Below are 144,179 nucleotides of genomic sequence, written 5' to 3' on the forward strand. Positions count from 1 at the left end.
TCTCATAAAGACGTGGACCACTTGCTCACTGTACTCAGGGAGGCACAGCTCCACCTCACAGATGAGGTCCATCAAGGTTGAAACATGTGTACAGGGTTGCTGTTGGTACTCTTGTTCAAAGGATGTTTGCCTGGCATTTCTGTGCTGGACTGCCCTTGTGGGCGGGACAAAGACTAATATGCAAATGGAAATTCCTCCTTTGTGAAAAGTACAGTGAGCAAAAAGTGATGGCTGCAGACTCTCAAAGTGGGAAGAAACCACAGAACAGGTTTCATGCCATGTCTAGAGAGTGGCGCCTGCTACATTTTCTTGTATTATTATAAAGAATACACAACACAATGTTTTGTTTGTCTTAAAAACTAATTATAAAAAGTATCGCTGCACGTGTAAACAACATGGAGATTCCTGAGCAGCATGAGGGGTGACATGATACCGACGGTGCCAATGACTATGGACCTAAAGCATAATGCATGTTCATCATAAGGCCTCTGCCTCCATACGCTAACGCTTTGCCAAGCAACAAACCCACAAACCCACATATACGAAGAGGGCTTACGCTCCCTAAAATGCAAGGCGTGAGTGAAAAAAGAAAGTGTATGTGATGGCGGAACCTCCGCCAATGTCGGAATATACGCCAATCCGAAAAGAGCAAAAAGCACAAAATAACATACAAAAAACTTATCTCAGACAGGAAAAATTACAAAAACAAAAACATGTGTCATAATCACCTGCAAACCACTATAGAGGATGATGGCCTCCCAAAAGCCCAAATACGACCCGTACAACACCACAAGTGGAACAAGGACACAAATGTGGAAACCAGAGCACTGGACAAACAACCCCATGCAAAACACAGACAGGACGCCACCAAGCAATTCACACCTGAATGCCACACCCACAGCTGCAGATCAACCAACACACCTCAACCCATACAGCAAAGCTGTACACCTGCGGACACATCATGGAAGGACACATGCCATTGTAAAGGCATACAGTGCCCCTTCACAAATTCCATTCCATGAAACATATCCCTGAGAGTTTGGGCAAGTGCTACTTCCCCAGGAACATGAGGATGATGCCGCAAGTGTCACACCATAGCAGAGGAGGAGATGAATGGAGCAGGTCTTCCACACCAGGCACTCCCTCTTCAGTATTGCTGACACTGAGATGATGCGAAGATATTGCTTTCCAACTCGTCCACCACCATGTGTTCACATGTCATTGGGGCACATGTGAGGCTCCTGGCTGCACTGCATTTCTTTGCTACTTGCTCCTTCCAGAGGACCAGTGGTATTGCAGCAGACATTTTCCAGGACACCCAATCACACATCCTGGTAGTGGTATCCATAACATCACACAGTTAACTACGTGTCCACCTGCTCTCAACCCAGGAGGAATGCATAGAAGTGGCATGCCATTTCTATGTGGTGCAGCAATTCCCCCGGGCCATTGGTGTCATTGACTGCACCCATGTAGCACTATGCCCCCTCAGGCTGTTGCGTACATCTACCGCAACCAGCACTGCTGGAGCTCTGCCAACACCCAAATGGTATGCGATGCCGGTGGCCTGTTCACGATGTCCATGCCAACATTCTGGCTCCTTCCATGACAGCCACATCTTCAGGTGTTCCAGCTTGTGCGCGCCCTTGCACACTATGGGGACATGTGGCTGCTAGCTAAGTGCCAAAATGCCCCTGTATCCTAACAGACACACTCAGGTTCACATTGACACATTGGCACATTGCCACATGACCATTTCAACATGTGCACACCATCACAGGGTCCACACAAAGCCAACTAACTTGCATCTGCCAATCAATATGAAGTAATACCATTGAGCACTCTCACCAATTCTGTCCTTCCTCCCACAGGTGATTCCAGTTACCCATTGCACACCTACCTCCTGACACCCGAAAGACAGCCTGCAGTACACAACAGCAAAGGTACAATATGGCATACAGGGTCACCAGGGCCATCATTGAGTGGTCTATAGGCATTACGAAGTCCTGCTTCAGATGCCTAGACCACTTAGGGGCAGTGTGCTCCTGTACAGGCCACACGTCATTAGCAACATCATCTATGCCTGTTGCGTACTGCAGAACATGACAGTGCACAGTGGCAAACATGCCAAAATCATACTGACCTCAGATCCCAGCCATGTTTCAGGCCGTCGACCCAGGGAGCACACAGTTCGAATGCAGCGCTTCAACAGATGCTTCACATGAGCACGTATGCATATGGAAAATAACAATGACCGTACAAAAGTGGGAGTCCATGATGAAAGGATGATAAGTGCCAGATAATGCTTGCACATAGTCATCTGCCTGAGACACCATGTAAATATGTATGTGGACATACCAACACAAACCAAACACACGTTCCTTGCATTCACACCTCTACACCCAAAGCGTCACACAGAATGGCCAAACATTGGCCACATACACACACAAATATGCCACCACAACACTCCTGAAGAATGCTAAAATCATATCAAGGAGGAAGTGTGAATATGTGGAGAAGAAGAGCAGCACCACTCCACAGAGAAGTACTAAAAAGAAAAAAAAATTATCTCTCAGCACAACCGGAATCTGATGATAAATGTGCAGGTGGTCACCCACACCAGTAAGCATGTGGGGCACAACAAATGCCACACATAACAATGCAGTTAAACAATGAGTCCAACCACTCCCCAGCACCGTGACAATGACATGACTCTGGCAGAATGACAAATCAACATTAGCTGCCCCAACTTGGAGGTAGTTAGGCAGAGATTATGTCATCTGCTGGCAGAATATCTGCCGCCCATCCATTGGCCTGAAGCAAGCAATGACAAGAAAGCACTACACCACACTCACACCACACTCTTGCACTGAAAGGAAAGCGGAACACTGGCCACTTTTGAGAGACAAAATGGGTCAATATGACTTTGTGCCACGTGGTTGTGGTGGCACTACTCATGGCAGGGACCTTTCCCACAATGACATCAACCACACACATGGTCAACCATTTGGTGCACAGAACATGCTGTCTGTGTGGACAGGAGACCCTGCTGAACAGGAGCAATGGGAGCAAGAGTTTCAAACTGCCCCTGTGCAGGAACACATCCGAACATTTGACTACCTGAAAGTGTCCAATGTTCTTCTGAAACCAGTGTGAGTGCCTGTCCCTAGGGATGCACTCATGGTGGACACAGGCGTGGTGACGTATCACCAAGCATCTAACAAGATCCACGAGTCCTTCGATATCAAAAGTCAGAAGCCTGAACCATACTCACCTCTGCACTGGTGGCTGGACACAGATAATCCGAATGTGGGTACAAAGGTGGAATACAGTGAAGACTTCACAGCTTGTGAGGCAACTGTTGCAAACATATAACATGCAGTGGCTCAACGACCATTGACCCAATGGGGCACAATCCCCCCAACAACAATGGAGATTGTGCATCTACATGACCTGACCCACCTACAGGCCCATCGGCAGGCAGGCCAGGACGCAGTACAGAAACAGACATTGAGGCTGCAATGATGACAAAAGGTCCTTCAATTGCCAACACTAACCAGTGCACTGTGATCAAGTGCCTAGTCACGCATAAATACATCGCTCACTGAAAAGAATATGGCACATCCGTGGCATCCAGGGTACTGCTGGTGGTGACATGATAATGCTCTTTCACACAACAGTCCTTAACTGCCTAGTACAATACGTGAAAGGGAGAGTGCACTGCTTGTCACAAAGGAGACTCACTTGAAAACTGCCCCAAACTATGCAAACAAGTCTGCTTCCCCCACATAAGGGAGTATTGTCCTACACCCACAGTCAGTGCGGACATCGCCTCTCCCAACATGTGTGTCCCACGTCCCACCTCCCAACATGTCAGCCCATATGCAACCTTCCACACATGTGTACAAAGGCGAGTGCCCTAGGGCCAGTGGCTAACATGGCTGAGGTCAAGTGGAACACAGAAAAGGCAGATAGACCACACCAGCACACAACAGTTTAGAGTCTGAACATGGAGCGTCAGTCATGCGCAGCGCTATGCGTAGTGGCATACAGGATCACCTGCACCCCAGATGTGAAGTAAGGCCATCACATAGGCAATCGCATAACCTTACATGTGTTGAAAGGCCCTAACACACATCTTTGCATCAGTGCATCATGAATACAGTAGCCGTTCCCAAGCACCATGAAACATTTGGAAGTAGACTACAACAGGACCACTGCATGTCCCACAAGGAATTAAATAAAATCAGGGCTCAAGTCGAGGGTGCACGCAGGTGGACAGAGTCCCCCCACTTTATTCAGAGGGGGGACTCAGTCCCCCCCAGCTAAAAGAGAAACATGGATGTCCTCTTTGAATTTATAAAGATCTCAGGTTTGTAGGGCGGACACTTCACCACTGCACTATATAACCTGATCAAAAATAACAAACAACTAAAGGTAAGGTGAAATATCCCATTTCGGTACTGCAAGTCCCAGGGAAAACATTTGTATTGGTTCTTGGAGTTTAAAACATGCACACCTTTTAACATTTTCAAAATCACTATTAGAAGAAAATATCCTGTCTTGGTTTTGTGTGTGTTGATTTTATGAAAGGCAAATGCCATTCGTCCTGTTCAATTTGGGTGGTTATGCAAAGCCAATTTAATGAAATGAGCATATTTCACCTTGATATGCTAATTTCTGACGACGTCACATCCGATTGCGTTTGTTGATGAGTCCCCCCACTTTAATTTTTAGGACTTGACCCCTGAATAAAATGAAATGATATTTTATTTATATTGCGCTCGGACACAAGTGTTTCAGAATGCCAAACCTTCCCACAATGCCCCTTGCACCCACCACCCCTCCACAGCCACGTAACCTGCATGGAAGCCAGGCTGGAATTCGTCACTACACCACCATAGAGTGCAGGGTACCAAGACGAGCATCTATCACCATGTACTACACAAAGATAATTTGAAGGTGCCTAGGGCGACTGTACACTGTATTACAAATTCCATTTACAGTATCACAGGGACAGCATAGGGGCACATCCCTCCATCCACATCATTGAGCATGATCAACAGGGAAACACGAAATGGCAGGAGAATGCCATGACCTTGCAGTAGAATACATCATCTAGACCAAATATTCTGCAACAGACATAAAGACATAACCAGCAACTATGTATTTATGGGCAAGGAAAGGGAAATCACAGTCAGAACCCACAATGGGCATGATATCCTATCCCTTCCCACAGCGTGCTGGCACACACATACGCATAAGGCTATGCAAGCAAAGAGGTTTCCTTACATCAGATGCGGAGGTCTTGTAAGTCTTCCTCTGAGCTCAGTTCCTACGCAGAGCCTGGAGACATGCAGGGAAATGCATCATACACACAGGTCTTCACACACATGCCCATAGTGGGACACACAAGGACATGCATACTCACAACGTTCCACCCTGTTGTCCGATAAATCCCTGATGAAGAGCAGCCTAATGTCTGCAAAACACCACTTCCAGACCCTTCTGTCTCCAAACCTGGCCGGACCATATATCACGCTCATATTCATAGCCATTTTTTGAAGGACTGATGTCCCCCACACAATTTGTTTAAGTCCACCACAGCTATGCTCCCTCACCACTAATCAGTTGAGGAAAACCTCAAAAACAGTGTGTCCTTCACTGTGCCAAATGGGTATTTCCATTTCCACACCACAACCATGTAGAAAACAAGGCCCATTTATCTTATCAACATGCCGGAAAAGTCTAAAGTCAGTGGGCCTCATTACGACCTCGGCGGTAGCCATGCCGCTATTGACGGCATGGTTGCCGCCGAAATCGCGTCCGGGTCCACAGAATGAGGAATTACTGAGCCATTCCGAGTTCGGAAGGCCCGGTAATTCCTCCCTCCAAGGACCTGGACCCGGTCCTTCCCCATTCCCATTTCAGCCCCCATAAGGCTGAATGGGAATGGGAGAGGGAGCAAACAACAGGCCATTACGAGTTGGCCCGTTGTTTGCTCCCTCTTCCCCTCGCGCGACCCGGTAAGCATGCCTGGTTTGACCAGGCGTTACTTCCTGGGTCCCGTGAGGGGACCTCGTAATGAGGCGGTACGGGGTAAATGGTGCCGGCACCTTTTACGGCGCCGTTAACCCTGTACCGCCAGGGTCGTAATGAGACCCAGTGTGTTCTTCCCGGATACAAGCAGGCCCTGCCAGCTGTGTAGAGGCATGCATGTCCCCACCCACTCTCCCAGAAAAACCATGTGCATGACGCATCCTGCTGTTGCAGTGGCATATGCCATTATCATAGAAATGTGTAGGGCAACATGAACTGTCTCAGGTATATGCATTCGCAGTGCAAGCTGATGGCGACAAGATAAATAGACTGAATCAGACACCAATCAGCAGCATGTCTGTGAATGGGACTGGCCACAGCTGCATGACCTGAAGTGCACATATCTGATGGTGTGAACACACTGTGGCCACTGAAGTGCCTATTGTGGTGGCACCGGATTCACTTAACCCAGGGTCGACTACTGGAATAGAACCACATCCTGGGTGGAAGACACAGTAGTCTCAGACTTCAAGGGCCTGCCAGAGATCAGTGACTTGTCCTTAACTGACCGTCCCAGCCAAGCTGAATTTTTCCAGCTGCAACGCGACTATCCAGCTCTAGCAGATCTGCATGAGCAGTGAGAGAAACAGACCCAGGGGAAGCCCCTGGGGTGTTCAAGGTGTACTGGGAGAATGGTCTCCTGTACTCTGAGCTCAAGAATCCAGACCTTTTCAGGGAACTGGTATATTTTGATTGTGATAGACCATGCCAACCGGTACCCAGAGGCTGTACCCTTGGAAGCATCAAAGCCCCAGTGGTGGTGAAAGCTTTGATCGGCATATTCTCTCGTGTGGGATTCCCCATGAAAGTTATTTCTGAAAGGAGATCAAACTACATATCTGCGAATATGAAGACTGTGGAATTAATGTGGAGTTTCTTACACGTTCTCCACAGCCTTTCACCCACAGACAAATGGGCTTGTGAAGTGGTTCAACAGCACCCTAAAGGGCATGATGGGTGTTGTGGAAGAGCATCTGAGGAGAAAGTGGATTATTCTCCTGCCATGCCCTCTGTTTGTCTACTGGGAGGTGCCACAGAGTGTTGTAGGGTTTAGTGCCTTTGAGCTTCTGTTTGGCCATCCTGTTTGGGGCCCACTAAGCCTGGTACATGAAGGAGGGGAGGCCAATCCCTGAACTCCTTCCCCCAGCATAGTGAATTATGTACTTGGCCTGAGATTCAAGATGGCCAAGTATAGAGAACAGAACACTCAAAATCGAAAGGCCAGCCAATAGCTCATGAAGCACTGGCATGACCAGAAGGTAATAGTGACTCCAAGACAGATGGTCTGGATTATGAAATCTGTCAAACCCAGTGTCCTTCATGACAAGTGCACTGGGCCCTGTGTGGTGCTTGAGAAGATCAGTGAGGTTAACTAGCTCATTAACACACAGGGCCTCATTACGACTTTGGAGGTAGCCATGCCCTTAATAAAGGCATGGCTGCCTCCAAAATCGGGTCCGGGTCTGGGTTCCCTGAATGGGTAATTACCGGGCCATTATGAGTTTGGAGGGCCCAGTAAGTCCTCCTTCAGGGAACCCGGGCCTGGACCTTCCCCATTCCCATTTGAGCCCCCATTGTGCTCAATGGGAATGGGTGCGGGAGCTAACAACGGGCCGATTACGACCAGCCCGTTGTTTGCTCCCTGGTCCCCTCGCGGGACCCGCTCTGGACGTCTGGTAAAACCAGACGTCCACATCGAGTCCCGCGAGGGAACCTCGTAATAGTGCATAATACGTTTAACGCCACCGGCACCATTACCTGCGCCGTTAAACGCATTGCGCACAGGTCGTAATGAGGCCCACAGGGTCTTTTATGTCAACTGGCTGAATCCTTCTTACAGCCAAGAGGACTTGGTGATGGCTCTCATGACGGACCATGAGCCTGAGGAGGAGGCAGATCCCCTCCCAGACTCGTTGCACGCGGGGTCCACAGATGGGTCCCTAAGGGAGTTAAAATCTCCCCAGACCCGAGTTAACAGCAATTTCAGGACTGACATCAGCTGCTGGGCCAAGACGCAAGTTTGTTCTCACTGACTACAGGTAAACTTGATTTGTTCATCCATGATATTGACACTCAGGACAGTAAGCCGGTGAAGAGCAGAATTCACCAGATGTCCGATAAAGTAAAAGATGCCATCAAAGAGGATGTGTCCAAGATGATGGACCTAGGGGTGATTGAGCCTTCCCACAGCCCCTGGGCTAGCCCAGTGGTACTGGTCCCAGAGAAGTCCATTAGTGGGAAAACCAAAGTCTGTTTTTGCGTAGACTACAGGGGGCCCAATTCTGTCATAAAGATAGATGCATACCCCATGCCTTGGGCAGATGAGCTGATTGACCAGTTAGGTGCTGCCAAATGTATGAGTACCTTTAACCTCACAGCAGGATATGGGCAGGTTGGCCTAACGGACAAAGCAAAAGGGAGGTCTGTATTCTTCACACCAGAGGGGCGCTACAGGTTTACTGTGATGCCTTTTTGCTTAAAGAATGCCCCTGCCACCTTTCAGAGGATGGTGAATCAAGTCCTGTCTGTGTTAGAGGACTTCAGCATTTCCTGTCTTGATGAAGTCGCTGTCTTCAGCCATACCTGGGAAGACCATCTATCTTACTGGACGTAAGTGCTAAAATCCATGAAGAAGGCTGTGTCACGACCCACTTCCTGAAACCCCCCTGGCAGGCCCATGGGCCAGAAGGGGTCTCGGCTCGGGCCCCAAACAAGCTTAGGCATCCTTTGCCTAGGCCCTCTTGGGGCCAGTCCTGGCGCCTTTGGCGCCAGGCTCATACTTAATGAAGACTTGTGCTTGGGAACTACTTTATTTCAATGCCAGTCAGCAAAGGAGGCATCCACATAGCTTGGCTCCTTGGAACCAAGCTATGTGGTATAGTGGTTTGGGTGTGGTAGCCTAGGGACTATTTTACCTGGACTACTTTCTTGAAGCTATTTAAACCACACCCGACTAGGAGAACACGCTTTGCGTTACTTTGCAATCCTGCAACGTGACGCTCCTCGTGTTCAGCAGCATCTGCGAACCTCGGAAGAACAGCACCTGAAAAACAAAAGGGACATCGTTATTAGCAGCAGCTTACCTGTGATTCCACCGCTAGCTTCCCTCTGCTCCTGCAAACAGCATCCAAGGAACAGCGAGCCTCACGGACCGTTGGATCTGCAAAAGGAGAGAAACAAGACATTAGACATTTACAATTGTGCCGGCAGCTTACCTCTCAAGTCGCCCATCGACCAGCACTGCCTTGGGACTTCTTGCTCTTGGTGAGCAACGCAACCTACCGGAACAAAAGACAACAGGTTAGCAAAGGCAAGACATCATAGCGCTGCACATAGCGCCTACTTACTGCATCAAGGCGCTCTCGAAACACCATCACCTGCCGGTGAGTCCAAATTCAGGCAACGTCCCACAGCGAGCTTCCGCGCACCTTAATAGAGAGAAAAGACATGATTGAATCCAAGAAAGGCTTACAGTATAACAGTAATAAGACCTACCTGAAAGACTCTAAAGGGCAGAATCATTGAAGTAACTAGATCGCACTCGCCCACAAAGGACAACGCGCCCCTGCCAAGAAGGCAGGACGGAGAGCATGCCAAAACCCATAACAAGGTGAGGAAAGGTCCGGGGAGGGGCTGCGGGCACACAGGGTGTTGGGATGCTCTAACCACAGTTGCCCAGTCTTGAACATTGCCCACCTGTTTTCCAGGCAGAACTTCCCCGCTGATTATACCAGGGAGCGGCTGAGAAGGGCACCAGAGTCCCCGCAGCTGGGTGGCGTCCCCGTGGATACCAGGTGAGCGTAACAGGCTGGCTTTACCATCAAGGCATCCAAGTGCCACACAGTTCATGTACTTACCTGGGACACCAAGTGGGTGGTGATAAGAAACAGCCTCTGCAGGCCAAAGATTAGGTAGTGGTGTATTGGGATATCACCACTAACCAGACTCAGGTGAGGGTTTTCCTGTGCCTCACCATCTACTGCAGGCCTTTCATCAAGGGGTGCGGGACATTTTCCATTTCCCTCAATGATGTAACATCCAAAAAGATGCCAAAGGAGGTCCCATGTACCTCTGCCTGCTAAACCTCTTTTCAGAGCTTGAAAGATGGGTTGTGCAAGGCCCCAGTTCTGAAGATACCAGATTATGGGCAAGAGTGTGCAGTGTGAGTGCAACTAAACTCTGAAGGAGTAGAGCAACCTTGTAGACAACCTTTAGTAGACTCTTGACCAAGCAAGAGTGCAACTGGACCACAATTGAAAAGGAGGCTTAAGTGGTCGTGTGAGAGGTTTGTAAACTGAAAACCTACATATTTGGGCTTCATTTTACTGTCCAAACATGCCACAGACCTCTGAGGTGGCTTATGGCTATGCAGAGTGAGAATCCCAAATTGTTGCATTGGGCTATATCCCTACAGGGATTGGACATGGACATCCAACGCAAACCTGGATCGCAGCACTCTAATGCAGTTGGTCTCAGTAGATGTGTTTGTCTTGAGGGTGAGTCAGACCCTTAGAAGGGTGAGTCTCAACCTATTTGGCTGGGGGCTGGGGGGTTGCAATCTGGCAAGGGTGTAGAAACCCTAACTTTTCTTTATTTTTATTAATATAATAATGCAGGAAATTCCATCTCTGAAAGGGAAATCTGCTGATCAGATTCTCCTTTCATAAGCTCCATGACAAAAGCATAGTGTTTACTTGTGCCCTGCTGCTTCAGTATCCGGATGTGCAGCGCCTGCTCTACCAGTAGCACAGAGCAGGTTCAATGTCACTGGTGCCCTCTTGACAGCTGCAGTGACAGCAAAAGTCACTGGCGTGCAGGGGCTGCATATAACATATGCACCCCTGTTCCAAAAACTACATAACTCTGAGGATCTGTCCTGGTGGCACGGCAAACTGTAAATATAAGCCATACATGAGTTAGGGTATGGTGGCCAGCATCTCTCATATCTATCCCAGCCACATTAATTGGAGATCACACATGTGCCAGCCATGTGGGCCCAGATCAGCTGTGAAAGGGTTATGTGTATTTATTACAAACAAGGCTCCCCTTCCCACAGGTAGGGCTGTGGCCTTGGGGGATTGCCTCTCTTTGTTCCTTTGTAAGACCAGATAATGGGCCTGATCGCGACTTTGGCGGTAACGCCAGCGGTATTACAGCCGGCGGTATTAGCCCTACCGCCGAACTCCCCGGCGCTAATAGCGCCGGATCACGAGTTTGGCGGTAAGGTAATTCCCCATTCCCCATTGAGCCCATTCAGGAATGCCCCATTCCCCATTGGGCTCAATGGGGAAAATTTGTGCTCTTACCGCCGGCGGAATTCCCGCCGGCGGTAATAGCGCAAATTTTTGGCAGATTTCCCCCAGCTAAGAGCTGGGGCGAAATCCGTCGAAGTCCTGATTTGGCGGACCCTTAAATCTGGCGGTATTAGCGCTACCGCCGGATTTAAGGGTTACCGACAAAGTCGTGATCAGGCCCAATGTCTTTTCCCCAGAAGAAGCCAAACCACAGGAATCGTGTTGTATAGTGTAAATATCTTTATATTGTATATAGTTCATCACTGCCTCACAGGTGGAACTCTGCAGAGAACCTGTGAGGTCATGGAATGTTATGTTGTGAAGCTCTTGCATTTAAAGGCTGACAGAGATTGAATGGAAACTGCAGCCACTTATATGATGTAACTTAATAAAGCATATAAAGGAAGAATCCTAGATTCGATTGCAGACCTTAATTGCGAAACTAACATTCTCTCTAATGTACCATGTGCATGGACAGACCACCAATTTGTCTCTTTCACCTTACAGGCCAGTCCTCAACCAAACCTTCCCATTGCCCTGGCACCACAGGCATTAACCAGAAACATTAAGAATATTACAACAGAGAATCTACTGCCTCTCTACAACTTATCCTTAACTACCCAACCCCTAATATTGACCCTTTGACATTTGTAGATCTATACAACCTAGCACTCTGCCAAGCCATCAACACAGTAGCTACATTGAAATTGCGCAAAGCTAAGCCTCAAACTCACCTAAACTTGTGGTTCACCCCTAGCCTCAAAACTTTATGTAACAACAAATAAAGAGCCGAAACCACATGGAAAAACCACACCTCGGCCCCTAACAAAGACATTGGGCCATGGCTACCCACTTGCCGCATTCCGGGTCCGTGTTCCCGGAATGGGGACTTACCATGTCATTCTGACCTTTGCGGGACCGGTAAGTCCCCATTCCGGGAACCATTCCCCATTCCCATTTGAGCCCCCATAGGGCTCAATAGGAACGGGGAAGGTGACAATAACGGTACCATAAATTACGGTACCGTTATTGACCCCCGTGTCCCTTTGCGGGTCCCGTCCTTAATGCCTGCTAAAAGCAGGCGTTAAGGAAGGACCCGCAAAGGGAACACGTAGTAGGCCGTAAAGGGATTACCGGCACCAGTGTCATTACCGGTGCCCGGTACTACTTTGCACCCTACTTGTAATGAGGCCCATATTCTTAAAAGCCACCAGATGCTATAAGTTAGCCATCCCGCAAACAAAAAGCAACACTTATAATAACAGAATCATCAATGCTAAATTGGGCATGAGAGAGCTATTCACTATCCTTGGAGAGCTTGAGTCGCCCACACCCCTTACTGAAACTTGCTCCAAAGACAAGACTTGGTGTACTAAGATACACGCAGCTCTACTAGATGAAATGTCACTACTGCAAACCAAAATTGAAAAGATAAAACTCAGCATCACCTCCAAACCAGTCTTACATAAGTCCCAGCCTTCAACTGGTAAACCATTTAGCCTATTCAAATTCACTCCTCTATCCACTAAGGAAGTTGAAAACATAATATCTAGCCTCAAACCATCAAGATGACAGGGCGACATATGCCCTGCAAACATCATCAAAGAGGCAGGAAGAGAACTCGCACCTTCCATCACCACATTTATGAACACCTAATTTGAAACTAGCACAGTCCCAACTAATCTGAAGGACGCTTGGGTCCTTCCACTGTTAAAAAAAAACAACCTCGAGCCGTGCATTACCATGCATTACAGACCTATCACCACAGTGCCATTCTTGCTGAAAATTGTAGACAGAGCTGCTTAGCTACAAATACAGGCACACTTAGAAATTAACACTTTTCTGGGCCTGCGACAATCTATGTTTAGACCCAGACATGGCACCAAAACTGCCCTAATAGACTTGAAAACTCAAATATACAACCAAAAAGTTGTTAGATTTATCAGCTGCCTTCGACCTTGTCAGTCATGAAGTCTTGTGCAAGCACCTTACTTCATCAGCTCATTTCTCAGACAAAGCTACAGCCTGGATAAAATCCTTCCTTGACAATAGAACGATGAGAGTATTCTCACCTACTGCATCGGCTGATCCAGCACTGGTGACTTGCGGAGTACCCAGGGCTGTCACAGGGTGAGATGAGGCCCGGGGCAAAACATTTGGTGAGGCCCCTTCATTTTTTGCACTTGGCCAGTGGCACTGTAAATAAGTGAAGCGAGAAATTTCTACTTGAGTTTATTTATGGAAGAACTCGAATATGGTTTATTCTTATGACTGCAAATCAACTAAAGCAAAGCCATGTTTCTAAGATGAAGAAAGGTTTATTCCAGACTTGGTTTTGTATCATGCACATTAAATATAGATTTGCATGCATTTTATTTTAAAAGGGACTTTCTGAGGTAACTTGTATTACAACTCTATATATATATGTCAAAAATTGAATATATGAACACATGCCACCCAGCTTTCACAGCAAGTTCCACTTTCGGACTTTCTTCTCTGCAAATGAAGAAATTATTCTTTTGTAGTCAATTTTGGAAGCCAGTGTATTTTCAATTGACAAAATAGATAGACTATTTAATCTCTCTTGGCCCATTGTTGACCGTAGGTAGTTCTTGATTAATGACAGTTTGCTAAAGGAGTGTTCCCCTGTAGCCACACTAACTGTGATTGTTAGAAAAATCTGAAGTCCTATGCACACCTGTGGAAATACATTTTCCACATTTTCCTTGTATATTGTGTTCAAAAAATGTAGAGGATCAGGTTCTGTAAAATCTTTCCACACTGCACAGATGGTTAAGTTGGTCTATGAGCTGTTCAGAAAAATCCTCTTTATAAAATTCTAGCAAATTGGTGGCTTTGCTGTGAATAGATTCTGGATCCATTTGGTCAAAGTTCCACAATACAAAAAATTTGTTATAAATCTGTTCTGCTGAATTTGAGCGCTTTTCTTCAAGTGTTTCAACTGTGTATCCAGGCGGTAATGGCTCTTCTGGTGTTTCATCAAACATTGTTTTCCGTTTCTTTATCCGTTGCGCTGGAAATTCTGCTGGGATGTTTAAATTTGTTGCAATTAATGTTGCTTCATGCAGTCTTTTTGGCCATGAATCACAAAGATTTCTAAGATCAGACACAAGTTGCTTACCTAGCTGCACTGACATGGAAAGGGAGAGCTGCTTTTGCTGTAACACTCTTCCAACATGATCTATAGACAGAAGAATTTCAAACCATATGCAGGACATCAAGATTGAAGGAAATGAAGAAAAGTAAAGCTGCAGCGATTTTGCTTCAGCCTTTGCATCTTGTGTTAAATTGATTTGTGCCTGAACTCTCTCAAGTGCTTTAATAACAGATGGCAAGTGTTTGGCGACTGGTTTTACAGCATCAAGTCTTTCACTCCACCTCGTTTGAGACTGTGGCCCTCATTACGACTCTGGCGGAGAGGGGTTTACGCCAGCGTAATGCATGGCGTACCTCTCCGCCAGACTACGACATTCCGTAGCGCCATGGAGATTTTTACGCCTGCTTTTTGCAGGCGGAAAAATCCATGGCGCTACGGGACTCGTTGTTAATTACGCCACCGTAATTTACGGTGGCGTAATAAACACCTTCCCCACTCCCATTATACCCTATGGGGCAAAAATGGGAATGGGGAAGGGTAAATGGGGATTGGGGACTTACCGCCCCGCCAAGGTCGGAATGGGGCGGTAAGTCCGCCAACCCCCATGGCGGTATTGGCAGCTCTGCGCCATGGTCCATGGTGCAAATTGCACCATGGACCTCCGCCAGGGTCGTAATGAGGGCCTGTGACTTGAAGGTAATCTTCATTTCTTCATTAACAATTTTCCATCTTGCTGGACTACAGCTGAAAAGTGTATATAACTTTTGTATGCTTCCAAAATATGTCACACATTCAGAACATATTTCGGCAGCATGGACTCCACAGAGGTTGAGACAATGCGCTGCACAAGGAGAGAAGAGTGCACATTTGTTTTTACAAAGAATTTCAGCCATGTTTGACCCATTGTCATACCCCTGTGCTCTACAGTCTGCAAGACTAGTGTTTCTCTAAAACAGAGCACAAGAATGAGGCAATCTCAACACCGGTCTTCTTTTCATTCTCCAGAAACTCAATGAATCTTTCTTCAATTGTCCAACTTGTTGAGGGCATGTCAAATTCTGTGTATCTCTAAATTATGGTTGTTTGCTCCATATGGCTTATGTCTGGAGTAGCATCACAGATCAATGCATAATACTTTGCTTTTGCTACTCTTTTCATAATTTCTCTGCTGACTTGTTCACCGCACAGTGATAAAAATTCATTTTGAGAAGTGCCTGAAAGATAATGTACTGTCTTTTCTCCAGCTTCCTGAGACTCCTGAATTTTTTTTAAATGGTCTCCTAATAAATTGTCATACTTTCCTAAAAGTTCCAGAAGACCAAGAAAGTTTCCATTTTGCGGACTACCAATTAAAGAACTACTGCCTCTAAATGACAGGTTCTTGCAAGCCAAAAAGAGAGTCACATCAAGGTAACGTTTCATCAATCCTTTCCATTTCTGGACCTCATTAACCACTGCTGTTTGCATAGCAGCGTCAATGCTTTTTCCCTTTAAACTGCGCCGTCTATTTTGCCACTGTAGAAATGCAAACAAATGAGGTTTGCTTTGCTCATGTAGTTCTATTTTTCATGTAATGTTTTATGAGCACCAAATCTGCGAACCATGTATCCATCTGGAAGACCTAAGTGTGATCTTTGTGCAGGATGTTCGTTAGAAAACAAGCGACATGGAAAACAAAATAAAGCTTATTTTCCTCTCACTCCAGCACAGATAGTTTCGAAAACGTTGTTCGCCAATGGGGAGAACACTGGAGAGTACAGTTTTAGGAAACTTTCTATTATCACCATCTCTTGGGAGACCACTATCCTTAATAACTGATGGTCCTTCTTTAATGAGAAAGTCAATTTCACCTTGTGTAAGAATCTCTCCCCATGTTCCTGGATCAGAAGAAATGTTTGTGGCTGTTTGTCTTAATTATACAGCAGCAACCGCTATGTTAAGACATTCTTCTCTACCACTGTCAAGTTGTAATTGAGGATGAGGTTGCAATTCTGACAACTGGGCCAATACAAGCAGATTAGTTGAACATGTAGGTTCCTGATCTTCAGCTGCAGGTTCTTTTACGCTGTCCTGGTAGATCCTCTCTTCCTCATGTGATTGAATAGCTTCTGATATCTGCTCCTCTGCTTGGGAGATAGGTGCCTTCTTTGCAGTCTTTGTGATACCAAATTCAAGTAGAGTCCTTCTTCCTTCTGTCAGGGCCTTTTCACATTACAATTTTCTTTGTCTTTTCACAGACCCACTTTCATGCTTTCTTCCGATATCACACGTACGACCCATGTCCTCCCTGGCAAATAATTCTACATAAAAGGCAAATGGAAATAGATCTTTAAAGGAAAAATATTCATCCATCCTTCGAGAAATGACATCTTTTGTCCAAGGGACGTTGATGTATTGGGTATTGGCTTAGCAACGTTTCTGAAACAATTTCTAAGCACTGAAAGAGTAAAAGTAGGTATTATTGAATGGTACATGCCGAAAAAGTAGCATTACTTTTAGATATTGAGTAGTAATAAAAACTCAGTGCGAAGAGAGAGGACTGCACTGCACCTCTCTGGGCTGGGCCAGTTTGATGAGTTACTTTACTATGCGGCTAGTAGTTCTGACCATTGTGGCTGGATAAATATTGTTTATATTGCACAATTTGCATCCTATTTCATCAGAAAACTCCCCCTTGTGTAATAGTCAGTCTGCCATAAAAGGAATGAACAGCCATTTGCGACTATGGCCACTTTTTCATTGGTGCCCAAGACAATTATTTGCCCCAGTCCTACCCTTGTGACGGCCCTGTCTGGGAGATAGGTGTACCGTGTTCCCCTTCTTCAATGCTCCTCCTCCAATCGTCTAATGTTGCACAATGCTTTTAAAAATCCTACATAGGCAGCCACTGCACAGTCTCCACGTGTGCCATAGCAATGTGTATGGCAGATCACCCAAACCCTCTGCTTTCCCCCAGTGCCTCACTGCCTTTCCCCCAGTGCCTCACTGCCTTACAAACATTGCTTCAAAAGACAGAGAAAACCTCTTCAAACCAGTGTAATTTAGTATGAATTTGGGTAATGCAGCCATGTTTATTCAGGCCTGCAATAAGTCTAGCAGGTGAGTTGTGAAAAGGTTGCATTTGGGAGATACTTGAAAAGGGGAGCCCTAAGTACAGAGCATTGTCATAGACAAGGTGCACGAGTCACAGCAAAGCACTGTTGAAAGTAGTGAATGCATTATCTTCAAGCACTTATTAGAAATAAATATGTATATCAACTAAACCTGTGAAGATGTGCTCAGTTGCTTAAATTGTCCCCATCCCGCCGGTTTCACCATTTAACCAAAGTGTGTGATCCTGGGCAGATCATTTAATCACACTGGGCCTCATTAGGACCCAGGCGGTAAGGGGTTTACGCCGGCGTAAACCATGCCGCCCCTTACCGCCTGAGTACGAGTTCCCTTAGCGCCATGGTGATTTTAACGCCTGCTTTTAGCAGGCGTTAAAATCCATGGCGCTAAGGGACCTTGTTGTTAATTACGCCACCGTAATTTGCGGTGGCGTAATTAACGCCTTCCCCACTCCCATTATGCCCTATGGGGCCAAAAATGGGAATGGGGAAGGGTAAATGGGGATTGGGGACTTACCGCCCCGCCAAGGTCGGAATGGGGCGGTAAGTCCGCCAACCACCATGGCGGAGTTGGCAGCTTAGCGCCATGGACCATGGTGCTAATAGCGCCATGGTCCTCCGCCAAGGTCCTAATGAGGGCCACTGTGTTTTATCGGCAGCTCTGTGCTTCACTTCAGAGCTTATGTTAATATATCATGCTGTTATTTAAATAAAGTGGGTGTGGATGTCCACAAAATGCCTACGCTTCTTGCCCTTTCCCGCTCTCCACTCTGTTGCTTACTTTCTAACGTGTGTTGACAACAAACTTGTAATTATAAGAACGCTGTGATTTGTGTGTTGTTAAACTTGCTCTAATTGCGGTCCAAGTGATGTGAAAGAGACCTGCGAGGGTCAGTAAATAGGTCTGTGTTTTGCAACACTGCTGTGAGCACAGGATGACTCATTGCTGTTGCCAAACAGTATCGTACAGCATCCCCTTGCATACCATTGCCACTGGCTTAGATGGAGCTGCACAGTCTTCCTCAGTTGACGGATTGGGCGGGTCATCCAAGGCTGATGGTAAAGATGAGAGCAGGTGAAAGGGAAAATGAAAGGACTTCCAATTGCTTAGATGCAGATATGTATGACAACATTTCCCAAGATGCTACACTATGCATGTAACTCATGCCATATTCTTTGCTTGGAGGCATGCTCATCATAGTAACAAGTGCATGTGTTAGTCCTTGTTTGTCTTTGTCCTATGTTGGCAAAAGGGCTGGTATGTAATTTCCCATGCAGTGCACCCAACAGAAAAACATGAACCGTTTGCAGACCACACAAGGTGGCTAATTCTAGCCATTGCCTTGGAACCCCACGAAGCGACAGTGTGGGCGCTTGTAACTTGAAGACCTATTTATGTTGACAGGTTAAAAATATTCTAGTGGAGCTGCATTCCAGCCTATAAAGACCCTGGGTCAGGGCATGACATGTGTGTGGTTAACTCTTGATTGTGAGGAAATGGGAACAAGACCCTGGACTTAATCAGAGCAGAAAGTGACCCCAGAGCGCGGGGCTATTATTTCAGCTGTGCCTACAAGGAGTGCCCAGCGTTAATTGATGTCGAGACATTGGTACGTAACAAGGGGCGTCGCTGCAGCTGCTCTTAGTTGGCAGATGGGCACTAATAGTGGAGGCTTTGGTGCAAATTGTACCTCAGCAAGTAAAAACGGCCATGTTTTTAAATGCAATGTAGAAGGGCAAAGAATATTTGCAGGAATTAACCCTGAACCACTCCTGGCGGCAGATCTTTTTAATGATATGTACAAGGTGGTCTGGCCAAGTGATTCACAAATAAGTAGCAGTACTGTACTGTATAAAATGTGGTTTCACACCAGGAAACAAGATGGTTGGTTCAGTCAGAACCCAAGGGAAATGGTGGCGCTGTGCAATTTCCGTGACAAATAATGCAGAAGACATGATCAAGGACACACAGTACACACTAATAAGAAAAGACTTCAAGATAAATACATCCTAGAAACGAAATATACATTAGAAAGTCGATCGGACACTGACACTGTGTTGCATTGCAATACACACAAACTTAGACACACATAGACTTTGGCCCACTTGCCAGCGCTAATTGGTTTGACCTTTGTGTCCTAATTCTAGGGAGGCAGGGCAGGGGACATGCATTATTTATATAGGATGCTGGCCTGTCACCCCCACTCTGGCTGTGGGCTCGTGCATCCAGGGTGTGCGCCGTTCGAGTCAAGACAAATGCACAGATCCAAGAAGTGTGGATGCCACACTTTGCAATGGGAAATTCGCCCACCGTGGCCAGGCTGCTCCCTAACTGAAAACTAAAGCCGCATATGCAATCAAGGTGTATCCACTATTACATAACTCCCCTATTTTGTTCTCTTTTAAATAGTGTTTCAAACGTAATTTCGACACTTTTAAAAGCAAACGCGCCATCTGTCCAAAACAAGACATCAATGCTTTGGTTAGCCGATATCATATAATATAGAAGGCACTGGGCCTCATTACGACCCTGGCGGAGAACCATGGTGCAATTTGCACCATGGTCCATGGCGCAAAGCTGCCAACTCCGCCATGGGGGTTGGCGGACTTACCGCCCCATTCCGACCTTGGCGGGGCGGTAAGTCCCCAATCCCTATTTACCCTTCCCCATTCCTATTTTTGCCCCATAGGGTATAATGGGAGTGGGGAAGGCGTTAATTACGCCACCGTAAATTACGGTGGCGTAATTAACGACAAGTCCCGTAGCGCAGGCGTAAAAATCACCATGGCGCTACGGGAACTCGTAGTCGGGCGGAAAGGTACGCCATGGGTTACGCCGGCGTAAACCCCTTTCCGCCAGGGTCGTAATGAGGGCCACTGTGTCTGTGTGCGACAGAGGTGGTGTAGCTTAGCACTTCACTTTCTTAATGTTCAGGTATGGATGGATGTTTTTAACTAGCACATTTCGGGAGAAGACAGACTTGTTCACCGAAGATCGCAGTCATTTTATTTGTTTTTGCAGGACGTGGAAATTAAAGGCAGTAAACCCCTGCTGCATTTTAGAATGGTCTGAGATTTTCAACAAAAACCTCTGGATATATTTGTTCATGCGCCCAGTACAATCGTTTCACTGTGCCTGATTTACAAAACCTTTTCCACTGGGATTGCGCCATTCGAAAACGCTTTGTAAATCAATCAGGCCCACTGTTGGTGGCACATTGGAGTTGTTTGCAGTACAGCGCCACGTGTCCAGCAGTAAGCACTGCATAAAACAGTACTCTTATTTTGTTTTATATATGAAAGATGCATAGTCCTCGGTTACCGAAAAACTTCACATTAACTTCCCCACCTTCCAGTCGATCAGGGAATGCCATAAAAAAAGGCGGTTACATTGTAAATACGGAGCTGGAGACAAGGGGCGTCATTAGGTGAGACCGGGGGCTTGGGACCGCAACATAGTCTGTGCACAGCACAATCTGCGGAAAGTGGGAAAGCCGCCATTGCCACAATGCACCAACTTTTTGCGCGACAGTGGCGGCGCGGTTAACGCACCGGCTGGCGGCTGCAACGAGTGAGGGATAATGCACACATTTTGAAAGTGGCAAGGCTGGCAGGGAGTGTTGTTTGCAATGACTGTTGACAGAGCCAATAGATTAACACATGTTAACTGTGAGAACACTTTTGTGAGTTGCGTCAAGAAGAGTCTACTTACTGTACGTACTGCGTATGTGTGACTGACAGTGCATGCAAGGTTGTTTGTGGGGAAGAGAGGCTGGCACCTGTTTGGCCCTGCAGCCTCGTCGCCCTACACCCTTGCTGTGAGGTGAAATTTGAGAAGGAGTGGACTGCACGCATTCACACAGACGCACACCACATGCATTGTTCATGCAGGCAGACTGTCACATTTCAACTTCTCTTACCTTTCCAAGTGTGTGTCACTGCTGTCGCCTGCCTTCGTCTCGCCTGTGCCGGCCGCCGGCCTGGGTAGGTGGTGTGGCTGCCTGAGTGCCGCTCTCTATGCCCTCCTGGGCTGGCTGGGGTAATGGGGGGGTGGCACACTGGCAGGCGGCCCTCTGGCTGCTTGCTGTGGTCCTCAATGGTCTCCTGGACTCCCTGGGGCCTGGCCTGGCCTCCAGGCCTCCTGGCCTCTTCCTCGAGTCGACCTGGTCCTGACCTGTCCTCGTGGAGGCTGGACCAAGTTGTCCTTGACTGTCTCTCCCGGCGGCCACGGCCCTGCCCTGGTGTGGTCTGTCCTGGACAGGACTCCTGCGCTGGCAGTGGCACTGGTCCTCCTCCGATCTGTGCCTGGCTAAGAGGCTCTCTGACTGCAGCCCAGCCGCAGTCCTCTATGCACAGACAGCACCTGTTGCCAGCTACTAGTCCGTGTCAGGCCAGATAGGGTCAGAGGGCATAATATAGGGGGGCGGACGCGGGCACCCAGGCATTGAGTGCTGGTGGCGGCACAGACTCTCGTCTCGTGGTGCTGTATTTCAATTTGCCCATTAGTTGCTTTCAACTTTCAAAGCAACTTTCATGTGCACCGTGCACGTCGCTTCCCCTGCAGGCAGCCTGGCTCCAGCAGACTGCCCTGCCCAGGAGGCCAGGTGTGAATCACAGTCTTTGCAATTGCAAAGAAACCCTTGTTGTCTTGTCTCTTTGGAGCTGACAGAGCGGAAGCCGGGCCTGAGCACCGGACCAATCCATCCTCGCCCCCGGCCCTCTTGTTGTTTGCAATTTGCATAATTGGTTTGCACATACATGCTGCCTGATGCATGCATCATAATTTATGATGCATACATCATGCATGCATGCTGCAAATCAAAGCAAGGTAACAATGGGTGTTACCTTGCTTTGTTGATTTATGCTGCCCGGCCCCAGCCAGCCCAACCCATCCACCCCTGCATACAGATACAGTTTCCTTCCGAACCGCCCGCCAACGCCATCCTGGCTGCTGGCGGCGTGGCGTGGGGGTGGGCAAAAGCAACAACTTGCAACTTTGCAAGGCCCAGGGCTGAGATTCTCAGCCCTGATGGGCACTAGTCACAGTGCACTGTTTTACTCACTCTGACTGTTTTACGGGCCGGCCGGTGGCCACCAGCCAGCCCAGAAGAGTTTCTTGCTGCGCAGGTGGCACCACACCTGACCGCTAGGACCGTGCGTGAAAGAGAAAAACAAACACTGTTCTGGTGTTGTCAATCAGATGTGATTTCAATAAAATGCAAAGCAGCCACCAGTTTGCCCCCCCGTCCGCCCTTGTGACGGCCCTGGGAGTACCACAAGGGTCCTGCGTTTCACTGACGCTGTACAATATTTTCACCAAGCCTTTGTTCGATGATCTCGACCACTTGGGTGTCACCTACACTAATTATGCAGATGACACCCAAGTCCTCAACCCTGTCACTGGGAATTATGACATTGACACAAAACTACTGAACACAAACTACCTCATCATTCAGGCATGGATGGCCACACACCACCTCTGCCTTAACGATGAGAAGACCGTGACATCAGGTTTAATTCTTTTAACGTAGACCGCATCAACATACCGGTTTCCAAGAAAGTCAAAACACTTCGGTTCTATCTTGAGTCATCCTTGACCAGACAAGTGAATGCGACAGCCTCTGCCACAGCGTATACATGCAAATTAATAAGTGCCTTCAGACATTTGCTATCAACAGCAAGTTGCTCTACGTTACCAATGGCGCTCGTTTTATCCACATTGGATTACTGCAATGCACTATACTTAGTAACTAACAAGCGAAACATAAAAAACTACAAATAATGCAAAACAATGCACTTAGATCCGCCCTCAACATGCCGAGATACCATCACATATCTGAAACTAGACGTAAATCCTGTTGGCTCTCAGTCAAGAACAGAATCATGTTCAAAACTCTTGCTCTCACTCACAAGTGCCTGTCCAACTCAGCACCCAAATACCTGACATGTAAATTTATCAAAAGCCGATCAGACCGACCTACCAGATCCGCACAACTATATAGTCTCAGAGTCCCCAGATTTAACCTACAGAAATCAGGAGGCAGCAGCTTCCATGTCCTAGCATCAAAACTGTGGAACTCCCTACCCATAGCGCTAAGAGCAGAACCATCATTCTCCCGCTTCAGGACAAATGTAAAAAACTGGCTTACTACTCAGGAGATTTGATAATGGTCCATTCCCTCTCGCTAGTCTTATTTAACTGTTAATGTCTTACCTATTTTACTGTACTTATAATGTATAAATGCTTACATTACTACTTCTATATGTGTATATGTGCTATACAAATACACTATCAACATCAATATCATTATCAATCCTGTATGCTTGTACATCTCCCCATATGATTGTCTTTTATATTGCACATAACCTACTATGCTGTAACCTGCTACTGTAACTTTTGTACAATGTAACCTATGTAATGCGCCCAGATACCTGAGGGTCAGGTGCACTATATAAATAAACAATTCAATTCAATATACTTTCCATGAAGTCCGGTGCAACTTCATTATAGAATTTGGCCTAGGAACAGGAATCAAAGGGCACACACTCATCAAGAATCACCCCGGCCCTCATCGACCTTCACTGGCTCCCACTGCATGCATAAATCACCTTTTAGTCTTGCTCCATAATCTATAAGGCAGTCGCCCCCACGTCACCCAGCTACCTCAGAGAGAAACTCTGCATCTCCAGCGAACAGCGCACCACCCGATGTCAGGACACGTGCAGACTTGAAATCTGCCACTGCAAAAAGAAAAGGACCGGAACACAAGCCTTGTCTCCCTGTTTCCCAAGACTATGGAACCTCCTCCCTGTCAGCATCAGACTGGCTCCCATGCTCATACAATTCAGAAAAGAACTCAATACCCCCCTCTTCAAGGAGTCGCTCCTCCTCGACATCTAGGCCATCACATCACCCTTCGTGCCACCTGACTCGCTAGACATTGCCCTCCCCTCTACTCCCTACACCCGGTACATCTGTACCCCTCCTCTGTCCTCCTCTGTATCCTACCCCCTGCTGTATATCTGTTCTGTTGTTACCATTGAAAAGTGCTCTATTATCCATCTGTAATTGTGCACACCTCTGTAAGGCACTCTGTTGCTTCTCGAAGCTAGGTCCACGCTCATTAAATCATAATAATAATAAAAATAACACCCGTTCTCAAAAGGTGAGGGAGGTATATCTCTTAACTGTGTTTGGTTTACCTTTATGATGGTGTTGGCCCTTGGTGTTTAGAAGTGTGAGGGCTGAGTGGGCACTTAGGCTCTACTTATCCATGTACACTTGAAGAGCAGAAGTAAATTCATCACAGTACCGATCCAACCTCACCCAAGATTAAAATCCTTGGCTTGCTTTCTATTACATTCCATGGCTTCTTAGACCAAAGGTGAATGTCACCAGTGAGTGCTTTGATTTGAATCAGACTGGACCTAGACAAAGGGAGCTATGAAGGAACTAAGGGCTTTTTCACACCAGATATGTGCACATGAAAAGGCATTGTCTGGAGATGTCATCAAACAAGAAGAATTTGATCCAATTTCATATTAGCATACCGCAATGAAAAAATAAAGCCTCTGTGCAGCTTCCATAGTGTTGATCAGTCTCGCAACAGCCCATGCCCAAAGAAAGATCTCAGGTGATCCATGTCTAGCAATCTCAACAACTTCTCAAAGGTATGCTGCTCTGGGGCCATGCTGTAATCAAAGAGTGAACATCGTAAAAACATAGGGCCTGCGTACAAGGGGCAAGATGCAGATACTGAAATTTCATAAACTGACAATGCGGAAATTGTAAGTGATAAACTCTGCATTGTCTCCCTCATGAAAAAATGGTGCCAAGACTTGGTGAGGTCGCCCTCAAATCAGCATCTCATTCCCAGGACTAAAATGGAAGCTTCTAATTGAAAATGGTGTATGATTCAACGTGCACAGGTCTGTATCACTTCAATGAAAATCAATGGGGATGCATCCACCTCTAAGTAGTTGCCACCTTCAAGGCAAAGCTATGACATAGAGAGAGGTAAGTCATGGTAAAGATCTTCCTAACCGAGGCAGGAAAAGGATCTCTAGTTGATCAGCTTCACAATGTGTGTGCACAACCTCAATCTGGACAACATTTTAGAAGAATTTCAATGCGTATTCCATGAATAACACTGACTCTGCAACAAGATGGTACACCTACAAACTTGCAATACTGCACAGCAAGCTGCCTTGTGTGATCACTAAGTTGCATTTCATGTGAGAGAGAAAGTTGAACATGTACACAGCATGATGGTGGATACTTACCATGGGCCAATCCTCTGACATGGATGCCATGGATTGGCCTTGTTTTTCAGGCAAAAAACATGACCTTTGCAGAGTGGGGTTGGAAAGCTTCTCCAAGATGGGTAAGCATATTGAAGCAGTGTTTCATTCACAACCCGTGCTCACAATCCAGTGGCCTGACACTATATACTGCACTAACCTTTGAAGTGAAATGGGTCTGGCGTCATGCAAGTAGCATCTCACTGGGAGATTCATTTGAGCATATACAGACACAGCACGGCCAAGGCCTGTGAGACTACTGGTGCTGCTTGAGCCTCCACGGCCATTCACTCTTCACCGGAGCATATCATGTCAGGAAATGAAAAAGGGATTCGCAGACTTGGTGCCCCCCCACTGAGCTCTGGCCACTGGGTGGGGAAGTCAGAAGAGTCACTGCAACTCATGGTGAGTGACAACCAGTAATAGCTCTGTACTGTCTAACACTCCTGGCTCCTCCCAGACTGACATCACTCACAGGCCTATCAAATAATAAAGGGGAACTGAATTCAAGAATACACTTTTACAGCTCGTAATGTATCAACAAACCTAAAGTGTATTCAATATAAAAAATATACTGCTTTTCATTTAAACAATATGCCCCAAGCGGCAGGGGCATTACCGACTCAGGTAATGTCCCAGGGCACATAGTTAACGAAGGACCTGGGGCATTACCATAGTCAGTAATGCCCCCACCATGAGGGGCATATAGCTATTACTACCCCAGCACTAAAAGATCTGCGTGACCAGGGCACTAAAAGCTGCAGCGTTTCGGGACAGAAAAAAAGAAAAGAAAATGACCGAGACAATGGCCGCCGGGAAAGGGAAAACAGAGTCAGTTTTCCCTTTCCATGGCAGCCATCGGGAGCGGGCGCATTAGGAACAGTTCCCAGCACGTCCGTTCCCAAAAGTAGATAGAGAAGAAGGTAAGTGGGGTTGTGAGGGCGGAAGGGAGGGAGGGAAAAAAAAAAAACGTACCTGGGTCCCCGGCAGGGGACGATGGGTGATGGAAGCCTCCAGCCGTGCGAAGGCTCGGAGCGGGGATGTCCCCGCTTCGAGTCTCCACACGGCTGGAGGCTGCCATCGTCTCCCACAGGGGACAAAGCAGGCAGAAGGTAAGTGGGGGTGTGAGGGTGGGGAGGGGGGAGGACAAAAAAAATACCTGTATCCCGGGCAGGGGACAAAGGCTACCTCCAGGAGGTGGCGCTGTGGAGCAGCCCAAGATGGCTGCCTAGCCACTGAGCTCCGTGTGGGATCGGGAGAAATCCGCTTACATCTGCGGCCACAGCGTGCGTTTCTTTCCTGTTACTTGCAGTGCCGCTGCCCTACATCACTGTGCTGCCGCCGGGGGGGCTCCGGCTGTTCTTCGTCCCTGGGGAGCCCCGGACTGGACCTTCTGCCGGTGCGGCCCTCTTCATCGCGGAGGCCGCGGCGCTGACTTGGATCCCGCCCCCGCCTTTCGGCCCGCCTGCCCCTCCTGGCGCTCTGTTGGGCAGACTGCGGCCTGATCGCGTTCCTGGGGACTCCGCGGCGAACCGGTGGTCTGCGGCTGGGGCCGTCGCCGGAGCGCGCCCCGGCCTCGCCCGCCGCCCATCCAGTGGTGGACCTTCGTCATCATCCCACGTAGGGTGTCGCGGCCCTGGGGAGCGTGGAGCGGCTCCCCCCGAGGTGAGGAGTGGCTGCCAGTGCCAACTTGGTCCCCTCCAAGGGGGGGATCGTTTTGCCCTCCTTCCTCCCCCCCGCTGCTCCTCTGTTCATTCTTCCTGGGGGGGCGGGCGGACTGCGGCCCGACCTGTCCCCGTATCGTGCAGCGCGCTGCGGCGCCCTCGTCCAGGCGAGCCCCGGCGCCTAACATCTCCCGTCTGGCTCCGCTCCCCGGTGGCGTGGAGCTGCCGCCCGCTCACGTCCTGCTGGGGGCTGTACAGGGACCCCTCCCTGGAGTACTTACGCCTGGCCCTGCGCCCCTCGACGTGGGTCCTGCCCAGGACGCGCACCTCTTGCCCCAGCAGCCTGGTTGACACTGGCCCCAAACCCCTGTGTGTCTCTGGCGTTTCAACGGGGTGGCAGGCGGAATAACAACCAGTAAGGCATACCCCGCTCCCTCACCTGTGCCGCGACGCCACCCCCCAGATGCGGCTGACCCTGTGGTCTTAGCACCTTCTCATTGGCAATCCCTGGAACCACCTCACACCACCGTACCAGTTGATCCCTGCATACTCGTGCCCCTCCTGGGCCCTGCTCACATCTCGGCTGGAGTAATCCCAACATTTACAGTCTGCACCCCTGACCTGGGACCATACTCTTCCCCCCTGTGGCCGGGCCCTCTGTCTGCGTTGTCCGTGATCCTATAACAACAATGCCTGGCAAGGGCAAGGGGAACCATAAAGGGGGTACCATGGACAGATTCACTAAAGCTGTCCCGAGGGGAGAGGCGGAGCAGGACTCGCCCATCCAGGATGATCTGGAAGCTGACCATCACCCCACTCCCGCACCCCCAGACCTGACCACGCTTATGGAATCGATGGCCAAAAACTTTGCGTCTTTTCATGAGAAATTAGACGACATCAATGCCAATGTTGCCTCCCTAAAAACGCGGATGGATCAGGCGGGGACCAGAATCAGCGACGCTGAAAATCGTATATCTACCAATGAGGACGAAATACATGCACTACAGGACACAGTGGCGTACCTGTCACGTGACATGCGCAGTGTGAAAGCGAAGTGCGACGACCTTGAATCGCGCTCTCGCAGAAATAATCTGCGGATCGTCGGTGTCCCTGAGAATGCCCTCAGGGGCCGCATGGAAGACGCTGTGGAATCCCTGCTTAAGGACCTCCTGGGCAACCCAGTCCTGTCCCCATACTTTACCGTTGAGCGCGCTCATCGGGCTCTGTCACCGAGGCCCAAACCGGGCGACATCCCAAGACCCATTATAGCCAGGATCCTCAACTATCGGGACAGAGACCTCATCCTCCGGCTGTCACGAGAGAAAGGAGACCTGCGCCTCGAATCTCATACTATAAGGATCTTCCCGGACTTCTCAATAGCGGTCCAGCAGGAGAGGCGTCAGTTCATCGGAGTTAAAAAGCTGCTCAGAGAACGTAACGTTCCGTATGCCATCCTATTCCCGGCTCGCCTCAAAATCACACATAATGGGAAACTTTATTTCTTCACTGTTCCAGAGGAGGCTGTGAAATTCATTGAGATGCACCTGCCGCTCCCCAGCCCAGCGGGGGCCCCGGTTGATGAGGGGTGATGAGTGGTAACTCAGGCCGGTCACTATTTCTCCATCTGGAACATCCGTCACCTTGAACGTGCATATGGAAACAGCACACTACAGATCCATCGCATCAGGCTCCCCCAGCGCCTGACCGGGCTGAGACTAGACCCAACCACGGCGGACAATGCTCCCCCTGCGGCTCGGAGCATCGTATTGTCTACGAACCCTAGAACTTCCTTCATTCTGGTCTCTCCCGCAAAGCTCTGCTGGACATGGGCTCCTGTCTTTAGATCCGCTCATCGCAGAACCTACTCACGACAGCCTTGTCTGTCCTACATCTTTGTCTAAGAACCGCCCACACGGCTACAGCACACCTCGCTGCAATGGCAACGGTTTTGGTTTATTGGTTGTCACTGCTTCGGTGCCCCTGTTGGGCACAGAATGGGCCTTATCCCTGTTGGATTTCGCCCTCCGAACTCCACCCCTCGGGGAGAATCGGACCTGTTGGTGACACATTTTTTTGGGGGCAAGGGATTTACACTGCAAGTTGGGGGTGGGCAGTGAGGGCGGGGGGAGGTATGGTTTGTTACCCGGGAAATGTTTTAGAAAAAGGCAGTGGCGGAATGGCAGGGCGATACACACCGGCTCACCTATATTTGTGCATGCTCACTCTTTTATTTGAAATTCAACAAATTTCGTGGGATGTACATTAAAACCGTAGAGATGCATGCAATTGTCCCAATCACAATCACCCTGGGATCGGGGGTTCTGGGGACAGAATTTGCGGCACACGGAGGGGGACACTGGGGCGAGTATCACCCAATGGGAGATTGTCCTCCATGGCTATTGTGTTTAGTGATATTCTTGTCTGATGCGCTAAGATGTCAGTGACGATAATGTCATGGAATGTCCGAGGCCTAAGTAATTACACCAAGGGCCGCAGGATCATGGCTTATGCCAATAGACACGGCTGCAAGGTACTGCTCCTGCAAGAGACACACTCCACTGGTCCACTGGCCAGAAGCATTGCGCCTACCTGGGGTCCCCACAGATATTTTACTTCTTATTCCACACGCGCCAGAGGAGTCCTAACATTGATCCACAAGTCTCTTAAGTTTGTCCTCCATAGGAGCTACATAGACCCTTGTGGAAGATACATTGTGCTGTACTGCGCCATTGCCAATAGAGATTACCTGCTCGTAAATACTTATGGCCCCAACGTCGACTCCCCCGAATTTATTGACCAGGTGGTCTCCATACTGCTGGGATACACGGATGTGCAAATCGTCTGGGGTGGGGATATGAACTTTATTCTGGACACCTCCCTAGACAGGACTGGCATAGCGCCCAGGCCCCCGTCGGGTGCAGCGCGCAGACTCCTATCCCACTGCAAGACACTTGACATTCATGACGCATGGAGAGCTCTACATCCGTCAACACGGGAATACACCTTCTACTCATCGGTCCACGACAGTTCGTCCAGGATCGATCTATTCCTACTATCTGGTCCTATGCTAGGTAGGGTTTCCAAGACATGTATACTCGCTCGCACACTATCTGATCACTCACCGATCCTGTTGTCTGTTGACATGGGCATGCCAGCCCCCACCATTAACACATGGCGCTTTAAATCTGCTGCCCTACAGGACATAGTTTTTAGAGCGGACATACTTGCAGATATCCAGTCCTACTTTGACAACAACTCACCACAGGACACCACCCGGGGGATCCGCTGGGACGCCTTCAAAGTCTTCATTAGGGGGGCGTCCATCTCTAGGGAGTCGGGGGTACTCAAATCCATAAGAACCACCCTATCACGCACTGAAACTAAGCTACGTGACCTGGAACGGGCCCACCCGGCCTCCGTTGACCCTGGTATACTCTCCCAGATCAGTGAAGAACTCAAGATCTTCAATGAACAGGCAATCAGGGAAGTGCAGTACTTCAGTCGTCCACAGGCTGCACGGAAATACGGTGAGGGAGATAGACCCGGCAAGACACTCGCTGCCCTGGCCAGGGGGGAATGGGGCCAAGCCCACATTACCAGTGTTAAGGATAATCATGGAACGACTCAGTGGTCCGACCAGGACATACTGGAGGTCTTCACAAGCTTCTATTCCAAACTATACTCTCAACCCCCTGAACATAGCGAATCCCATATGCGCGAGCTTTTAGACCAGATACCCACCACTATCATCTCCCCGGCAACGAGAGAACAGTTGGACTCCCCCATTACACTAGATGAGATAGTGGAAGCCATATCAAGTCTCCCGAAGGGGAAAGCGCCGGGCCCCGACGGGCTTACGGCTGAATTCTTTCAGGAGCATGTGGCCATTTTGGGACCCGAATTGCTAGAGGTATGGAATGAGGCCCTCCAGCTGGGATGCCTTCCCTCGTCTCTACGTGAAGCCGTTATTACGGTCCTCCTCAAGCCTGGCAAACCAGCAGATGACTGTGGTTCGTATCGGCCCCTATCACTCATGAACTTGGATACGAAAATTTTCGCCAAGGTGCTCGCCAATCGTTTCATTCCTATTATGTCATACATGGTACATGAGGACCAATCCGGCTTTGTCCCTGGTAGATCCACATCGCACAATATTAGACGGCTCCTTAACGTCATGGCTCGTATCAGTCAAAACGTGTGTGCGGTGGCGGTCACCTTGGACGCCCAGAAGGCCTTCGATATGGTGTCCTGGAAGTACATGTGGTTGGTCCTGGAAAACATGGGCGTCGGACCCGGGATGATCGCATACATCAAACTATTATACACATCCCCAGTCACCAGGGTTCGCGTCAACTCCCAAACATCTGCCTTGTTTCCTCTCTCTCGTGGCACCCGACAGGGCTGCCCGTTTTCCCCGATCCTGTTTGCCCTTGCCATCGAGCCCATGGCGGACTATGTCAGGGAGCGTCACTCATGCAAAGGGATACGCCTCCAGGGTATACCCGAAATTATCTCGCTCTACGCTGACGACATCCTGCTCTTCGTCAGGAGCCCAGATCTCCACCTTGACCCTCTCCTTCGGGACATCACTCGTATCGGAACATACTCAGGCTTTACTATTAACTACACCAAATCCGAAATTTTCCCCCTCACACATTCCACGCTCCAGCCGGCCACTGAATACCCACTCCGCTGGTCCCCCAACGGGATTAAATATCTGGGAGTTCAGGTGTCTTTGACCAAGGAGACTCTCTTGACTAGCAATTACCTAGCAGTGGCAGAATTAGCCGAAACCAAGATTGCGCGCTGGCGCCCACTCCCGTTGTCACTTGCTGGGCGGTTATCACTGGTTAAGATGATACTGCTTCCCAAATTATTGTACACATTCACAAATGTTCCCATATGGCCTGGCAGGAAATACTTCACTGATCTGCACAGGCTATGTGCGCAGTTCCTGTGGCACTCCGGTGCTGTGCGGAAAAAGTGGGGGGATATGACTCTGCCCTACGACAGAGGCGGGTTCACGGCCCCTGACCTGATGCGATACTGGATAGCAGCGCAGGCACAATTTGCCACTTACTGGTACCCCGGACCCTCCCCTCGCCCGCACGTCAAGCTTGAAAACCTTGCTGCCTCCGGCGCCAATATCATGACTCTAATTTTACATCGTCGGTACGTACCTGACTCACCTATAGATCCAGTCCAGACCACACTATCAGCCTGGGGGCGATTGTTTGCTGCAGGTTCCGCGGAACACCCATACTATAAGTGGCTCCCCGCCTGGCAGCTCCCCGGGTTGGAACCCACGAATGACATAGCTCTGGCGCGTCACTGGCGGTCCCTAGGATACCTGGCCCTAACTGACTTCTATCCGGATGGGGTGTTTATAACACCACAGACTTGGAAGCCATCCCACGCTGGTACACCGCTGGAACTGCTGCAATACTACAGACTCCGAGCAGCGTTCCGGACCGCTTGGCCTGTGTTCCCTAACGAACCCCCTGACCATCCCGCTGTTGCCTATATCGCCAACTCTGGCGGGGCCCGAGGGGTAGTTTCATCGCTATATAAACTCCAGCTCACAGCTGCCACACCACCGCCCTTACGGGCCCGGGACGACTGGGCCTCTGAACTGGGGGTTGACATTACAGACCATCTGTGGGGTAAATTGTGTTCCCATACCGGCAAGGTATCCCTGAATTTCCGGTACCGAACAATACAATACAAATTGCTGAATAGGCTATACTATACCCCGCGTAGACTCTCCAAGTTTGCCCGCTCTGAGATGCGGCTCTGCCCCCGCTGCGGAGCGGAAGACGCTGGCCATCTCCACATGTTTTGGGACTGCCCCCAACTTGCCTCATTCTGGGATGAGATCTTTAAAACACTGTCCGAAATTTGCGATGTGACGATTGAGCCTGACCCGATGGGGGTGTTGTTCGGAGTGTGGGGGGATGAAGGGGTCAGAGGAGAGGCCAAACTCTTGAATATATGTTGTATAATAGCCAAAAAATGTATCCTGCAAAATTGGAAATGTGCTGCTCCTCCCACCTTTCAGAAATGGCTGAATCTACTGACCTGGTCCCGAAACTGTGAAGAAGACTATATTACTACTCTCCCATTCCGTTCCCGGCCAAAAAACATTTGGACTTTCTTCAACAGTTATCTTAACGGTCTTGATGTCCCCTCCTCTGGTGTTGGTTCTCCCTAAGTCTCCACTGTTATGTACGGAATTCTCTGCAACACTGTCTTGCTTTCCTCACCTTGGGGGTCATCCCTCGCTGCCTATGTACATCCCCATGTATTACATTTGTCTTGCACTGTTATATCATAATCGGCCTAATGTGTGTATATGTCATCCACCACTGCCAGCGAAAATAAAAGTTTAAAAAAAAAAAAAAAAAAAAAGGCTACCTCCAGACGTGTGGAGGCTCAGAGCGGGGATGGCCCCGCTTCGAGCCTCCTCATTGGCTGAGGGACTGCCACGCCCCACACCGGGGACAAAGGCATGGAATCCAGAGATTCCCGGCCGGTTAATGCCCCGGCCAGGGCCTATCAGAATGGTCCTTTCATTCCGATTGCACCCCCGGCGGGTACTAATTCATCATATTTAATATGTTTAATTCAAATTCAAAGTGAGTAACAAAACCAAATAAAGACCTGTATTCACATAAACGCCTTCTGATTGCAAAACAGAGGGACAGAGTAGATGTGCAGGTAAAGAGTGAGGGCTGTGGGTAAACACAGCCAACCTAAGTGCTCAGAAACATCACATAACTTACTACCATTGTGGTTACTGTTAAAAATATATATACAAAAATGTATGTTAACATGCCTAACCTATAGACAACTATATCCAATATCCTAAACCTCTACATCCAATGTCTACATACACGTTTCAACCATATTGCATTATTTCAGGGTCTTCATCAGGACGGTTCTCCCTCGTGTTCTATAACCAGAACTATTTAGTGATTACTTTCACACATGTTCCTCTGCTATATGGGTTGTTGGTCCACACAACATATTACATTGGTTCAAAATCAATATGCCACATCACTACTCATGATTTCTGTTAATATTTATAAAGCTTAAATCTTCAATTACTGTGTAGCATCTGTGAACGATAAGTGATTTTTTATTACTTCAAAAGAATTCATTCGAAATACAAATGTAACTTCCTTAGCATCTTTAAAGCAGTCCAGCAATTAATATTCACAAAGAAAACTCACGTTCAGTGTAGATATCCTTCTCATTTTCATTTATAAACATTTCTTCTGTAGTAAATAATCTCTTTGAGATACATTTATATCAGTCACTTATTTGTTTATTTGCCATGTGCATATACTAAATTATTCTAAATAAGTAACATGGCATTGTTTTATTTTTGTACACTAACTTATTAAATCTCACCGTTCGTGCACTTGTTTGTGTTCACTTATGATCTCCTTCTCTTGTTATTGGGGGGCACCCTCTTTGTCCACAATCTGTGAAAATAGCATGTGTAAACGTTTTATTTAGATACAGGGACTGTACAACTGTATTGTCATAACCTGTGTGTTCTGCCTCGTAACTTACTTGTTTGCTCAACACGCTAGCTTGGCTCCTATCTCCCTTGATGTCAAATGGAACGCCACACATTCGACTTGGCTTTTGCCATTATGCCTTCCGTACAATGTATAGAATATTGTTCTCTTGTTTATATGAACTAGCAATACTAAAATGCTCCATTCATTGATACGAGCCATGTTACTTGGCAGCCATTTTGGGGTGCATATATTCATGGCTTAAGCAGTCTTTTACAACACTGAAGTTAACTTTCTAAATAATTTGGCATATAACTCAGTGACCGTGGTATGCCACCCATCTGTTTGATTTAGAATTCATTTTTTAACTCTCTTTTGGTCCTAAATCCTATTAATTCTCAAATTTTATTTGAACACTCTTTAAATCCTGAATCATTTCATTGATGCTCCTTAACTCATGACAGGATTTGACCTCTCGTATAGGTATTCTGAAAATATATTCTGCATCCAGTCTGTTTGTGCTACATTCACTTTGGTGGAATTCTGTAATCAAGAACTACGCAATTAGCTAATTGCCTGGCTAAACCATTGGATTTGTTAATTTAAGCCTATCTCATGGTTCTTTAAATGAAAAATCCATCTTTGTTCTTAAAAAAGTAACATGTTTTCAATGCTGCCACCTCTTAAGTTTGTTGAGACAGTTTCCACTACCCACCATTCTAACATCTCAGGGTTATGGCCTTTAACTAAATAATGTTGTACAATAAACTTGGTGTTATCTTTTCTGTGCAGTTTAGAGGAGGGTTCTCCTATTCTGGTGGTGATTTTTCTAGCGGTCATCTTAACATATGGAGATGAGCACGGGCACTTTATGGAATATATAAGTTGTTTCGTTTGGCAATTGAAAGAAATTTCAATTTCCATGTAATATCACTCTAACTGAAACACTTGGTTACTCATGTGTATTAACAATTCACACACTGCCCAGAGGGATCGTGTCCTGTCAAGGGTTGCATTCGCTACAAAATGTGTCCTGTGATTTGTTTCTTAGGTTCTGGTACGTTGTCACTAAAGATTGTCTAATACTCAACCCCTCCCTAAAGACAAATAGGAGTTTTGGTAATGATTGTTGAGATATATTAATCCGATGCCAATTTTGATTAATACATTTTTTGATCTGATTACTTCTATAAGAAAATGTGTACTGTGCGTTCTACGTTGGAGGATGATTTTGGGTACACTCTTGATGATCTTACATGGTCTAATCTTTTCTCTAAAATTAACTTTATTTTTAATTTACTTGAATGCCATTCAAAGTCTTCTTTTGATGAACAATTGTGTTGAATTATAGAAAATTGTCCCATAGGCAAATTGTTTGGAGACTTATTGGATGGCAGCTAATACACTGTAATAGAGTATTCCTATCTGCAGGTTTATTATATAGATCTGTGACCAATTTACCATTACAGTTCTTTATTATTAAGTTCATAAAAGTAACCTGTTCTCTGTCACACTGTGAGGTGAACTTTATATGACAATTCTGTTCATGTAACCAGGTTCTACATTCCATAAATGACTCAGTGTCCCCCTGCCATATGATAAAACATTGTCTATTTAAACCATGACATTTAACAATATGCTTCTTGTATGGGTTGATGTCATTACAGATCCATCTTTCCTCATAATCAGCCATATAAATATTGACTACATTGAGGGCAAATGTCAAGCCCATTCTTGTTCCTTTTATCTGCCAATATGATTGCTCCTTAAATAGGAACAGATGTTTTGTCAATACCAACTGAGCTAGATCTATTTAAAACTCAAGTGGGACTCTTTGTTGTCTCATTCGTTAAACCAAAGCTATTAGTAATGATTGTATTGATTTGCCTTATGAAATGTTGGTGTACAAGGCCATCATATTCTTGCGTCTTGACTATGGCAATGCCCTATTGCTGGGAGCCACGAAGAGGAAAATACAAAAGTGCCAAGTTTTGGAAAATGATGCAGTGCGCATAGTTAAGAATATTAAAAACAGAGATCATGTATCAATAGGGAGAAGAGCCCTTCACTGGTTAAGAGTGGAGGACAGAGTTAACTTTAAGGCCATGACAATAATCCACAGATGCATACAGGGAGAGGCCCCGTGCTATTTTAAAAAACTATTTTCCTTTTACACACCATGAAGATGCTTAAGATCAGCTGACAGGGGTATCTTGAATATACCTTGTGCTAATAGTGCACTCGGGCAAGGCAAGTCCTTTCCGGTCAAGGCAGCCGAATATTGGAACAAATTGTCTATGGTATTGTGGCAAAAACTGAACTACCAGAGGTTCGGGACATTGCTGAAAAACCCTTTTGTTCCAGTGATTAATGCAGACCTTCATTATTTCCCTGACCTAATTGTGAGAATTATGTGAATTTGATCTTTCTTAGTTCCTCGCGCCCTGATGCCTGTGGGCTATCGGCGCGTTATAAGCAGGCACATGACATAACATAACAAGCCATCTACGCCCATTGTAAACAATAGCTCAGCTGTATATGAAAAGAAAGCAAAATGGGGAACCTCCCACAGAGAAAAGAAACCAGCAAGCCAGTTATTCTACTTGGGACAATTCTCTCTCTGTTGGGTGCAGGTATCCAAGCCCCAGGCTTCTAGAGTGAATGTCCAAGTCTTTAATGTCAGTTGGAGTTTACTCATCTGCCTGGTCTTTTTCATTGTCGGCTGACAGGATTCCTGAACCCTCTTCTGTTGACTGAACTAGATGAGGGCTTTCCAGGTTTCCTGTACCCCTTGACTACTTTTGGTACCCGATCTTTGGGGAAGATGGGTCATCAGTTGTGGCCCACAAGGAGATCTTAAGGGGGATCATCAGGTTAGGCTGTCTCATTCCTCCTCCCACTCTGTGGTCCTGTAAGGGCCAGAATAGTACACAGCAACACAACATGACTATTCTAGCTGACTAGGCCATGGTCTTCCTTTCTCACTTCTTCCCTCGTTGATCATTTCTGCTTCCTTGCCACCCCCTTTACACTACTCTCTTCCCCTATGGTAACTACTTCAGTGTCACTCCTGGCCCCTGGTGTCCATTGCTACATCTCCTCCTGGAGTTCTACCTCCTCCTCCTCAAGCTGTCGCTCCAAAACCCCACTTCCTCTGGTCATATCTCTTCCTTTGATGGTCCCAGTTCATTATACAAGTTCTTCCTCACTGTTCCCTTTTATTTTTCATGCCTTTTGTCACCTACTGTCCACTTGTTCATTATCACCTTCTCACCTCTTACTGTTGTCACCTCCTTTGTTACTTCCCCACCCTCCCTGTCTCTCCTTATGATGTTACCACTTCCTTTATTACCACCAGCTCCCTCTGTTTATGTCTTACCCCTGACATTACCAACTCATCCATATCCTTCTCACTACCTCTTGGTGCAACCACCTCCTCTAATTCTTTGCAACCCTCTACTAATGTTATTGTCTCACTTAATACAGCAACTTTCTCCTGCACAATCTCTATCCTGATGTTATCAATTCTTTTACCATCAGCCACTGTTTTCGGTTTGGTCATCCCTCCTGATGTTACCATGTCCTTTACCACTACCACCTCCTTCTGAATAATCCCCCTTGCTGGTGTTGCCACTTCCTTTACTTGTATGACCTCCTGCTGGCAGATCTCCTTTCCTTGCAGATAAAAACTAATTTTGCTCTCCACTTCTCCAGCTTGCTCGACTTCTTTAGACTCCTCTTCCTAAAGTGCTCTCCAGTCTCCAGCCTTCTCCAAATATGTACCTCTTCCTCCTGCTACCCAAACCCCCTGAATTAATGTTTTGGTTTATGTAAGGCTGTAACTGCTCCCCTTGAGCAGGATTTCCCTTCAGCATCTGCACTTGTGTAGTGAGCCTCAGGCACAGCTTTGATCGGGCCATGAGGCTGTGGTCAGGTAGACTGACAGGAGATTGGCATGAGGCTCTATCAAGAACAGCTATCATCTTGGACCTTAAGACTGATTGGAGCCCTAGGCCACTTTCCCCCTTTTAGCCACTTTCCATCTCCCCCTGATAAAACTGCTGGGCACTGCCCAGTAGCAACCAGGCTTCCCCTACATACCCGCATGCGCCTCAGCATGTGAGGAATCCCTTGGTGAGCCAGGGAAATGGCCCATGGCAAAGTATTCCTTCCTCTGCAAGGAAAGATTAAACCTATCTCTGCCTTGGCTAAGCAGGTGCCAAAAAACAATTATTGTCCAACTGGACACCAACGCTGTGAACATGTACGAGCTTAGTTTCATGGATCACATTTAGCATTCGCGCTTTTTGTGCCTGCAGGACATCTGCAGACTGGATCTAAGAGTTGTTCTTGATGCCTGCACTGAGCAAGTAGATGTTTTAAAATGCTCACTGATAATATCGATTGAATGAAACCTTTTTTTACTTAAAGGAGAAGGTGTCCATTACTGTGCGAAAGACTTGGGTCTGGTTAAGTGTTTAGTATGACCGTCCATTAGAACTACTGACATAGTATAAGTATCAGGGAGCATGGCTTTCAAGACTGACCTGTCCAGGTGTATTGTCGGGCTGGGGAGGGACGAACCCCAGGGCTGCTCTGGGTTGAGGTAATGTGACTGACCCCTGCCAAGCACCAGGACTTCAGGAGAGGGTCCCGAGGATCCTCCCCATTCCCCATTCCACCTGAGAAGCCGTCGTCCACTGGCTTCCTGCAAGTTGCAAAGTCAGGCAGTGGATTTCTACAGCAGCAATTTCTCCTCCCCCCCCTCTTTAAGTGCCCACTTTAGATTGTTTCTTTAGCAAACTGCAGACTGCTCACAGAGGGCAGAAACAGTGGTAGACATTTATATTTCTCTCCTGTGAGGGGAGTGCTGACTGTATGCTGCCACATAGATGCTGTTATGGGCATGGAGTTGTCAAATAGAAGTTACTCTTACTTTGGGTCAAAAGTATTTAGTGCCCAGTCCATTGATCTCTAGGATGTTTGAATCTTTAAGCTTCATGGAGGGTCTAGTATTACATATTAAGAGTTTGGTGTACTGATACCATTGTGTTTCTTTACACCAGCTCTGGTAAATGCCTCTGAGGATACAAAAGTACTAAAGAAAGCTATGTGTTTGGTGTTTCCATTATTCTTGCAATGCTATATTCATTTTGATGTTCATCATTCCATTCTCTATGCATGTAGGAAGATTTGCGATGGCCTGTTCTTTTATCTGCTAATACTATTCCTTCCAGTTCTACTATTTGGAAACCTCTGTGGCTATTCAAGAGCTAATGGAGCACCGGGATCCAGGTAAGACAGGTAGGAGGTATGGCAAGGCATTTCACAGGTAACTCATATTTTGGTTTTACTATGCAAAGGGTTATTCTTGCATGGTGTCAGTACATTGCTCACCTTCCTTGATACTCCTCTTCCAACCCACCCACATTCGACCTTGCTTGGTGAGTCAATCATCTGCTACAATGGTCTCACCTAAGCTCATTGCATATGCCAGCAGAGCTCTCACCCCAACAATGGTTATGCATTCGCACATTCAGAGAAGATCTGTTTATTTATTTATATTATTTAGGGATTTATATAAGGGCACCAAATCCATGGGCATCTAGGCACTGGTTACAGTAAGGCAGAAGGAAAAAACATGTGACAGTCACAGAAATAGAGGTAGATAAATGTTAGTTATAGAGGTGAGTTTTCAGCTTTTTCCTGAAGATGTTGTAGGAAGGTGTGCAGAGAGGTCATTCCAGACACTGGAGGCTTGGACCGGTAAACCGGACCCCTTAAATCTTTCGCGGTTGAATCTAGGGGTGACGAGGCAATGTTTGTAAACACATCTTAGAGGTTTTACCGGGGTATAATTTTTAAATTTATGTATGAGGCATGATGGGGAGTTGTTCGTCAAACAGCAATGAGTGATCGAAGATTCTAAGTGATCTGACCGCAGCTGATTTTGCAACGGCCAGAATGTTTGCATGAGAAAGTTCGCACTACCAAAAGTTTGCACCTTTCTCATGAGAACACACTTACATACTACAGGGGCTGCAGGGGTTTCTCCTGCAAACCCCGCTCACTATACTGTAAAGTATAGTGGGCATGGTTTTGCGGGGGACACCCCTACAGCCCCTGTTTTATTTTCTTTTTTATGCAGATGTGCTTCAGGAGTGTGCCCCGCAACACCCTGCTCACTATGCCACACAGTATAGTGAGCGGGGTGTTGCGTGGGACAGCCCCACAGCCCCCGCAGTTTTTTTTTTTTTTTTTTTTACTTACCTGCAATACTACCACCAAAGGTTCAAACTTTTGGTGTTTGAACCTTTGGTGGTAGCATTTTTCGGTCGTTTCGTACAGTCTGACCTTTTTTACGGTCTGGGTCTGATCGTGCAAAACCTGATAGAAAGGATCTTGAAGTTGATTCTGTGCTTCACAGGGAGCAAATGGGCAGATTTTCGGGCTTTTGTGTTAGGGTCATGTTTGCCAATGTCTAGGGTCGCTTGCAGCACATTATCCTGTATATTCTAAAGCTTGTTAAAGTTTTTAACTTAGGTGTCGCTGAGCAATAAGTTGCAACAGTCAAGTTTTGAGCAGATACGATCATGTCCACCTTCGAGCCGGTCTTTTCTGCAGACAGGAAGTGTTTGCTGGCGGTGATGAGCTTGGTAGCATATTCAGATGTAGAGGCAATATGATTGACCTGATGGGTCATTCTTTGCACGGAGTCCAGGTACACACTGAGGATTTTCACTGAGGGGGCAACAAGGATGTTATGTCCATCGATAGTGAAGGCTTTGTAAGCTTGGCTAAGTATGGCTAAGCGATTCGGGGCGGTCGATGAGTAGAAGCACCGTCTTGTCATCATTGAGGCAGAGGCTGTGTGTTGCCATCCAAGTTTGTATGGCCTCATAAATCGTGTTTACTCTGAGGGAGTCCTGCGTGTGGTTGACGGACAGGGGATGAGGATTTGTGTGTCGTCAGCGTAGTTGGTGCATGAGATGCCCAACGAGTCAAGGTAATCGAATCGAGGTTTTGTGTATATGTTGTACAAAGTGGGAGAGACACATGAGCCTTGTGGTACTCCACAGGAGGGTGGCCTGGGGTGTGCTGAAGCTTCGCAGTAAAATCCCTGTGAGGTTCTGGAGGCTAGGAATGCAACAATCCATTGAGCAGCGTCTGGGGAGAAATGAGCTGAAGATGTGAGGTGGTGGCAGAGAGTATGGTGGTCGACAAGGTCAAATGCTGCAGATAGGTCCAGAAGTAGGAGACGGGAGAGTTTGCCAAGGTCATTTGCATCATCTAGTTGCGTTTTGTGGTCCAGAAGGTTGTTGAAAATGTTTGGCTTGTTGGGCTTTGAGCAGCGCAAGGAGGTCTAGAGTTTTGTTGAGCAGAGTACTGCAGTGTTGTACCAAGGAGGTGGTGTCCGTGGTGTGTGGGTGGGGGGGCCTGAGGAGTGGGATCAACCAGGCACTGGTCAGGTTGCAGGTGCTGCGGGCCCTAATGGTAGCCAGCGTGGTAATAGGATTGGTGCATGGTGGTCTGTGATGGCTGGGGGCGGGGAATGGGGAAGTTGATGGTGTTGTTGCCTGATCTAGGGCACAGGAGGCTGCATAGGAGGTGATGGTGCATTTGTTATCCAAGATGCAATCAAGTGTTGCCAATCTATGGCAGAGACATTGTTATGGGAGTGCAACAGGGGCACGTGCCCCCTAGGAGGGGGGAGTCCCTCAGGGCTTCCTGATATAAAGAAGTCAGTTCCCATTGTTCGCAAACCTTAAATAGAACACATTTGGATGTTTTATGGTGTGCTACTGAGCCTCTAAAGCTACTGCTCATCTGTTGTTGACATGTTCATTCTGCTCTGATAATTAATTCAGTAATGATTTCTGCATCCACTTGATATACATAGTTTGTGCATTCAGTACAGGACAACTCTTGTAGCATTGTCCCCTTTTTGTGGGGATTATATTGATCATGCGCAACAGCGATAGGTAAAATGCATATTAAGACATTTGAGTGATGTGATGGTTCAGAAGATAGCTCAGTGTGTTACGCAACCATTACACAGGTTTGGAAACATATGCAAAATTCAAATACCAAATCCCAATAAGGCTGACTCAGACTTTCCTATGTCTGAAATTGATAAACCTGTGTGCATATGTACTTTGCTTGAAGCACAATAGGTGCCAATACCAATGTACCTGAACAAGATAGCGGTTGCTATAAAAACTAACATAGCCTCAGTATGGTGAAGTTGTAGAACTCCCTTCCTTCAGACAGAGGGTTGGAAAAAATAGGCAGCCTCCCCAATTATGAGCATAAAGTGCTAGCCCGCAAAGTAATTAGGTTCCCAAATTCAAGACTGCAAACCCAAAGCGTTCATGCTTGTATATTGGCTTTACCAGCAGATGATACAGTGATCCAGGACAAATCATTTTATAATGTGCTGTGGAAAGGCTTGTCTTCTCACATGCTGGCGGCATTGTTTAGCCCATTGCCTGATTTGTTTATGTTGGCCATTTGAGTCGAAAGGGTTCTAGAAAGAAAAGAGCAGACCAGATACCACAGGCCCCTGGCAAGCATATTTTAAGGTCTGCTTATTTGGCACAATAAACAGTTTGCTTTTTTGTACAATTCATAGGTTCTTCTAAACATCATCAATAGCAATCCACAAATCAGTGCTTTTGGTGTATTTAAAACTTTAAAATATTAAGGAGATCCCCATATGAAATCTTTTAAGATCACTTAAATTAGTATGCTGCTACTTGCATTCTTCCCTTCAGGAAAGATGGTGACAATGAGGCAAGAATCATTCCCATTTTGCAAAACATGCTTCTATAATGTTTTGTCCTTAAACACTGTCATGTTGGATTAGGTTAATTGTGTACTTTCCAAGTTAGTTCTGTAAAATCGAATAATTCTAGTTCATGAAAGTCCTACATTAACAAACAATTGCACCTTGTGTATTATAAAAACTGTAAAAGAAAGCGGTAAAGTGCATACATTTCAGACTTGGCGACAATCCCAGCTTCACCTCTTAACCAATGTGTGATCTTGGAAGTCTCATTTAATCTCCTATTGCCTGACAAGTCAAATTTGCCAGTCCCTAAAACCTTTCAAAATTCTCAGCCCTTCAGAGTGATTTTATTCTCACGGTATGATCTTCAAAAAGGCTCACTCAAGGTTACACTGGCAATAGGGGTGGTTCATCTATAATAATAGTGAACATTGATATATTGGATACTTGAAAACCATGTCCCTCTTCTAATCTGTCTCTCTGGATACCAACAACTTCCTGGTAGCTGATAATGTTCACCCACTATCTATGCAATGGCATGTGCACTTTTCTCGTTGCATCTGATCTGACTTTATGCTCAAGCACTTTTTCATTTAGCAAGGCTGCAGATCTGTGTTCTCTGTCTATTCTGGGCTGTACACACGTTTTCATATGATCTGTGGCCTACATTTATAATACAACCCGTATACCTTCCTCGTGGCTGCTATTGATTAAAAAAAAAAGTACCCTCTACCTATGCTAGAACTCAAGTGCCCTTGCCGTGGACTGCTAATGCTGCACTTGAAATGCTATGTGCTTATTATCCTCATTACACCAAGAGTGAAGAGGGTAAGGGGACTACAAGGGAGTACACAGGCTTACTTGGATCACTGCAAGACAGCACATGAAGCTATGGGTTATGACTACAATGTGGGTGGTGTGGCCAGATATTCTGGAACCCTTCATTTCTTTGCTTTGGTGAAGGGGGGCCCCAAAGGTGTCCGTGCCCTGGGCCCCAAAAGTACTCAAGATGGCCCTGTTCTGTGGGGCTGTTATAAATTCCACTTTGATACTTATGGGGCCTCATTACGAGTATGGAGGCAACCATGCCCTTAATAAGGGCATGGCTGCCTTCATACCGGGTTCCAGGTTCTGTGAATGAGGAATTACCGGGTCATTCCAACCTTGGAGGACCCGGTAATTCCTCATTCACAAAACCAATCCCCATTCCCATTTGAGCCCCCATAGGGCTCAATGGGAATGGGGATGGAGCTAATAACAGGCCCGTTAATAATAGACCCGTTATTAGCTCCTTGGTCCTCTCACGGGTTTTACCAGACGTCTGTTCTAGGTCCCGCTAGGGGACCTCGTAATGCGGCATCCTGTAATGAACGCTGCCAGTCCTGTACCGGCACCCTCCATTACGGGAGCGCAAGCCTCGTAATGAGGCCTATTGGCATCCTTTGACTGTTGTTTTAATCTGTACTCCTCTAGAGACCACGTTCAAGGGCTCATCACGAGACTGTCCCTCGTGGAATGATAAGTGGATTGTAAAGCTCCATGACAATGAGTTAAGAATGAGGTTCAGTCCTGGAGTTGACAACACAGCTGACTACTTATCATGTGACAACTGGCCATGACAGCTTAACACAAAGAAATTAAGTAGGCATAAAAGTATATTATGATCAGCGTGGACAATGCCAAACTTCAGGAGGTTGTGTGCGGTGATCAAGCAGACTGATTGCACCCAGAAAGTCAATGCATTCCACCAGAGTTGCCAAAGAAAAAGCCTTTTTGTGGAGAATTGATGCTGCACAGCACCGCAGTGTGGCCTGCAGGCACTTATGAATGCCCAGCAGGAGATGGATGCCTCAGAGGAAGGCATGCTGCTCTGAGGGAATGTCCATACCTCGCATCAAAACTTGTTGTGCCATTCTACTGACCCATGCACCAGAGAGTTGTCAAGAGGACGGACAGTATGCAGGAACATTCCTGGCTGCTGGAATAGTGGCCAAGGTAAAGGCAGGAACAATGTGCTTGCCCTGTCAAGCAGCAAAGCAAAACCCAATTCTAGCCCCTCTCTTGTCTGGAAATCAGTCTGAAAATCTAGGAGCATGCGAGTAGCAGTCTTGCTAATGGCAGGAAGTTGCTACTGATCATCAGTGAGTTCTGGTGGTACCCCAAAGCAGAAACTACACACACTAAGGTCACAAACTGAGCAATTCTGTAGCTCCTGACATCATTGAATAGTCATGGGTGCCTGAACGTGATCAAGACTGACAAAGCACCTATTTCCAAAGGTGGAAACGTGAGCGATGCATGCAGACTTTTGATCTGTCCCACAGAAGAACCAATCCAAAAAGGCCATGCACTAATAAGTTTATAGGACATTTCCTGTGGATAATCAAGCCATTGCCCTGTCACATCCACTGTCTTAGTCAATTCATGTTAACACTGCATTCATTCACTTGGTTCCACCACTGTCCTTGTTAGTAGACCAAGTGCTCTGAGGCACAATCCCACCTCCTGTCTCTTGTGATTTAGTTCCACTGGTGGTCGAGAATGTGGGTTGGTAATGAAGTGAGTACAATGAGAGACTGATCAAAACAGAGATGCCCACTTGTCAGCGAGGTACACTGAGGAAACAGTGATGGTTGGCAGAGAACATCTAGGGATACGTTACAGATGCCATTTCAAAACCGCCCCTTAACTGGCACAGAATGCAAGGATGCCATGATCAAGGCTGCTAAAGATGGGAACACAGTGACTCACAACGTACCAGAATTAAATTTGTGTGCTGTCCATTGCCACCAGATTCAGAATATCCTAGCACCCCTTTAGCTGAGAGTATCAAATCAAGGGACAAAGGGAAACTTGGACTCCCAGAGTGCTCCAAAGAATATTAGAAAATACTGTGGTCAGGAATCCACTCCATGAACACACTCTGTCTCGGTTCTATTTAACTTCTCGTCTGCATACCTCCTAGGTGGCAAGCATACGTTGTATAGGATGAAGCACTTCTGGCAAGTAAATGGAAAAGTCTTTGCACAAGTTCTTAGACGTCTTTGATGAAAAGAAGAATCAAATGTAGGGCCACAAGTTGATTAGGCTTGTGAGTTATAGAAGTTTCAAAGCAACTGTACAGCAAGAGGTAAATTCTCTTTAGCTTGTTTTACAGTACCTTGGAAATGAAGAACAGATGCAGCTGATGACTTCTGTTCCTGTGCAGCTCTGCAGATCTCACTGTTCCTGGGCCTCAGTCGTGGGGACAAAAGGGAGGACGTCGGGGGTCTCCTGCAATGCATTGGGATGGTCAAAACTTGCAACCGGCAAACTTCACTTTCAGTGGCTGTTCAGTGTTTCAGCTCCTCGCGTCTACCGCAAATAGTAACACCTCAGTTCCGGCTGTTGAGATGGACTTTCCTTGCTTCTGGGGTCCTGCACTCTGTTGAGGGGGCTCAGCCTTGGTCAGTCCTGCTTCTTGGGAGTCCGGAGGATCTTCCAAAAGCTCTAGGCTACCTTAAAAGCAACGCACACAATCTGGTGTTCCTCTCAGCCTGAATCATCTGTCAAATAAATATTATATGCAACTGAAGCATATCAGAATCTTAAGCATTGGTGCTGAGTGACTGGAATGTTTATTATTTTTCTGCATCAGTGTGGTGTACACAGGCAAATGTACCCATGCTTACCAGTCACCTGCAGCCTATTTAACTCCTGAACAGTTTTGCAAGTGCGGTGGACTCAAGTGACTATTTTCCTCAAGATTTGTTCTCTTTTCTTTGGAGTTGATTGGTCCCACCAACTCAAGGGGAGCAGTCGTCCTTGCAGGGGCTTCTCTGTCAATGCGAACTTGGCATTTCGGCACTGCAGCAAGGCTTTATCGGGCATACCAATGGTCCAGGAGTTGCAGCAGGTGTCCTCTTCAAGTTCTTCTTTGGTTCCTTCGTCCAGTGGTCAACTCTGCCTTCCAAGCCAAAGAATCCGTCTTTTATTCAGTTCTCTCCCATTAATTCCAGCCTAGCTGTCAGTTACCCAGCAGGGTGGCTGTGCTTGCTGGACAGTCAGCCGGCCAATCACTACAGAGTGCATTTGGGTCTCCTAGGAGACTAAGTACAGGGAGTTTCGGGCACCTCCCTAACTTCCTGCCTACCCCAGACACCCTAGAGCCAGAGGCGGGTTTCACTTCTGAAGCCTGCCAAAGACGAAATGAACAAAGAGACCAAACCTAGTTTGGCGTGCAGAGAAAATCTCAAGAAGGACCCTTTCACAAAGAAATGGTGAAAAAAGAAGACCAAACAAAGGAGTTGAAGGGAGGCACTACGTGTTGTTTCTGTACAATGCTTAAGCTTGGTTCACTTGTATATGTTGATCAAGTTCTGACCTGGTGCTACCAGTCATAGGTAGGGCCTGTGGCATAAGGACCCAAATAATATAACCGAAGAAAAAATAGAGTGTGTTAACTCTATTAAGACTGGTGCTCTCAGTTTGCCCTGAGTGAAGGGACTTAAACGTTTTTTTTAAAAAAATTTTTGCTGTAATTTTATAAACAATTCAAATGCGATGTTATTCTTCTTTTTCTCAGAAAGTCTGTTTATTTCACATAGTATTTCATCTCTCCTGGATATTCTATATCATATTCAGTGAGGACAGGCAGATACTGGTTTGCATATTATATACGATTGCCAATGCATTTCGGTTCGTGAAAACCTTCATCAGGGCCGTATAATGTATCTTCCACAATAAGATTTACACCATTTTAGCACAAATATTGCTTGTGCTTCATGCGAATCGAGAACGCATGTGGACGGTATCCAAAATGAGTAAATGTACCTTTACTCAGTGATAGCCGCTCCGTGCAAGTCTGCCGCGCAAATGCATTGGCAATCGTATATAATATGCAAACCAGTATCTGCCTGTCCTCACTGAATATGATATAGAATATCCAGGAGAGATGAAATACTATGTGAAATAAACAGACTTTCTGAGAAAAAGAAGAATAACATCGCATTTGAATTGTTTATAAAATTACAGCAAAATTTTTTTAAAAAAAAACGTTTAAGTCCCTTCACTCAGGGCAAACTGAGAGCACCAGTCTTAATAGAGTTAACACACTCTATTTTTTCTTCGAAAAAAGAAGACCAGGCACCATTATGACAAAGATGGCTCTTGCAGTTGCTTTACAGCAGCTGTGAACACAGCCCGCGGTAAATGCATATGATGGTAGTTTAAAAAAAACCACTGCCACCAGCCATTCAATGAGAAAAGGGTAACATAAAAATGTTACATGAGAAACTAGACAAAGGGGATACTAAGTAACCCCTCCAGCACTCTAATTTAAGATAGTGTGTGCTGGATCTAGCAAGTTACAATGGTAAGTAAAGTCAATTTCACTTTACTGCTCTGGCAAACAGTAGTTTATCACAGAGAAGGTAGTTAAACCTTTGGGAAATCTGGAAGACTTCCCTGGGTCACTGTATTGAAGATGCTATGTGACACAATGTATAAGATGATGCCTATGAAGTTTGTCAGACTCCACAACCAAAAGAAACACAGAGGTAAAATTCACATTAAAATACATGAGAGATTTGGAAGAAGGGTCTCTCTCTCGCTCTAGGTTAAAAAAATCAACTCCTCAAAATCCAGCAAAGTTGCTGGGGGTCTCTAAGGTGAAGGGAATTAGCACATTTCTGAGAATTCTCCCTAACACCTACGTTGGCAAATTTCCCAATTGTGTGTGCCAACACCGTGCCCACTAGCATCTGTTGACATCACCAATGGGGTTGTGTGACCAAGAAACACCTTTTCCCCAGATGACTGCGATGAAGCAACTTCCCGATCTCCATTGTGACTGAAATTCAGTATTCATCAACAAATGCAGTATGCTGTAAAGTTGCATGATTTTGGGTTGTGATACAACACATAAATACTGCACAAATACCACATAATTTGACTTCTGCCTTTTCATTCCCCTCCCCACTTAATAACCCCGTTTATCCCATTAGTGCATGGAGTAATGGCACTTCTGAACAGTTATTTTCCATGTGACAGAAGCCGAGACAGTTCCAACCTATGTGCGCTGCTGTCCCTCAAAAAGTAATATAAATGTTATTTTTTTTTACATTTTCAGAAAACTGGACGTGGACTTTTTCAAAAATACAGCATGTACTATTTCAGTAACATCACATGTGCGGAATGGTTTTATCGCCGTAGCTGTGGTAAATGCTTAATGCAGCCATACTCCTCATATTACTGCCTTTGTTATCGGTATTTACTGCATGTGAAAGCTGATGGGTTCACGAATTGTTCACTTTTCTGGCACGTACCCACATGCATTCAGCAAGCTCTTGAACTCTATCCACTTCTTGTGCACAGATTTCGCATTTTAGCATTAGCAAGGAGGGAGCATTGTTTTGATGAAATTTGCGAAATGTATAGCGCCTCCTGTACCATACAATAGAACATTTAGTCACGAGGCCTCTTCTTTCCTGCAGTAGTCTGCATCATGTCCTCAGGACTCTCAAGACCGATGCAGAGGTCTGTGTAAAAATATAAATGTGTTGTTCCAAGCAGGAACAACACATTTCTTAACTGCACCGCATTCTGACAGGGAAAGCATGTGGTGCAGGGACATGAAAGCCTTCTGCATGAGCCTGATGTACGGCTTGACAACAGCCCTAGCGACCATGAGGAGGGGATTCTCCTCCCAGCAGCACTGGCTTAGCAGGTCAATAAAATTAGTTAAAATACAACACCTCTGAGAGACTGATTCAGGGCTTGTGCTGGTTATAGTGTTGAAAGCCGACATTCTCCCCTCCAGTTTCCAGCACCATCACTCTGATATGGGTGGAAATTGGAGGAGAAATGTCATGCTTTCCAGCAGCAAAAGCTGCTAAAATCATACGTTGTGGGGGAAATATGCGCTCCAGTGGCATTGCGAGCATTCCCCAAAAGACTGCCACTTTCTAATCTAAGAAGGTTTTTTATAAACTTTCATTAAACTAGGAAAGTGGTGCTGCAGTCTGAAAAATGCTGTTTCAAATGGGGAAAAGTGTGTTGTGGTGTTTAACAGCACCTGCCAGGGTACCGTTAATGAACGCCTCTTGTGGCTGATGCAGGAAGGGTGTCCTAGCCTCTGAATACAGTCCTTTCCAGTCTCTTACCCAGTCTCTTACGTGTGAGGTGGATAGCAAGGCTGTTGCCATGCCGTAAATCACGGCTTTGCAAGTGTGGCAGACTTTGTTAATTGCCGCCAGTCCCGAATTATTTCAGAATACATGTCTTCATGGAAAAGTGTCAACTCAGACACAGCACTTTTCCATGACAACACACACCTCTGAATCAGGCCCTCCGGAGCAGTTAAACTCCACTGCACATTTTCACCCTTTATAAACATAGCATTTCTTAGACCGTAGCACCACTTTTTTAGTTCAATGAACGTTTAAGAAAACGTTCTTAAATCAGAAAAGTGGCAGTCTTTAAAGAAATGTTCTTGGAGAACATGTTTCCACACCAAAGGATGATTTTAGCACCTTTTGCTGCTGGAAAGTACGACATCTCCCATCCAATATTTCCAGCAACTTCAGAATGGTGGTGCTGGAAACTGGAGGGGAGAATGTTATGTTTCCGCACAGATTTTAGCTCAGAATCAGCCCTCCAGACAGGGTTTTCCTGTGCGTGGAGAGTAACATGATGTTTAAAATGGCAGCCCATTTGTATGATGCACACCATCGTGTATCGAAAGCCCGCAGTAGCTGGTTAATCAACTCGTATGCAATGAAAAAGAGTAGGCTTTGGACTGTATCCGAGTAGATAGCATGATCGAATGCATTATGCATTTGCTGATGTACATTTCTCGGCTTGAGTCTGAATAATGCAAGATGTTTTCCCTGTCCTTTCTAAGATCCTATCGCATAGGATGGTTCACAATGTAACAGCAAGCCTCGCAAACCTCAAAACCCAAGCGCTTCCTCTCTGAGAAGGAAACGGCATAATGATAGTCCCTTAATTTCATATCATCAACTTTTCACTGTGGTCCCTCTTGCATAATGAGATAAGTTAAACACTCACTAAAGTTTATCGGGCTGCATGTAAACGTTAGCTGCCCCAGGAGGAATCCCTTATAATTGCATTCTGTCTAAATCACATGTCATGCTCAAATACAACCACTGCCAGCACCCTTCTTCCTGTCTGAAGAAATGTTATCTCTTTCCCCAGCTTTGCTCGACAGAATGCTTAGAGAATGTTTCAGAAAATGTCCAGAAATTGTTCTTAAAACTAAGTTTGATTAACATATAGAACATATCATTGCTTCAAGGGTGAAATCACGTTGACAAGCCATAGCCAGACAACCTTCAATTATGCATTTCCTTTTTTTTATTAGAGGAAAAAGAATTACCTTAGGTTAACGTGTTTTCTTCCGTGATCGTAAACGGACTCAAAATGTACTCTTTCATCGGTCCATGCCTAATACCTTACACTGGGCTGCTCATCACATCACAGACGCATTGCCTTGAGACATAGCCCTAGGCCAGAGGGGTGTGTGTGCAATGCACCCCCTCAGCCCCCTTCCCCCCACACCCTCCCGTCGCCTCACCCTTGTCCTAACCCCTAAGGAGTGACGCATTTTGACTGTAGCTAGATACCGTTTGCAAACCAATGAATTCAAACAATAGCCTTCCTTTGTTTAATAGAATGATGATACGTTCATATCATGAAATGCTTTGTTAGGCCAATGGGTATTTATACAGACAGAGCGGGTGCGGTGGCACGGAGGCAGATCTGGACTGGGTTGAGTGGGGCTTTATTTCAGATGCAGAGCCAGGATGCATGAGTTACTTGCTCATTTGCTCATGAACAGGTCCAAGTTCGTTTAAACATAAAGTGGTTAGTTGCTGTCATCGTCTCTTTCTAGACTGGACAGCCACTGAGTCCATTGTACTGCATACTAAGCATGTAACAGACACCCCTCCCATGTAGTATCCGGGACCAGGTCAAAAGAATGACGATGTTGGCAGTGCCCCAAATGCCAATGACCTCAAACAGCTCAGCCTTTGGAGTCCTGAAACAGTCTTGATACCTGGTTCTTTGTTTTTTATTTTAATCTTGTTTTGTAATGCGCTACATTGCAGTAATCTGCTTTAAAGACGAATGACTAGGGAACCGAGGTTGAAAAGCAAGAGGAGGCCCATATTAATCAAGAATTCACAAAGCGGGTTCAACATTTCTGGTTATTCTTTTGGCCCAACCTTTTACTCAAAGGGTGTCTCAAAATCATTGACTTAATTGTCAACGGAGAGGACATTTCCTGAGAAGTATTGTAGGCAGTTGTGCCGACTTCCACTTTCACATGCCTTTCCTGCCCAAAAGTTGTTTCCATAATTTCCTCCCATTACATTTTGCCTGCATGTGCCTGTCTGCTGCCAGTGATACATGTTCTTGACCCATCTCTTCCCACCAAGGTTTTCGCTGACTGCTGCCTCTGTCGTCCATTGTCTAGTACTCATGAGTGTTTTATTGGGAAGGGATAGCCCCCCCATTGCCCTCTTGGGTGCCCCTACCTGCCTGCTCGCCCTGGTCAAGCACCCTTTTGTTGCCTTTCTTCCCCTCCCCTTTGCCACCCCACTTACCTACTGTAACTTACCACCACCCAGGCAGTACTCTACAGCTCATGCCCATTCTTGAGGGCACCTTCAGGCACCTCACCCCCACTTTGCCTCCTCCTATCCCACATTGCCACCTCTTCCATCTTCCACATAATGTAAATGGAAAAGGGGCTTATCGGTATAACACTGATGGCAGCCTTGGCCACCAGGGAAGTGCCATCGAATACATTTCCTGAAAAGTTAAACTGCTCATGGGTTCAAGAAATTACTGGTGTTCGCATGGTAGCAGACCTAGACACCTTTGCTTGTAGACTGTATCTATTGTGGTCTGCGCTCTCAAGGTGAGGAGCTTCCCTAGGACCTATGGAATTTTCAGAAATCAGAATGAACTTCCTCCATTTTTCTCATTAATTAAGGCAGGTGGGATCATAGCTCCCATATAACAAAACACTAGTTTGCAGGGGATTGGGGGAGGACAGACATCAGATGATGGCAGGGATCACAAAATCCCTTTGTCAGTTGCTGTCCTTGACTCTTGAGGTTTTCATAGTCCTCAACCTCATCACTAGGGAATACATAGCATCAGTGCCACAGGAAATGACAGCAAGCGGCAGCACACTGTTTGTATCTACTCTATGATTCTCCTGTTCCTCGGAAGTGTTCCATGACGTTTGGTGTGTTCTTGTCCACTTCACGTTCCTTCTAATCTGGTTAAGGCTGGACCGAAAATATACAGATTTCAACAATGTTATTTCTCGGTAGGTCAAAAATATCGTTTTTCAAAATATATTGTAAATCGTTGATGTATAAAATGATGCACTGTGAAAGAGACATTTAAACAAAATCAAAAAGGGACAATAACATGAATGCAGACATCTAGAGTAGGGTTGGCTACATCTGCTTTCATTCCCTGCTGGTCTACTGCAAGCCCCTTATTCTACACTAAAACTGAATTTGTTTCATCAAGAGTCAATTTGGGTTGCTTGTCTTGGAAAATATGACCAACAGTCCCCGTTGAGATACCGAGGGCCCCATTCTACTTATGCTGCAGAAACCGACAGAAAGTGCACAACCACCACCGTTTATGCATTTTGGGTCTGCTCCCATGGATTCTCCTAATGCACTGCATTAAGCAGTTTCAGGCTCTGGAATCCGGACGGACACTGCTAGGTTCCCAAACCTGTCACTGCTTCAAACTGTGACTCCATATGCAACTTGCTGACTGTGCATGCAACCACAGAGGAGGACTCTAATGGCAGCCCCACAGTAACCTGGCTACTCTCAGTACTGATGGTGCCTGCTTATTAGCCGTCGCAAATGATGCCAGCCCGATCCACGAGGTTCAAGCCTCTCCAGGGGCAGCTGAATACTGATCGCATAGAAAGGTATGAAGGTGTGGCATTCACTGATAGCCATTATTTCATGGTTCTTTCAACTGAATATTTCAAAAAAGCATATTTCACTTCTTTTCTGATGACAGTCATTTTCTAGGAACACAATAGCTTTAATTTCATTACTTCGTAAATAAGGCAACCAACCTATTGGACATGGCAACTTTCTCAACCAGGAAATTGCAAATACTGCAGAATGCAGTCATAATCTTCCATGTCGACTAAGTAAAAGAAAGTATGGGCCTCGTTATAAGTTTGCCATTCCGGTAACTACGGTACCAGTAAGCTTGCCCGTACCGTAGTTCCCGGACGAGCTAACTAGAGTTGTGCTCGCGGGTGCCACAGCACCCGTGAGCACAGCATGTTGGATGCACCGGCACCGTTACAAACGGTGCCGGTGCATCCGACCTCCCCATTCCCATTCAGCCCTATGGGGCTGTTAGGCAGAATCCTATGCAGTTCCCTTAGGGAGCACTACAGAAGATTAGGACAGGTATATGCAACAAATCCTCTTTGGTATCAGTCTGTACCACAAAGATTTAGTTGGTAGTTGTGGCTGAGCAGTCAGACTTATCTCAAGAGGGAGATGAGCAGTTCAGGGTTTACACAATAGGACTACAGTACTATGGGACAAGGAAACACTGACCAAAGCTTTGTATCAAAAAGAATATATATATTTATTTTACACACTCTTAACTCAACACACAAATCACTATCATTAAAGCAAGTTAAAACAGTCAAGAAAAGTATACACAACTCCCTATTTAAATTGTAGACAAGTTTGAGCAAGAGTGAAAACTGCGCAAAATGTCACAGTGTAAACCAAGCAGAAATGGCACTCTAACAATTTCTTCAGAGGGAGGGAAAGGTCAAGTTATACAGGTTTAGACTCATAAACACACCAGCAACACTTCCCAATTGAATTGTGAACAAGTTAGGCAAGGTAGTGCTTTAGCATAAGAAATATTTAGGTGAAAACCGAGCAAAATGGCACTTCAACAATATATAAAGGGGAAGGAAAGGTGGTTATAAGAGTTTAGGTGCACCAACACATTTCAATCTAGAGAAGGCAGTTGTAACTGAAATAGCCAGAGTCAATAGGCCTGTGCCAGAGTCAATGCTACAGGGCAATGTGCCGAGGGTCAAACGGTTCTAGTAGCTGCAGTAAAGTCTTTGTTTAATGGTTGAAAAGGAGGGTGCACAAGGTAAAAAGACAATGTTAGACGAAAGGGACGGCCAGCCCAGAAAGTAAATAAAGGATTTAAAACACCTTTAGCAGTACCCAATGAATCGGGAGGCCTGGCGGAACAATGTACCTCAAAAGTGGATGAGGCTCCAGCGGTGGCAGTAGTTCCTGGCAGTTCTTGCAGTTCGGGAGATCCAGCAGAGGAAGAGAGGCTCTGGTCGTGGAGGAAGGTTCAAGTCACTGCACTGCCCAGGGAACAAGCCGGCTGTGGTGATGCCAAAATGGAATAAAAGGTATGCTCCTTTAAATCGCGGTCGTGGTGGATGGGTGCCTGGCTATCCGGTCTCCTAGTGCTTGGCACTGATGATTCGAAAAAGGCAGGTCCGGGAAGGCGATTGGCGAACTGGTTGGCCCCACCAGCTCAAGGGAAGAAGGCTCTTGCAGGTGAAGATCTTCTCTGGTCGTTGGAGAAAAGTGGTGAGTATCTGCAGCAGGGCTTCAGCTTCTCTCCTCTTCGGATTTCTTAGGTCCAGTGGTGACGTATGTCTTCCATTCTGCAGGTCCCTGCTTTTATGCAGAAAACCCCCCATTCATACAGCCTAGCTTTCACTCACATAGCGGGGTGGTTATCCTGGCGGCATACCCCCCCAACTTATCAGGGCAGAGTGCGACTTGGGTTGCTTAGGCAACCCTGTCCAGGGTGCCTATTCCCCCTCCCAAACATCCGGTCTACCCCAGACTCACTGGCGCCTGAAGGAGGGCTTGTGTCCAGAAGCCCGCCAAAACGACGAACAAAGGGCCCCGACCTCGGTTTGGATTATAGAGAGAGACACGAGAAAGAAATATCAAATCTGGCAAAAAAAAAACACTGGAGTAAAGTTAGTAATAAAATGACCCGGCGGTTTGTCAAAGGCTATCATAAAAAGTGGTAGACTCGAACAATGGGAAAATCCCATAGGAACATATTTGCGGTAGAATATTAAGGGTAGTAACCATTGCGACCATCCAGAAACTTTGGAGAGAGGGACTGGACAGTACCCTCTCGAAAATGAACACCAGGGAAAAACTATTAACCCTTCCCAGTACCTCCATAGTAAGATGGTGTGTACTGTTTTTGTTCATAACTATTGACTAGCAAAGTCAATGGTAACTTTACATGCCCTGGGAGACAGTAGTCAGTCCCAGGGTATGGAGTCTATGTTTGGGGGTCACTATGACACCCCTGTGTTACTGCACTGAGGGTGCTGTGTAACACACATGTAAAAAGATGATATGGTGTGAGATAAACTCCATAGCCCACAAGCACAAAAATAGGCTGAAACACATATCAAAATACAACTAAGAGTGGGAAAAAGAGCCTCACTCTTAGTAGGAGTAAAAAGAGAAACCCCTGAAATCCAGCAAGGTTGCTGGGGGACTCTATCGTTAAGGGAAATTAGCCTTTTAAGAGAATTCTCCCCAACAACGGGCGAATGGGAATGGGGAGCATCTTTTTTCCGGCGCCCACAAATGGGCAAATACCGGGTCCGGCAGGGCCGGAATACCCTGTTAATTGCACATTCGTGGGCGGGTTTTACCGGCAAGGCTACCGCCAAACTTATAATGAGGCCCTATATCTCTTTGTGACAAATTGGATTCTGCCTTGCTGGAGTGCAACGGCGAGCAGGGACAAAATGGCTTGCTAAGACCTCACACTTCTACAAACCAAAACACAACACATCCATAAAGGTAAAACTGGGACAGTTAAGAGATATACCTCCTTCACCTTTTATAGGAACGCGGGCAGAGGGCAGGCTATACTCCTAATAGGGGTGTGAAGTTGAACCAGTAGTGACCCGAACAACACGGTATCACAGTCCAAAATGAAGGGAATGTCCAATCAAGGTTCTATAAAAATATAAACACGTTAATAAAACAGACCAAGAACTGAATTCAGGTACTGTGACACTGAACTTCCCCCCTCCGCCGCTACACTTGAGCCCTAGAAACATGATTGTCCTTATCTTCACCAAGATATCCATTTAGATATAAATAGCACCTTACCTGCCACCCTTGGTGCTAAGCTCGAAGTGCTACTTTCTCCAGTTTGTCGCATCTTCCCTGTCTTTCCTCTGGGGTGAGTTTTTGTACAGTAATCCCTTTTCATTCTACTTGCAGATGGTGTGTTTTATTAAAGTGTTTATATTTTTTGTAGAACCTTGATTGGACATTCCCATTATTTTGGACTGTGACACTGTGTTGCTTGGGTCACTACTGGTTTACCTTCAAAACACTCTTGGGAGTATTGTCTGCCCTTGCCCCTCGTTACCACAAAAGGCAAAATAGGTATATCTTTTAACTGTCCCTGTTTTTCCTTTCTGATTGCATTGTAAGCGAGGGCCTTCCTGGGCCTCACAGGTTATTGCCATACTTTTATGAAGGGGCATAGGACTCCTGCCCTTCCTCTGAACGGCGTAACTTCCAAGAAGCTGCCAAAAAAGGTCATTTGGATGTTTGGATACCTGCCTCTCAGTCACCCTTCCAGAGCTTGAAGGATGGCCTGTACCAGGCCCACGTTCTTAAGATCCTGGATTTTGGCAAAGAGCTTATCATACAGACATATGCTTGCAATTTTGGCATCTGTGAAGTGTTACAAGCTGAAACACTACATCTTTGGGTCTCACTTCACTGTCCAAACCAATGACAGACTTCTGAGGTGACTTTTGGCCATGCAGGGAGAGAACCACAAGTTACTGCATTGGACATCTAACACAAACCGGGTGTGCAGCACTCCAATGCAGATGGCATGAATATTCACCAGGAGGATGAGCTATGCCTTAGAAGGGTGAGTATCAAAGTTTTTGCCTGGGGGACTTGTGAGGAATGCCATCTGGAAAGGGTGCAAAGACCTAACTTAAAAAAAAATATTTGGTACCTAAAATGATGTGGGTGATTCCTTCTTCAAAGGGGCAATCTACTAACCAGATCCCCCTTTATTGTAACTCCATGCCAAACACATAGTGCTCTTGTGCCCTGTTGCATCAGTAGCCTGATCCATAGCACCCACTCTGCTCATGGTGCAGAGAAGGTTCAAAGGCCACAAGATGCCCACTTGGCCACCCCAGTGACAGCAAAGTCACTGCAGCAAAGGGGCAACATTTAAGATATGCCCCCTACACCAACACTACAACTATTATGAGTACCCCATGCTGGTGGCAGGGTAATCTCTAAGAATAAGCTATGCCTGAATGGAGGTATAGTGCATGGTGATACTTATGATCGTGGCCACCACGGTGTCCAGTTAAAGGATCGAATGTAAAAGGATCGAATGTAAAAGGATAGTTAAAAAAAAATGTTTCTCGATCCTTTTGTTTTCTATCCTTTTGAATCGATCCTTTTACCATTCGATCCTTTTTTTCGATCCTTTGACCTACAACCAGCCATCACAAACCAATTGATATTGCACATATGTCAGCTCTTGTGAGTTCTGCTGTGGAAAGGAATGTGTATTAGGGTAAGATGGGCTGATACTGCCGCCTGGTGGGTCAGAAACCCAGAGGATCCAGCCTCTCTTTGTTTCTCTATGTGAGGGCCAGTAGTCCCCTTCCCTAGAGATGTCCACATAAAAGGCAGTGACCCTGGGCCCAGGTATCAAAGAAGCACACCCATTCAGGAGGAGTATCCTCACACCAGGGTGCTGTACGTCTAAAGGTCTTTTGTTGTCAGTAGGAGGTAACTGGGTTGGGAGTAGGATAGGCAGGAGGGGTCTGGACAATGGAAGAAGCCTTCCACCATCTTGTTTCTCGCTGTCTTTCTTTACCTTTCCTGTCTCCTCCTCTTCCCCTGGAGCAAAGCACTTTGGATGCAAGAGCAAGAGGGCAAATGTCACTCCCGCCTGGAGCATGGATGGGTCCACTAAAGCAGGCTAGCTTTAGACCAATCACCTGAGGACTTATTGCCTTAAAAGAAGGAGTCTTGCACTGCTTCAAAATAATACCTTCAGTTCTTCAAGGATCCTTTAAGGCCAAAGTGACATTCTGGGGACTTCCTTTGGGACAGTTGGACTGCCCAAAGCACTCTGTCGGAGTTGAAGAATGTTCCAGCCAAGACATAAGGAAGATCTGTCCCCTAACCACACACAGAAACCATGGGTATTGACCAGTGCTGTGGACCAAGACCCAACCAACCAATCTGCAACAGATCTTCTGTGCAAGAAGAGCAGACCCTGAAGGGGGGCATCCTGTCCTCGAGCCCTTTGTGAAGTCCTCACAGCAACTCAGAGCGCCAGACCAGCCAAAGTTCCCTGTTTATCCACACTGAACCAGTTGCTCCATGTTCCCTGCATCCTGAACGAGAGGGAAGGTACGGGTGCTGGTATCTGTGTTCCTCCAACCAGCCAAAACGATTGCACTGCATCTCCATCAGCCCGACACAGAATCATGTCCTAGCAGAGCCCCTGAACTGCCAGGCCTGAAGCATCTGCTCACGCCGAAACCAAACCAAATCTCTAGAGGGTCACTCACCAATCCTGCCCAGAGGTTACCACACTGCTCTTTCCAGCTAGCCTGTGAACTGGTACCTCATTCCTTGTACCTCAACGTTTACTTCATTACAACTTCATGACCGCTGCCTGTCAACTCGACTCCCTGGAGTGTCACTCGCCGACCGCTGGCAGCAGCTAAAGACCGACTCGGCTGGGCCAACGTTGAAGCATTCTTGGGACTGCTCCAAACTGCAGCACTTGAACCGCCACTGTTCAACCACATCGAGCACCCGCATTCGACCCGGCTCGACGCCCGCTTGCTACCAGGTTCTCTGCAATCCTACGTGCCTGACTGAGCCTGATAAACTCACATCAACATTCAACTCAGACCTGGTGCGTCAGCCCACCAAGAACCGAATTCAGGTACTGTGACACTGAACTGCCTCCCTGGTCCACCTAGACCCTACAGACTGGTTAGGTCAAGATCGTCCCTGTCTTCACCAAGATATAATTTTTGGTAGTACCTTACCTATCTCCCCTGGACCTAAGGTCGAAGTGCTTCTTTCTCCAGTCAGTCACATCTTCTCTGTCTTTCCTCTGGGGTGGGTTTTTGTACAGTAATCTTTTTTGTTTTACTGGCTGATGGTGTGTTTTATGAAAGTGTTTATATTTTTATAAAACCTTGATTGGACATTCCCTTTATTTTGATGATTTACCTTCACACCCCTCTTAGGAGTATAGCCTGCCCTCGGCCTGCATTACCACAAAAGGTGATCGAGGTATCTCTCTATTGTCCCTGTTTTACCTTTATGATTGTGTTGTGTTTTGGTTTGTAGAAGTATGAAGGCTAAGTGGGCCATATTACCCCTACTCATGCTTGTACTCCTGCAAGGTAGAATCCAATTTCTCACACTGGTGGCAGCGGTGGGATTTGAAACAAACTGTGCCTACATCTCAGCCAGCCAAAATTAAAGTGTGCAGTTCACGTTAGTTTTTACTGCCAGGGTATTTTTACAACCATGGAACTTGACATCAAGACAAGACTGAGACATTCTGTGGCATCAGCTGGTTCAGAAAGATCACCAAACTCCACTACTGTTTCTGCATGTGGTAAAGGGAATGGTCTGCATGATTTAGTGTCCTCCAGCCACTTCAGTTATTCCCCATTTTGGAGTCCCATTGCACTCCTTTGGGATTGCCAAATTATTGCATGCAATATTTACCTCATGCTGTAATTGTTCGGTGAGGAGAAAATATCCTCCATACAAATCCAGATGTTTTTGGCACGTTTCAGTTGTAGTGCTGTGGTAAACATTGCAGTAATTCTATTATGCCCATTTTTTTACTGCCCTGCCAAACTGTGAATGAGGCCCACACTATTCACGTTCCTTAAGAAGACTTTGAGAGCCAGAAAAACATGGAGACACAGTTAACACTAAGGAGATCCAAATTCCCTATGATCACAGCCTACCACACTTTTCTCAACAGTTAAATCCATTGAATGTTACAAGTTTTAAAATACTATAACAGGATTAAGATTACCAAAGAAGAACATTATAAAAGTGGATTCATAGAAAGACAGAGAGAGTATAGAGTTTTAAATAGGTATTGGTGGTAACTGTTTTCAGCTTGTTTTTGTGAGCTTCAGTGGCTGTTTTTGTAAAAGAAGTAAAGGTATGTGTATGCCCCTGCAGTTTATCCTGAAATATTCCTTTATGTTGAGTGCTTGCCTGATGTTCCCTTCCCAGAGCATTGCAGACACAAGGAAAAGAGGGTACTTGGCTAGCAACACAAACATTGAGTAAGGGGACAAATGTAAGCATATTTCAGGCATCATTCATGAAGCTCACATTGGTCTTTTGTATACACTTCCTACATTAATAAGTTGAATTATATATGCAACACTATATCAGCCTGTAGTGGCTAGAAGTGCATTCCAAAAGGAAAGAAGTAATGTGCAAAGAAGAAAAGTTTTTCAGAAGGTTATCTAAATTTGTTCCATTCTACCTTACAGGATTAGTTTGATGTAGTAACTCTCTTTCTAGCTTTCGTACTTAAAAAAGCATTTGGAGCACTCTTCGATGGCCTAGTGAGCCCCATCAGTGCAGAGAGCCAATCATGTGGTGAGGCTTCCTACTGATTGTACGGTGAATTACCCAAAACCGATTGATAAAAACAATCCCACATAGGCAAAATAATCAATGCACTGTTTGCAAGGAAAACAAAGTTTTATTAGATGCAAAAGTATCAGATGGTCCCGTAGAACCAAACTAACACAGAGCTCGCCCCACCCAAAGAAGTTACATCTTTTATAGTGGAAAACTGCAAATTAACAGAACTATGCATACAACAAAAATTACAACATGATTCCGCTCTGCACTCCCCATTGGCTAACACCTATAAAAAATTGTAAATATCACCTATAGCCCATTACCCTATTGGTCACACATTATCTAAACACATTCCCCTAAACATATGACCTACCACATCGTCACTAGGAAACTTAGAGGTTGATTAACTTTCAGGTACATTGTTACCATAATACATTTCTTTAACAAGTAAAACATTCTTGACCATCATGTGAAATGCGCCCATCCGTTGGATCCTGATCAAAGTGTGAATAGCATAATACAGTGGCCATCCTTATTATACCAGACACGATGGCACGCACAAACAGCTCCCTAACATTGTAGATACATTTATTGCATCACCTCTGCTCCTCCCACCCCAAATCATGGTACAGCCCTAGCAAGTCTCCCCCTTAACTCTCTGAGAACCCAGGTGCCCATGAATGATGTGATCGGGGCACCACTCTTACATTTGAACTTTGATTATTTATTTGTCCTTAGAAGGTGGTGCCTACAGTTCAAATAGGATGACCGCTATTCAGATGAGGGCAGTAGTGCTCTAAATGTTCACCAGGGCTCTCAGCGCCACGGAACCCCATGCCTTTCTCACATTAATTTAAACTTCAAAAGGTGCAACCCTACACTTCCTCCCTGGACCCAACATTCTTTTCCCAGCTCCTCAGCTCCTCTGAGCTCTGAGGCTGGACTCAATTAACTGTTATTGACACAGCATGGCCCTCTGTGACCTTGACATCGTAACTTCTTTCTGGGGAGAAGGAAGGAGAACTTGTCTCAGAGCCGCAGTTCCACGTTGAACCCGTTTCTCATACTTTCAAAAACGCATCATGTAACCTGCCCTACAATTCAACATGGCGGAACTCCTGCTACTTTAGCCCCCAGACTTTGCCTTTACCGCAACACTTCTCTAACTCCATCTCATACGCCAACCTATGTCAGCTACCTATTTACACATCCCTTAAAACATAACACTGTACACTACTGCTAAATGCAACATACATCAAAACATCTTTAACCTCTGCAAATGCAACGTGAATACATTGTTGCTCTTTCTGTAAGGCAATATGGTGTTTCTCAATTCACTTCAGCTTTAATTTGATAAAAGTTATCATAAAAGTCAACATATACATAAAATGTAAATCGGTCAGAAATCTGTTAATGAGGGCTCGCTTAAATCTACTGGAAACGCACAAGATTTTGGCAGTTAGAGGGCAAAGCAACTAAAAAAAAATGCCGATTTTGTTCTAACAATGATGAGGTTGAAACCATCTGTCATTTGTTACTGAACTGCCCGGGCACAAAGCAAATCGGAGAAAGGTACTTGCTACCACACTTATCTGCCTCATATACCAGAGATGAGGAGCAATGGTGGGGTAGGCTAATGAGTGGGGAAAGGACCACTTGGACAATCGCCACAGCACAGACGTTGAAACAAATCTTGGCCCTCTAACTAATTTACTGGAACAAATTCAGTTTTGGTTTTCTTTCTCTTCCTCTACGTCTTCTGTTTCTTATTGTAAAAATCATTAATTTGATTAAATCAAGTAAATAAATAAATAAAACAACATATACAATCACAGCACCCACTCATCAAAACCCAAACACCATAACTGTTGACATTAATAAAATACATATTCATAAATCAAATAGGAACAATTATTGAAAACCAGCAAAAAGTGCTCATGTGCACGATGTACATAGTTGTTTTGATTAAGACCATTCCATTGTGGAAACCCCACAATAATTCAAGCAGTATTAGATGGATTTGTGCATAGGCCCCAATGAAACAGGCTCAAATAGTAATTATGGTTAAGGGACGCAATGTCTCACTTTCATCCTCCTTCATCAGCCCCTTAACAAGAACCACCCAGTGGTGGACATAGTAAGGGGGTTCTTTGCTGCCAGGCAGAGGTTGCTAGCCTCAGCAACAGTGTAAACCTGCTTCTGCAGAAAAAGGAGCTCCAATTACCTTTTCCTAATATAAGCAAACATGGGACAGAATAACAAAGAATTTACTATATTTTCAATAACATCAGGACTAAATGGACAATAGGAACTTTAATCAGTGTTCCATTTCGAGTTCACCACTGCCAAGATGTAGCTGGACATACAAAGAACGCATCCGTTTAGGATACATACAGTACATACATTCTATATACTCTTCATAGCCCTGATCCTGCTTTAGAGCGCAATAGGTGCTAAAAAATGAGGACATGCCCAACCTTTTGCATATATAATACATGATAGGTTATTTACAACATGCTTAATACCCAGAGGTTTCTAAGCACAGAACCGGGGTTTCAACCTGTGTTGCTCCGTGTCGTCTTGCTTCCAAGGCAAGCACTTTGCTGCTGAGCTATCCTCCCCGACATGGTTTCCACTGACCTTTGTGACCTAAGAGCAGAACGTAGTATGAACTTTGCATTTGTGTTTATGGGCACTGGATAAATCCAAAGATTCATGAGATCCAAAGCCAGAAATTCCCTCTTTAAATGCACTAGCCAAGGAAGGGCCAACCCGACCTCCTGTGCCATACGTCCTCTAGGGCCCCTGATATCTAACAAGATTTTCACTATTCCACAACCTAAGCCAACATAAAAGCGGTTTTGCCCTGCACACTTGTTCAATAGACTGAAGATCCAACTCAAGAAGAATTTGAAAAGTACGGGCACTAGACAGCAAATCCAAAACATTTTTTAGAAAACCATTTTCAATAACAGACAGGTGTGCAACATTGCATCACCCCCCAAAGATCAGCACCATAAACAGCAGCTTGTCTAGCCTGGGCCTTATAGGCTCCCAGAGCCACACGCACAACCTGCTCCCATGTGACTTTGCAAATAGCTATTGAGCCACTGTATATGGATAACGTCAGCCATGCCTTTTTAGTTTGTTCACCCCATGTACAATTGTCGCGCACTCTTATGCCCAAGTAGTCATATGCCTTGACAGGCTCAATTTGTACTGCTCCGAGTGTCAAATCAAGCGTGCAGCACTTGTTCCCCCAGGGTCCAATGAAAACCATGGCCTTAGACTTTTGAGTATTTATTATCAAGCCATTTGCGCTGCGCAAGCTTGAGAAAATGTCAAGCTGACGACGTAGTCCCCCGGGGTCAAAGACAGGTGGACAGCGTCGTCGGCGAACATCAGTATCGTGATCCTGTATTGTGCCAAGAAATATCCCAAACATATCAGTCTTTGTCCTGCCCTGGGGCAGTCCAGCACTGAAATGCTAGGCAATTCTCCTCTGAACAAGAGTACCAACAGCAACCCCAGACACAGACTGATATGTTTAGGATATTTCTCCTCTGTGAAAGATAGTGAGCTAAAGACTCTGGGTAAGGCTCGTGAACCAGGACTCATGTCTGGCAGAGAGTCTCCCAGGACCCCCCTTGTTATTTGGAAATAACTCAAAGCACTAACCTCCCGAACCCATAATTCCAAATGGGGCAGTACCACCTTGGCAAAAATCTTGCCCCCAGCAACAAGGAGGGAAATCGGCCTATAATGGGCAGGGGAATTTCTATCCCCCTTTTTATGGATGGGTATAATGATTGCCTCAGTCCAGGAAGGCTGAACTCTTCCTAGCCGGACAACTGCATTAAAAAGTCTAGTCAGGTATGGTACCCAGATTCTTGGTTCATCTGCAATGAAATCAGCCGGAGTCATATCAGGACCTGGGACTTTTGGCTGCTCAATGGCAATTTTACCTCCGCCTCACTAACAATTGGGGCTTGGTTTGGTGTGAAGTCGATTTGGCAAATCACCCCCAGTCCCTATTCCCTTTATACAGGCTTTCAAAATGGGTTACCCAAACCCCCTCGGGGATAGCTCCCTGGATTAAATTCTGCTCCACTGGGAGCCCCTTGCTCACCAATTCCCAAAATAACTTAATATCTCAATTGTTGTTCAAGTAAGGAGGATTTATTGTCACTCATGTGCATCAACGCTAACTACAAATGGGTACAATGCGCATTCTGCCACGCCCAATGGGAACTGCCAGCAGTAGGATGCCTGCTTATATATTTTTCACAGTCTAAATCTCTTCACCTGACTAGGACTTTGCACTTGCATCCCAATACTATTGCCTGAGAATGATGGGGCTATTGATCTCTTGGAAACAGGGCATCAAGTGGGGAGGTCCTTTCCCCCCAAAAAAAGGTTTTGAGGCATCAACTGCAAAGGATAGACAGTTGCCTACACGGTTGGGTCACTAACTACTTCCTTACGTGTTGGTCTTGTAAGATGTTGAGAAGTAGACTAAAAGAGGGATAAAATAAAGAGGTCAGTAAGGAAAGCAGGACAGACATATACAACTAAAATAGAACTTGTTGAAAAGAAAAACTCGTTTCAAATCATACATAGTCAAAGTATATAATAGATAACCATATGAATAGCTAAGAGATGAAGTAATCGTTTGACTCTAAATCGAGAAATATCACTTACACAAATTCTTACTTGGATTGTGCAACTATTCATAGGATTTTCTCTTCACAAGAGATAGATTCATGGTGCCATTTTGGGGACACTAAATAAAGAAAACACACCCTATAGTTATTATTTTCTTCGACTGTTGACCAAAACATTAAAGCACATGTAGAATTAAATGTATGCAAAAGATTATGTCAAGCCAGCATGGAAAATCAGCCATTATGTTGACATTTGCTGTTCTTAGCAAAATGGCTTCAAAATGTCAAAACTCGAGCTCTCAGGAACCAATGGGCCACCTAACAAAGTGGGTGGCATCCTTGCACTAAATGTAGTCTAATTAAGCAATAAGTACCCGTTCTGGTGGCTTCACTAGCTGGTAACAGCCAGGGTGCCAAATTATAGGTCTGGGTGAAGGGAGGGCCTTAACGCTGGGCCCCAGCGCTGTTACCAGCCGGTGAACCCCTCAGAATGGGTGCATATTGCTATTAGCATCCTGGGTTTTCAATTAGGAAACCTGGTTGCTAACAGCAATGTATTTTGTTTGAATGAATGGATCGCTTCACGTTGTCCCATTCATTCAAACAAAATACTTACCCATGATGGCCACGGTGGAGCTGGAAGATGGGGCTCCACATGGAGCCCCTCTTCAATTTGCATGGTGGCTGGCGAGTACACGGAGCAGCGGCCATGGGTGGACGTCACTGACAAAGGAATCAGGTAAGTGGGACAGGAGGTGCGAAGGGGGTGTAAAAACCCAAGGGGAAGGGAAGAGAGGGGGGAAGATGACGGGGTGGGGGAAGCAGCCATCAGGCTGCTCGGAATGTGGGCTGAAATCGTGGGATTCAGCCCGCAATCTAGGCAACCTAATTGGTTAGTTCCCCCACCCTTGGTGCTAATATAATACAGTGTTAAATACTGAGTCAGGGGGAGGACTTTGCCAATATCGACCCGCCATCTCAAGCCCTAGAAAGCTCAAGCCAAGCGAGTACCTCTGCTACCTGGCACTCCTTGCCCACCTCATCGCCGCTCTCTGCCCCAACTTTCAGTGCTATGCAGATGACACCCAGCTCATTTTCAGGCTACCCTCGGCCTCCTCCTCTCCTTCCCTCATCTCTGACTGTCTGTCTGCTATCCGGGAGTGGTGTGCTGCCAATGACCTCTGCCTTAATGCCAGTAAGACTGAGATTCTACTCATCGGCACACCCACTCCCTCCTTCCCTGCAGCTCTCTGGCCGGCCTCTCTTGGCCCTCTTTCTGCTCCCACCTGCAAGGCTAAAAAACTTGGGGTCATCTTTGATTCCACACTCTCCTTCTCTCCTCACATCTCGACGTCTCTAAGAAGTCTCACTACCAGCTGCACCTCCTCAGAGGTATTCTTCCCTTCCTCTCCTTCCCCCAGAAGCTCACTGTCTCCAGAGCCCTGGTTCTCTGTAGGCTGCACTATTGTAACAGCCTCTATCTAAATATGCCTGCTTCTACTCTCCGCCCTCTGCAACTTATCCAGAACAGGACTGCGAGACTTGTCCTTGGCCTCAAGCCCAGGGATCGTATCTCTCCAGGACTGAAATCTCTGCACTGGCTCCCAGTGGCTGCGAGGATTAAGTTCAAGACCCTCTGCATTGTCCACAAGGCCTTCTGGGGCCTGGGGCCGCAATACCTTCAACTCTCTCTTCCTAAATATCTTCCTTCTCGAGCTCTTCGCTCATCCGCCTCCAACTCCCTCAGGGTCAGTCGCTTCTCCAAGCAACGAGTTGGTGGTAGATCTCTCTCTTTGGCTGGGGCCTCCCCCTGGAACAGCCTTCCTGCCTTCCTGAAACTTGAGGAGAACCATCTCCGGTTCCGGAAGCACCTCAAAACCCTCCTCTTTGCTTCTGCTTTCTCTCCCCCTCTCCCCTGCTGAATTCCTGGCGGAATCTGCACTGGTTACCTGCCTATCCTTCTGATCTCGGGCTGAGACCCCGCCAGTTGCACACCTCCACTGCCTCCCTGGCAACCCCCGCCCCTGGGTACTGTTTTCTGTATCCCTCAGTCCCCCTACCAGCACTTTTGTCTGCACTTACCCTGCACTTGCCACCAGCTGGCCGTTTTTTATTTATCTTATTTATTCTACTATCCCATGTACTGCACTGTCCCCTCCCCCTTACCCCACACACCTTTCCCATTCCCTCTTCCCATGCACTTGCACAATCTGAATGACACCTGGCCTAGTAAGATCGTTGTCTGTCTTCCCTTTGTTCCCCCTCCCTTGCCTTTTCGCGCCTTGAAACACCTGTGTATAGACGTGTTATGAATGCCATATCATATCATATCAACTCCTGCAGCTATTCCATCAGCACGGCGGTAGCGCCCCCTCCATCTACGGATTGACAGGGCTCGGAGGCTGGCTGCAATTGGCATGCTGCAAAGTCAGGGCATTGGGGTATTGCAGGCTGTGCTCCCTGCTGGTGGGAAGGAACTCCTGTTGAGCCTGCGCTGCGATTGTGCTGTCCCTGCTGCTCTCCTACAGGCAGCTAGAAATGGGACTCAGACGAGGCGAGACCACACGCCTTGCAACACACCAGTTACAGCCATCAATATCTGCAACAGTGTTGCCTGGTCAGGAGGTAAAAATAAACTGAATGGCCCTTCAGAACAACCACAAAACAAGCTGACTCCCAACCAAACAAGCTGAAAAAACAAGTGCACCTCTAAACACTGGCTAGGTCTGAAAAGTTAGAAAAATAACACAATAGCGCAAACATACATAGAGAGAACACAGACAAAATATGTTAGAATAAAAAACATTTATTACAGTTGCATTAATGTTAAAATATATTTGTTAATATTAGAAAAACATTGAACTACATTTAACTTCTTGGTGTTTAGACTTTCACAGAGTGCAGGGGACGGGATTGCTGCCAAGTTGGCACACTATTATTGATGTCCCTCCTCATATGCCATTTCTTCCCATTTGTACTCCAATACAATAGTTTCTGCTTATGGGTGTCGTATATGAAACAAAAAAAGGAGCTATGTATCCTGTGGTGATTAAGAAGCTTGTAAAATTGCTAAATTACTGCAAAATACAGCTAAATTGCCATCAGTAGTTCTCTGGAAATACAATTCCCAGACCTCCCTGCAGCCTTAAGCTTCACCAGTGGCGCGTTAGCACCAGTGCCTGAGCAAGGCTGGTTTTAGCTTTAAAAGACTACTACCGTTTTGCTCGGCTTGTTAGCTTGTTCTTATTCCATTCTGTGTGCATTGGTGGCTGGGTGTGACCGTGTCTGGGGCCTGTGGATTCTTAACAACTGTTCGTAAAATTGCTACCACAGGTCTTTTTGAGATAGCTTTTTGAAACCAATTTGCTTAGATCTGCCTAGATATATCTGCAAATTGAGAATTTAGTTTAAAAATCATGCTCTTTGAATATCTAGGTTCGATTTTCCTTAATTGTATACAAAATGATGAGTCTGAAATTGCCTGAAGCATGCTGTGGATATTTTAAAATCTGCCAAATGACTGCAAAATACGGCTAAATTGCTGTCAGTACTTCTCTAGAACTACAATTTACAGACCCCCCATGCAACGTTAAGCTCCACCAGTGGCACGTAAGCGCTGGCGCGTGAGCAAGCCTGGTTTCGCTGGTTCTCATCCGGGCTTGTCCTGGCTGCTGGCGGAGTACTTCTTGCTTAAGGTAAAACGGTGGTCATCATCAACCTCCTACGGTGGTCGGCCTGTTACGTATCGATCATATTGTCTGCCCTACTAATGGTGGCTAAAGGAGCATACTTCAAAAATATTGTGACCTTGTTCTTCACCCAGGACAGGAGTGCTTGCCAAACATCACACAATTTGAGCCGATCCCCTCGACAAGCGTCACTACCACTTTGCCTTTAGCAGCAGTTACAATCATGAATACGGTGGTCCTGAGGCTCCCTGGGAACAAACTAGTGGCTCGTACTACCCTAACAGTAAAGGTGCACGGACAGGGTACTTATACTGACTGTGTATGCACCGACCCTCTTGTGTCGCATGCAATGTTGTTGCAGAAGGAGCCTGGAGCATGGGGAGCTAATCCGTGGCACCAGACTAGAGGAGGCACAAAAAGGTCAGGGAGCCATTCTACTGAGAACGAACACGGCCAAATAACCTGTTCTATGGGGAGGTGCACACATTCGGGAGTGTCTACAACCACGTTTTAGCTCACTGTACCTTTCACAGAGGAAAAATAACCATTTGCATATCAGTCTTTGTCCAACCCACAAGGGCAGTCCCTGAAATGCTAGGCAATTCTTTTCTGAACAAGAGTACCAACAGCAACCCCAGACACGTGTTTCAGCCTAGTTGGGCCTCATCAGTGAGGTGAAGCTGTCCCTCTCTATGCACAGTGAGCAAGGGGTCCATGTCTCGATTACCCAGGGTACCTTAGGATGAAACCCAAAGTTCCTAAAAATGCACAAAAAGGGCTGGGAGCCCCTCTACCGAGAAGGAACACAGCCAAATGACCTGTTCTATGGGAAGGTGAGTTCTACAACCACGTTTTAGTTCACTGTCCCTTTCACAGAGGAGAGGGCAGTCCAGCACCAGAATGCTAGGCAATTCTCCTCTGAACAACAGTATTAGGATGGATTTCTGAACTCTGACCTGGCGGGCAGAGGTTCAGAAGGCCAGCCTAGTTTCTTGGAACAGGGCAACCTTCTGGACAAACCAGACCAATCAACTAGACTAGACTAGACTACAGACTAGATCTCAAAAGCGGTGAGGGTGATCAAAAGCCCAAAATGAGCACACACAGCAAGGATGCTACAAATTACTCGGAGTCAGGCGTATATCAAAAATACATATACATTTATTAAAGGCCTTTTAAATCAAACACAGAAGTAAAACACAATAGTAATAACCAAACAAACACAACACTAGTATGCAATACATAGGTATTGAAAGTAGCCTACCTTCAAATACAGCAACAACTAGAAAAAATTCACCTCCTGGGAATCTGGAAGTCTGGTTTCAGACCACAACATGGGACTGAACAGCACTGATCGACCTCAAGGCTCAAATTGACACTCTCAGAGACAATGGGAAAACCGCTTTACTCCTCCTGCTCGACTTATCAGCGGCGTTTGATTTGGTAGACCACTAAATACTCTGCAACCATTTAAACTCGGCAGCCCACTTCTCAAAAGAGGCAATTGGATGGATTCAATCCTTCCTCAATAATAGAACCATGCGTGTCTTCTCGACCTTGGCTTCTGCTGACCCTATCCCCATCGCCTGCGGGGTAACCCAGGGATCCTGCATCTCCCCCACACTGTACAATGTGTTCACAGAGCCCTTTTTCGACGATCTTGATGGTCTTGGTATCACCTACACCAACTATGCTGATGATACCCAGATCCTCATACGGCTGACGGGAGATTACAACAAGGATTTGGCCGTGGTGAACAAGGTGTACCTCATCATCCAGGCATGGATAGCATCTCATGGTCTATGCCTGAATGATGACAAAACGGAGCTCATCATCATTGGTACCACACTCAACCTAAACAAACTTGGTCTCGACTACTTGGACCTCATCATAGACAGTAACTCTATTACTGTAGCAAAAGAAGACAAAACGCTAGGATTCTACATAGATGCCACCCTTTCATTCTGTAAACAGGTTAGTTCCATGGCCTCCACCACAGCCTATTCCTGAAAACCAATTAGAGCTGCTAAACCTTTCCTCTCCACCGATAGCTGCACCAGCCTGGCCAGAGCCTTATCCTTTCAAAACTGGACTATTGTAATGCCCTCTACCTTGGAGCCAACTAATAAATTACAAACAAAATCCAGATCCTGCAAAATAATGCTCTCAGAGCAGCACAGAGCTTGTCCAAAAAAACATATATCTGACACCAGGAGAGCCAACAACTGGCTCACCACAACAGACAAAATCCTACTGAAAGTAGCCTCACTGACTCAATAATGCAGCCCCCGTTATCTCATAGACAGAATCAACAGATACTCCCCCAACAGGCCCACCAGAACCGCTAACTCCAACCTCCTCACAGTGCCAAGATTCAAACGTTCCAAAACTGGAGGCAACAGTTTCCAGGTGAAAGCCGCATAACATTGGAGCTCCCTCCCACCTTCCTTATGGGCTGACCAAACCTACCGACTTTTCAGACGCAACTACATTCACTGGATAAAGGAAAATTATTGCTAAACCCGCTCTACCTACACATCGGCCCCTCCCTTTATGCAACCTCATTTCGGAAACTGCTGCTACTCACTTTTGCATGTTCCGATACCTGTATTATGTCCTCTGTATATACATGTAAATATATTATGTAAATGTAGCATGTCCCGTGTATATATATATGTACATCATTGTACAGCACTGTAGCCAAGCTATAAATATTCTTGTTATCTTCTGCACCCTGATACCCCTGGGACTGGCGTGCACTTCAAATGAATAAACAAACAAACAAATATATACAGTAACTAGTTCTAAAAGAGATGGAACACAGTAAGGGTCCACAACCTGTTAAGAAAGGGATCTTACAGTGTAAATACTTGTAGGTAGTCCTTCACTTTATCAACCCTAACTGAGTAGCAGTCCAAGCCCTAAGCAGCGTGGAGGCTTGCACTCAAAAGTACAGTTTGGTGCTGGTGCATGCGATCGTGTGGTAGAGACAAAACAGGGTCTCTTGCAGGGGCTGTAGCAGCTCAGGAGGGTGGGTGTGGCAGTGAAGAATAGGTTCCCACTATTGAAGGAGGGTCTCCGCAAGAGCGCAGAACAGGATCCAAGCATTAGGAATAGGTTGGCAGCACAGGCTACCGCGAGAATGGTAGAATGGCCCTCAGCGGACACTTGTGCATAAAAATGGATGGATGAGCCAGGGGCCACCAGTAAGGGTTGCAAGTACTCACCGACCCAAGGTGCACTCCAGACCAAACTTCGACTCCTCTTCGGTTGCAGGTTCAACTGCTACAATTGTGCGGCTCTGCGGCTTTCAGCGGCTGAGTTCCAGGGATGATTCTGTGGCTGGGCAGTGAAGATTTCTCCTATCTTGTCGCGGGGATCGACACAATTTCACTGCAGCATGTCTCAGGGCAAAGGGAGGCACAGCAGCAGTGCACCCACAAAGTTCGTCATGAGGGCTAGGGACACAGTGACCGCATGTACTTGGGCTCTGGCGAACTCTCTTTATTCCAGACCTGGGAATGCCAAGTGTACGAAATTCGGTATGAGAGTTCCGTGAACCCAGAGCTAGCAATCTGCAAAGTCTCAAGTGTTTACTCAAGACGGTGGCAGTTCCAGAGCTATGGTCCTCTATAAGCTAGTCAGTTTGCTGGTTGGCCCAGGAACACTTCCGAAAAGGCTCACTTTCAGGATAAGTTAGAGGTGCCGAGAATAGTTGATCCCACTATTCCAATGGGTCAAAGCGCCTTTGCAGACCTTCTGTTTGATCCAAAAAGAGGGGGTTCTTGAGGGACAACAGTGGGCTCAGGGTGCCAAACCTTCCAGTTAGTCACCAGCGGTTCCTCGACTCTGCTTCGTAGTTTCAGGAAACTTGGCTCCTATCCAAGGTTTGTTGAGAACTCAGAGGATCAACCTGGCATGGGTGTTTGGAGTCTTCTCTTATCCAGGATCTCCTTCGCTCCAAAATGAAGAGGACCCAATGGGATATCTGCTCACATACAGGCATGCCAGACGTGGACCAATAACAGATCACAGTGTTCCCAGTCATTCCCAGCACACCCGACTCTCTGGCACCCAAAACTAGACAGTCCAGCCCGCATCCTGGAGGCACACACAAAAAGCATGCAGAAGCCTGCGAAAGCTTGGCATTTCATGGGAGAATGCATGACCAAATAAGGACTGACCCAGGTCTGCTCGGCCTGGGGAAGGCAAAGGGACAAGATGGCCAAAGGAAAAGACAAAGAAGCTTGTGGCATGGCCATTTTGGAGCCAGGCCACCTTCCTCTGCCAACCGCAATAAACGTGGTTTGCATGGCAAGAAAGGGTTAAAAATATGCAAAATGATAAGCTGCCACGAGCCCTGTCCAAGGCACATCTGTACTTCTACCGAAACATCTGGTGAGGCAGTCTAGGGCCTTTGGAAACGAAAGGAAGACCCCAGCTCACTGTACTGTAAGGTACTTTGTGCACTGGTAACATGTTGCAGAAAAGTTGCAACATTGGAAAGGACTAAGGGAAACAAAGTCTCCCAGTACTGACTGTCTTTAAGGACATGTCAGTTTCCCCATAATAAAGTGAGCGAAAACCCATGGGAGTGCAGCAGAAGGCTGTGCTCCACTGGCAAAAGTCAGACTATGGTGTTCAGACAGTAGCAAATGTTGGAGGGAAAATGACCCACAATTGGAAATCTTTCTTAACAAAGAGTACCAACAGCAACCCCAGACACATCTTTTTTGGCCTAATCAGGCCTCATCAGTGAAGTGAAGCTGTGCCTCTGTAAACACAGTGAGATTGGGGTCGACTTCTGGATAGCACGACTACTGACACACTTAAACACATACAGAACAAGGCAGTAGACACTGATATGAGTATGAAATCTGCAGATCCGATCGGGGTCAAACAGCCTTCTGCCCTATATCTGATACATCAAGTGTGGGTGCAATTCCAGTATCATTTGGAACGACTTCTGATATGGGCCATTTTAGTGAGGCAGCACAGGAGGACCCCTCTCCCACTGATTCATCGCACCATGGGGATAGTCCTTGCCTTGATAAAGCAGTCTGTCCAAAGTATGTACGTCTGGTCTTACTTAATACTAGATCACTTATTAAACTTTCCACTGAGATCTGTGATTTCATCCTGGAAAATGGCATAGATATCTGTGTTATTACAGAAACGTGGCTGCATCCAGCTGCAGGCCTTACGCGGGCGTTACCTCCAGGTTATAAGATCCTCAGAGACTTATATGAAATGATAATTAATTTATAATGCACCAGTACACAAGTGTTTCTAGGCGCAACAAGACAAGCGAAGGAAGACAGAGGGGGGGATAAGACAAAACAATCTTATTAGGCTTGTAATTCAGATCATGCAAGTGTAAGAATGAGAAGTGCAAGGGGGAAGGGAGGTGGAGTGCAAGGGAGAGGGGAGGGGAAAACAGGGCAACAATGCTCTGAGTAAGTGCAGCCATGGCAGCACTGCTCTGGGTAGTGCAACGCAAACAAGGGGCTGTAGGGAACATTTACAGCCCCTATGTGCATGGTAGGCCCAGAGGCAGTGCAAGAGTGACTGATCAAGAAAAAGCCTGGTACCCAGTGAGACTCTGAGGGTAGCCAAGAAACCAGTCGGTACATCAGATAGGTAGGTCAGGTAGGTCAGCAGGGGAGGGAGAGAGCAAGCAGAGGAGAAGAGGAAAGGTTTGAGCTGCTTCCGGAACTTCAGGTGGTACGGAACAAGTTTGAAAGGGGCAGGGAGGACATACCAGAGGGAGGCACCTGTAGAGGAGAGAAATCTACCCCCCACTCTCAGCCTGGAGAAGAGTCTAACAAAGTTGGAGGTAGCTGAGTGAAGGGCTTGAGAAGGAAGGTATTTTGGAAGAGAGCCTTGGATGTAGTGTGGGCCCCAGCCCCAGAAAGCCTTGTGGACAATGCAAAGGGTCTTGAACTTGATCCTTTGATCATTGTAGCCACCGGGAGCCAGTGGAGATATTTCAGGGCTGGAAAGATAAGGTCCCTGGGATTGACGCCAAGGAAAGGTCTTGCAGTCCTGTTCTGGATTAGTTGCAGAGAGCGGAGAGTAGAGGATGGCAGATTGAGAAAGAGGCTGTTGCTTTAGTCCAGCCTAGAGAGAACCAGGGCTCTGGAGACAGTGAGCTTCTGGGGGAAAGTGAAAAAGGGAAGAGTCCCCTTGAGGAGGTGCAGCTGGTAGTGGGTCTTGAGTGCGACGTCCGAGATGTGAGGAGAGAAGAAGAGAGTGGAGTCGAAGATGACACCAAGGTTTTTTGCCTTGCAGGAAGGCGAAGAAAGAGGGCCCAAGGTAGGCAGCCAGAGTGAGAGAGGGAATGCAGGGGCATGGGTCTCAATGAGAAGGATCTCCGTCTTACTGGCATTAAGGCAGAGATCGCTGGAGGCACACCAATCCTGAATCGCAGATAGACAGTCAGGAATGACCAGGAGAAGAGAGGATCCTGAAGAGAACCTGAAGGAAAGCTGATGTCATCTGCATAACATTGCAAATTTGAGGAAAAGGTAAAGATCAGGTGGGCCAAAAGGGTCACGTAGAGGTTGAAAAACCAGTGTGAGAGGATAGAGCCCTGGGGAAAGCCACAGGTAGAGAGAGAGAGGTGACATAGAGACAGGGACCAAGTTGGACCTGGGAGGGGCGGTCCAAGAGTAAGGAGGTCAGCCACTCCAGGGCCTGAACTGTGATGCCCAGGTTCTCACAGAGTGGATTGAGCAGGATGCATGGTTGACTGTATCAAAAGCAGAGGAAAGATAAAGGAGGATGAGGACAGAAGGAAAGTCGGAATCAGCGTTAGTGAGCAGATCTACATGGGTGTTCATGAGAGCAGTTTCCATGCTTCGAGCAGCTCTGAAACCAGACTGATGGTCATGGAGACAACCAACAGATTAAGTGTGGAGAGTAGCTTTTCCAAGAGTTTGCCCAGGAAAGGGCTGATGGAGATTGGGCGATAGTGTGGCACGGCGAGGAGGAGGGGTTGCCCTTATCTTTCACTCATCACTTGACTTTCGACATCTTGACACAGGTGTAATTGTTAGAAAACGGTCCCGGATTCGCGTCCCTCCCGTTACTCTATCCTCACGCAGGCAGTAGCAGGTACGCTTACTCGGTAAAATACGGAGGGGAGCGGTGTTTTGTCCACGAGCCAACTTGGGCAGACGCGCTCATCTGAAACCACCTTATTGACGCTTTGTTTGGAAGTTGCCATGGTGACTACGGCAATAGGCGCAGCATGTCCCACGTGATTCCTTACATAGCGAGTCACGTGATTGGGGTATTGCCGCAAGTCCGGTATTTAACTCCTCCTCGCCCTCCACTCAGAGCTTCTGATCGTGTTTTGACAGCAGCGTTTGTTTTTTCTCTTGGATTTACCGTTACCTTGATCTTGGATTGCTTCTCTTGGATTTTGCGCCTGGATAGCCCTTGTATTGTTGTTTTCTTGGATATTTTTCGAACTGGGATCGTTCTTGGATTGCCTTGCTTTGTGATTTTGTGAGTTATTCTTGATTCTGGCCTTGGGTGGGTTCAAGACCGCTCCCTACCTGATACTTCTGCCTGTTTCTCCATCATTCCTGGGGCTCTACTCTACTGTTGTCCTATTCCTCTTCTATACTGTTTTTCTGCTCCTCATCTACTACCCTCTGTCTGGCTCAACTAGGGTCTTAGGCGTCCTCGTGCCGGCGGGCACAGGTTTGGGTGCTGGACTAGAGACTGCCTAGGCACCTTAGGCGTCCTCGTGCCGGCGGGCACAGGGTTTAGGTGCTGGACTAGAGACTGCCTTGGCACCTTAGCCATCCTCGTGCCGTCGGAGTAGGTGCATGGTGCATTGGAGCCACTTATCACCAAACTGGACTCCGTTTACAAGAGGCAACAAGGACAAGAATTCACCTGGGGGTCTATCATTTCCCGGACGCACTGGTAAGAACTCTTCCCTGCCTTTGCCATTTTTTCCTCTGTACCTTTTGTTATCTGCTATGCTAAAAATACCTTTGTTGTGGTCTACAGAACCCATCATTCCTGAGGATCAAATTGTACGAAACTTCTGTGGTTAATGTTACGTTCTTCTGCAGGTTAGTGATCTGTATTATGTGAGGTATCACTAGAGGTTTCTATACTAGTTGGTAATTAGTGGTATTTCTTCTGCAGTCATCAGGAGTTGTCCGGATCCCTCGTCTTCGTGCAGCTGTCGCGGTTCTAGCGAGGTCATAACATCTTTCGACCAATTGGTTTCTCAGTCTGTCCTTTCATACCCCTGAGAATCACATTGATAGAAAGAATTCTTTACTTCACGACGCGTTCAACAAGAGGCAATCTATTAAAGGATTCTGACAGTAATCTCTGACTGTGAGCTTCTTCAACTAAAGTGGCCTATTTATCCTAATAATACACTTAACCTGTTTGCATTGTATTGGCCACCTAACAATATGCCAGATTGTCCACACAACTATGTGAGCTGCTTTCTTCTGCCCTTAAACTAGCATTAAAATTATTCTTTTGGGAGATTTGATGACCAGTTGGACTCTGGCCAGAACCGTACAAACATCTCTGTAGAGCCTGGGATTCAAACAGAACATTGTTAAGGACACACATAGTGGAGGCGGGATTCTGGACTGGGTAGTTACCCGTGGGATAGCCATGGACAATGTGGAAGCCAGCCCATGTCCCTGGTCAGACCACTCGATTGTACAGTTTAAATTCTCCCAGTTGGTGTAAAAGAAGAAAGTGAGAGACCTGCGTAAGAAAGTCGGGTGTCATAATTTGCACACACTCTCCCCAACGACCATGTCCACTTCTTTGCACCTATTCTGACTAATCTTTCCAGCCTAGATTCTGCCTCCAAGCTGGCTTCAGCTTATGTGGAAGCAATGACTAAGCCTCTCAATACAATTGCACCGTTAAAACAAAGATTAGTTAAATCTCAGCCCTCTACAATATGGTATACCCCCTAAATTCAGACTCTCAAAGGCAAGAAAAAACAAGGACTTAAAAAATGGAGGAAGTCTGCATTTACAGAGCAAAAAATTAGCTACTGTTTAGCAGCAAAAGCATATAAATCCGCTTTCTGCGAGGCTAAGAAATCTTCATATAAGCAAAGAATCAAATGGCAGCATCAAGCTCGAAAGAACTGGAGGAGCCATGCCCACCTACCACATCAATTATAAAAGATAGTACCTGGTGCATCGGTCCAGAACGTTCGGAGGCAAAAGATTGCTAAAATCAAGTCAAATTCTGCCCGCAATTTGTGTCTTTCCAAGGGCCCAACTCACGTCTTTTGTAAAACATCAGAATCCGACATGCTTGATTTATTGATGCAAATCAAACCACCTATTTGCAAAGGCAATAGTTGTCCTGCACCTATTGTGAAGTCAGTCTTTTGTACACCTCTGTTCACCAAATCCGTTAATCTCTCATTCAGGGAGATTCTGGTCCCTACATCTATTAAACAAGCATGGGTATCACCTCTCCTAAAAATAAAACCGCTTGAGCCCAATTTACCAGGCAACTAACGAGCTTCTAAAAATTCTGGATGTGGTTGCATACCATCAAATCCAATACTTTTTAGAACTACATAAAATCCTTGGCTCCAAACAATCAGGTTTCAGAAGCATTCATAGCACCGAATCCACTCTTCTGGATCTAAAAACAACTATCCTTCAGCAACTCGATAAAGTTTAAGTTTTATCTCTTTTAATGTTGCTTGATCTTACAGCGGTCTTTGACTTTGATCTTTTGGATCACTCTTTTTTGGCCTCCAGACTACAAGATGCTGCCTCATTCTCCAGAGAGGCCTCTAGCTGGGTCCTATCATTTTTCTCCAACCAAACTGCCAAAGATTTCCATGAGGATAGTACGGCAGAAGGATATGAATTGGACGTTGGGGTGTCGCATGGCTCCAGTTTATCTCCAACTCCATTCAACATTATCACCCTTCATCTCTTTAATCTCTTTGATTCTGAAGGCATTCTGTACGCAAACTATGCCGTTGATACCCAGTGCCTTCTCCCTCTTACTGGCAACTATGGGCTTGATTCACTGACTATTAATAACACCTACAATCTAATTCAGCACTGGATGACTCTTAACGGGCTGGTACTTAATAATGGCAAGACGAAAATTATGACCGCTGCAAAGCTATGCAAAATGGATTCCCCCTACCACACTTTTCAAGTTGCTGATTGTCAGCTGGCAACACTTTTCAAAGTAAAAACGTTGGGTATCGTATTGGACTCAGAACTCTCTATGAAAGCTCAAGTCAGCAGTCTCGTGTCCCTGTCCTTGTACCACATCAAGTTACTGGTGCAAATTAGGCCCCTTTTGGATACAGTGGATAGTGCCACACTTGTGCCTGCGATTATCGGCTCTCGCCTGGACTATTGCGCTAGTCTTCTGCAGGGTATTGGCAAGGTAGAGATCAACCGGCTGCAGGTGGTCCAAAATAAGGCCATTTGAGCCGTTACTGGTCTTTGTAGAGCTGATTGTATCTCTGAGGTTAGAAAGTCACTTCATTGGCTTCCTGTTCAAAAACGGATTCTATTCAGGACACTGTATATCACTCATGCGTGCCTCTATGGGAAAAGTCCTGTGTATCTGACAAAACAACTAGCATGGCTGCCGGTTAGGCAAGTACTACGGTCTAACAATACAGGACTGCTGGAAGTATCTGCAGCCGAGCTATCACAGGTCCAGGATGGATGCTTTTCTGTGGCAGCTCCTCAGCTCAGGAATTCCCTGCCCCCATATTTGAGAATACGCAGTACATTATCGTCCTTTAAATACAAGACTCAAGACTGTTCTTTTTGAGGGAACTCCCTTTTGGACCACTGTTGTTTCTGTATGCTGATTTCTTGCTTCTCGTTTGTTCGTTGTTTATCTCGTCCTTGTGCTTCTATGCTAAGGGCAATGTTCCAGCGTGGTACAAATAAAATAAATAAATAAACGGTTATGGTCCTTGGTGAACTGAGAAACTTAACATGCTGGAAAGCCTGAGCATGCTAAAAGGTCTAGTACTGCTACAGAGTGAGCTTGTCATTGTGCCCCTGAATGGTCAACTGAGCACTTTATCTCTGGGAGCAAGAAGAAGCAAGCCAGGCACTATAACCCTGGAGTGGATTGCCAATGGCAAGCTGGGCACTATATCCCTCAGACTTTTTCTGAAAAAGAGGCACGCCTGTATACCTGGGACCTCCGGGCACCTTTTTATCCCCCAGATAGTTCCAAACCAGAAACAGCCAATTTACAGAAAAATCCTTATTGCCCATAAACGTTTATCCTAACCCCATCCTGATCAGTTTAAACCGTTCTTGTCTTATGTTGATTCATCACATTAAATGTATCTATGGTCTCGCAATTTAGCAAAAAGGGATTTCTAGAAGCATAATTTAGAGTAGGTCATTTTTCCCCCCTTCGCGTACTATGATAGTTCCAGCATAGCAAAACAATGATGGATTATGATGCTGTGCACGGTGGGTTGAACAAATATGCCCATGATGTGTAAGACCACAAACTCTGTTGTAAACTATGTATCTTCTCTGTGTAACTGGCAACCTTGACCACCATTTTCCGTGAACCTAGGTCTATGGCATGCCTTCGATATACAGTGGGTTTAATATCTGTGTATGTTGGGTAAATTATTGCTTGCTTTGGGTGCTAGAAGTATCAATATAGTTATGTTCCGTGCTGGAAATTGGAACGCACCTCAGTTTCAAGGCTCTGTAGATGTGCAGATAAGGACCAATAATAACAGGTAACTGGTAGAGGGACTGGGGAAAAATCACATCCAACAGTACTTTTGAATGCTGCGTGATGTGCGGCTTAAATATAGTAGGTGTTGTGGAGTGATGCGTGTGCTTTGTGGGGTGCAGTGTTACTGCACAATGTGTGATGCAATGTGTTCTAGGGTGAGACATGGAGTTGCAGCTGGAGTTGTTTGGGCATCAGGCCAGCGCGTGCAGTAGGGTTCAGGCTTAGAGTTCTGCATAGAGGCTGACGTTGCAGTGATGTCTGTGTAGGATGCAGATGAGGGCGTTGACTGAATGCAGTGCGCTGTAGCCTGAGCTAAATTATGTTAGTGCGGGATGCAGTGCGATTGCTGCAGGGTGCATTGTGCAAAGGCATTGTCATTCATCTAATACACCCAACCATGGTTACTCATGCATTTCAAGTTATCTATCCATACTTATTGGAAAGGTTCGCAACATTTTAGAAAGCAAATGGTAGATTGTGCATATTACATTTACAAAATGAAAATATCGTATTCAGTATCAGGTTTGCTGCACAGTCCTTACTCTGAGGCATCCAGTTGTATACAAAGTACAGTTACTCCCTATGTAGGTACGTTACCTTGTCCCACCCATCACCCATACACATTTCACTCTCTCCAACCCTAACCCTCTCTTGCTGTTACTTTATCAGCTAGTGCAACCTGTTTCGCTACCCTTCACTTCCCTGCAGCCACCTGTCTCCCACCTGCAGACACATGTGTCTGTTTGCCTGCGTCTTCCTTACACAAATGCAAATGTAAACTTTCTCGGAATTGCGACATTCTGCGAACCTGTCCCACATACCTGGCTGCTCCCCTTTCTTCCCCTGGTTCCTCCTGCACACCCAGGCAGATGACAGGCCGTTTTGGCTATTTGGAAGAGATTATTCAGCCCTTCTCTAGGGAATCAGAACAATCCACAGGGACGTTATCTCAGTGCTGCAGCGCTGGTCCCTGCTGCTAAGTTTCATTAGAACTTAAACTTAGCAGCAGGGCTATTTTTATTTGTTTATGGTTAAAATAAACCTTTACAAAACTAAAATGTGTTCCGTTTACACAACACATATTAAAAGAAAATGATATACAGGTAACATTTTAACACATGAAAAATAATTGTGTTCCGTGGATGTTAAAGGTAAACATTACATGACGCATTCTTCAATGTGAACCTGTTCAGTGCTTAAATAGCAGTCATCATGTTCAATCACTAATTCAGATTGACACATATTTTCCAAAGTAACGTATAGCAAATATTAAAATCAACCCTTCATGCCCTGTTCTTCAGTGCATACCTCTTCAAATCTCACATAGCATTCCACGTGCTTTAACACTAAATCAGATAGACACACATTTATAATGCAACGTGTAACAAAAATACATGCTTCGCCTTCATGTGCTAGACATTACATGCTAGTCCATCACTTACAGGTCATTATATATCATTAGATTTCAATCTGAATATTTACTCAAGCCATGTGAGGCTACTGTATACGAGATACTAGTAAGAATGATGTTTACATGAGTTCAGTGTCACAGTATATACCTTGCATACTCGAGTGCTTTGAATACACACGATTCATATGAGACAGTAAGATCACCTTTTCAGTGCTAGCAACAATATTGTTGAAACACTAATTTCCGTACTACTAACAATATCGATGAAAGACACATTTCCATACTTGTACCAGTCTTGCATACCATTGAATCATTTAACACGTATTATTCTGCCTTTTTTCAAAGCCTAATGCATTTTGTTAACTTTACTGTCAGTTATCATCTGCATTTAATGACACAACATATACCTTTCACTCTTGGATACTCATAGCTCTTATACCTCTACATAGCACATAAGCCTTGGACCAAGCAGCTACAGGCTCCCCATTAGCTCAATTTGAATGATTTTTAGTAGCTGAACCAGAGGGAAGATGAGAGGATTATATGAACCCACCATCATTCTTGTCCATAGCGTTTCCAGGGAGTCTTCAAAGTGGGTTTCGGCAAATTTCAACAATAGGCTAGTTCGAGCAACCCTAAATTGTGGGCACTCCAGCACTAAGTGCTTGAGGGTTTCTAGAGGATCCCCACATTTCTGAAATCAGCAGCTCACCTGAGGCGCTTTACTTCTTTCATTCCCCCCCCAATGCATACACCGCTCTCGAGTGTGCAATTGGTTGAATTTGAAGGGCATATAGTATGCACGAGTGTGCATACAGGGAAATATGCTGATGTAGGTACAACATGGCACCCTTTTCCTTATGTACTTTGCCTATTCTTTCTATGTACTATACTCTTTAAGCAGATCTAAGGTGTGACGCCAATCTCTCTCAAATAGTTTTCGTTTCACATATGTTGGTTTAATGCATAAGTCAGTGTTGGTCACCATAAGATCTTCAAGAATACTCTGCATTCTCATTTGATATTGGGTAATTGACGTTACACCTTTTGCCTGTAGGGATTCGGGCAGGCCCTGATACAATGAGTTCTTAGGCGGGTCCAGGAAATTGGAATAATTAGCTAGGGCTCACCAGTCTGCACTACAAGATAACGAAATTAACCCAAACTCGTGACGAATTACACAATTTGGTATTGAGAGTGCAAGACGTAATGCATTTTTCAATAAACACCCTTGTATAATATCAAGATTATTGTTAAGGTCCAACAAGCACAAATCGAGTGCATAGAGCAGCACAGCTTCCACTTTGAGAAGGAGAAAGTCTTGCAACGGTAAGAATGAACATTTGCTATACTTTGCAAAAAATAGCCTTCATCTGCGATTGGAAAGGTCTAGCTTTCAGATGCAACCTATCATTCCAGAGTTTGATGGAAGAGGAGTTGCCAATAAAATAACCCAAATAGATCATCTCAGAGGATTGGGGAATATAAGCGCCATCAATATTCCATGTATATTGTTTTAGCTTTTTCCCCGCGTTGAATACCATCATGCTGGTTTTGGTGGCATTAGGTCTGAGATTGTGCGAGTGAGCAAATGCCTCAAAACAATGGGGTTTTGCCTGCAGCCCCGAGGGTGTATGATCAAGCAGGATGATATCATCCGTGAAAGCTAGCCAGTGCAGTCTCAAACATCCTACACTTACAGCATACATCCCTTCCTTTTCCGACTGCTGATCGAGGTCCCACAGATAAAGGTTAAAGAGCGTGGCCGCTAAGTTGCAGCCCTGTTTCAGCCCTAGGTGCATCCTAACCGGCACCTTGTGCGCTCCTTTGCTCGTTACCCTTAACTTGTAAGCTGTGTGACTGTGTAGCATTACGATCCAATAGATCAGAACCAGAGGAATCTTTAATTTACACATCTTGAGCCATAGCACATTTCTTATCATAGTGTCAAATGCTGCAGTCATGTCGATGCATGCCATATACACAGGGCAAGCTCCTTTCTTTTTAGTGCCATCTAATAGGTGAGACATTACGGTAGCATTTAACACTGTGCTCATTCCCCTCCTGAATCCAGTTTGCGATTTGGACAGGATACAGTGTGCACTTATGTATTTTTCTAGTTCTTGCAGGATCAAAATAGCGAAAATGTTTTCGGCAGCATCAATTAATGAAATGGGACATAGTTGTCCGGATTGGTGGGGTCTCCCTTTTTATATATAGGTACTATAATCAAGGTCCCCCATTCCTCTGGAGTGTTACCAGACATTAGGGTTAGGTCAAATTTAGTTTTAAGTATGCTTGCCCATAAGGCTGGATCTGCCTTATAAACACAGGGCGGGATACCATCCGGACCGGGTGCTTTCGAATGAGTCAATTTACTAACGGCCCATTCAATATCGTTAGTTGACCAGTTGGTAAGTTGAGTGTTTGAGCCCTGTGACAACTGATAGTTGATACCTGAGAACCATGCAGGAAGACAATACTTCCTAGCTATATAACTTTCCCAGATTTCAGCCAAGATGTTGTTACTTGTTACTTGCCGGACTTGGTTTACCAAACGATTCCTGGTGCCTAATCACTGCCCATATTGCTCTTGTATCTCGATTACAGATTGATTTAATGAGTTTGCAGTTTACTTTATTGTGTCTCAAGATCTGCAGTGCTCTCATTTTGTTCTTGTGAGTTTGTAATATCTGTTTTTAAGTAGTACTGTGAATTACTCACATGATCATGTTTCAATGCTCTCAACTGTTTATTCCTACTACGTTTAAGCAGTTTAACACTACGATCGTATACATGATCATATACAGAAACCCTTTTTTGTGTTTACTCAGAAAAAAGGAGAGCGTGGCCGTAACAATTTCAGTGATTCACTCTTCTCTTTGAAAAAAGGAATACATGGCTGTAACATCCCCTCATACATCTTGTTTAGATACCTGGACACTCGACATGCTAGCTGATGGCATAGTGATGGATTCCATCTAAGAGGGATGTTCCCACGCTCAATTTCAGGTAATTTCAACAGCACATCCAGAGCAAGGTTCGAATATAATATGCCAGTGGATAGCTGAATTTGAGTTTTATATCCAAATGTGATTGTGTGTACCTTTACCACATCTGCTTGGTGTACGTGTGGTTGAGATACCACAAAGTAGTGTATCATGCTTGCTGCCCCTCCCTGAGGCCAAGTTTAATTGAGACTAGTCCCTTCACATTTCACAAAACTCAAGCCCCAATCATTAATAAATCTCACCCATCTCAGGCCTCCAGCCCTTGCTCTATTTGCACGTTCAGTTACTTCTTCATCACCCACTTTCAGGGCCACCTAATAGCCCAAACTAAAACATGGACTGGCGAGAGTCAATGGCAGCCCACACTCAACGGCAATCCACAGTGGGACGTTGTGTCAAAAAAAAATAAGAAGACTGCTCCTTTCTCTCTGAGCACCCGTTTCTTCACCTAATACCTGCTAGGATACCTAGAGCACCTCGCAGATATGGTGGAGTGTGTCGGACTTACCTTTTATCATGGAAAATCAGGGAGATGGAGCAAGATCGAATAGGGCAGCAATAACTGGGAATTCCTACTGTCTGCCATGCCCCATCATATAGCATGATTTGGTTTCCATGGACACGGTCTGGATATGCCATTGAAAGCATTCACATTGAGCTAGGAAATCAGACAGTGAACTGTCACTTGTTTCAGCAAGAGCGGATATTCACTGTTCTGCATGTGCACTGGCATTGGGATCCCAACTCCAACCATGGCTAGATAATGAGACTTCTTAGATTGTATGTTTGCTTCACAACTGCTGAAGCAAAAGCTGTGAGTCCCTGTCTGTTACTTTTTTTTTGTTGCCATCTTTTGATCTATTCTGCTAATACTTCTACCCTGTTTGTCTCCCATCTCTCTCTCTTGCCACTGATCTTGCTCCTGGGATCATTTCTATCCTCCTGATGGTCCTCAGAGATCTACCTGCTCACCTGATCCTAAACTGTTTTTAGCCTGTGGAGGTTTCCCACAGTTTGGATCATCTACAGCCATCTACTTCCATTTGTGGACCCATTGCGGGAATGACCCATGACTTGATTACAATCCTCAGATGTGTGTGTCCTGTCTTCAGGTGACACTGTCAACCTGCATTAATACATCTTCATTACATTAGAAAGTACAGCACGGGTGCCCCATTCATGTATATTGCCTGACATGGCAATTTCGACCTTCTATGACATCCCCAAAACTCCATACCACCAAGAACCTCACTATTGAGCATAATGTTCATTCTCAAGCTAAGTACCTACCTGCCAGGGGGCTCCCTCTCCCACAGGGGTCAGTGTCTGTTTTGGCAATGTGAGCGAGTAGAGCAGGTGGGTGGACAAGTGAGCAGAGTGAGTGAGATGAGTAGTGCTCACTTCAGACTGAATCGCTCCAAAACACTAGTCTAGCCTTTCTGGGATGGAACGAAAAAAATTGTGAAAAGGGAATAGGGAAGTGAGCAGTTTATAATTGCCAGGTTTGCGGAATTTCAGCAGATCCCACATGGTTTTCCGCTGTCCCTGCATCAGTGCAGGAGACGAAAACTATGCGAGTGTCCCTCTGTCTGCCTTCCTAGTAATCCGTTAGGTGCAGAACCCCTTCCATCCACAAGCCCTCCCCCTGGCCCATGACCCACACACTCCCCATGCACACACATTCACAAAATAAACAGTTGAAATATAAGGAAATTAAGGGTGTTTATTACTTGCAGTAAGCCTGTCACGGATGGAGGACCGGAGATCACTGTGGGAGCAGGAAGGCATGCATTTGGCCAGGTTTGTTCCTGTCTCACTCGTGTGCACTGCTCCGCAACCCCTGAGCATGAGGCAGAAGGAACAGGGACACAGGGAATACTGATGCTGTCACATACAGGAAGGGTGCTGTCCTTTCCATGGGAGCAGGGATCCTGGAGGACAACCCAGTCCAGCACAGACAGGTCTGTAGATAAAATACAGTCTATGCCTTTTCATCAGGCAAGGCAATGAGCAAAGTCAATGGGCCTCATTACGACCTTGGCGGTATGGGTGTAACAGCGCCAGCAGAGCTGCCGGGGCCGTTAAACCCATACCGCCCTATTACGAGGTCCCCTTGCGGGACCTGCTCTGGACGTCTGGTTTTACCAGACGTCCTTAGCGGGTCCCACAAGGGGACCAGCATGCTAACAACGGGCCCATCATTAACGGGCCCGTTGTTAGCATGCTCCCCATTCCCATTGTGTCCTATGGGGGCTCACATGGGAATGGGGATGGTCCGGGTCCGGATTCCCTGAATGGGGAAATACTGGGCCCTCCAAGGTCGGAATGGGCCGGTATTTCCCCATTCAGGGAACCCAGACCCGAGTTTGGAGGCAGCCATGCCCTTACTAAGGGCATGGCTGCCTCCAAACTCGTAATGAGGCCCAATGACTCTATAGCAATCCAGGTCTAAATAAATATTGAAATATTGATGTATCTGATCTGATGGCGTGCAGATGATCTAAATCCAGGACATGCAACACTGGTTTCGATCTTCCCAAGGACTTGAAGAGAGGCTTGATGTCACCTGTCCTGCTCACCCTTGCACACTTTAGATAATTTTGGCTAGCCCCGGCAGACTTTAAGACTCAATAACAAGCTTTGACACTCGCTCAAGTACATCCTGTCTGGCATACTCAGAGACACCCACTGCCCCCCATCCAATTCCATCAAACACCTCTACAACCAGCTAGAACAACAGTAAACATTTTGAACAAACCACAGCACACTCTGGATCTCTCTGACACTCCTGAATACATTCTGGATCCCTCCATCAATCTCCAGCAAAGTCTGCTGTACTCTGCCCCCCATCACCCTCTCATTCCCCGTCATACTTAGATGCCCCTGAAACACTCTTTCTATCTCTGACATCTGGCAATATATTATGGATCCCTCCAATTTGTCCCTCAAATGTATGCCACTCTTTTCACATTCTCGCTTCATTCTACATGATCAGGCTCCCTCTAGCACATTTTGAATCTATCACATTCTGACTCTATCTGACAACCTGTGGCACTATATTCTGATCCTTTGGGAAGGTGTCAAGCTGTCCTAGCAAAGAACAAAGTCAGAGTTCCAGGGCTTCCCACAACAGTTTTTTGTGGGCGGACTTCAACCTAAGACAGCAGTACACACAATCTCTGAGAGTTGTAGGAGTTTCTGGAAAGCAATTGACAATCAGATGGAGTTGGCAATTAAAGCTGTATCATCTAATAGTATGCTATATCAAACCAGATATAGCTTTATATGTGCATTTTACCAAATAATCTGCCCCAAACCTTGGGATGCACAATTATGTGCAATTTGGCTCATGGGTGCCCACTGTTAAGGGCAGCTCAAGGCTGTTGGGATAATTTAGATTCGAGCAGGCTGTTTGTCAAAAACGTAAATGTTACACTGTAGCTGCCATGCTGACAAACTGCGTGGCAGTTGCTTGAACATCAATAGACAGGGTGAAGCAAAGAGAACATATGTGCACCATACTTTTTCAGCATGGAGCATTAGGAAAATGAGGCCTTATTAGCAGATAGCACGTACAGAGAGAGAACAACCAACAGCATTTTAAATAGTAAAAATCAAAAAGGTTTAGTCTTGCGCATCCGCGCACATAGCATTTCTTTTGACAACCTTCTATACATCATAAACTCAAACCGCATATATTATGACACCCACAAAAATAGACACAGACTCTCAAAAATACTTTGCAAACGACACATCCATCCAATCTCCTAAACACACACACACACACATATCTTAACATTTCAAAAGGCCTTCTTAAAACAAGTCAGAACTATTAGCTTTACCGGTGCTTGTTTCTGCAGCCTAGAAGTACTTGCATAAAGATTAGGACTCCAACATTGAGCATTTACAACTCTTCTCTGTAGTATCATGCACCTCTCTGTGACAGTTCCTTAATGTGCATGCTTACTCAACTCTAAGGTCATGTCAACTTTGGGTCTGCAAACTCCTCAAAGCTTCCCTTTCCATTATTGAAATGATTGGCTGTAGTTTTGCGTGTATAATTATGGCATGAGGGTCTTACATGGCAATTCCAAGAACGATAAACAACAGCTAAAGCACCATAAGTAAGAAGCAATAACCATGTGGAATATATAATTGTACTCACCATAGTAGATGCAAATGACTCGCAGACAATATAGCGGTAGCCACAGCATACTCCATGCGCATAAGGCAAATTCCCATACTAAAAGTGCATTCCATCCAGGAGAAGAAGGGACAACAGTGGTGGGAAATACAAACGCACTTGTAAAAAGGAATTCCCAAATGCGGAGCAAGGCTGTTTTGTAAACATGAATGCTGTACATGTTTTGAGAATTAATCATTTCATACACTGAACAATAAAAAAACACTGAAAAAATAAATGACATATTATTGGGGGGTACAAGGGTTTTTGTTCCCCACCAACTTTTATGGAATGCCTTTTTGTCTCACCATCTTTTGTCGGGAGGGTGGTAGGGCCGGGTGTCAGTATTGCTGCAATGGGGCTGCCGCAATCATTCATTATGTAATTGTACCGCGCAAGCCTGACTGGGGCGCTCTTACATAAAGCCGAGCAGGTGGACGTGGTGCGGCATGCTCAGGCTGGGATGCCCTGCATGGCTCAATCCCTCACCATGACTAACCTGACTCACAGTCAGCAGCCACTCCCAGGGTGCTGGCCAGGGTGGTGCGTGGCCCGGTTGCCCACGCTGTGAGGCTGGCAGCACTTCCCCGGCATAGAGTGTTGCTTTCCATCTTCATGCAAGTGAGACACAGACAGGAACTGGAAAGCTCATTCAGCTTCGTGTTTTCTGTCTGGAGGCGCACACGCATTTGAAAGCAGAGCAGAGGTATGTATTTTTTTTATTGTGTTTGTATGTTTGTTGTGGGGCTGCAGGCTAACCCTAGTTAGGGGTCCCATTTGGACAATGTGAACAGAGCTGACACTTGGGCTCTTTTGAACACAGCTCAGGTGGCACATTGGATGGTACAGATTTCATATTCGTGCAGATTTGTCAAGAGCCAATACTTGGAGTGATTAGCCTGCACACATCTGGATAAACAGTGTACACTAGCTAACATCTGTCTTTTATGTAGAGCTCCAACATAACAGTTTGTCCTGAGCTCACAGATGGAATCATCTGTGCATAGTTTGCACTTGGGTTAGATTGCATCTAGTCCCCCCTTGGAACAGTGTACAGCGTGTGTAACCCTGCATCATGTGTAAACCACTTGCACCTAGGATATTCGGCACAGATCTCGCAAGCAGGATAGTGTCAAGACTTTTCACAGCCAGGACCATATCCTTTTGCAGAGTATGTAAAGCACCCACCCGTGCTTTAAATGGCGGAAAAAGAAGAAGTGCAGTCATGGTCAGAGCCAGGCACAACATTTGGGGTGGCTGGATGGCAGTTTCGAAAGCTGGTAATGGGTGAACCTGTTGCGCTGTTGAGCCCCACCCCGAGCTCAGGAGGCTGAATAGATATTATGCCTTCCTTTGACCCATTAAATGCATCTTTTCACTCATACTCACCCGGGGCATAACCAGGATTGTGCAACAAGCGGAGCCTGGTGCTAATGTAGTAGGGCTCACTCTAAGGTGAGCCTGAAGAGGGAACTGGGCTTGTTCTACCCCCGGCCAAATCCATAGGAGCTACTGAGTGTTAAATTGCGATTTTCATGCTATTTAAAGAAAATGCTTCGGAGAACTCCCCCGCCGTAAAGTTCAAATAGGACATATTTAAGACATTCTATGACACTTCTTGTGTCATGCTGTGGGATGTTTTTACCCATACATCGGAGCCCTACCTCAAAAACTGTGCAGTACTGACATGGAAAACATCATGATGGCCAGAGCTTCCCAGAAAATGCACAGGGAAATGCATGAAGAATAGGCTGCCACTCATTTTTGCCGATGTTATGGGCACAGAAGGGCACTGCCTAAAACCACCATTGGACTACCCACACAGTAGTCTGAAACCATTGGGAATGGCAATGCTGATTGCCAAAAGCAACCTAGAATTGTGGGGAACTCATTTTCTTAAATCCCAAAAATGGGTGCAGTACCAGTACTCACCACTATCAGAAAGCCGGCGTTTTAAAACACCAGTTCTTTTTTCTTTTTGTGTAAAACTGAATAAATGAATGAAATAAATGAAGGCAGGCCAAAGAAAGACTTACTGAGAGGTGGATCCAATGTAAAGTTATATTCTGAAGTGACTTGAATGTTCATAACAAGACTGGCTGAGCTCTGCAGGTCTGCAGCAGCCTAACTGAAACTGGATTTAAAACTACCAAAAATCTAAATGTTTAAAAGAAATGAGTGACCTACTTTTGAGTGTCACATAGGTTGCAATTGTTTTAATGTCATAGTTCTAAACTTAGAATCAGCATTCTAGCTGCATATGTAAACATTGTCTTGACTTAAACTGGGTAACAAAAAGTGACAATTTATCTGAAGCCTGGCTTAAGGAACTGAATTCTGCCCACCAGCTACCCCCGACAGGAGATGAGACTTGCACAACAGCTGTGTTCCCAGGCCTAGCTGCCCTTTTGCTGCTCCCACCAAAAGGGATATGACACTTCCCTGATTGAATTACCTGGGCTCTGCAGGAAATTGAACAAAGCCCTGTCCTGACTCAGGCAAATGTTTTATTATGGGGGCCATAAATGGCTTCCTCTTGAACAATGGGCCTTCCAGGGCCCAGGCAGATGGTTTATTGCAGGGGTAATAAAAATGGCTTCCTCTTGGCAGAAACTGGGAGGGGGAGAAACTGGAGACAGAGGCTGAGCTTGAAGAAAGTGGAAAGACTGGTTTCTGTACCATGTGACCTGAAAAGACACACCCCTGTAGCCAGAATATGGTCTTAGGAAAAGATGAATAACTCATAGTACGGACTTGTCATAATTATTTAAATGATACCATAATTCTTGTGATTTTTCTGCCCACATTTTAAGAGGTTTTTAGAACCGGTGGCATGATCTGGGGGCAAACTAGCAGTTAAGAGGGTATTACTTAAAATGTATGCATGTTAAAAATCTGACACTTCATCAAGTAATGTCCATACTCCTTGCGCACATGTGTATAAATTTGAGTAAGAATCTGATATTGGTAACCTGACCAAAAAGTGAAATATGTTGCCATTTCTCAATGCAAGCTCCCAGGAAGAGCAGATTTGGACAGGGTATACCTCCTGTGATATGTGATGGGTGCATGTAATTTTAAACAAATGTGTACCTGTGCAAATATGTCTTTTGGGTCAAAATATAGATTGTGTGTAATTTGACAGGGGTGGGTTCTCTGTATCATAAACAGACCTCATCATGATGACACTTCATTTCATTCCCCCAATCAAGGGGAAGAGGAGGAAGTGGCCAATGACAAGTGGAGAGGGGTAGAGCCTAGTGATGCTGCACACACACCCATTTTAAAAACACATAAAAGCAGACAGTCAGGACAGATAGGGACATTCAATTCCATTTGCTGCAACGCGCTCTGCCGGACCATACCACATCCAGAGATCCAGACTTCAAATCCATCAATCTCCAGAATCCAGAGAGGCTAGAGAGAGAGCAGAGCTGACCCAGATCACTGTGAAGAGCCGAGACCAGACCAGAGTCCAGTCTAAAACCTGACCAGATCCGTGGCGAGGCCCATTCTATTTCTAAAGATATTGTGAGTACCTAGCGGAACTGTGCAGAACCAATCTCTTAGTTAAAATAATATAATTCAATCTATTTTAATCTAAGTAGAACTGCCTCCTAACTGTCACCTGTCATTTGTAAAGCTGTCACCTGTCATTTTCTAGTTGCAAGCTGCACTTGTCACTTTGAATTTTAACATTCCAAATCCGAAAAACTACCTTTATTTAATCGCTCATATCTCCGTGACCGTTTGTCCTAGAGACATGCAGTAACTTTCCTCTGAAAGCTTAAAATGTTAGCTTTCCTACGAACTTGGAACCGCATTCCTACCCCCGATACTTTTGCCGCAATCGCGAAAAACGCACTCGCGAATTTGCCGCGATTTGCAAATTTATCCACGTGTGAAAACAGCAGTTCTTGCTTGCCTTGCTAAAAATTCGTTTGCCTCTTAAGAACCATCCCTGAATCATTGCTAGAGTGAGCCTGGACTAATATTAACTTGATACCACTCACCCTGAACCTCTAGAGGGAATTAAAAGCATTCTAGCATATTTTTCACTTCATTGCCAGCACACATAAAAGCATTTTGGGCCTGTGTTTCCAACTTCTGTAGTGTAAGCTTGCTGGGGTGAACTGAATTACAGTTGATTGCATTTCTGAGAACTGTGTGCTTTCCTTCCATTTCCTTGCATTGCATAAAGGGGGGGTGGATTGCCAGAGAAAAGTGATTACATTGTTTTGTTGAAATCATATTGAGTATTTTCTGTATTGCATTTTCATTCAACATTACATCCATCTGAACTTATATAAAGCATTCTCTACCACCTTATTCTTCTGTTCCTATTCACAAGTGTGCTAGTGCCAGACTATCCATTATTGATTACTGCTCAGATTCAGTGTGATATTCAATTATTAATTTATTATAAAGCGTGATCTATATATATATTGTTTAAATTATCAAATAAACCTTTAAACGTGCAAAACAGAACCACTTCTTGGCTCAGTGTGGTCAGGGGGATTCCATGAGAGGGGTGTTATATAGGGGTAGTCATCCAGAACGCATGAACTGGACATAAAGATATATTAATAAGGGTTTCCATTCAGTATCCCAGACTAGGCATTGACTTAGCTGTATTGTTGAATTGAATCCTCTTACAAATTGGGGGCTCGTGCCGGACGTTTGGATTAGATCTATCACTTGTGCAGATTAATACAGCGTGCCAGCTGACCAGATACACATATCCGGTCAGGTCACCACGCTGTGTTACGCTGTAAAGCACTCCTCAAAGGAACGCTCTAAGGAAAAGCTCTGTTTTGCAAAAATAAAATACAAACTTCTGTAAGTCAGGAAGGAACTCAAATTCCAGAATGACGACCTTAGTAGACATGAAAATAGCCAGAGAGCACTTCTTACATAAGTTATTTGTGAGAGGTGAGTGGACTCATCAGGACCAGACAGTCTGGTTGCAAGCAATCGCACCCCAGATCACGGAAACAGGGTCAGATATATGGAGAGATCAGGGTCCCTTACATGTGGCCCTGAGTGAACTATACATGGCTCCTAAAGCTATGGATGAATAAGGCAAGATGGTTAGGATAGCGGCATACCTGTACCTATATATGGGAGACATGCAGGATAAATGTACTGAAAGCCAAGATCTGGCGAATAAGCGACAGATGGCGTTAGAGAAGGTCCAATCTGACCTGGTCTCTTCTGAGCAGAGGCTGCAGGGGAGCCAGGAGTCTGAAAATGAGAGTAGACAGCACATCATTAAAATAAAGAGGGATATGGACATCCTGCAACAGGAAAAGGCTGACCAGGATACCAGATTTCTGGCCTTGCAGAAGGAGTACCAAGAAGGTTTGGACTCCCTACTGCAGAGCCAGAAAAAGCTGGAGCAACAGTTAGACTTCCATAGGGCATGTGCTGAGCAGGTAGTCACCCTGCAAAGCCACCTAGTTAGGGAGAAGGCAGAGAGCAATAAACTGATTCTGAAAGACCTGGATACCCAGGCAGAGTTTGATCAGGAGCGCCAGAAAGCTGGTGCCTTCCAAAGGCAAAGGGACGACCTGGCGGCACAGATGCAGGCTCTTAGTCAGGAAAGGGATACCTTAGGCCAGGAAGTCTGCCACTTAAAAAGGAAAATGGAAGAAAATCACCTGGCCCTCCAGGGACTGGGTGACCTCCAAAAAGAACACCAGAACTTGTTAGAGCACACCAGGAAGGTGGAGGATGCTCTGGCAAGAAAGGAGCAGGCCAATAGGGACACAGCTCAGGAGGTAACCCTCCTTCAGCAAAGACTGGCCCAGTGCTCCAGGACCAATCAGAAAACGCAGAGAGAGAATGAGGCTCTCTGCCAGCACAATGATAGGCTCCAACAACAGGTAGCGATGCAGGAGAGACTGATAGAGTCTAGTAAGGCCTTAACTGAGGAACTGAAGGCGCAGGCTCTTGCATTGCAACAGGGAGCAGGGGCGGATAGAGATGAGGTTCGCTGGGAAAGAGAAACTCCTGAGCATATCCCCCGGAGCCCTAGTACCAGAGGCCTTTATCTCTCGCAGTCCCTGGACTCTGCCACCCCCATGTCCCCTGGCGCACGTGAGCACAGGGCCACAGGGATGGCAGATTACTATCCAGCCAGAAGCATGGGGCTCATAGGCCAGTACCACCCAGGAATGGAGGGGCGGGCATCCGGGTATGGGCACCCAAGCACAGTGCAATTTAGTGGGGAACCCCAGGAGAGTAGGCCCATTAAGGGCATCCTGAAAACCTCTGCCCAGTTAGGTCAGTGGGGGGGTACCCATCAAATCCTGGCAGCAAAGAGGAATCTGAAGACTCCTCTGAAGGGTACAGGACACAGGAGACCAGGTCCCCACATTCTGCCAGCCATTCCCAGGCTTGCAGAATCCGGGAAAACCTGGAAGATCAGACAGGAACCTCTGGGAGCAGTGCCTCTGAGTCAGAGGACGAATGGACAAGGGTTACCCGAACCAAAAAGGCCAATAAGGCAAAAAGGGCCTTGCTTAAGGACCCATTGAAACAGATTAAGGCAATCAGGAGTGTCATCACGCCTTATCATAAGAACACCAAGTACTCTGTTTGGGAACACTTGGAGCTATATGAGCAAATGATGGAGACTTTTCATTTGAAGGACAGCCAAAGCTGTATCCAATATGTAAAGTGGACATTCTCCCCAGAGTACTCCAGTTTCTTTGCAGGGCTGGAGGACCAAAATCATTCCAGGTGGTCCACCTATAGGGCGGCCATATTAAAACATTTTTCTGTTCACAGAAATCCCCAAGAGGCTCGCAAGGCAGCCTACAATTTGCAGTGTGGGGAGGATCAGGCCCCACAAGAGTTTGTGCAAGAACTGAAACGTGCCTTTGCGCAGACCACCAGAAGGGTGCGCACAGACAGCAGAGAATTTGTCAATACATTTTTCCATGCCTTGCCCAAATATATAATGACCCAGCTCGTGAGAGATTTTCATGAGAAAAGATCTTTAGACTGGGTCATCGAACAGGCTACCCGGATCTATGAGGTGCAGAAGCCCATAGAAAATAAAAGCAATACCCAGAAAAATCCCAAAACCAACAGCACCCCTGCTGCTGCCAAGGTGGCAGAGGTAAAGGCCACCCCCGTTTTAGATTTGGAGATGGGGGGGCCTAAAAACCTACCTGCACCTAATAATGCTAGGCCCAGAAGGTCCTCGGGCCAGGCACAGACAGGGAGCCAGGGAGGCAGCCCCACAAATGGGGTCCCTCGCTCTCCTGATTATGTAAGTCCCCGTTACAAGGGAAGTCGACCCATCCTGGGTTATGTGTGGACTCCTCCAGCCCAAGGGGGGGGATCCAGCCAAGCACCTAACCCAGGGAACTTCCCTCCTAACTTCCCACCGGAGGGCAGAAATTCTCCAAATCCTGGGCAGAACTTTTTCCCAAGGTATCCACCCAACTTCCAGCCCCAAAATCATCCATCCTTCTTTCCCCAATTCCCTGAGCCCAGACAACCGAATCCGGGAGAGGGGAGGCCAAGGGTGGAGGGGTATCCAAATCTTCCCAACCAGGGGTACTACCAAAGAAGGGATAGCTACCCTTCCCGGGATCAGCCCAGGGGAGAAAACATGGCCCCGTATCAGCCTGAGCGGGTTTCCCAGTTAGAGCGCCAGGTTCAAAACATGGCGCGGGATCTGGGTCACATACTGAGGGCTCAGCAGAACCCTCAGATCGGCATGCCGGCGCAGAACGCACCCAACTCTGGACCTGGTGCCCCAGAACAATGACGGGGGCAGCACCCCGATAACTCACCGGTTCCCAGGGAGGAGGCACAAAGGGAAGGGGGGGTGTAAAGCCTTGGAGGAAGCTTCCTTCCTCACTTGTAAACAGCCCCTGGAAACCCAGGAACCGGAAACAAAATCTCTTGCCCCTGAAAGTCTGCCTCCTAAGGAGCAGAGGGGGGGTAGGAGAAACAAAAGACCCAAACAGACACAGTTTGAGGAGGAGGTACAGATCTTCCAATTTGAGGGAGAGGGATCCTCAGAGGATCCTGGGAAAAGGATCTTCTCCTTCAGAGAGGGGGGAACTCCTCCCAAAGAAAAATGGGTCCCTAGGGATGCAAATCCAGACTGGGGAGATGTGGAGACTGAGCTACCGCCGCCCACCATCTCATCCCAGAACCAACAGCAAGAAAATCCCCTGGTTCAATCCCATCCTGGTGACTGCCTCCAAAAAGGGGGGGTCGGCCTGGAACCGGAGCCAGGGGAACCCACAATGGCTCTGATCTCCAGTTGCCAATTTTTTCTTTCAGATTCCCAAGGCTCTCCACAGAATTCTGCCCAAATCTCTTCGCTAGCGATGTCGAAAACCAGAAAGTTAGCCCACCAGTTGTCCAAAAATGTGCATTATCTGTGCCCCCTTGAGGAGAAGGAGGGAAGATATTAAGCCCCGGTACAAGTACAGGGGCAGGGTACAATTTTAGCGCTGGTGGACACGGGATCTCAAGCTACCCTTCTGTCCAGAAGGGCCTTTGATGAACTGAATGCAGGAAGGGGAGGGAATTATCAAATTCCTCTCACCTCACTTCCTGGACAACTCCAGAACTTTGACGGGAAGGAAATTCCCGTCGAGGGGACGGCAGATTTGGACATTAAAATTGGGCGACACAAGTTGAAACACCCGGTCATAGTTGTGACTCCAGAGGGCACCCCTTGTTTACTAGGGAATGACCTCCTGAGAAGGTTGTCACTCCTAATAGATTGCGTAAACAAGGTCCTCTGGACCCAGACTAGCCGACCAATAAAATTAAAACAGAGTGTCAACCATGTTAGTTTAAACGGCACCTGCCACATGGTTGAACAAAAATCTGACCAAGTAGAATTTCACTTCCAGAATAGCCAAATTCCAGACGTGACAGTAATAGCAGTAGGACAACAAACTGGTGATGGGGGGTCCTCTCTATTTCTGAAAATCAACCTTCCTTCCAGTTTAAGGTGGTATTCCACACTGGAAGGAAACACCCTGAAATTCTTTACCAATCCACAATCAGAAACTCCCACTCCTATAGTCCAGAAAGATGTGAAATCAGCTCAGAGCCTGGCTGATATTCAGCAAATTGGAGAGCAGTTGTTCATCCCTGTTCAGTTAAATGATGGGAAGGACTCTGTTCTCGCTCGAGTGTGCGTGAACAATGGTAAGAGCTTCATCAGCGAAGCCATGTTTCGCCAACTCCCAAAAGATCCAGCCATTCCCACCTTCAAACTGATAGACAAATGGGGAATGGACCTGGAAGCACCTAATTCCAAACATCTCCTGCCAAGCAGGTGTATGCTCAAAATCTCCATTGGCAACAAGAGCATAGTCCACAATTGTTGGGTCGTGCGAGACGTCCATGCCGCCTTTTACTTAGGCAGTAACATTCTCAATCGCTTTGCCATTAGTTTGGACCTAATAAACTTCAAAGCTTGGTCCCGATTAGCGGATAATCCCATGGGCTTTGATGATCCAGAAAAAGCATTTAGGTCAGCTCAATTGCTACCTTATGCAGTTGAAATTCAGATCAAAGAGGAAGTCACCATCCCAGAAAGGACCCGACAATTCTCCCTGGAAGTGAAAGTTAAAAGAGGACAATATTTGCAAAACCCTGATGCTTACATACATCTAAATGCTTCTCTCCAGCAGCAAGGGTTAGGGGTAAACCCAACACCATTAGTCAACATAGAACATGACACCATTCTAATAGAGGTGGATAACAGCGACTTAAAGAGTATTACTCTAGCCGCAGGCACCATTATTGGAATGGCGGTTGATGACCGATATTTTTCCATCGATTTAGGTAATGAACTGTTAGGACCAATCCCCAAGGACTGTTTTGACAGTGACAGTGAGGACAATACAACACCAGACAGGATTTTTACCCGGCATGGGGGGAACTTCCTGGTGTACACTTCTTGCCCTTACGGTAAGGAAGATGTGACTTGTGACTTCAGAGGGGATGAGGTGATTTTCCAGGTCCATGAGGGCTGCCTCTCCCACCTGAAGCCTCCAGTCCAAATCAGCACTCTGACCAGGGACTTCTCCACCCAGCTGGAGGAGGCCGCTGAAATAGCCAAACCAGAAGTCTTTCCAGGCTTCAGGCAGATGGTGGAAGAGAGAGTCAACCTAGCTGATGCCTGTGTGACTCTGGAACAAAAGCAAAAGTTGAAACAAGTTTTCTTGGATTTCCAAGATCTCTTTGCGGTAGACTCATATGACTGTGGTCGCACTGACATCCACACAACAACAATCCCCACGGACCCTGGCATGACTCCTGTGTTTGTGAAGCAATATCGCTTGCCTCTCGCATCAATGGAGTCCCTTACTGAAATAATTAAGAACCTTGAGTCCCGGGGAATAATCCGTCCAGTCCACAGCACCTTCAATAATCCGGTGCTGGGAATATTGAAGCCAAACGGCCAGTGGAGACTCTGCGCCGACCTCAGGGAGCTCAACAAACGGGTCCATACTTCCCGATGGCCTCTGCCCTACATTGACCAAGGGCTGGCCCAGATCCAGGGGTCACAGGTATTCACTGCAATAGACCTGACCAATGGATACTGGACTGTGCCTGTCAGTAGGGAGGACCAATACAAGCTGGCTTTTACCTTTGGGGGCCAGCAATACACATGGACCCGGACTCCCTTCGGATACCTTAACTCCGGTAATGAGTTCAACATTTTCCTACACAAGGCCATGCCCGACCTGGGTGCGAGGGGTAACCTGGCTTATGTAGATGATGTCCTCATCAAAAGTTCATCTGTGGAGGAACACATAGCGGAGATCCGTTATGTTCTGACCCAGTTGAGGGCCGCCGGAGCAAAACTTTCCTTTCAGAAAGCACAGTGGTGTAGAACCCGTGTTAATTTCTTGGGGCATGAGATTACTCCTCAGGGTCTCTGTCCCCAGGAAAAGAAAGTGGAAGCACTTCAGAAACTGAAAGACCCCACAACTCTGCGGGAACTAAGGAGCCTCCTTGGACTGACTAATTACAGCAGAAAGTTCATTGAGGGCTACGCAGAGATCACCAGACCCCTGATTCATCTCCTGAAGGGGGGGTCAAGTGGGAATGGGGTCCAGAACAAGCCGAGGCAGTAAAACAACTCAAAAGAAGCCTCTCACAAGCACCTTGCCTAGCTTACCCTGTCAGAAACAAGGAGTTCTTCCTGGAGACGGGGTTCTCTAATATGTGCTTGACAGCAGTATTATACCAAAAGCATGACAAGGTCAATAAAGTAATCTCCTATGCGAGCAAAACTTTATCCTCTGTGGAGGAAAAATTCAACGATTGTGAGAAGGCACTCCTGGCAACGGTGTGGGCATTGAAGAATTACCGCCCGTTTATCCAGGGGGAACACATCATAGTGGAGACTCCACACCAGCCTCTGCAATATCTCCAAAGTGATAGAATCCGGGCCGGAAATGTGAGTAATTCCCGAATTACTTCCTGGATTCTGTCAATGCAAGGCTTTCCTGTGGAGGTCAGATATGGCCAAAACAAGAAGAGTCCCCTCGCGCAAGGTCTGGCTGACTTGCATGATTGTGCCAGAGAAAACTGTCTCGAGGACGAAAGTCTAAAAATCAAGGACAACATGGAGGCATACCTTAATTCCCCACACAAAGTCTTTGAAGAGGACAAGTGTGAGGGAAGGCCCACTGTCTATGTGGATGGATGCTCTTACCATGTTGACAACGACGGTGAGAAAGAACTGGTGGCCGGCGTAGGGAATGCATGGGTGAAGGAGTTCCCAGAACCCTCCGCTGGATACAAAATTGGTCCCCGAAGTAGTCAGGTGGCAGAATTGATGGCTGTGCATCAGGCCATCCTCACTGCTGTCCAGCATCAACTCCGCGAACTGGTCATAATCACAGATTCGGATTATGTACGGAACGGGTTCGTGGAGCACCTGGTTAATTGGAAAACCAGAGGCATGTTATGTGCTAACAACAAACCCTTGAAACATGGGAAGTTGATCCAAAACATTGATGATCTGGTCACCTCGAATGAGATGACCATCTATTGGAAAAAGATCAAGGGTCATTCCAAAGTAGAGGGACCAGACAAAACTGGAAATGACTTGGCTGATCAGCTGGCCAAAACCGGGGCCATCCAAGGGGATCTAATTGAGATTGGGTCCCTGTTGGGGGAAATCCAGGTCACTGCTATCACTAGGTCCCAGACAAATGCTCACAACGACCTTTCAATTGCACAATGGAGCAAGGAGACCCCTGATGCTGATTTGATTGCAGCTCAGAAGGGGGATCCAATTATTGGTAAGTTTTACCAACACCTTGAGGACCCTGAGAACTTTCCCCTGACGGATACCGATTACATTGGGAAAGAGGACCTAAGAGTGTTGATGAAATGTCCAAAAATGTTCCGAATCCAAGACGGTTTACTGGTAAGGAAATCCAAAGCTGGCCACGATCAGTGGGTGGTTCCTACCTCATTCCGAAGCCTGATGTTAAGTCACGCCCATGATGCGGCCACCGCCGGTCATAGGGGGTTTCACACAACATTGGAAATCTTGAGAGAGGTTGCATACTGGCCACACATGGGCCAGGACCTCAACCAATACTTGAAGGGGTGTCTTGTGTGTGCACAATTTCAGCCATCATCCCTCACGCACCGTGCGCCTCTCCAAAAGAGGGGGATGACACTGCCATGGTCAGATTTACAAATCGACTTTGTAGGCCCTGTGATTCGCTCTGCTAGGGGGAGTAAGTACATGTTGACTGTGACATGCTTGTTTACCAAGTGGGTGGAATGTCTCCCAGCCCCAAATTGCAAGGCAGAAACAGCAGCTGCCCTGATGATTAACCACATCTTTTCCCGTTTCGGTCTACCTCATAGGATTGAGTCAGACAGAGGTAGCCACTTCACCAGTGAAGTGATGACAAAGATGTGGGAGATACTGGGGGTCAAAAGGAAGTTGCATATTGCTTACCGGCCAGCTTCTTCTGGGGCAGTAGAGAGATATAACCGAACCATTGTGAGCATATTAAAGAAGTTTGTGGCAGATTCTGGGCCAAGTTGGGATATCCGATTACCTCTGGTCCTAATGGCCATCAGATCTACCCCTTCATCTGCAACCAAAATGTCACCACTTGAGTTGATGACTGGGCGCAAGATGGTGCTTCCTCAGCATTTGCTCTACAGGACCCAAGAGCAGACACTGATAAATGCCTCCACAACTCATGAGTATGTGGAGAATTTAAGGAAACACCTTCAACATGCTTTTGCTTATGCTCAGCGGAATCTAGAAAGATCAGCTGATAGCATGAAGACCCACTATGACCTGAAGACTTCCAGGAAGGAATATCAGGTGGGGGACCGGGTCTATCTATACAATTTCCAAAGGAACCAGGCCAAACAGCGAAACTTTTTGCCTACATGGAAGGGACCCTTTGAGGTTATAGACAAAATCTCCCCTGTGGCCTACAAGATCCGCATCCCCAAAGGCGGTTTGGCAGAGGGGGAAGACAAGTGGGTCCACATTAACCAGTTGAAGTGTTGCCATCCCAGGCACACTCTGCAACAACTGGAGGAATCCTCTGGAATCCTAGAGGGTACTGTCTCAGATTAATTCAGTTCTAACTTAAAATATCCGACATATCGCCTATCAAATTCTGAGTTTCTCAATGTGGGTGTTTTTGTTTTTGAATGCAAAAAGAAATGTGCATGTTCATATGTTTTGACTATAAATTTATATGTCACCCCACTATATCAATGGTGGGGGAGAAATGTCCATGAATAGGTATTGCCGCTCTTCCTTTGTCGTCCTAGGAGAAAGAAAACCTGGAGACGGGCCAAGGAGGACGATCTGGAGACCGGGAGCAGAGACGCAAGGGGCCCAGGGTACCGCCCAATATTCCCATCAGGACTGGCGAGGAGAACCGATCGATCAGTACCGGATGGAGAAAAAGATGCTGAACTCTGCCATCTATTGGAAGAAGATGAGGAAACATCCCAGGTCTTGCGAGTTCCATCAGTGAAACAGAATGGCCATCGCAAGAGGGGGGCTTGTGGGATGTTTTTACCCATACATCCGAGCCCTACCTCAAAAACTGTGCAGTACTGACATGGAAAACATCATGATGGCCAGAGCTTCCCAGAAAATGCACAGGGAAATGCATGAAGAATAGGCTGCCACTCATTTTTGCAGATGTTATGGGCACAGAAGGGCACTGCCTAAAACCACCATTGGACTACCCACACAGTAGTCTGAAACCATTGGGAATGGCAATTCTGATTGCCAAAAGCAACCTAGAATTGTGGGGAACTCATTTTCTTAAATCCCAAAAATGGGTGCAGTACCAGTACTCACCACTATCAGAAAGCCGGCGTTTTAAAACACCAGATCTTTTTTCTTTTTGTGTAAAACTGAATAAATGAATGAAATAAATGAAGGCAGGCCAAAGAAAGACTTACTGAGAGGTGGATCCAATGTAAAGTTATATTCTGAAGTGACTTGAATGTTCATAACAAGACTGGTTGAGCTCTGCAGGTCTGCAGCAGCCTAACTGAAACTGCATTTAAAACTACCAAAAATCTAAATGTTTAAAAGAAATGAGTGACCTACTTTTGAGTGTCACATAGGTTGCAATTGTTTTAATGTCATAGTTCTAAACTTAGAATCAGCATTCTAGCTGCATATGTAAACATTGTCTTGACTTAAACTGGGTAACAAAAAGTGACATTTTATCTGAAGCCTGGCTTAAGGAACTGAATTCTGCCCACCAGCTACCCCCGACAGGAGATGAGACTTGCACAACAGCTGTGTTCCCAGGCCTAGCTACCCTTTTGCTGCTCCCACCAAAAGGGATATGACACTTCCCTGATTGAATTACCTGGGCTCTGCAGGAAATTGAACAAAGCCCTGTCCTGACTCAGGCAAATGTTTTATTATGGGGGCCATAAATGGCTTCCTCTTGAACAATGGGCCTTCCAGGGCCCAGGCAGATGGTTTATTGCAGGGGTAATAAAAATGGCTTCCTCTTGGCAGAAACTGGGAGGGGGAGAAACTGGAGACAGAGGCTGAGCTTGAAGAAAGTGGAAAGACTGGTTTCTGTACCATGTGACCTGAAAAGACACACCCCTGTAGCCAGAATATGGTCTTAGGAAAAGATGAATAACTCATAGTACGGACTTGTCATAATTATTTAAATGATACCATAATTCTTGTGATTTTTCTGCCCACATTTTAAGAGGTTTTTAGAACCGGTGGCATGATCTGGGGGCAAACTAGCAGTTAAGAGGGTATTACTTAAAATGTATGCATGTTAAAAATCTGACACTTCATCAAGTAATGTCCATACTCCTTGCGCACATGTGTATAAATTTGAGTAAGAATCTGATATTGGTAACCTGACCAAAAAGTGAAATATGTTGCCATTTCTCAATGCAAGCTCCCAGGAAGAGCAGATTTGGACAGGGTATACCTCCTGTGATATGTGATGGGTGCATGTAATTTTAAACAAATGTGTACCTGTGCAAATATGTCTTTTGGGTCAAAATATAGATTGTGTGTAATTTGACAGGGGTGGGTTCTCTGTATCATAAACAACCTCATCATGATGACACTTCATTTCATTCCCCCAATCAAGGGGAAGAGGAGGAAGTGGCCAATGACAAGTGGAGAGGGGTAGAGCCTAGTGATGCTGCACACACACCCATTTTCAAAACACATAAAAGCAGACAGTCAGGACAGATAGGGACATTCAATTCCATTTGCTGCAACGCGCTCTGCCGGACCATACCACATCCAGAGATTCAGACTTCAAATCCATCAATCTCCAGAATCCAGAGAGGCTAGAGAGAGAGCAGAGCTGACCCAGATCACTGTGAAGTGCCGAGACCAGACCAGAGTCCAGTCTAAAACCTGACCAGATCCGTGGCGAGGCCCATTCTATTTCTAAAGATATTGTGAGTACCTAGCGGAACTGTGCAGAACCAATCTCTTAGTTAAAATAATATAATTCAATCTATTTTAATCTAAGTAGAACTGCCTCCTAACTGTCACCTGTCATTTGTAAAGCTGTCACCTGTCATTTTCTAGTTGCAAGCTGCACTTGTCACTTTGAATTTTAACATTCCAAATCCGAAAAACTACCTTTATTTAATCGCTCATATCTCCGTGACCGTTTGTCCTAGAGACATGCAGTAACTTTCCTCTGAAAGCTTAAAATCTTAGCTTTCCTACGAACTTAGAACCGCATTCCTACCCTCGATACTTTTGCCGCAATCGCGAAAAATGCACTCGCGAATTTGCCGCGATTTGCAAATTTACCCACGTGTGAAAACAGCAGTTCTTGCTTGCCTTTCGAAAAATTTGTTTGCCTCTTAAGAACCATCCCTGAATCATTGCTAGAGTGAGCCTGGACTAATATTAACTTGATACCACTCACCCTGAACCTCTAGAGGGAATTAAAAGCATTCTAGCATATTTTTCACTTCATTGCCAGCACATATAAAAGCATTTTGGGCCTGTGTTTCCAACTTCTGTAGTGTAAGCTTGCTGGGGTGAACTGAATTACAGTTGATTGCATTTCTGAGAACTGTGTGCTTTCCTTCCATTTCCTCGCATTGCAAAAAGGGGGGGTGGATTGCCAGAGAAAAGTGATTACATTGTTTTGTTGAAATCATATTGAGTATTTTCTGTATTGCATTTTCATTCAACATTACATCCATCTGAACTTATATAAAGCATTCTCTACCACCTTATTCTTCTGTTCCTATTCACAAGTGTGCTAGTGCCAGACTATCCATTATTGATTACTGCTCAGATTCAGTGTGATATTCAATTATTAATTTATTATAAAGCGTGATCTATATATATATTGTTTAAATTATCAAATAAACCTTTAAACGTGCAAAACAGAACCACTTCTTGGCTCAGTGGGGTCAGGGGGATTCCATGAGAGGGGTGTTATATAGGGGTAGTCATCCAGAACGCATGAACTGGACATAAAGATATATTAATAAGGGTTTCCATTCAGTATCCCAGACTAGGCATTGACTTAGCTGTATTGTTGAATTGAATCCTCTTACAATGCACTGCACTGATGCCCAGGACCACTTCAGAACAAGTGCAGTGCCTGGGCATCAGGCAAAGGTGCAGTGTAGCATGCAATTTAGCATGCTCGCTGCACCTACATGAGAATCGGGCCCTCAAAGAGTGATTCTTTTCACTTGATAGTTGTGGTTCCCCTTAGCCACATTTCACATAGTGTGCAGCAGCTTTTATATCACAGTTTGGGTGTTGGGTTGTTAGAAATGGCATTTTAAATTGCCTTTCTTACATAACCTATGCTTGTGACCTGCACTTTGAATCACAGGCAGAGTAAACAAGCAAGCACAACTCCAATCTCCCAGCACCTGCTATCTTCAACTCCGGAATGAAGATTTGCATTGATCTACATTTGGATCACATGCACTAAAGTAGCTCATACACTTATTTAATTATTATCTTCAGGTGTGCAGGACAGAACAAGATCTTGCAGCAGTCCTTCCACCACCACTGTGTGCACATTCAAGGATTTCCTTATTGGCCAAAAAAGAGATCACGGCAGAGGAGACACAGGTAAGACAGAAGCTGAGCTAACTGAGATAAGGACAGTCCTGAGCCGTACCCTGCTCTGTGTATGCTTTAGTGGGGGGATGAAGCAGCCAATCTCCCCTGTCCCCTGTCCCCTCTAAACTCAGCTCAACACAGCACCGCAGTGTCAACATGAAATCCTGCAAGCTCCCACTTCAAATGGGTTTTCAAGGGCATGAACTATTATTGTCCTGTTGGCTTAGATGATTATTGCTGGTATTAGGCCACATTCTAAGCCACCTTTATTAATAGGTATGATATCTAAAAGCTTTTTCTGCATTACTTTCCAATTTAGTACCAATGGACCAACTGGGAGAAGGCACAGGAAAAGTTTTCAGCTCGCCAGTCATCTGATACTCACCAGCATACATCTTGGAAAATTGTACATGCCCTACATGGACGAAGCATTGATGCTACTATGCAAGATAGTCATGGAAGTCACAAGAACTTTCAAGGAATGCTTATAAAAGCTTGTCATTGCTTTGCGCTATCTGGTCATTACAATGAGTTACTAAAAATGTTCAGTGGCTGTGAAGGGAATTCAACTTTCATAATGTGGCTGCAGCGAAAGCAAGACTCCACCAGTACAGCAATACAAAATTAAATCAACTGTTCAATGAGTCATGAAATAGTCTTGTTTCATCATATCTGACATTAACTGTGGCTCAATGTATCATTCCATTATTGTTGATGGAACTCAGGACTGCTCAGGAAAGAAGCAGGAAAGCATCTGTCTTTGTTATGTGGACTCTGACATGAATCCTCATGAAGAGTTTATTGCCTTCTATAATTCCAAGGATACGACGGGTGGTTCTATTGCCAACCTAATTCTTGATGTGCTTGTCTGTCTTCCTCTTCCTTGTCCTCTCCTCTGAGGTATGGCATTTGATGGAGCTGCTGACATGTCTGGGGCATATCGTGGAGCCCAGGCTTTCATCAAAGAGAAACAGCCACTACCTTTATTTGTACACTTTGTGAACCTAGTAGTGAAAGAAAGCTGTGACGCTGGCTCCTTGCTACGAAATGCCCTAAATTGGGTAAATGAGCTGGGGAACTTATTTGGTGAATCCCTGAAGTTCAGATCATTGTTTTCAGAGATTGCCCACATGTACAATGTGCCAGTTAACAACATAAAAAACTGACCTCTTTGCCCTACCAGATAGACAGTCTGACAATCTGCAATTGAAGCTGTCCTAGGACAGTATTACCTTGTCATACAAAGTCTTCAAGGAATCGAAGAAAGTACTGGAGAAGTAGTAGCAATGGCAAGTGGTGTACTGGAGCACTTTCTTAAAGGAAATACTATTCTTAGTTTAATACTGATACAGTCATTAATGGAACCACTCACAATACTAAATAAAAGCTTACAAGAGTGCAATTGCACTGTATCAGGAAATGCTGAAAAAGGTTAATCTCAAACGAGGAAACCTAATGAGGCTAAGCAATAAGCCACGTCTTCTCTTGCTTTTTCAGCAAGCAGCGCAATAGTTTGGAAACTGGATTTAGAACCAACCGCCTCTACACGACCTACAAGATAGCCAGTATGTTTAGCTGGTAATGGAGGACAATACTCTGCCAAGACAGCTGAGCAGTTCTTCAAAATCGAGTATTTTAAAATCATCCACATGGCCCTTTCTCAGATACGACACTGATTTAGATAACCAGGATTGCAAGAATTTTCGCAATTGGAAGAAATACTTCTCAATGCAGCGAAGTACAGTGCTGGTCTCACTGATGAAAACATTGAACATTTAAAGCCATATCAGGATATCAATGTTAGTTTGCTGCAAGTACAACTGTAAATGTTCTCACACCATTACACATACACTTCCTTAAATGAGTCTGTTAGCCCATTCCAACAACTCGGGAGTGATGTTAGGAGACGGCTTAGTGAGCTGGAAAGATTTCTTAGGCTGCTCATAATCATCCCTGTAGGCACATGTGAAGTTTCGGGGAGTTTCAGTGCTCTTCGGCGCCTAAAAACATGGCTGCACTCCACAATGTCACAAACTTGTTTGAACAGTGTTGCTGTTTGCCATGCGCATCAAGGTTGCCTAGATCAGGTATCTTTAGACAAGGTTTTATTTTGTTAAATTTGTTTTTTATTGTTTATTGGTTAAACAAGTTAACCTTTAACAAGGTTATTCAGCAATTCATCCAAGGAAATGAACACCGTCAGGCTACATTTGGACACTCATATTTTTCAAAAATGGGATCGTCAACCAGGCTTCAGTCATAGGTCCGCTTCTATTTTCTCACTATGCAAATTCTCTTACCTCTATTATTTTTTCCTATGGACTTTTCACTACTTTTACCAAATGACAGGCAGCTCTTCTTTTCTTTCTCTTCTTTTGCTCATTCTATTCATTCTGCTCTTCTTGTCTTCTCACTATCCAGCCTTGGATGGCAGACAACTACCTCCATTTAAACCCCTTCAAGACTGAGATGCTTTTCTTTCCCACTACAGTAGTGTATGGGTCCCTCTTTTCATGCACATCAACATTTGACAGGTGTGCACGCCCCTGGTTTCTGGTATTTGTCCCTCCCCCATTTGATATGGTTTTGATATAAAGTGAATATACATTTCATATAAAAAGAAATAAGAATGATTTCAATTTGATATCAAATGTATATTTTATATAAAGTTGGCATACAATGGATTTTAAAATCTGTTGATATGATGTTGAGATGATTTGATACAAACTGAATATAATTTGTATTTAAAAAATGTGTGTAAACATTGGAGCAGTGGGTTGTGGTGCTGCCTGGATGGCTATTGAGGGCAAAATGAGCTTTGAAGATGGGGACTGTGGACCTAGGTTTTTGCAGAGTGACATGATGACGACGCAGAGAAGGGTTCTGCCCAAGGTTATAGGAAGCAGATATACATTTTATCAATAGTATAGATGACGTCAAGATTTTATAAACAATGAAAGCAATTTGCTTTACAGGCAAAGTGGGGTTTGTAGTGCTAATACCAAAGACACCAAACTATGTCCTTTGACAATGGCTGTTTCTTTGAAACAATGAAAGCAGTTTACTTTATAAGCAAAGTGTGTTTCCCAGAGCCCATACAAAAGCCCACACTATAGCCTTTGACAATGTGTGGTATTGAAGGAAGGGCTGCTGCAGAGGCACCAACCTGTTTGCTGATACTTTGCTTTCAGCATTCTATCCACATCAGCAGAAAACACGCATCAATCTTTATATTTAGCTCGACTGTGTGTTGCAACTGTCTGTTTGGTGTTACTGGTGCCTGACTATACCTGCTGCAATCTCGAGTTTGGGAGTCTGTCATTGTAAACACTGGAGGGGCTATCTGTATTTCTGCAGCTTATACAGTAGGTTAGAGGAACAGAGCATCCCAGCCAAGGTTCTCTATATGGTTGCTATGGACGAGCAACCAAGGCTTAAGGTCTTATGCGGTGATGAAGGCTGGTTCTTAAGTACAATGAGTCCTCAAGACCTCACAAAGGAATGTCCACACAAGTGGGCCTCATCTTCAGTTGGGCTGTAGCCCTTAAATGCGATGGTAACTGAATTACTGCCGCATTTAAGGGCTGGCCCTATCACAAGTTGGGCGCTAAATCTGCTGTTTTACCTCCAGCTTTTTTCTGGAGGTGAAAATCCCTGTTTTTGGCAGTATTACAGCCAGCTGTATTAGCCTGCAGTATTAGCACTGAAACTTCACCATTGGATCCAATGGACTCAATCAGGAATAGGGATTTACCGTTAAGGCTCAACCCGTGATCTGGTGGTAATACCACCAGGCCGATCGGTGCTAGGGCTATTACAGTCAGTGGTATTACAGCCGGGAATACAGCCCAACTCGTGCTGAGGCCCACTATGTTATGTGCTAGCACAGCTCTTTATATAAAATTAAGGTTCAGAAACATATACACTATTCAATAACACACTTTGTACTCTGGTAGTACTAAAATGACAAATCTATACACGTCTATGTGGTACCACACTTAGACTTTAGATTCCTTTAAAATGCATCAACTACTGGCAGTTATAATAGAGCATACAAATCATTCAGTAAGGTGTATCAGCATAGACAATAAGGAAGGGAGGCCGGTTAAGGTTAAGCAATGGCAGAATGCTTTCTTTGGAGATAGATGCAGAATTCTGAATGTGGATCCCCCCACCTGGGCAAACTCTAATAAAAGAATTAACAAGCCCAGTCGATAAATGTTCAATAAGCCTTGCTTCTTGGTTAAGAAGTTAAAAAGTTCAAGCACCCCAAGGTACCTGAAGTAGAAGAGTTTCTTCGATGGTTCTTCGATGACATCCTTCGAGTATGGCACCCCTTGGAAGAAGGAGCCACTGGGCATCGAGAATCTCAAGTAAAAGTGGACCTTTGCTCTGCTCTTCGACAATCGATCATTTCCTTGATGGTGGAAGTCCAGGGAAGATGATGTGCGGTAGGCCTCAATGCAAAATGTTTGGTGCCGCAACTAAGACTCAGTGGACTTGAAAAACCTTGGCGATGATGGATGCAGACACAGCAGTGGGAGGCAGGTGTTGGGAGTGGTGTTTGACGGCCCTCTGGGCTGTCGGTGCTGCAGCCAGAGAACGAAGCTCGGGATAGCTTCGGCAATCGGGACTCGAACACGGGCTGGACCTCAGATCTTCACTCTGTCAGTGTCCTCGGGTTATCTTTTTCCGCTTCTGGTGGCGGGAAACCCAGCGGCAGACTTTCCTTGGTGGCCTACGACCTTCGCTTTCTCCAGCGGGATAAAGTGGTCAGCAGTGATGGCAAGGGAGCCCTCTTTGAAATGTTCTTAGGCAATGCAGAGCTTTTTGTCTCTGGGTGTCAAGCAGCATAGCATCAAGGTGTCCCTGCTTCTGGGCGACATGATTTGACTTGGCTTCCAGCAGTCACAGAAATCTTCTGGCCCTTGTCGACACCAATGGACTTCGACAACCCTTGATATCCAGGCGCCCTCTTCAGGATTCTCGGAGGACCCCTTCTCCAGACGCCAAACTCACAGAACTGGATTCCAGGGTGCTTCGATGAAGAGCAGCAGTTTTTGCATGATGGTCCCTTGTAACTCAGGAAGAGGTTTCCTAGCAAGGTCCTTTCTTGGATCAATCCTCGACAGACTCGACAGCTCTTGGATTACATCAAAGGAAATGCAGCAGCAATAATCTCCTACACCTGGGCTTTAAGGATCAGCTTCAAGTTTCAACTTCAGCTTCTGAACAAATTAGTAAGTGAGAGGTCCCCAGATAGACACATCTAACCCTCATTAACTCTGGCTGAGCCAGGCTCAGTCAGCCAATCACACAGAAGGGCATTCATGCAGTCGGGCAGTCAGTAAGGATCAAAGGCATTCAGGCCATTCACTTCCAACCAGACACCCATAACAAGGAATGTGGATTTGGGCAAGCACACAGCCTTTCAGCACACTACACTGCATTCATGTCAGTTTCAGGCAGGGCTGCCTCATTCATTGTGTCACACACACAGACACCAGACACCCATAACATAGAATGCATATTGGTCACACACTTTATTCACTCAGGACCCATCCCAAGGGCGTACCCACAACATAAAGTCACTGGGAAGGCTCCAGCCAATCTGGCCTGGACTTCCCCACAATACCATATATGGTTCTTCCACCCAACAGCCAGTCAGGGGAAGAGACAGAATCAGGGCTTCCAAGGACCTTGGGAAAACAAGGTAACAGGTAATAGAAACCAAGAGGCCAAAGGGGCAATCTTGTCTCATATCAGAAATCCACTGATTCCTATGGCAGGGCCTGGGTATCCCAAAATGGAGGATATTCAGAGCACCTGTCAAATCCAGCATGGAGCAGCCACCAACCCATACACTGCTCTGTGGGCCACACACAGGTGCCCAAAAACATACACTAGGAGTACAGGGTTGTACCCCCACCCATGGGTGCCATACGGGTATCCCAAGGGTCTCTGTTCACCACAACCAAAAAGAGGAAGAGCTTTACTGACAGGGGTCCCAAGTGGACTCCTGTGCAAAAATAACACAGAACACACATGATAAGGGAGTACAGGACAAGGACAGGGAGGCCCTGTCCCTCCAATGCATTTCCAGCATCACAGTCATCACTTTCCTTGGTGCAGGAGGAGGAACGCTCTTGGTAGAGCTGCACCAGTTATAAAAACACACCCTCAGCGGGTGCAGTTTGTCACGGCTGTGTGTTTGGTGTTACTCGTGCCTGACTATACCTGCTGCAATCTCGAGTTTGGGAGTCTGTCATCATTTTCCTTGATGCAGGAGGAGGAGCACTCTTGGCAGAGCTGCACCAGTTATAAAAACACACCCTCAACGCAGATAGCCCGCAGTGTGTCACAGCTGTGTGTTTGGTGTTACTAGTGCTTGACTATTCCTGCTGCAATCTCGAGTTGACTGGGCTGACAGGAGTGCTAGTGGGAACTTGGCAACCATGCTTTATGTTTGCTTCACTGGTTTAGGCTGCACCTTATTGCTTTCTTCCTTTTTACACTGACACTTGAGACTTAGCGCCCACCGACAGCATAGCCTCTGTGTTAATGATAAGAGGTGTGCCGATTATTTATTTTGTGTGTCAATTTTTTCCTTTTACATTGACACTTGAGACTTACCCGGCATAGCCTCTCTGGTACTGAAAAGAGGAGTGTGCTGATTATATTGTGTGTTCATTTGAATTGCCCTTCTCCCCTTTTTTAGTCCTTGGCGAACCGGTGTGGGTGTAAGAAAGGGCTTATTAAGAACAGATTGTGTGCTTTGCAGTATAATAACATCCTTGTGCGAATTGTGTGTCCTTAGTTTAGACTTGTGGCACAAGTATATATAAGGGTCAAAAAATGAATTTACATAGCCATGCAAAAGGTTAAGTGACCTCAGATGATGACCCACCATATCGCTACCTCCTATTTGACCTTCCTAATGATCACATAGCTGGTGCTGTCTTTAACTTGGAAATGACATGTCCGTTGACAGCAGAAGCTGATTCTTTGGGGAAGTCTTTGAATCTGGGTTTTACTACTTTGAATGCACCCTCAATTCAAAAAAGAATTGGGGAGCATTTCCCTTGCAACATTATGTTGACTCAAGCAGTTATGAACCGGGAAGAACCTATGGAAGCTTCCTCTGCCTCCAACAAACCCTTTGTCATAGGAGATTGTGTTGAGCGCTGGTTGAGTATTGCCCGAGCCGAGGAAGGCCCATCCCGAGACTCTGTCTAATACGCCTGATCCTTTTGACAATCAGATAGTTGCATTAGAATTAGGGGCAAATGATTCCTTGCGTTTGCCCATCTTAACTGAATATCTGAATTGTCAGAGACAAGACTCTGGGCCACATGTTCTAGCAGCTCTGAACCTTGTAATATTATCGTTAGTCAAGGTTTTTTAAATCTTGAAAAAGGATGTTAGGAGAAATTCTGAACAGTTGCATGGCATAGAATACTTTTTTGGAGTGTATTCCTAAGAAATAGGATGTGAAATGTTTTTGTTTTTTAAATGAAGTATTGGGAATTGTAGAAAAGTTAGTGGACATTCAACAGGAATTTACTTCTTTGTTGTTTCATACAAAAATATTAGAATCTGCTATGAATATTGAAAATATCCTGAACTAGCTAAAATGTGTGGCTTTGAATAAGGAAAATGCCTGTTGAGTCTCCACAACCAGAGGTCCTTCTCTTTTGCCTGTAATTAGTCTAGATGAATCAGGCAAAAACACCACTGAGGAGCCCGACACCATGAGTGAGAGAGAGGAGACTTGTAAGAAGACAAATAGTAACTCTTCTAGGTCATTTGTAAGAATATTAAATACATCCTTGTGTAAGGACTCTAATGATAAGTTAATTGCTTTGAGAAGGCCCAGAAGATAGCCCCCATATTTTTAAACAAGGTCTGTAACTAATTCTCAGAGGGCGTCACAATATTCTCTGAAGGACATTGAAGGCCCTAGATGGTTTTATAATGATGGGGAAGCACCCTCTGGGCATAACAATAAATGTTTGGCGTGGATTTCCTTGTTTAGTCTCACACAGTAGGGCCCTGCACAGAAAATATACAAGGCACAAACACAGATCAAGTAGCAGGGCAGAACAGAGATGAAATGGGTAGGACACCTGGGTCCTCCGCCTGTGTCAACCCCTCGAAAGAAGTACAACATCAGGATGAGCAATACGGTAATCTTTCTGTGGGGGTTACCATTGGCTCGCTAAAGGGGACAGCTGGGCATATTCGAGGGGTGGACTGCATGGGCAATGACAACAAAGTACACAAGGGATGACTATGAGAGTTGTGGTTGCAGAGCACCTAAAGGCCTTTGCACTCTTGTGACAGAGATAGTACCCACACAGTGCCCCAGCAGTTGGAAGGAGATATCTAGATGCGGCCCCAAAACCAGATTAAAGGGGAATGCTTGGCGGAACTCATTACTGCTGCCTGAATTATTAAAGGCAGCTTGGTGGGCATGGGACCGCAGGGAAAAAGGGTGACTGACAACACCTCCAGGAAAAACCCTAACTGGAATTACTCACTACCTGGAGGTAGATATTATAAGGAAGGTTCTTGACCTAAGTATGAAAATATAACCAATGTACCAAGTGGGAATGTTTTGTCATGGAAGCAATCTTTCCAGATCCAGAGTTCAAGTTTCTGAATAGACCTATGATCCTTGCATGAATTACCCAGTTTGAAGTGGTTTGGATCTAGAGATATTGATAGAACTGAGTTCTGTGACTGGGAACTGTGGGGAGTGGCAAAAGTTACAGTTCCATCTAAAATTATAAGAAACCTAATTTTTTCATCTGCAGATGAGATCCATCAAAAAGGGTTTTGATATTTTCACCTTAGAGGGTCCAACAAATAATTTCCCATATGAACAATAACTCATGGCAAAAACTAAGGCTATTCAACATGAGGCACATGGGGAATATGGTGGAAATTCCCAGGGACAAACGGAGAGAAATGGAGACAAACAGAGACAGGCGTATGAGTGCATGAATGGGAATCGTGATTGGTTCTTGTTAGCCAAAACTGCAGAAAGTGATTTGAGGGGTGATGAGGATGCTGGGCAGGGTTTTTAACCTATGCTCATGGCACATCCAGGGCTTTGAGCATTCTCTTAATCCCAAGCCTCCAGTGCCGAATTAAGTACTTATTCATTGGTGATGTTACAAGAAACATTCATGACCGATAAAGTAATTATGGATGGTTATTCTGTTTGCCTACAAATGGCACTTAAAGGTGCAGTGGGCCGACCTAAATGTGAATATTCTAAATGAGTTGATGTTAGGTGATGTGGCAATTCATGTATATACTGGACATGGCAGCGTATCTGCAAGTCCAAAAATTCCTTGAGGTGAATAACCTGCTCGGCCTCTGGCAGTCGATATCCTGTCCGGGACACATACTGAAACCGCACTTTAAGATCTAAAAAATCAAATGGACGATTTCCGAAATGCGGGCTAACCCGCTCTCCTTCTGCTCCTTGATTTGTCTGCAGCTTTTGACTTGGTGGATCATAATACTCTTTGCCACCATCACTCTTGCACTGCTAACTTCTCCCTTAAGGCTCTTGCTTGGATTACCTCATTTCTCAAGGAAAAGGTGATGAAAGTCTTCTCCGACTCAGCTTGTGCCCACCCTGTATGACCTGTTTACGAGGCCATTGTTCCACATTCTGGACGCGTTGGGCATCACATACACTAACTATGCTGATGACACACAGGTCCTCATCCCCCTTACCGGTGACTATAAGTCTGAAATGGAAACCCTCAACTCCCTATACTCCACCATCCAAACCTGGATGGCAGAACACTGGTTATGCCTCAACGGTGAAAGAAACAAACTTCTGCTAATTGGATCACCTGCCATCCTCAGAAAACTGGATAAACAATACAGCTTTTTCATGATTGACAACATGCCAATTCTTGTATCACAAGCTGTTAAGACCTTGGGGGTCTACCTGGACTCCAACCTCTCTATGAGTAGGCAGTTCAATGCCATTGGATCTACTTCAGCCTACCATTACAAATTTCGCTTAACGCAGCTGAACCCTTTCTTGCAGAACAGAACTGCCTCACTATTGCGAGAGAAATAATTGGATCTCGACTGGATTATTGCAGTGCCCTCTTTGTAGGGACATCTGCTAAAAACATCACCAAACTCCAAACTGTCCAGAATAATGCCCTTAGGGTCGCCACCAGCATTTCCAAGAGGGACCATATCTCTGAAACCAGGAAGCAGGTTCACTGGCTTCCCATTAAAGAGTGGATAGTCTTTAAAACACTCGCCCTGATGCATAAATGTGTCCATAACTTGGCTCCGCTTTACCTTTCTCAAAGAATAGTCAAATCTATATCAGCCAGACCCATAAGAACGGCTTACACCAACAGAGTCTCCATTCCTAAGACTCAGAGAATTTGTGCAGGAGGTTCCAGTTTCCCTGTCATGGCAGCAATCCATTGGAATACATTACTCCCTCACAATAAAAGTATTGAGTCATATACAACCTTCCGGAAAGTGATAAAAACGATGCTGTTTGTGGAAATAAGTATCTCTGGTGCCACTGTCCCATTCAGGCTTCACGTTCCACTCTTTATGTGATATAACCCCCATTGTGACTGTATGGCAAACCACATCTGTAACCACCTATGTATGTTCCCTTACAAAGTATCACTGTTAGGCTGCACGCTCACTATAACCATGAGCTAACTAATCCTCCTGTAACTAAGACAACTGCATGCAACAGCACCTCGATGCCCCTGGGCTGCAAGTGCGCTTTACAAATCCAAATAAATAAATAAATAAATGTAGTGATGAAGGATGTACTTTTAAATATGCTTATTATAAATGTATACTGCAGTTATGCTGATGTGTGCCTAGTGGCCCTGATCGATCACATCAATGGCATATTGACACATTGGAGGGAGAACAGCCATCTGGTTTCATTATAGTTGCAGGGGACTTTAATGCTAAATGCCATAACCCCATAAAGTATCAAGAGTGAAACCCCAAAGTGTACTCCCCCAAGTCTAATTATAGCCCTGTTATTCAATCCATTAAAAGGGAATGCAGGAGGGATGACAGGAACATCTTCCGGATGGGATTACACACTATCAGACAAGTGGGGGTGTTAAAAAAATTAAAACAGATCTATATGCCCCATTGCACTAATAAATGTAGACGCGAAACTCTACACTAAAATCTTAGCCAAAAGACTGTCGGAGGTGCTCCCCAGGCTGATCCACCAAGACCAGTCGGGATTCATCCCTAATAGAATGACCCACGATAACATCAGAAGAATTACTCACCTGATTGAAAAGACTAGACACACATCAGCGGCCATACTCCTAGCGCTCGACGCAGAAAAAGCGTTCGACCAGGTGGAATGGTCGTTGCTATTTCGAATTCTAGAGAAAATGGGAATGGGGAAGGATATATAAAGATGATTCGCGCAAACTACAATACTCCGTCAGCTCGGGTCGTGGTGAACGGGGAACTCTCAGACTCGTTCAAAATACGAAGAGGCACCAAACAGGGATGCCCACGTTCCCCACTTCTGTACGCAATATTCCTGGAACCGCTCCTACAGAAAATCAGAGAAGCCCCCGAAATTCAAGGAATTGATATGGGAGGGACATCACACAAAGTGATGGCATACGCTGATGACATGCTGCTGGCGCTATGGAACCCGAAGGATTCCCTCCCGGCATTAATGAGAGCAATAGAGACCTACGGCTCCATTTCAGGTTTAAAAATCAATAGACATAAATCCAAAATCCTAATCCTGGCAGGCAACCACGAAGGCATTCGCAACCAAGCGGCAGATCTGCAGTTGAAGATAGCAAAGAAAGGGATCAAATACCTGGGCAAAACCCTCATGAACAAAATCATGAATCGCATGGGTTGTATTCGTGATCGTCAAAAGAATGTTATTATGATAACCCCCTCTGTTTTGGGGGTCTCGAGGAGGAAGAGTGTGCAAATGTACATAAGGTGGAGACACAGTGGAGATACTTGCAGTCGGTAACAAGACATCAAGCGGATGTGCATTTTCCAGATACCAAAACCCAAATGTCATTGTTATTATAAAACAAGATGTTATTGTGACAAGTGTCCATTTGGTCCTAGGGGACCATGACCCCTGACAAGCAGACTTATCATCAGAAAAGTGACCAGCATCCTTTTTTGTACAAGAGGCCTGTAAAATAGGCATAATTTCTCAGCGTCCGTTAAGAAGCCTCACTGTTAGGCTTTTTCAGTTCATCTGTCGGTGGCCCCTGACCATGTGGCCTATGTTGATTGAAGGTAACATTGCTGGTCCCTTCATCGTATTTGATGAAGCAGAGGAATGACGAGGGACTGGCTCAACTGTGGTTTCTTGTAGGTTTCTTGTGAGCACAACCTAGCTGCACTTTCCTATCCTATTTACATTAATGTAATGTCAGCAACTCTAAATCTAAATCTGATTTTGTGGTCGCAGATCGTACCTTGAGACTCCAGGTACGGTATGATCGGTGAATAAAGTGTCGTCGTTTCCTGAAGACAACGAAGAAGCAGAAGCAAGATCGATCGACGGTGAAGAAGAATTTGAAGAAGAAGCAGCAATCTCCCCAGGCCCCACGGGCTCAGGAAGGATTTCCATGACACCCTCAGTTTCGATCAGAGCAGGCTCTTTGTGAGAATCAAGATCACCACTTCCCTTCTCCTCCCGATTGTCGTATGTTGTGAGCATCAAGATCACCAATTCCCTTCTCCTCCCCTTTGTCGTAGGGCAGAGGAAAGGGAATCCTCTTCACATGTCTTGCGTGGATCCAATGCTTTTTGCTGGACACTCATACCGCGGTCTCCGTGTCCAAGAGGATTTGATGCAGTCCTCTCCAGCGAGGTGCAAGACAGGAGCCCCTTTCAAAGTTCTTGAGTAGGACCCACTGGCCAGGTCAGAGTCGATGACCTAGGGCCTTGTACTTTACAGGGAGGGCTGCTCGCACCTATTGATGAACAGAAGCGGCTATTCATCATTTTTCAACTGTTTCAACTGTTTGGGTTTTGGAACATTCCACATGTTTGCTGGTCTTCCCATTATTATTTCATAGGGGGAGAGGCCTGTCTTTGAATGTGCGGTCATCCGCATTGATAATAAGATAATAATAGAGCGTCAGGCCATTTCAAATTACTATATGCGCATACTTTTGCTATTTTGTTCTTTAAGATTCCGTTATGGCGTTCCACAAGACCGGCACTCTGAGCGTGCCTGGCCAAGTGGAACCGTTTATCGATCTGTAATCCTGCGCATACTTGCAGGAGAACAGCAGCGATAAAATGTGGACCATCATCAGACCAAATGACTCTCGGCAAGCCAAACCTAGGAAAATATTCCTTAAGCATGGTTTTTGCCGTTGACATTGCTTAGGCATCTTTCAGTGGAATAGCTTCAACCCATTTACTTGAGGCACAGATGACAACTAAAACATATTTATAGTTCTGACAACGTTCCATTTCAATAAAATCAAAGTGAATAACCTCAAAAGGCATGGAGGGGGGACAAAAACTACCCTTCAGTGTCGGTGTTCCTTTCCCAATATTATGTTGCACGCATACCATGCAACTCTGTACAAAACGCTCAGCAGTTTTCTGAATATTAGTATTATACCAGACAGGATCTAACTGTTTGCAAATCTTTTTAGCACATATATGTGTTGGACCATGAGCCATTGTAATCATAGCAGTAACATAGTCATTGGATAGCATCCATCTTTGTTTTTCATTATCCACCCAACAACCCTCATCATCTAGACCCACTGGACCCTCAGCCCACTCTTTGATTTCATCTGGAGTAGCGTCATCCTGAATTTCTTTTATACAACCAATTCCTTCATCTACCATACAAGTGTCAGTAACCCCTTTTGTTAGATCTAACACATACATTTTTGAGTGAAAATCAGTGTCAGTCTGCTTAGCTATTCTATCAGCAAAAGCCTTTCCTTCTCTTACGTTGTCCATCACTTTCTGATGTGCGGCGCATTTCATTATTGTTAACCGTGAAGGAAGTGCAAGTGCTCAAAGTAACCAAACTATTAAAGTACCATGCTGAATCTTTGTTCCATGCGGGGTCAATAAACCTCTCTTAGCCCATATTCGACCAAAGTTGTGAACTACCCCGAAGGCATATTGGCGATCTGTGTATATATTTACACTAAGCCGTTCAGAAAGTTTGCAGCCTCTGGTTAACGCAATAATCTCTGCAGCCTGTGCAGAAATATGCGGAATTCGTTTGGCTTCCACAATAGTACTTAATGCGGTGATTGCGTAAGCAGCAGTGGATGTACCATCCAGATGTTTAAAGCAGGAACCATCAAACAACAGCCCCTCTTATGGATTCTTTAAGGGTGTGTCACTTAGATCAATTCTGCCCTTAGTTTCTTGTTCTGTGGTATAGAGGAAATCATGTGACTTCTTGTCACTACAATCAGTTTCTTGTGGAAGATAGTTCAGCTGGAATTAATGAGCAACATCTCTTAATTTGGATATGCGGAGCAAATAGAATCAGCTCATACCTTGTTAACCATGCTGATGTGAGATGTTGCGTCTGCATTCTGTTTAATAGAATGTCTACAGAGTGGGGTACCAACACGGGTAAAGAATTACCTAAAACCATACCCTCACTTTGTTTCACAGATGCAGCGGCAGTAGCTACAGCTCTCAAACATCTCAACAAAGCGCATGCAACAGGGTCTAACATGGAGGAAAAATAACCGCACAGTCTATTCCTGTCCCCCATGTTCCTGTGTCAAAACAGCCAAAGTGCATCCATCACATTCATACACATACAACACAAAGATCATTTCATAATTTGGTGTGCCCAAAACCAGTGCTGAACACAAGGTAGCCTTGACCAGATCAAAAGCATTCTGGCAATCCATGGTGCACGGTAAAGGCAAAGAAATGCCCTTCTTTGTCAGTGCCAACATAGGTTTTATCATTAATTAAAAATTTGGGATCCACTGTCTACAGTATGAAGCCATGCCTATTAAAGCTCTGACCTCTTTCTGTGTTTTTGGGACAGACATACTAGAGATGCTTTGTATCCGTTCAGGTGTCAGTCTTCTTCCCTCCTTTGACAGAAGATAGCTTAAATAGGCGACCTCCTGTTGACAATACTGAAACTTTTTTAATGAAGCCTTATGCCTATGTTCTGCTAAATGAATAAGCAGGAACACGGTGCCTTCTTTGCAAGCAACTTTGGAATCAGCAGTTAGAAGTATATCATCAACATATTGCAACAATGTGCAAGTAGAAGGTAACTGAAGCGTATCAAGCTGTTCTTTCAATGTTCTTTCAATGCTCTACTATAAATGCTTGAACTCTCAGTCTACCCCTGTGGCACACGAGTGAATGTGAACGAGCGTCCCCCTTAGGTGAACGCGAACAAATATCTGCTTTCAACATGTACATGAATACTGAAAAAGCATTTTTCAATTCCACAAAACTAAAATGTGTAGCTGAGGCTGGAATCATGATCAATATTGTAGTAACATCAGGTACAATCAGAAACTGTGGAGCAACAGCCTTATTAATGGCACACAAGTCAATAATGAAATGAAAAGGAATTGCATTATCCCCTTTCTTATAAACTGGTAGAATCGGACTATTACACACGCTCCCTGCAATTTCCTCAATAACACCTATGTGCACAAAATCAGAAATAATACTCTTCAAGACCTGTTCACCTTCAACCGAAATCTTATACTGCAGAATACGCGGCAATTTAACACCTGGTTTCAACACAATTTTAACTTGTTCAATTTGTAAAATGCTGATGTCATTATCATTAACTGCCCATAAACATGTCGAACCTTATTCAATTCAATTGGTAAAGGTCTAAACAAAAATTGTGGAACAGAAGTTTGTTGAGGCAAAATCATTAAATGCACTCCATCCAGAGAACATAAATTACAGCATTCAATTATTTTAATAAATTTAATCCCAACAAATTTTCGCCACAATTTGTCATCAAAAGGAATGGACAAGAATCAGTAAATGGTCCCAGGAAAATCAGTACCGGCAAAGAGACCAGACTAACCACTAGCATACTAGAGAACCCTACAGAAATGTTGTTCTGCCCTGACAGTGAAATATCTGGAACCCATGAATGATAAATAGAACACTTATGTGCTCCTGTATCTATCAAGAATAGATGCTCCCTATTCCCCACCTTCATTTCAATGTAGGGCCCTTTCTGATCGACGGGAACAGGCACAGGTTCCAGACTCTGCTTCGGGCTGTCCTAACGGAACAGTATATCATCAAATGTAAGATCCTCACAAAAATAGACAGTTGAAGGATTATTGAAAATGTTTCCACTATTAAAACTTTGTTGCTGATTATCTTGTGAAGTTGTCTGTTGATTCTCTGCAAACTGACTTCTACCGACCCCCTATCCCAGGACGGCCTCTGGATCGTCTACCCATAGCACCATATGTGCTATTTGATCTCTGCTGAAGGATCAGGCATTGCACTCGCCAATTACCTTCCTGTCGACAATATGCACATTGGTTCATGTGTACAGGACCCAGTTGTGCATTACCCTGTGGTGTAAATTGGCCTCTAAACTGTGTATTACCACCTCTGGCTCCTCTAGCTATTTGCTGCAATAATACTCTAGTTTTCAAATCTCCTTTCTTCTTTTCCGCCTTCTCCTTCTCTGTATTAACCCTGTTCTCATAGTATCTAGCCATATGTAACACTTCAGATTGTGATTTCGCTTGTTAAGCACTCTCAGAAGTCATAATCTGTAATTGGATTTCAGGTAATGATCCATGCACAAACTTGTCTACAAATAACCTTTTTCCTGACTCTGTTCTTAAATCTTGCTCACTAAAATCTGAAAATACTTGCTCGAACCTATTAAAATACGTTGTTGCACCATCTGACTTCAATTGTATGCAAGCCGTAAGTTTATCCCATATGATTCTTTTCTGAGGAACCAGAGTTTTCAATTTAGCTACTATTCTGTCTGGCAACATCAGTATCACTTGTGGTGGTTTCTCACAAGCATTGCTTTCCCCATCTATTCGTACTAAGTTATCCCATGTATCACCCATCCCTGCCTGATCTTCTACAGTTCTAATCTGCTTCCACAAACCAGCAAGAAGGATCACGGGAAACAACAAATCTATATCACCCAGCATGAAAACTGATGAATGCAAGACGGATTCAATTTCTTTATAAAATCCTGTTGGATTCTTCCTAATATCTGGAATTGTTTGTCTGATAGTATTCACTTCCTGTCTAGAAAACGGAACATGAACAAACTGCAAGACATTATGTGCTTCAATAGTAGTAGCAGGTGTTCCTGCTGCGGCATCAGCTGGAATTTCTACTTTCGGAACAAATGTCAGAGGAACCTCTCTCATTGGCAATTGTAAAATAGGCAAATCTGAGCGTCAATTAAGCAACAAGGCTAAATCAAGTGACAAAGTAGTCAAAGCAGCATTGGGGGAAAATGCTTTCTTATAAATGACCACCAAATCTCTGGGACAACAAACCTTTCTCTTCATAAACTTATCTTGTAGATACTCTACCATCACCTGTAACACTTTCCTTTGCATTGCCGGAGCATACTGACTAAACGTGTCATGCACTTCAGTGAGAGAAATTGAAACATCTGAAATCCATCTAAGAGCGTCTCTTATGCAAATGCGCATTTCTTCACTCATTGGTTTCAATGGAGGAAGAAATAGTTTCTGCACATATGAAGCTTCCCGTCCATTACCATCCATTTCATCTTTCTGTAACTGATCTAGCTCCCTCTTAAACTCAAATACCCTCTCTACATGCTCATATACTTTCTCTGCAGTGTCCCTTGTGCGGGCAAGGACATTCAAATCCCTCAACCCCTGTGGGACATTCATGTCCATCAAACCACTCCATATATCAGCTAAATGCATTCCCATCCGTTCTATCAAAATAGTCTGTTCAGGAATACACCCTTGGACAGATTAAAACAGCTGATTCATCACCCTCATCTATGTACCTTTTAGCCCACGTATGTAATTTTCCTTTTCTAGCTTTGGATACTGTACCACGAGTCACTAATCTTGAATCAACGCCCGTCCCCTCAACTACTACTGGTGGAGCAGAACCACTTGGAAAACAAAGTTCAGACAAACCCTGTTCAATAGGTAGTGGAGACACTACCGCTGGTGGTGCAGACGGAATTATAGGGATGGCAACTGTCCGTAAGGGTGGAGGTGCAGGAGGAGGAACAATGACAGGAAGAGGAACAACAACGGGAAGAGGAGGAACTACAACGGGAGGTGGCACAACAATGGGAGGAGGCACATATGGAGGCGGTGCTGTGGAAACAGTTCTACGTTCATTCAACAATTTATTAATTAACTCATCTGATGTATGGAAATCGTGAGATGAATATAACTTTTGCATATCAAGTTGAAAAGCCCTATCCATACTTCTAATAGATTATGACTGTTTCTGCTGATCATGCAATAGTGCTTTTTCAGCATTCGTCATGCTTTTTTTTACTTCTAAGTTGCTGCATAGCTTCCTTTCGCCAATCTTTAACTGCATCAAATGTTGCAGGCCTAGCCTTTTTCTTCAACAACATAGATTCTATATACTCTAGGCGGGCAATTTCGAAACTGCCATAAACTGGCCACTAAAGTTCAGAAACATGCCTAGTCTGTCTGTGCCAAATATCATTAAATACAATAACCCCTAGGCCGAACTTGCAGTACATTACACAAGCCGGCGACCCCTTGGGTGGCGCCGGTTGACCCTATCCCAAAGATTGTCTATCTATGCAGAATAATACCCTGAAACAGGATGACTATTTCCCAGGCACATCAGATTACTGGTGTTACCTGGCGTTGTTTGTATTGGCAAATTTAAATCTGCAACCAATATCAAGATACTTAGGAATCGGGGAACGACTCACCTGATTTCAAATTAAAAGGGTCCAATCGGATTTCAAAGGATCATCATGGCTGGCGATTTCAGAAAAAAATGGCCTCGATATGGGGACCTTCGTCAAGATGTCTTCCTGAACTGCTTGCCCACCGTCCAGGGATCAGGTCATACAGTACTGCGGAGGAATCGCGTCTCACTATAGAGGGGCCCCCATCACTCTTCGATCCCAGTCCGGTAGCCGCGTCTCCATTCAGTGATGTGACATCAATCTTGAGGGTGCCTATTCGGGCACCATCTGTAGGATCAAAAGAATTATTGGGGCTTAGTACCACCAAAGATAAAATACGCCAGTCACGAGTTCGGAAGTACATGTACAATTTTATTGACAGATAGCTATCTGGCTCTCAGCGCCTCGCAGTGTGTGCCAGCAGACACCATGAGGGGGGAGAATGCTGGACATTTCAAAGACACAGGTATTTATACAGTTGACCCCAAACCTGATTACATCATCCAGCCCTTCTCCACATTAATTATTAATTAAGGGTTCATAGCCAATTCACATAACTAATACAGAATCAATGTTTTCCTCAAACACTAGACATGTTTTTCTGCACACATAGCAAAATGGTAACATTTTTTTTCAAGCTTAAAGTAAGTCCAGTTTCAAGGAAAGGTCACAAAGATTTCTGCAAAGGTACACGGTTTTAGCTATTCACCAATCTGTTCACTGTTTGCACGAGGATGACACTATTGGTATAGACACCATCTAAATTACTGTTCAGTTCAACTCTAGTTTAACTCCAAGGTTTCTTAGTGCAGGACAAACAATCCACTCTCAGCATCCACAACATGTGTATCTGCGTTGACACAGTGCAAAGTTCATTTTTCCCTGCTGCATCTGAAATTACAAAGTTTAACATGAGGCAAAAACAGGAGTTAAACAAAATGGCGGATGATTCTAAAATGGCGGCGTAGTCAGCCTTATTCAGGTTCAGTTAAATGTGATTTTCACTGCGATGCGAATGCGCTTCGGCCAATGTTTTTTTATCAAGCGGTAGTATGTGAAATATACTTTAACAGTACGTGTGACAGCGTTGCAAGGCGTAGGTTGTGCAATTTAACCAAAGATATTGAATGTGGTTAACCACGTTCAGAAAAGTTACTGATTCATGCAAAAGGGTCAGTTGACCAAGCGCATATCTAGGATGGCACTTACCATCTAAATATAATTAACAATCTGTCCATTCAATGTTGAACCCGGAAGGAGTTCCGTGTGATATGGAAAGCAGTTTTAAATGGCGTACAGTGTGTCCCTGTAGGCGCATTGATGTAATGTGTGAACAAATGATGCTGGATTGTTAGTAAATGTATGACCTACGCATGGAATGGTGTGTGAAGTACCTATACGAAAATGTGAGTTGTACACTTAATCTCATTTAACATAGTCACTTCAGATATGCTATAATTCACAGAGACATGAACAGTTTGATAATGATATGTTGGTTTTGTGACTATGTCTTTTCAAAATATTGTGCACATTACTAACTATAGAAATGTTGACTGGTTTTTACCAGTAAAAATGGTGTGCAGGGGGTGGGATTGTCCATCAATTGAGGACACAGGGTGTTGATAAGGAAACAGCATTGGGTATGGGGTACATGGCTTTACCCCTTAAAAGCCTTAAAAGGTGCCTTCTGCCTCCATCAGCGGTATCCCTTTACCTGGGCTTGGGAATTCTGCCATAGCTCTGGGCTGCTCTCCCTCTCTCCCCCGCTGCTGTGACACTAATTGACTGGAACCGGCTGGAGCCCTGAAAGGACACCTTGCTATCTGGATTTAAATGGAGTTGATAGTGGCACTTGGGCATTGGGAGACTCCTTGCAAGGCGTTTGATTGGAAACTGGGCCTAGTGTTTGTTCAGAGTTGATTTCAACAACATTATAAAAAGGTGAGTGTGTGGGTATTTCAAGATATGTGCTCTATATGTTGTTTTTAAGAAATGTACAGCTCCAGTTTGGGAGAGTTGAGGAGGGGTCTGAATCAGTGGATGCAGCTTTTGAAGCAGGGTGGGCTTGCCCTATCTTTAACTATTAAAGCATTGTTGGAATTTTGTTGAGGATTTTGTAACTGTTTATGGGACAGTTACACAATCAATCAAGCACTTAAATATTAAATCGTGGACAACAACGTCAGTGATGCAATATAGCAACAATTAAGTTTTAGGAATGAAAAAAAGAGTTGAATTTCTTGGAGTCTCTGACGTTGCACACATTTTCATATTCTGCAAAGAATGCATTTCTAGTTAATATTCCATATTTGCACACACACATTGCATTGTTTTAGTTTCACAGTGCCGATAAACTTGATAAAATATTTTGAGTGTGCAAATTCCCACCAATAGGACAGCACAATAATCAATGCTCTCCCTAACCTCAGGACCAAAAAGACTGCATTTTTGTGCAGAAAACACCCTCCCCATGCGTTTTTTTTATTGCAGAGAAAAGGGATGAACAGGTGGGGGCTTGCATTCTTTGCCCAAAGAAAAAAGCGATGTTGGAAAGCACTGGAATCCAACACAGTCCTCCAGTAGATGGCCCGCTCATAAGCGTGGCCGAGTGGAAATAAGCGACCCGAGGACCCTGTGCTATGGATCTAACCGGAGGCAGTGAAGCGAGAAAAAGAAGCGGCGAGGGGAGTGCAGGGGCGCGGCCATAACACCGGAGCCAGCAGAAAAACAGAGGGAGAGCTCCAGCGGGTTGGCTCCACCGGACCGGCAGATCAGGTGAAGACCTCGCAGTAAGCAGGGTGAGGATATCAGGAAGAAATAGAGCAGCTGCTGGGGACGAAGAAGGATGAATAGAGCCCAACCAGGGGGACTAGGCACACCTGGGAAATGAGCGGTCTGGATCATCAGTGAGGGAGGTGAGAAGGGGAGATAGCCCATAGAAGGGTGAAGAAGGCCGCAAGTAGGGAGTGATTGAAGTTGGGCTTGGTGGCAGGCACATAGGGCAACATCAGGCCCACAGCAGACTTGGCTGCCCCCACCCTCTACTTAGCCACAACTTTGGAGTGGCATACATTGGTCCGCAACTGGCCAGGGGAAGGGAAAACCAAGTATTCATTCTCAGCAAGACAAGCAGGCCTCTCTCCAAAGGAAATCCCTGGAACGTGGCATATAACAATCGTGATAAGTCTCTACAAAATCAACTAGTCCCCCGATGAGTAGGGTTGTGCATGCCCTTCCCTCTGCATAAGGGGTAAAGAGTAAATACCCCCAAAAAAAACAGCAAGCAGCAGAAGAAAAGGGGAGGAGGAGGTCTAGCAGAAAGGAGTTGGCTACCAGCTGTTAATAATTATGTCCAGAAATAGGGGAAAGGAGCCACCAGCACCTTCGAAGGCGACCAGGAAGCCCCAAGAGAGAAACTTGCAGAAGATGTGGGGCAAGGAAGCAAACTCCCCCAAGTGGCACAACAGAGCCAGCACCAAACAGATTACGGGGTACCCCAACCACAAGAAGGCCAAGATCAAACTGTAACGCATTCGCTTTTTAAGCAGTACTCTAATGAGTTTGGTCACAAAATTGCACACACGGTCTAAAGACAAATGGAAAAAATGAAAGAAGATTTGGTTTCGACTCTGCAGGAGATAAAACGGGACGTGAACAAAATGGAGGAAAGGGTGGAGACCAATGAGAGAACAATCCAAGAACTGCCAGAAGACTCAAGGAGGATAGAAACTTTGGTGGAACAACGGGTAAACGCGACCCACAACCTTGAACTGAAGGCCTAAGACCTCGATAATAGGTCTTGGAGATTGAACATTCCAATTAAGTGCCTTCTCAATGAGGTCATAGACAGACATCTCGAGGTAGCGATCAAAAGCATCTTGGAAGAAACGGATCTGTCAGAAGTAAGAATTGACAAAGTCCGTAGAGTGGGGCCCAGAAGAACAGGTCAGGGGGCAAGTTCAAGTGATGTCCTGGCAACCCTGCAAAACTACACCACAAATGAAAAGATTTTGCTAACGTCGAGGAAGGTGAAACAGATAACCTATAATGGTGCTGACATGCTCCTCTTCCAGGACTTGTCCCAGACAACTCTGTCCAAAAGAATAAAATGGCCCCAGTCCTGATGATGCACTGAGACAAGGACATCTGATATTGCTGGACTTTCCCATTTGGTTTGCTCTTTGAGTGGCAAGGCAAGCACCATCGGATAGTGTCCCATGAAGAAGGAGTAGGAATTTTAGGAATTGAAGAAGAGTACCAGGGCCCAAGGGATCCCCAAGCGAAAGGCCAGAGCAAACTCAAGAGTTGGGAGTGGTCAATGGCGAGACCTAAAACAAATAAGAAGGGCGGATATCAACCTCAACTGAAAAGTCTGGCACTCTGAAAACAGCAGGACACAATCCTGCAAAGGATACAACCTGATGCAACAGACTATGAAAGAGAAGGGGCTAAGCAGAGTGCAAGCCTGAGGAGGGTGAACAATAGAGACTAGATTGAAGGTTCCAGGGAATGGGAAGGTTGGGGGTGGAATCAGGAATGGGTTTGGGAGATCCCGCAGATGCACAAGCTGGGGGTAGTAAGGGGCACAATCCTTGAGAGGGTGATTTGGGGGGGGGCTAGGGGCTGGTTGAGCTCACTGAGTGAAGGGGAGGCAGAAGGGGGACAGGGAAAGGGGATGTGGTGGAGAGGGAGGGGTGGAATGAAGGAATGGGAGGTAGTTCAAACAAGCTCCTATAACCTTCATTATGTCAATTGCTTATGGGACAGGAATATTCTGTGCGTACATATATGAACTTTATGCAATTGGAAAATAAACATGTTGTGGCATGGGATAAATTGAGAACAGTGTGGTTGGATGCTCTAAATGTGAATTTTACAGACAGGGAATGGAAGGATATTCTTAGGGTAAGTGCCAATGTGGGTACGGATCTGAACTTGCGTCTGATTAGACAGAAAGTAGTGGGTAAATTGTATTAGACACCAGTTAGAATGTATAAACTGGGGTTACAAACTGATAATTAATGTTGGGGATGTGGAAATGATATTGGTACCCTTATGCACCTTCTCTGGGATTGCTTAAGAGTTCAGAATTTTTGGATTGATGTGCTTGACAGGATTGATCTAATTTTGGATGTAGCTTTACAGAGATCAGGTGAGAACATTATCTTATTTCTACATCGAGGTAGGTGTAGGTGTTCTTTGAAATATAGTAATTGGATAAATAAGGCTTTATTGGTGGCCATGAGACTGATCCTTCGAGTTTGGAAATTTAGGAAGAAGCCTACAGTTGAAGATTGGTTAGTTGATTTACGCACTTCATCGAATTTTGAAAAACTGTCATTTAGAGTGAAGGACAAAGAAGAGGTGTACAATCTATTTTGGGGTCCATTCAATGCTTTGTATGATTGACTGTATAGGCTGTGGATTAGTGTGAAGAGTGGGTTGACATAATAATAATAATTATTGAATTATTATTTTTTCCTCTTTTTCTTTTTCTTTCTTCTTATTTTCTATGTTATTCACTGTTTTACTTATTGGGGGGTTGCGTCTGATGTCTATGTGTTGTTGGTGTCTGTGTGTGTGTCCTAAGTAAGATGCTTTTATTGACTGTTGTATTTTACTCTTTTATTGTTTGCATAAATCGAAGGTTTCTTAGTATGTCGGGGGGATTACTTGATTATGCTGTTTGTTATTGACTTGTAATTTTGTTGAATGATTTTAACTTGCGTTATCTGGTTTACTATTCCTTGTTGTATTTGATTGTTCTGTGATTTTATTTGTTGACATACTAATAAAAAGATTTGAAAAAAAGGTCCTATAAGGATGCAATACAGTTATTGCTACCCCCAAGATAATGGATTAACACAGTAGGTTAAGCATCATCTTCTTGAACATCAATGGGATAAATTACCCTGTCCAAAAAGGAAGAAACTGGAAAGATATTGATGGAGGGAGGGGCCAGATATAATAACTTTACAAGAGTCCCATGTACAGAGCCAGGAGAGAAATAGAATGGGAATACGGGGCTTCTGTCAGATTTTCCAATCCAATGATAAGAGCATGAAGGGCGGAGTGCTGATAGCCCTTTCGGAACAATCTTGACCTCACAGTCACTGATACTGTGAGGGATGTCCATGGGTGATATTAAGCCCTGAATTTGAAGGGGATGGGGAAGGCGTATACAATAGCTACAATTTACACTGGACAAGATGGCTTTATCCTAAAATCACAGGCCAAATTGGAAAGATTTTCTAAGGGCCCTATAATCTTGATGGGGGAATTTAGTCTGGCTTGGGATCCAAAAAAGGATAGGAGCAGAAAAATCCTTGGTGCACAGGGTAAACCCTCAAAAGAACTGGTAGAGAAAATTGATAGGCATGGGCAGACAGATGAGTGACAACACTAAGTTAACAAGAAGAATATTCCTACCCTCCTTGTTGCTCTAGATGCTGAAAAGGCCTTTGATAGGGTAGAATGGCAGTTGTTGTTTCTCACTATGAAGAAGACGGGATTCAGCAAACATTTTCTAGCAATGCTTAAGGCCAACTAGAACCCATTGTTACACTTAGCAATTAATAGCCAACTATCAGAAGCCATTTAAGTACAGAGGGATACAAAGCAGGGATGCCCCATTTCGCCATTACCCTATGCAATTCATTTGGAGCCTCCAGTTGCTGCAGTAAAATGCCCCTTCTTACCTGAATAACTGTGTCACCCAAAAAAAGCTCAACTAGAACCCTCAGATCCGGATCCGGATCTAGCACACACCTGTTTGTCCCAATATTCAAGAGTTCTATGGCGGGAGGTTCCAGCTTCCCAGTAGTTGCACCTAAGATTTGGACTTCCCTTCCTATGCATATTAGAAATGAGCTTTCGCACCAGCATTTTAAGAGACTCATCAAAACTTGGTTATTTAATACATTTAATTTGAAGTGTCGCAACTATGACCCCATTTGCACTAGCCTGTCTGACCCTCCCCACTCTATACATATATTTTATCACGGTATTGGGCGTGTAACAAAGGCAAAAAATAAATAAAATAAAAATAAATAAGAACCAACAGGGAAATATTAGGGATATCAATTGGGGGAAGGGACCATAAAATCGCTGCTTTTGTGGATGATATGCTACTAACGTTAACAGAGCCTGATCTTTCCTTTAAAGCCACAGAGAGAGATGTAACAATTTGGGTCAGTAGCAGGACTAGAAAATGAAAACCCACAAATCAGAAGTCCTGAACCTGACGACACCGAGAGAATTAGAAAGTGGGCTCAAAAAGACGCTCCCATATAGATGGGTTGAGAAGGCCATAACATATTTAGGAGTTTGACTAAAGTACCGCCACTGTTGCACATGGTGCTGGTGCTTCTGTCCTCCCTATTCCCATTGAATCCTTTCAGGGAATGGGGAGTAACATTTTCTGTTGCCTGACTACATGGACCACCGGGGCTGTAATGCCCCAGTGAAATCAGGCACCAGAAAAAATGACAACTCCGGAGGCAACCTGCCATTTTTACCGGCATGGCTACCACTGGAGTTGTAATGAGGCCCAATGTCTTGAAGATGGTTATGCTTCCTCAACTGCTGTATTATTTCACTACTCTCCCAACACAAGTTCATGCTTCTTTCTTCACAGCTATCCAAAAATACACTAGGAGATTTGTTTCGAACTGGGCTGAGAATAGTGAAAAGGGTAATGATGATGCCAAGGAATAGGGGCCAAATGGGGGTGCCGTAAATTAAGGGGTACTACTTAGCTGCACAAAGAAGAGTGATTAGGGATTAGCTGAGGGATGATCAGGGTAAAATATGGAGGTCAATGGATAAGGTAGGAGAGAATTTAGACAAAGTACTATACACACCTAATGAGGATAGGCCAATAAACATGTACTGTAGCAGCCTGTGGTGGGGGATTCCTGAGATGAGTTAATAAAGGAGGCCCAAATTACCACCTTCCCATCCCCACTTATACCAATCTTTGTCAACCTGAAATTTTCTCCGAGGGGAGAGCAAAGGGGTTTAGTAAATGGCAGCAGGGATGTTGCCATAAGATCTGCCATATGTTTGAGGGAACAGAAATTAAATACTCAATGCAAGGGAGATTTTGGGGTGGAAGAAGGGGAGAGATTTAGATATACCCAATTAGGACGTTGGGGAATGCAGCCCTGACTGAAGGAAGCAGCAAGGCAAATCCTAACCCCTTTTGAGAAATATTTATTGACGATTCAGGGGACAAACATATAGTGGGGGCAATTTTTTCATACACCAAACAGGTGGAGGAGCCAGGAGAAAGGAGATATATGGTGAGTTGGGAAGGGGCAACAGGCCAACTAACAGAAGAAACAGATTGGAAAAGATGGTGGGCCAATATTCCCAAACTCATGAGGTCCCTTCAAATCAAAGAAATGTAGGTAAAACCTATGCTAGAATGGCACCTAAGCCTGGTAAAAGTCAACAAATTGTACCCCACAGTGCCCAACCAATGCTGGAAGGAATGTGGAATGGCAACCTGGAACGATATTTGGTGAGAATGACCGCACATCCAAGCGTATTGGGGGGTAATTCAAGAAGCAGTAAAGGAAACTCTGCGAGTGAAGGGAGGGGGTAACAGAGGCATGGCAATGATGGGCCTAGGAGAAACTTTGGATGAATTGCCCATCAGAGCAGAATGTAAAGTATATGTGAACCTAATGATGGCGGGAGCACTGGTGAAATCCCATTTTAAGTACATTGTGGGGACAAAAAATCGGCCAAGGGATTCTTAAAAAGGCTCTATTTCCTCATTTTAAAGAAAGTGAACCAGAAGAAACAGAGAGAGGTACCTTAGGCTTTGGGAAAGCTGATGAACCATCTTCCACTGCAGAGAAAAAGGGAGAAAAGCTTACCATCTATGCTGACCTAGTTTTCACCCAGCAAAATGACCCAGCCCTCACTGAGGCTTTCTTACAAGCAATTCCCTAAGGAGAGGGTGTAAAGAAGGGAAGTCCTTTTCTTCTTAAAGCACAGATTGTTATATAGAAAAGAAACATCCACAGAAGACTTAAGTAAAACTCAGTTAGTAATCCCCAAAACCCACAGAAAGCTTGTACTAGAGATTGTGCCTTCCCATCTGACAGGGGGACACTTAGGGCAATCCAAATACTAGGCACACATCAGTGAGAGGTTTTACCGGCCAGGTATCCATGCTGATATAAAAACGTTTATTCAGACGTCTGAAAAATGTCAGAACACTAGCACTCACATCCCATTGCCTGCCCCTCTGAATCCTTTACCAATAATAGAAGTCCCTTTCTCAAGAATTGGGATGGACATCATTGGACCTTTAGAAACATCTAGACTGGGTAACAAATATGTCCCTGTGATTGTCGACACACGTCAAGATGGCCCAAGGCATTCCCTATGTGGAACAACACCACACAGCGAATTCTAAAACACCTCTTACCATATTTTTCCAGAGTTGGCTTTCCTAGGGAAATTCTGATGGACCAAGGATCAAGTTTTATGAGCAAGCTCATGGGTGAAGTTAAGGAGCTGCTCCTCATGAATTGCAGTTTACCACCCCCAAACAGATGGTTTCGTAGAGAGATTCAATAAAAAACTTAAAATTATCCTCACAAAGTTGGTAGATAAGGACGGGAAGGACTGGGACTGTATGATCCCCTTGACACTATTTACAATAAGAAAAACCCCTCAGCATCCACTGGATTATCTCCTTTTGAACTATTTTAAGGAAGACAACCTAGAGATGTCCTGGACATGCTCCCAGAGGCCTGGAAAGAAAGAGAAGAGGCACCCATTCCCCTTTCGCAAACTGCTAGCCAATTGCGATAGCATATGAGACTTGTTCGAAATCTAGTCTATACTCATATGCAAAAGGCCCAAATCCAACCTATGACAAAACGGTAAAACTTAAGATAATTTTCCATAGGACAAAAATTATTGGTCCACTTGCCGACCTCGGAAAACAATTTTGGCTCTAAGTGGCATGGGCCATACGAAATACTGGAACAAACCGGAACTTGCACTTATAAGGTAGCACAACCTGACAGGAAATAGAAGGTCAATCTATAACACAAAAATCTCTTAAAAGAATGGAAGGAAAACCCATCTGCCACCAATGCCACAATACTATACTGTTTGGTGCCAGAAGAAATAGACAACTTTGAATTAACTCCTCAAGAGCTATCTAATAAACAACAAGAAGATTTAAAGGATTTAATTGTATCATTTCTTAATGTATTCTTGGAGAAACCAGGAAGATTGAAAGGCACCTATCACTACATTAAAACCACCAAGGCAAAAGTGTTTCATCTGAAACCATATAGACTCCCAAAAGCCTGTAAAAAGACTGTGGTTGAGGAAGTGAATAAGATGTTAAGAGGGAATATTATCGAACCCTTTTCAAGCCCATGGTCCTCCCCTATCATATTAGTCACCAAACCTGACCATTCCTGGAGGTTTTGCATAGATTTCCGACACGTTAATGCCATTTACGACTTTGATGCCCATCCCATGCCATGCATCAATGACCTAATTTATAAACTCTGAAACGCCACTTTTCAATCAACCCTAGGCAAAATAAAAGGGTACTGGCAGGTCCCAGTGTATGGACCTGATAGGACCTGATAAGGAAAAGATAGCTTTCTCGATGCCCCTGGGACTGTTCCAGTTCAAAGTCCTCCCTTTTGGCTTACACAGGGCTGCAGCCTCTTTCCAACGATTTATGGACAAAAAACTTGGGGAGACCATCTTTTCCATCTTTTTTACTATTATGAGAGCCCTCAGAGAAGCTGGTCTAACTGCTAATACAACCAAATGCAGACTGGCCCAATCAGCCGTGAAATATCTCGGCTTCTTTGTAGGGAATGTTAGTGTACAACCTCAATGCGGAAAAGTGAAGCTTGTCCTAGATAACCCTCCAACTAAAACTAAAAGAGATCTCAGAGTATTCCTCTGGTTAATTGCGTATCACTGTAGATTTATCCCAAACTTCTCGGACAGGACAGCTAGGCTGACAGCTAGGCTGACAGACAAATTAAAGAACGCCGAACCCCAGAAAATTAATCGACTGACGAGGATAATATATGCTACAACAACACAAATTAATTTGTATTACAGACACCTCCCTTACAAGGCTAGGAGCAGTCTTGTCACAAGTTGCAATGGATTGGAACATCCCACCTTATTTACGAGTCGCAAACTGTTCCCACATGAAAATAATTACTATGTGATAGAATTAGATGCCCTTGCCATCAAGTGAGCCATTATCCACCTCAGATACTACCTCCTAGAAAGAAAGTTCACACTCGTCATGGACCATTCTCCACTATATTGGATTAGTAAGCGAAAAGATTCTAACCCTTGAGTCATCCGATGGTTATTAGATCTGCAACCCTACTGTTTCTCTGTTGAGCACCGAAAAGGCAAAGACCAAGGGAACATGGATTTCTCTCTCGGTTACCCTGTGAAACAGATGTGGCTACATCGCATAGGGGAAGGGTACGTGACAAACGTGAAGGCGTCTCACCCGCTACTCCCCGGGTATCTGTCATCTAGGTGGCCAGGACTCAGCCATCGCTTTTGGATCCAGTTCCTGGGGGTGGACCAGTGTGGGAGGATCACCTGGATGAGGGGTCCTCGGGGAGTGGAAGTGGGACACCAGAAGGTGAGACGCGGTATTCCCTTCCCAATAAAACATTTTTCCCATCCTAACAGGTAGGATACCTAGACATTCAAACCCCTCCCATGTTCTGACACAAACACTTTCTTCCAGACAGTTCACTGTGAGCGACAATGGACTAGCACCAGAGTCATATACCTGACATGTCCCAACACCATGGACAGGCAAGGTCAAGTAATTACGGATTATTACACACATCTGAATTCTATCACGCTCCCCCACATGGATAAAAGGCAGAGCACAAAAGCACACTATGAGCGAGCAAACCACATGAGGAAACAGCAGTACCAAGATGGCAGTTTACTACAAGGAGAAAGATGGAGAGACCAGAGAGAATCGCAAGGAGTACCTGTGACCTATAACAACCGTTATTTTCATGTGCCTTAGAAAGTAAGAACCCGAAGACCGGGAACTAAGGCTGATCAAATCTGCACAGTGTGTCGGAGGAACCTGGGGCTCTCGCACATCGATAACCAAGGTGAGGAGGAGTGATTGCTGCTCTGGGACTGTCCATGGCTACTTACACAAAGCGGCATTAGAAAAGACAGCACAGCCGGTGAGTCGGGCAGAGACTGATAACAAACCAGCTTGTGTTTTGAACCAAGGTTGTGCAAGCAGCATTATTATACAAAGAGAACTGTGTGTGTGTGTGGCGTTTGCAAAGAGTGACACGAATAATTGGAACCAAAGGAGTAATTGAACTTTACATTTTGAGATTTGGGAGGCCAACAAAAGATACCTTACATTGAGTGTTCTGGCACCACGTGGGTGCTCATTCGAAAGTCTCTGTCAGGTATATCACTGATGCTGAGTGTGAGAAAAAGGAATAACGAAATCGAAGTGGTCATGCAACGAGTCAAGCTAAACCCTGTGCACATTCGAAAGTCTTCGATAGTTTTAAGTAAACCACAATTGGTCCGAGCCCCGCTGAGGGAGACTAATTGACCGAAAGAAAGGGATCTGAGTCCGGCAGAGGGGGATCCGGGGTGAACACCCAACTTTGAATACATTTGAAAAGAAAAGAACATTTACGTATTGTTTTTAAACAGCAGGCCCTTTTGAGTCTAGAGACTTTCAAGTAGTAAAGAAGCTTTGACCCAGAAGGTCCTGAACTATGAAGAATGAAATGTATCCTCGTGCCGCAGAGGCCAGAGTGTGTGCTTTGCTCGAGTGAACCATCTGAAAACGTGTCGAAGGGAGCCCAACGGTCCAATTATCCTGACCTGTCATCTTGTGAACACTTCTTTCTTTTTCATGCTTTTCACCCCACACTATTTGGATCTAGCGGTAAGGATTGGCAATAGGGTTTTTTAATATAGGCCCTTTTATTTTGACAAGACTCCTCTAGGACTGCATTATTATTATTTGATGGTCGTAGATTGAACTGTGGTCACTTGTGTCCATCTTACTGTTGATACCATGCCTTCCTTACACTTAGGAGCATAATGTAAAAAGGTATAGACTTCATGCCGCCCGTTACACACCCGAGGCCTCTTGGAATCTAGGGATCTGGTGGGTAGCCAACTGTTGAATTTGTTATGCCACCCCAGCCATTTGACTAAATTTTGTTTCCTAGCTCCGCGACCTTTACTCTTTATGACTTTTTCTATTCTATAAACTCGTGGTTGGTCTTTACTGACTTTGTGGATCTCCTCCCTGTAACAAAAAAAACCTTGAACACCCTCCCCCGATTAATCAATTAGTCTGTATATATAAATGATCGCCCTTTGAGTCACTCCATCTATGATAAAGATCTCGTTGCTGTAGTTCTGCTCATACCCCTTTGTAAAGACGGCTTTATGTTTTTGCGCACATAATCTCCCTTTTTAAGGGGCATGAGTGTCGTATTTTTAAAAAGTATTTCGCTTTACAGTTTTTTCCAGACCTCCAGGGAATTCTGCGGCATTGCACCAGCAGGATTTGTTTGAATAGATATATGATTGATGTTATTATGCACATTTATAAGTGCTGGTAATACCTCCAGATATATATGTGTGTTTTTAGCCATGAAGAATCGCCAGAGCCGTGTTTTACAGGTGTGTATAAAAAGTTCTACATTAGAGCCTTTAACTTTAGAGTGTGCTACAAAGTAGCGCATCCCATGTTGCTTTAGAATGCTCTGCAGCGGCTTATTTAAAAATGGATTACCGGTTTACATCTGTAATTTAGCGGGAACGCCATCTTTGTTAAATATGCATTTAAAAGCTGTCACCACGCTATGACCATTCATGTTCTTTAAAGCCTCAACATAGTCGTATTTTGATAGGACATCGATGACAGCTAGAATATAGTGGAACCCATCACTATTTTTGCAAAGCTGGCTCAAATCCATAATATCTGCCAGCCATTGTTGATTGATATCAGATACCAAGGTCATTCAGCATTTAAAATGTTTTGGGACTGGCTTGTGTAGCGTGTAGGCCTCCTGCCAAAATGCCACACCTTGACCACTCTCCATGGCACCTTCTCGCCATCGGTTCGCACTTTGCAGCACAGGCTGTGAACCCCTCTGTAACTATCAACACGCCCTTCATCATAATATATTCTCGACAGCTTCACGCCAGACATGTTGACCCCATAACCACTAAACCTAAAGACACAACCAGGTTTCATAAACAACAGATTTTTATTAACATTCAAAACATGTAATTTTATTCAAAATGTATTTGCATTAAATAGGTTGGGGTTTCTCAGTTGCTGCATGATGATCAGTCCTGCTACGGATTCTGTAATACATGTGATTACTGCACAGGCACATTGCACGCCACTGCCTCCATAAGCAAACGTGTCGACATTCCCTTAGGTGTTCAGTTAGATATGCTTTATCCCCTCCCACTTGCAAACTGTTTTCTCAATGATGTTTCTAAGACCCATCGGACAGATGCGTCTAAACTGCTTCATTTTCAAAAGGGGGTTATTTGCTGATTCTATAACCCATAATGTTTTAGACACCCTTTGTTCAGTCCCTATGTAAATCCTTATCTGTGTCAATGGCTGGGTCAAGCACAGCAAATCTAGAAGAAGTATAATGCTCAACACGTGACATATTTGACATAGCAAATTTTCTGCGTAAGATATTTCCAAACATTTTTGAACTATTTGCTGGGGATCAAGAGTTTTATGTCAGTAGCACCATCTGTAAAAGTGTTGTTTTAAACACGCCCCAGCCACTATGGGCGTTAACCCCTGGATTGCTCGAATATCAAAGTGGAAGAGAACCTTCATGTCCTTATCGGTCTCCATTAGTGAGATACATTCCTTACACAGACTGTTAACATGATCCCCTGAGTTTTCAATTCATTTTAAACAGCAATCACAATAAATAATAATTGTCTTTAATGCTATCAGTCTCCATTAGCGAAACAAAGTCCTCACATAGGCTATTATCACAAGGCCCCGGGTTTTCAAATTGATTTGAACAGCAAGCACAGTAAATATTAATAGTCTTTGCTACAGCTTGACGCTCCTCACTCCCGCACACAGGACCCTGTTTTTCAACAAGAACACTTAGAGGCAGGGTCAGTTTCCATCGCCATCACTACATCCACCTGCAGAGCCATAGATTTAAAGTCCCTGTCTTCAGAGCCCCCATCAGCCGCAGATGGTTGCTTCAAAACTACATTGTCGTCATCCCAAAACTCTGGGTTCACACCGTAAAACAATCAGGAATATGACTATCCTCTGAACCCCCTGAACCCTCTGAACCCCCGTGACTTACTGGAGGTGTTTTCCCCTTGTCATAACTGTAGTTGTCATAATCGCTGTTTCCTAAATATCACACCTGATAGCCCCTGAAAAGCTGAGAGAGTTTTGCCAGGCCTACCACAAAGGCTACATATCGGCATTGTAAATCCCCTCCCCCGGCCCCATCATAGCCTTAGAACCCTCCCATACATATTCATAGCTCGATCATTATATATCAAATCTATATCCATCATTAGTCGGTAACTCTCTATCCTGTGTCATTGAGATTATAAAATCATGACGCCATCTATACTATTTATAGAATTTACATACGCTTCATATAACCTCGGGGCAGAACACCTCTCCCGCGTCATCACTGTCTCACTCTGCAAAACCATAGGTTCACAGTCCCTTTGTTCAGAACTCACTTTGCCATCAATAGACATCCAGGTAGCACCACCACAGGCTGCTCCAATATTTATACACATTTTTATATAAAAATTATATTAATTTTATTTCAAATCATCTCAACATCATATCAAAACATTTTAACATCTGTTTGATACCCATATATATAAAATATACATTTGATATCAAATCGCTATAATTTGTGATATCTTTTTTATATAAAATTTTATATAAAATGTATATTCACTTTATACCAAAACCATATCAAAAGGGGGAGGGACTAAGCCTGGAAACAGGGGCGTGCCCACTTGTCAAGATTTTGATGTGCATGAAAGAGGGACCCATACTCTACTCGCTACTATACCTCCCCCTATGCCTTTTCTTCATTCTCCTCTTAATATTTCTTCATCCCGCTCTTGCCTATTACAGTTTTTGAATATTTGGAAGGTACAACACTTCCTTTTCTTTAATGCTGTGAAAATCCTTGTTTCTTCTTATTTATTC

Source organism: Ambystoma mexicanum, chromosome 5q (assembly GCF_040938575.1).
Source record: "Ambystoma mexicanum isolate Mex_15411 chromosome 5q, UKY_AmexF1_1, whole genome shotgun sequence".
NCBI lineage: Eukaryota > Metazoa > Chordata > Amphibia > Caudata > Ambystomatidae > Ambystoma > Ambystoma mexicanum.